Source organism: Hypomesus nipponensis, chromosome 13 (genome assembly GCF_054491055.1).
Source record: "Hypomesus nipponensis isolate SF chromosome 13, ASM5449105v1, whole genome shotgun sequence".
Lineage (NCBI taxonomy): Eukaryota > Metazoa > Chordata > Actinopteri > Osmeriformes > Osmeridae > Hypomesus > Hypomesus nipponensis.
The window spans coordinates 9474546-9614997 of NC_140373.1; the positions used below are offsets into that span (position 1 = coordinate 9474546).

The 140452-nt window shown below is 45.9% G+C and overlaps 11 protein-coding genes across 26 annotated transcripts in view; 4 read left to right on the top strand and 7 right to left on the bottom strand.

Moving 5' to 3' along the window:
- Window positions 1-9442, top strand: part of ubald1a (UBA-like domain containing 1a) — an 11614-nt gene extending 2172 nt beyond the window's left edge. Inside the window, exon 3 of the mRNA XM_084670958.1 lies at window positions 6838-9442. Within this exon, the coding sequence (XP_084527084.1) occupies window positions 6838-7155 (318 nt within the window). The 3' untranslated portion in view covers window positions 7156-9442. The remainder of the gene's footprint in view (window positions 1-6837) is intronic.
- A 1219-nt stretch (window positions 9443-10661) lies between these two features.
- On the bottom strand, window positions 10662-13461 carry LOC146259921 (uncharacterized). The gene is made up of 2 exons (XM_084669371.1): window positions 12535-13461; window positions 10662-12174 (listed from the first exon to the last, which is right to left on the bottom strand). Exons 1-2 carry the CDS (start codon window positions 12740-12742, stop codon window positions 11183-11185), a joined length of 1200 nt encoding a protein of 399 aa, XP_084525497.1. The 5' UTR covers window positions 12743-13461; the 3' UTR covers window positions 10662-11182.
- Window positions 13462-18125: 4664 nt separating this feature from the next.
- On the top strand, window positions 18126-50213 carry afap1l2 (actin filament associated protein 1-like 2). Of its 9 annotated transcripts, none has more exons than XM_084669785.1 (20): window positions 27204-28139; window positions 28578-28913; window positions 29350-29475; window positions 31432-31512; window positions 33217-33296; window positions 39613-39739; window positions 42556-42770; window positions 43163-43342; window positions 43525-43611; window positions 43750-43849; window positions 44184-44288; window positions 44508-44719; window positions 46034-46179; window positions 46467-46581; window positions 47018-47263; window positions 47596-47944; window positions 48091-48264; window positions 48824-49008; window positions 49294-49434; window positions 49663-50213. In XM_084669785.1, coding segments are annotated over exons 2-20 (2697 nt in total). In that variant the 5' UTR covers window positions 27204-28139; window positions 28578-28912; the 3' UTR covers window positions 49690-50213. The 9 variants fall into 9 exon arrangements, with proteins under 9 accessions (XP_084525909.1, XP_084525915.1, XP_084525910.1 ...); XM_084669787.1 differs by having other exon boundaries at window positions 28582-28913; XM_084669783.1 differs by lacking the exons at window positions 27204-28139; window positions 28578-28913 and adding an exon at window positions 18126-18283.
- Window positions 32234-36016, bottom strand: LOC146259923 (kelch repeat and BTB domain-containing protein 13). Its single transcript, XM_084669793.1, has one exon. The coding sequence runs from the start codon at window positions 35634-35636 to the stop codon at window positions 34134-34136; it is 1503 nt and encodes a 500-aa protein (XP_084525919.1). The 5' UTR covers window positions 35637-36016; the 3' UTR covers window positions 32234-34133.
- Window positions 50214-50299: 86 nt separating the features above from the next.
- vwa2 (von Willebrand factor A domain containing 2) lies at window positions 50300-67061 on the bottom strand. Its single transcript, XM_084669792.1, has 14 exons — window positions 66927-67061; window positions 62644-62706; window positions 59780-59854; window positions 58597-58730; window positions 58228-58337; window positions 56542-56736; window positions 55815-55948; window positions 55252-55381; window positions 54768-54823; window positions 54543-54650; window positions 53380-53961; window positions 52725-53276; window positions 52202-52324; window positions 50300-51864 (listed from the first exon to the last, which is right to left on the bottom strand). The coding sequence occupies exons 2-14, from the start codon at window positions 62693-62695 to the stop codon at window positions 51710-51712; spliced, it is 2406 nt and encodes an 801-aa protein (XP_084525918.1). The 5' UTR covers window positions 62696-62706; window positions 66927-67061; the 3' UTR covers window positions 50300-51709.
- A 627-nt stretch (window positions 67062-67688) lies between these two features.
- tdrd1 (tudor domain containing 1) lies at window positions 67689-77345 on the bottom strand. Of its 4 annotated transcripts, none has more exons than XM_084670786.1 (25): window positions 77190-77345; window positions 76393-76555; window positions 76264-76298; window positions 76012-76066; window positions 75760-75877; window positions 75292-75352; window positions 74981-75067; window positions 74487-74666; window positions 74088-74231; window positions 73573-73741; window positions 73353-73433; window positions 72971-73138; window positions 72652-72762; window positions 72266-72436; window positions 71664-72023; window positions 71398-71505; window positions 70669-70836; window positions 70197-70532; window positions 69996-70112; window positions 69778-69894; window positions 69500-69667; window positions 68964-69377; window positions 68637-68705; window positions 68295-68329; window positions 67689-68188 (listed from the first exon to the last, which is right to left on the bottom strand). In XM_084670786.1, the coding sequence occupies exons 2-25, from the start codon at window positions 76535-76537 to the stop codon at window positions 68129-68131; spliced, it is 3477 nt and encodes a 1158-aa protein (XP_084526912.1). In that variant the 5' UTR covers window positions 76538-76555; window positions 77190-77345; the 3' UTR covers window positions 67689-68128. The 4 variants fall into 4 exon arrangements, with proteins under 4 accessions (XP_084526912.1, XP_084526911.1, XP_084526909.1 ...); XM_084670785.1 differs by having other exon boundaries at window positions 69996-70109; window positions 76384-76555; XM_084670783.1 differs by having other exon boundaries at window positions 76384-76555.
- A 747-nt stretch (window positions 77346-78092) lies between these two features.
- ccdc186 (coiled-coil domain-containing protein 186) lies at window positions 78093-101256 on the top strand. 2 transcript variants are annotated; one of them, XM_084670595.1, is made up of 16 exons: window positions 78093-78231; window positions 79676-80658; window positions 81659-81785; window positions 82803-82931; window positions 84255-84467; window positions 85160-85279; window positions 85968-86072; window positions 86480-86578; window positions 87582-87668; window positions 87762-87904; window positions 89286-89541; window positions 89876-90065; window positions 91068-91148; window positions 91380-91611; window positions 95781-96000; window positions 98366-101256. In XM_084670595.1, the coding sequence occupies exons 2-16, from the start codon at window positions 79697-79699 to the stop codon at window positions 98447-98449; spliced, it is 3048 nt and encodes a 1015-aa protein (XP_084526721.1). In that variant the 5' UTR covers window positions 78093-78231; window positions 79676-79696; the 3' UTR covers window positions 98450-101256. The 2 variants fall into 2 exon arrangements, with proteins under 2 accessions (XP_084526721.1, XP_084526722.1); XM_084670596.1 differs by lacking the exon at window positions 84255-84467.
- A 5457-nt stretch (window positions 101257-106713) lies between these two features.
- On the bottom strand, window positions 106714-108521 carry adrb1 (adrenoceptor beta 1). Its single transcript, XM_084669512.1, has one exon. The coding sequence runs from the start codon at window positions 108443-108445 to the stop codon at window positions 107231-107233; it is 1215 nt and encodes a 404-aa protein (XP_084525638.1). The 5' UTR covers window positions 108446-108521; the 3' UTR covers window positions 106714-107230.
- Window positions 108522-110650: 2129 nt separating this feature from the next.
- Window positions 110651-124731, bottom strand: nhlrc2 (NHL repeat containing 2). 3 transcript variants are annotated; one of them, XM_084669508.1, is made up of 12 exons: window positions 124441-124721; window positions 123918-124070; window positions 121284-121333; window positions 120422-120827; window positions 119813-119934; window positions 119555-119684; window positions 117904-117997; window positions 117402-117633; window positions 115111-115233; window positions 114720-114929; window positions 113922-114135; window positions 110651-112336 (listed from the first exon to the last, which is right to left on the bottom strand). In XM_084669508.1, exons 1-12 carry the CDS (start codon window positions 124601-124603, stop codon window positions 112074-112076), a joined length of 2160 nt encoding a protein of 719 aa, XP_084525634.1. In that variant the 5' UTR covers window positions 124604-124721; the 3' UTR covers window positions 110651-112073. The 3 variants fall into 3 exon arrangements, with proteins under 3 accessions (XP_084525634.1, XP_084525635.1, XP_084525636.1); XM_084669509.1 differs by lacking the exon at window positions 124441-124721 and adding an exon at window positions 122297-122859 and having other exon boundaries at window positions 123918-124051; XM_084669510.1 differs by having other exon boundaries at window positions 112097-112336; window positions 113882-114135; window positions 124441-124731.
- Window positions 124732-124831: 100 nt separating this feature from the next.
- dclre1a (DNA cross-link repair 1A (PSO2 homolog, S. cerevisiae)) lies at window positions 124832-136183 on the top strand. Of its 2 annotated transcripts, XM_084669506.1 has the most exons (9): window positions 124840-125520; window positions 125636-127033; window positions 127136-127269; window positions 129658-129776; window positions 130010-130153; window positions 130849-130994; window positions 132014-132168; window positions 133420-133561; window positions 135236-136183. In XM_084669506.1, the coding sequence occupies exons 1-9, from the start codon at window positions 125103-125105 to the stop codon at window positions 135403-135405; spliced, it is 2826 nt and encodes a 941-aa protein (XP_084525632.1). In that variant the 5' UTR covers window positions 124840-125102; the 3' UTR covers window positions 135406-136183. The 2 variants fall into 2 exon arrangements, with proteins under 2 accessions (XP_084525633.1, XP_084525632.1); XM_084669507.1 differs by lacking the exons at window positions 132014-132168; window positions 133420-133561; window positions 135236-136183 and adding an exon at window positions 131352-131681 and having other exon boundaries at window positions 124832-125520.
- Window positions 136184-137440: 1257 nt separating this feature from the next.
- Window positions 137441-140452, bottom strand: part of LOC146259930 (pleckstrin homology domain-containing family S member 1-like) — a 10926-nt gene continuing 7914 nt past the window's right edge. The window contains exons 16-20 of the mRNA XM_084669511.1: window positions 139894-140082; window positions 139678-139773; window positions 139143-139278; window positions 138918-138982; window positions 137441-138716 (exon numbers count right to left, since the gene is read on the bottom strand). Coding sequence (XP_084525637.1) covers window positions 138683-138716; window positions 138918-138982; window positions 139143-139278; window positions 139678-139773; window positions 139894-140082 — 520 coding nt within the window. The 3' untranslated portion in view covers window positions 137441-138682. The remainder of the gene's footprint in view (window positions 138717-138917; window positions 138983-139142; window positions 139279-139677; window positions 139774-139893; window positions 140083-140452) is intronic.

The following is a 140452-nucleotide window of genomic DNA, read 5'->3' on the forward strand; positions in this document are numbered from 1 at the left end:
AATCTGCTGATAAGAGGGGGAAATTCCACTTTCATTTAATATTCACACAGTGCTAGTATCTGTAGCCCGGCAACATGAACACAGGCATGGACGGCTGTATTCTCCACATAGCCAGTGCATACACACACCAGTCTACAGGCCAGCATGAAATGTGGATCGTTGCAGTGGATCATGGGCGAAATGGGTTGAAGAGTGAGTCTGCGTGGAGAAAGGACTGGGGAATGCCGGGCCGGCTAGTGTGGGAGCGGGTTCGGGTCTCAGCAGGACGGCTGCAAGTCCTCACAGCCCAGGGCCCCTGTGCCCTCAGCTCAAAGGTGATCTAATCCACTGCTGTTTGACCTAGCCAGGGAGATCTAGGAGTAATCCACTTTGGCCTCAGAGTGTCCTACCATTGACACAGTTTGATGAACAGACCTGAGTCTTTTGCTACTACTCACCTCCTGTTCCCTCCTCTCACCTCTGTGCTAATGGCCTAGGCGAATATGTGAATAGTCGTGATGGCACCCTTAGCGCAGAATCCTATTATGTGGTCTCAGCGGCCTTCTCGTGTATTGGGTTTTTACTCTCCGTCCATCCCCTATCACGATACAGCGCTGCTGTCGAGAGTAGAAGGGCTTGTCTTCTATCACACCACCAGCCTAACCTTTAATCAGGTCATCCCAAATCTATATGATTGCATTCTGGCTGTGGAAATTAAAGCAGCACCTACTATTTCTCTGAAATCATTACCCGTCTCAAGCCAAAAATCGGATTAGAAGTGACAAATGACAACATGTTTTACGTGACCGTAGATCCAGCTGGAGTTGACCAATAAATAGGTCATGGAATAGTGATGTAGCACAGGGTCCAGGACAGTGTCCCCTCCCTGGGCTGGTGCTGGTGTTGAGGAAGGGGAGGCTTTAGACTGGGAGCTCTCTCATTCCCCTCTCCTGTGGGCTAGAGGCCTCACTGTTTTGAAGCGCACACAACAAACGCTAATCTCTGCACAGAAACCCCATTATAAGGTCTATCCTGCATGTGTGTGTGCGTGTGTGTGTGTGTGAGAGAGAGAGGGGGAAGGGCCAGAAAGTCTGAGGTGTGTGTGTGGGTGGGTGGGAGGGCGTGTGTGTATCTTGACTTGGGACAGAAGGACTGCGATGAATCACTTCTTTGAGTTGGTCTCTTTCCACACTGTCATGACAACAAAACACAGCCCTTCAGCAGATCACTGGCCCGTGTGTCTCCTGCGTAGATGATGTCAGAAGAGCTGTCTGTGTGTGTGTGTGTGTGTGTGTGTGAGGCCTGTCTGCGTTCAGCCATGTTTAGATTAGGTCTCTTTGTTGTTAATGCACGGCTCTCCTGCTCTGCGGTTTCCTGCTCCTCTCCCTGCCCATACAAACACGGTCACCGACGCACAGGAAGCTGGCCCCAAACGACCCAAAATGGACCCTTCTTAAAACTCAGACGGGTTCTCTACTAGTATATACCTCTTTCTACTTCTGCTCTACTAATTCTCTCTCTTTCTCGACCTCTTTCTCTGTCTCTCTTTCTCGACCTCTCTCTACCTCTCTCTACCTCTCTCTTTGTCTCTCTCTATCTCTATGTCAATCTTGCTGAATTGGATTTGAGAATCTATTGACTCAGTGGTGTGTGTGTGGTGGGGTCACACATCAGCAGTAGAGTGAATGAATCTCCTTTTAACCACAGAGCAGGAAGCAGCATGACTTCCACTTCAGTGCACCAGAAGCATGTGACTGAACACAAACCTAAAAACACCCTCCACACTCACCCAGCCTGGGCTAGGCTTGTATGGATTTGAATGATTGCGCTGTTGTGGTTTTATGATGGCTGACGTGATGTCATTTTGCCTTCAGGAGGGACCCGTCATAGTCACACTGTGGTGAACCAGGCTGTTACAAAAGTAGCTTTCACTGCAGCGAACCCCTCAGTCTGTTGGCCAGCCTGCCTGTCTCCCTGCCTGTCTCCCTGCCTGTTTCCTTGCCTGTTTCTTTGCCTGTCTCCCTGCCTGCCTGTCTCCCTACCTCCCTGCCTGTCTCCCTACCTCCCTGCCTGCCTGTCTCCTTGCCTGTCTCTCTCCCTACCTCCCTGCCTCGTCTCTGGGCAGAGCGAAGTTGAACTGGGCACCGTAGGGCATCCATAAAGAAGAGATGAAAGCTTGTTTCCTGGCACTATGAATATTAGAGGTTGGGAAAGTGGGAGCAGAGGAAAGAGGCCAGTTGTTTCTGGTAACTACAAACATGTGGTTTGTGTCTGGGTGGGGCTTTAAAAGATTGTTAGATGGTCCAAACTGCTGACACACGCACACACACCGCTTTCATTTAGTCTTCCCTCACACACGTAGACTCTCAGTAGCCGGCGGTTGTCTGCCGTTCACGGTCTCCATGCTCAGTCTCCACACCAAGGCAGAGTGTGTCGGCCATGGACCACAGGACAACATGGCCGCCTGACTCACTGTCCGAGAGGCAGTCTCTGTCTGCGGCTTCAGCTGTTCATCCCACCAGCGGCAGCACGGAGGGCGAGGGAGGGAGAGGGGAGATGGAAGGAGAGGGTACAAGGGTACACTGAGAGGAGGGCGTCAGGGGAAAGGGAACTCGAGTTGTGGTTCTTCCGAGAAAGAAACTGTTGCGCCTGCCCGGCGAGGTCCGGGACTGAGCGAGTCAATGATGTTTTAACCGTGGAATGAAGTGTGTCATCTGTTTTATGGGGGATGTTTTGAGAGTGCGTGGCAGCGAGCCACGTCTGACGGGGCCTCCTGGTCTGTGCTCCGCATGTCCTGACTGCTGCCCTCCCCGTCTCCTGCAGCACTGCTTCCCAGAACACCCAGCGCAACACTCTTTGTCTGTCTGACACACTCTCTCTCTCTCTCTGTTTCTCTCTCTGTTTCTCTCTCTGTTTCTCTCTCTGTTTCTCTCTCTCTCTCTCTCTCGCTCTCGCTCTCGCTCTCTCGCTCTCTCTCTCTCTCTCTCTGATGTGTGAGTGCATGGGAGAACAGGTGTGTGTGTGGGGGGGTGAGAGAGGTAAAATGTGTGTGTGTGTGGGGGGGGGGAGTGTGATTAATTCTGTACATGGTAGTCTGTGAATGTATGTGTTGACAGCAGTACATAATCTGGAAGGTTCTTTCTAGATACAGTATGAACACCGCTGGGTGTTCGGCTTCTGTTACTCCAGCCACCTTTTGTTATTTGCACAAACAAACACTTTGTTGTCATTAGGACAATTGCACGGCCACTCTCTCCCACACGCGCTCAGGCTCATGCATTCACTCTCTCAATCACTGTCTCACACACACACACACACACACACACACAGTGCAGATGTGTGTAAACTGACGACGCTGGTAAACCGATGCTACATTAAATAAATGAGTTGATCATGTGTTCCTCCTCCTCCTTCCCGTTGCCTCCCGTGGCTGCCTGTTCCAGGAGCACGGGATCACGTGGGGCGTCACAGAGAGGCTGTGGAGGATGCAGGAGATCAGGGTCTGAGCAGCTTGTGTGCGTCCGGGCGTGTGTCCGAGTCCAACTGCTGAGCATTGATGCTGTTGGAACAAAGTGCAGCGCAGAGCAAACACACAGTCAAACAGGAGGCTCGCCAGTTCAAAGAGCACGCCAGCCACTGAATGCATTGGCTCGTTTGACCTGGAGGAAGAATGGGTGGGTGATTGAGTGAACGAACGATCCCGCCAGAGGACTGTGGGTGTGGTGGAGGACGACTGGGGAGCCAGGCCACCTGGAGATCAGCAGGTCTCACAGTATCTGGAAAGCACAAGTTATCTGGGGGATATTTAGGGGGGAGGTCACTGTAGTGTCCACAGGGTCAGCTGTTACAGCCGTCCAATCGGATCATTATAGGAAACCTGTTTCTGAGCCCTGTTCAGCTGACACCGAGAGGGCAACCAGTCTTAAACAATATGCCCAAGTGTTACAAGGCATAATAACATGCAACCTGTTACATATGCCTGGACGTGTGACTTTGTCATGTTTGTCACCTCAGTCTGAACTGTCTGGGTATCTCCTCACCTGGTGTCCTTGTCTCCTTTCCTCGCTGTGCTGCCTACTCCTAACCTGTGTCCTCTTTGTCCAGGCTGTTGCGGTGAGGATGACATGTCCAGCTGTTACAAGGCCCACAGTTCATTCAGCTGGACCTGCTAGCATGTTGGCGAGGGAGGGAGGGAAGGAGGGGGGGGGGGGGAGGGAGGGAGGGAGGGAGGGAGGGAGGGAGGGAGGGAGGGAGGGAGGGAGGGAGGGAGGGAGGGAGGGAGGGAGGGAGGGAGGGAGGGAGGGAGGGAGGGAGGGAGGGAGGGAGGGAGGGAGGGAGGGAGGGAGGGAGGGAGGGAAGAGAGAGGAAGAGAGAGGAAGAGAGAGGAAGAGAGAGGGAGGCGGATAGAAAAGGAGCTGATTTTAAAGGCTCCTTGTGAAAACTGTAAATCCATCAGAAATGTTTACAGAGTCCGCAGCACCAAAGGACTGGTAGGGAATGTGGGTGGGTCGAAAGAGGGTAATACACTCTCTCTTTCTCTTTCTCCCTTTCTGTCTCTCTCACTTTCCCCCTTTCTCTATTCCCTTTTCTCTCTTTCTTCCCCTCTCTCTCTCAGCCCGTCCCTTGCTCTCTTTTTCTCTCCCTCTCTCCCCCCTTCCCCTCCCCTTCTCTCTTCCTTACGATCCTCTGAGGGGTTGCAAGTGCTGACATGGACAGATACAGTGGACCGGAGCCACACTGTAACCACACAAGGAAACAGGAACGAGAGAACGAACAGACGATCGGTCAGTCAGTCCAGTGGACCCCAGCTCATCCTGACCAGCCTGTCAGAAGGTCCTTGATTGGTGGAAATAACAGCTTGTCTGGATCTCCTAGCTATACAGCAGAGCTGGGTGTTCAGGGTTTGGGGCGAAACACAGACAAGGCCAGGCCAGACATCCGAGTGGTTGCTAAAACAAGTCTGAAAAGAAGGAGAGGGATATTCATCTCCCCCTTGTCACACACACACACACACACAAACACTCGACATCAACAACACACCAACTGTCTCACTTCAGTTCCGGTCCCCATGGCAACCCCTCTGCCTTGACTCTGTTTAGAAAACACTCTCCTGCTAGAACAAACATTCCCTGGATCTCTGCAGTGGACGGTGCAGCGCTTACTGTGTGTGTGTGTGTGTGTGTTTGTGTGTGTGTGGCCGTGTGGCGTATAAGAGATCGCCCCACTCCCTGGGAGTGCACCTGCCCCGGGCCGCCTGTGTCAGCCAATTGGATTTCATGCTTTGCACGCACACAGTGTTCCAGAAGCCCTTGCAATGTTACCTGTGTCCTTTACCGCTTGGAACCCTAATCTGCTGCTCATCCTCTCAGCCCTACTCGACACAGACTAGAGGCTAGCAGTAGCCTCTGTACAGACTAAAGGCTAGCAGTAGCCTCTATACAGACTCGAGGCAAGCAGTACTCTCTACATAGACTAGACTGCTAGTCCTCTCATCCCCACAGCCCTAAAGCGTGGTAGCAGCCTCCATCATCTATTTCTGAACTTGTTAGTGAAAGTCAAGGTGGGATGGGATCCCCCTGGCAGCTCCTACCACAGGTAGCCCATTCCCCCGACGGAGGTCACGTGACCTGGGTTAGTTTAAAGGTAACATGAAGCAGGTGCCCAGGTGCCTTCTTGTCTTTGTCTCTGCGTCTGTCCATGCCCCACACACTGTGGTGTTCTGTGTCGTGTGTGAAGGTCAAGCCAGAGTGTGTGTGTGAGTGAGAGGGGCAGATGTATGCTCAGCAGTAAGACAATCTGAGCGAACGTTTGGCCACTTTGACATACCGGAGGGGCGCTTCGGAGGCAGAGAGATCCTGTTGGTGCAGGGTGTCCGTTTACCACAGGAAGTAGAGCAGAGACACGACCCAGCACTTCCTCTCTGAGGGCAGCAGGGACATGCTCACCCTTCACAACATGCCACTTCCTGTATTTATAGCCCCCTGCCTTGCATACATCACCCCCCCTCCGCCCCCCAGGTTAAACAGTTAGTTGCTGCAGAACTGCCTTGACCAGCCCACTGTGGGTGCTCCTGTCAAATAATATATAGAAAAATATGAAGATATGTCCTATCAATGCCTAATTTACACAAAAAAGACCCGAGCGATGGTTGTTTCACGTTCTCCCGAGAACTGCCCAGTTTTTTTCAGCCTTCAGCGATTTCCGCAGTCACGGTTCTCCGAATATCCCTTTGTTGCTTTGTTTGCTATTTCTACTCAGTGTTTTTGGTTGCGGATGATACCGTTTGATAGATGACCCATACCCGCTGTCTCCTTTTAGTCCCCTAGATGAGGCCCAGATCTCCCTCCCAGTCCTGTGGACGTTGTTATTGTCCTGGGCAGAGAAGGGACCTTAGTCCCAGCGCTCAGCATGTGCTGAGGTAACTGGCAGTAGACCAGAGCAACTCAGGGGTGATGGTGATAAACGGGCTCGTATGCGTTTGCTGCGGCAATCCCCTCGCCTTACTCTTCCTGTGACGTTCTTGTCGACTCTGCATTCTCTTCGCTCCGTCTTGGACAGAGTAGAACAGTTGTTTATTATTTATGTGCTGTGTGCTCACGCATGTAGAAGCCATGCATCTGGCGTGCTGCTGTGGAAAAAAGAATGCACTTCCCGGAAGGCGTGGCCTCGTGAGGGGTTTATCCCCCCGCCGTTGGGCAACAGCAGCGCACCTCATCATGTGTCTGTCACGGCTGCCACGCCACACTGGGAGGATGCTGGGCTTTTGTGATGTCACTGCTGCCATTTTCAGAGGGCCTCTCTTCCGCTAACCTCTTTTATCTTTATTCCTCTCTCCCCCCCCCCCCCCTCCCCCTCCAGATGTGCACCCCCGCCAACACGCCAGCCACGCCTCCCAACTTCCCGGACGCTCTGACCATGTTCTCTCGTCTGAAGGCGTCGGAGAGCTTCACCGGCAGCAGCCCCATGGGCCTGGCCTCCATGGCAACCTCCCCGCCTCCACAGGCCTCCTGGGGAGGGGCTCCCCCCAACGCGCCCCCGCAGGGACTCTGGACTCAGGGGCAGCCCCCCTCGCAGCCCCTCCACCCGCCCGCCTGGCCCGCGGGGGTCAACGTGGGCCCCCACCCACACGTAGCCTCCGAGCAGAAGGCTAGTGTCGCCATGGAGGCCGAGAGATGAGGGGCCAGGACTGATTTGCCTCGTCTGGGTGGGAGGGGAGGGAAGGAGGGAGGGAGGGAGGAAAATCGAGTCGGGGAGGGGCGGCGAGGAGTGGACTATCTTCTCTTTTTTCGAAACTGAGAGGATGGATAGTCGGGGTAGGTGGATGGAAAGATGGTGAGAGGGGCAAGAGAGCTACACAAACCAAGAAAAACCAAGCAACTACTACATGGACAATTGATGAGGAGAATGAAGTGGAAAAACATCAGTTAAAAAACTATGATAAAAAAAATGTATAAAGGAACGCGCACACATAGTAATAAGAACAAGAGCAGCAGAAGTCTTTGTTAGTCTTGATTCTCTCAGTATAATAATAGATAAGAGAATTGTAGGAACTAAGAATCGTCATGCCCAAGGATATTTCATGTTCTCTGAAACAAGGACATCAACGGCAGCAAGATCTTTTTTTTCGTGTTCTTTTCCTTCTGTTCATCCAGTGCTTTTCACGACTGGAAACCTTGTGTCGAGAAGCGTTCGTGCCGCAGAGGGCGAGGAAGCAGTTATATATGTTATCTTAGTATATTCACAAACGGGTGTGTGTGCGTGTGAGCAGTTTATAATGATCTCACACGTGCGCACCCGCACAGACACAAGCATACTTCAGCTAGCGGATGGGAGAAACGGCAGCCCTTAGCTCTGTGGCTTGTCTGCATAATGCCATTATCATCCCTCTGCCGTTACTAATGTTTACGTCACTCAGCGCTGGCCTCCGTTGAGGCGGATCTAAGGCCAAGTTAGCATGTGTTAGCATTAGCCTGCCTAGGGCTGAGGAAACGGTGTCTAGTACTAAAATATAGATTTTTTTTTCCAGTTTCTTTTTGTGGACAGCATTATTCAGATAGTTTCAGAAGTCTTTAGAGCCATTATGGCACAGAGGAGCCGTGGAGTGTAATTTGAGGTAGAAGGTTTTATTGGAATTAGAGATTAAATCACAGTGGCGGTAGAGGAATGGCAGTGGCAGCATGCCCTTGGTGGATCTGGGGCATCAGGACAAACACAAACATCCGGTATTTTCAACCTCATACTAAAGGTGGGACCTTTCTTACCTCACCCGGTGGTCACCTGGACATCTTTCAGCCAATCAGGGATTCTCAACCGTTGTTGATAGCAACACAGGACATTTTTTTAGGACAAGTTTTACTAAAGGCATAAGCGCTGATGTTCATGGCAAACCGCTTTGCTTTCAATTGACTGATGAAAAACGACTGTCTACGGCAATTGGTTGTACAGGTTTGGGTATTATTATAAAATCATGGTTTGATATAATATAGTTTATCTTTCGTTTTCTTGTGAGGGGGGCTGAAAAGAGGCTTTGAAAGTGGGTGGGATTTTCTGATTGTTTTGTGGGGAAGGGCCAATCAAAGCAGCTATTTATGAAAACAAAAAGCTTCAGAAAAAAACAAACAACTTAGTCCATACTTGTGGACTCTTTGTAAGCGGACTGCCACTTTGCATGATGTGTTTCATCGACTGTACCATGTTTTGTAGCATATTTCCATGAGAAGCCAGCCATACTGGCTCCACAGGACTCAGAGACTCCTGGTCTGGGTCAAACCCTTCACACGTTCTGACTTTGGTTTCACCTGTTTGAGTTCACCCACGGAGATGAAACTTTGTCACAAAAGAGCAAAATGGGGGTTGTAATTAAGTTCACTGCAATCCTTGGAAGTATTTGATCTACTGTATTTGTCGACCCCCCCTCCCCCTCCGTCTGCCCCCCCCCCCTCAGAGTGGTAGGTCAGAGAGGTAGTACATGTGTGTGGGGGTGGTGCGGGGATAGACATGGAGCACTGCAAAACACAGAGTAATAAGAGACTCTGATTTAAGGCAATATGTTAATGCAGGGTGCATAAGCACCTTTCAGTTGTTCCCTTCTGGTTGCAGAAGATTATTTTGAATTTGATAAAAGAGGGAAAAAAGGACAAAAACATTATAAACATTAGCTGGAACTTTTTGGGGGGGAAGATACTGTGAGGACTTGGATGAGACCCTTTCCCACGAAGATACAGGAAATCCAGATTATGACGAGTAACCCTATTTTTTTTTATTTGACTAAAATAATGTTTCATCCCTTTTGCATCCTCCTTCACTGTCTCTGGACTGGGAGCCCCTCGGAACTGGCTGTTTCTGCCTGTTCCTGGTGCCTGTTTTCCCTCTGTATGACTGTATACCATTCCCACAATATTTGTGGACTACCTGATAATTAACTTATCATTTTTTGTGTTCCTAAATAAATATTGTATGTCGACCTGTGCTGTGTGTCTGTTTCTAAAAGCGTGGATTCATTGGTGTGTATTTGTGTGTGGCAGGCAAGCCGACTTAGCGGACGCGTTGATGATTTGTTGTGACATAGGATGGATGCAGGCTAATCTCATGCCTGGCTGCTCACCAGCAGAGCAGGGAGTTAAGACACACACAGCCAGGCTTCTACAGGCTGTCTAACCAGTAGTGTTGTGGCAGTTAGTGCTCCGTCTTATGGTCTGACCTCACAGGAGGGTCAACATCATTAGTTCTATCAGCCGCACCAACAGACCAGAGAAAACACACACACACACAAACTGGTCTGACCGGACACAGAGGGAAGGAGAGACCTGCCGTTGGAAGAAATAAGGAGAAATCAGAGGAACACACAGGAAAAATTAAGATCTGACGGCTCTACGTCCTGAGGTCTCCTCTTCTGCTTTCCTCTGCAGGAAATGAAAGATGACCCTACCCAGCGCTGTGTGTGTTCGTTATGTGGGTGTGAGAGTGTGCCAACCAGTGTTGGTGAGTAATTGAAAACGCTGCCAACTTGGCACGGGGCCGCACTCGTTCAGAGCCAGTGAGAGCAGGAATGAAGAAGAGAAAAGACACCAACAGCAAACACACTGAACTGCAGTTTGGTCAGCCACAGCAACTGTTGCCATGGTAAGCCAAACTACTGTTCATTAGAGCCACCTGCTGGACTAGAAGTTGAAGTGCGATTCAACCTAAATGATTCAATGTTAACTTGGATACGAGACCCAACCTGCATAACAGACACCGGCTTTATTAAAAAAAAAAAAGCATATCAAAATCTAATTGGACCATCACGAGCTTACTCAGTGGCAGCAGGTCAAATGTGGCTCCTTTCAGTGACAAAGGAATATGTAAACCCATAGGTCTGCAGCATGCACAACCTCTGTACAACCTGTTAAATAGAACACTAAAAGTATTACTAACATGTGAGGTGTAAAATAAGAAACTTTAAAAATAAGAGACATTAAAGTTGTTCTGCACAACAGGAACACAACTTTGAAACTATTTCTGAGTCTTCCTCATTATACCTTCCTCTTCAACTGTGGAGCCCACTGGTCATGTGGGGTGTGGTTATCCTTTGATATTACAGTTATGAATGATAAGATTGCGGCTTTCAGTCACATTTTGATGGTATTGTATAACTTGTGGTTCCATAGACTAAACAGGACAGAAATATTCCAGTCTTTACATTCCACAACACAACTTTTTATGAATGAGGGAACATATGACAACAGTGATCGTACATACCAAGATTGCAACAGAGTATCAGACAACAAAGGAAACACTAGAACATTTTAGTAGCAGGGTAAACGCATGAATAAAGTCTGTTCACTCTTGACTTCCTGCATTTGTTTTTCCATGTAATGTTGTGCTTGTCTAGTGGTAGTAAGTCAATAGCAAAAAAAAAAAATAGCAAAGTAAAGTCAATTGGCCAAACAAGCTCTTTGCAAAGTTCTTAACATCAAAAGTTCAACTGTTAACAATAAATTTAAGCAAAGCTTCTCTTCATTTCCCAAACAAAGTGTATCCCTGGGATAAGTCATAAACTTAATATGAACTTTCTGTAGGTTTGTAGGGAGCTTTCCATCTCACTGTGCACATTATTACCTCAGAACACGCTCCCAATCTGAAGAATTAGACAATCAAGGTTGCTTAAAACAGGGAGTTCTCCCTTTCTCCAAAGGCCTAACTGAAAGCAATTTGGTTTCCTCTAGTGTGGTTCCTCATTTGAGACTGCAGATGATCTTCTCGTATTTCCCACAATCTGTGCCGAAACATTTTTTCCCCTTTGGTGAACTTTTGAATGAAACACCAGATGCTCTTTCCTATTGAAACACTTATCACATTCCTTACACTCAAATGGTTTCTCCCCTGTGTGGATCTTCATGTGACCTGTAAGACTACATTTGAATTTGAAGTTTTTACCACATTCTGTGCAGAAATATGTGTTCTCCCTTCGGTGGACTTTAAAATGAGATACCAGATGATCTTTCCTATTGAAACACTTATCACATTTCTCACACTGAAACGGCTTCTCCCCTGTGTGGATCTTCATGTGAACTGTCAGACAACCTCTGGTTTGGAAGCATTTACCACATTCTGTGCAAAGAAATGGTTTCTCCTCTGTGTGCATGCTCATGTGAATGGTGAATTTGTCATGGCTGGGAAATGATTTGCCACATTTTTTGCACTGATATGAACCGTTGGAAAGTTCCTTTGCTTCGACTTGCTTGGTGGCATCTTTCGAGTCCTCTTTGAGATTGCAATCCTTACAAAATGCCTCTGTACGCCTCTGCTCTTCTGTCTGCACGTCCATCTCCTCCAGTGTCTGCTCGCTCTCCTTATCCTTGGTACAGAGACAGGTGTGCTGCGTCTCCCTTTTCTCTGGACCGTTGGAGCCGAGATGCCTCATGATAGACTGCAGTCCCCCAGCGATCCCGCCTTCGCTTTCATCACGGTCACCGCAAACGGCGGAAGTCTTGAGTTGAGAGTCCAATAGAGAACCCTCTTGGATGTTTATGACCTGATAGAAGCAGGACCGTGATGGTCGAGATGGGTCCTCTTTAAAGTGCGCACTTTCGCTGATGGGAATCAGTATGATGTTGTTGTCTGAATCCTGCTGCCGAAACAGTCCATCTTCAGTTATACGGATCTCTGGGTCAGGCTGAGCGGGTTCAACCGCCACTTCGGTGACAATTGAATCTGAAAGACAAGTTTAAACTTTGAGTCACTGAAATTAGCAGACAAAGAAATTGATCCTTGACACACTTATTGTAAATATAGATAACTGAATGCTTTAAGGAATATATTGCCTTTATGTTATGAATTGACAAAAAATCATAGGCCTAATCAAAAAATCATGTAGTAAGGATACTACATTACAGTAAGATACAAGCTTCAGCACTGGACTTGGGTGTTCAGGGTTAGCTGGAATTTGCATACCAATCTTCACTTCAGCAAATCAGGGCTCATGTCTCACGCATTTCAACCCACGCTCACACGCAACACCTATTTCTATAAAACAATTAATGGACACATGTTAAGGTGGCCTACATTTCTTACCTAACTCAAATTTGATTTGTCCATCATTCAACAGAGAAAGAAGGCGTGTATTTTCTTTCTTCAAACGTTCCGTCTCTTCTTTGTATTCGTTTATTGTTTTAGCCACCGCTCCAATGATTTCAACAGCCGCGACTGTCAATCGTTCAGCGATGAAGGCTGCAAGCTCTTGTTTCATGGTCATTCCACATGCATACACACATGCAAACATGCAAACACCTACCACAACCCCTGCAAACAGACCCAGGCTGAGGCTACTCGCTTTTCCGGTCAAACAAGTTGAGGCAAAAAGTTGTCTACTTCTTTGGTTTCTGGTTGGCGGGTTACTGCCACCATCTGGGCTGGAGTGTGAGGCGAGTCACGAACAATCGACTTTTATTGTCCTCTACAAACCAGTGTCAATTAAATCAACACGTGCTCCACGGTGTCCTCCACATGGACTCCTCACACAATCCTAAACCATGCTTTCCCATAATCGTCAACGTTGCATTCAGTCCTGTACAAACCTATTTCACAACACTTCCTCACCTCCATCACCCTAGTACTACAACCAAACACTGTCCTCCATATTGCAAAAATATTCCAACAATTGAGACACATGTACCCTGCACTTTGACTTGGATCTCCTTTGATCTTATAAAAAAGTCCGAACTGATGGCATCCTTATTTACCCTATGAAAATACTTTTGGTGCATACCGTGTAACAGGACACAGCAACATATTCGACACTAGAGGTCAGACTTACAAGGCCTTGAAACAGCATGTCCCATAATATTTCTGCTATTCTCACGCTTCGGTTGGAGTGCGGTCAGTACGACGATCAAGCCTGATCGTGATGATGCTCTTCTCCCTCGTTTTCTAACCAAGTACACACAATCCCCACACCCCACTCTTTTACCTTCCTAATCCTCCTACACTATCAATCAAGCACACTGACACAGACACACACACAAACACTCAAAGTACAGTGTTCGTTGATGTTCCCATTCATCCATACTTCCCCTCCTCTCCCACCCGTTGGACAAAAAGGCTTTCTATGGGTTCGCCAGACTGTAACATAGATCCGCTCTTCTCATTCCTGAATAAAATGAGGTCCTGGACTTTCCCACACCCTCCTGTGGAGTCCTCATCGCAGGAACCTGGACATTGCTCTGGTCAGGACACTCCCTCCTTTCTGTTTCTGGTCATGAAAGGTTGCTTCCTCGTTCCTGTAAATAGGAATGTTTTCTACCAAGTGGTGATTTGCATGATGGTTCCAGAAACCTTGTTAATGACAAGCAGGATTCCCCTGTTTTACCAGGTCTAGTCCAGGAATGAGTTACCTGTTACCTGAGTTGCAGTACATTTAGAATACTATTGAAGATAATGTTTTCATTTTCATGAATTGCTAATAGAGTTGAGTTTCAACTATTTGCTTTACTTCAAATCACACCTGGTTCAGTTGCACTCTGAAGGGGCTGTCATAATATTTTTACATCCAGCGCACTTAATGTATGTGCAAACTGCATTAGTAACTTCACAATAAAGTACAGCAGACTCCAATTTATGACCTTGCTGTTTTCTTGGATTAATTCAGCCTACAACGTTTAATCATATTTCAGATTTGACCGTTTGGTGTCAGGGGAAAACAACACAGAGTTGTTGACGCACGTTCTATAATCAGTTGTCTTGAGTCATTCTCACCCAAACTAGATTTTCAAAGAAACAGTTTTTTTTCTACACCATCCAAGTGAACCTGATCACGTATGAACTAATAACAATAATATTATGGTATGACTTAACGTTCCTTCATAGAGCCCCTGGAGATCCAGCCAGCATTTGGTCAGGTGCTTGGGTGTTACTGTGTAATTGACACCCCCTTTACGCGGTGTCATGGATTTCAGCACATGCCCTTTTTGTCCACACAGTAAAATGTTCTCAAAACACTTTCATGTGATTCAGGGGAGAAATACAGAGACATTTGGAGGTATTTCTCCTCTAAACTTTTCTTCTTAAAAACAGTTTAACATAGTGGTAGTTCTGTTATTTCATTGAAGAGAGCGTTCAAAATGTTTTCAGTTCATGTAAGGTATGTTATGAGAAATAAAACCTGCTATCTCTTGTCAGAAATATTCATGCCATACGCTTCAGATACTACAACCAGAATTTTATCCAATCAGCATTCATTTGCTATCAGCCAATCATCATCCATTCACTCGTTTATATGCAGTCTTGAGGCAGACAGACTTGGCACATCCTCTCGTCACACTCATCAACTCTTTGTGAACAAGTGCTGTTATGTCTGAGTGCGCGTGTGACAGAGTGTGTGTGTGTATTAACATGGGAAAGGTCCCTTTATCAAAGAGGGCCCAGTGCTCATATGAAGCTGAGTCAGTGACCTTTCACCCCTGAGTCACAGCCCAGGAATGCTCTTGTCCTCCAACCAGCAGCAGTCCAGCAGGAGAAGACCTTACACACAACGCTCTTGCAACACTCCTGCAATGTTTTTCGGGTGGTGGCCATAACAATGAGAAGTACACTCAGAAATGTTTAATTACTTAAATGTAATACAGACTTCTCTCTCTCTCTCTCTCTCTCTCTCTCTCTCTCTCTCTCTCTCTCTCATACACACTCGTTTTCCTTTTCCCCACACAAACAAATACAAATGAATGAAACAATGAAATTCAAGTTCACAAGAAATTGTGAGGACATTGCTTCTGCTCAAGGCTACTGAGCATGAACAATAAAAAGATCCAACGTCCTATTCAGCAAACAGGTCTTTTGAGTGGTGGGTGGCTAGGTGAGCAAGAAGGAGAGAGTGAAAGACAAGGAGAGAGAGAGAGAGAGAGAGAGAGAGAGAGAGAGAGAGAGAGAGAGAGAGAGAGAGAGAGAGAGAGAGAGAGAGAGAGAGAGAGAGAGAGAGAGAGAGAGAGAGAGAGAGAGAGAGAGAGAGAGAGAGAGAGAGAGAGAATGACCGGACCACCCTCTGTGTCTGTCTCCAGTCTGTACAGACAGAACCCCCTCATTGCACTCTCATTCACACATTCAGCAGTAAAGACCTTTGAATCAGCTGGGCTCCACTGCCAGGAGGAGGGTGGGTCCATTTACCATGCCAGAGCGCCAGTGCTAATCATGGCTGTCAACATGGACCACTGACTACCCTCTCCAGATTACCCAAACAGACTCAGTTAGAGGACGCTTATGGGTCACATAGACAACACATACATGGCCCACACATCTAGTCATGTGGGCACTCTGAAGGCTCCTTTGTTAGAGAGAGACCTTGATAGCTTTGTGGGATTGTCAACTGTAATGTCATTTCAGGGTATTTTTATGTTTATCCACAGGGTTATACAGATGTTAATTTGTATATATAATATAGTGCCTGTTGTGATTTGTTTTTTGGCCAAATGTTCCACTAACATGTTCCGTATCAACACTCCTGTGAAACTGCATTGAGGGAGCTTGATCATATGGGATTCAGTCGACATAGGAAAACATCCTTTGACAGTGTTTTGGCAATAGTGGCTTCAAAATGTCAACTGACTTACTTTTGGTTACATTCAGACAGTCATACACTGCCAGTACATGCAAGCTACTTGTAATGGAACTATGGAGGCACTAGACTGTCTGCATTATTATAGTAGTAGCCCCCTTTTGACGGGAATCATCTCAGATACAGTTTGCTATTTTTGACCCCCAAACATTGTGTTTTGGTAATGGAGCAAAACTCCAGTGGAAACTTGTTTCCTCTTGGGATTATAGAAGAAGACCGGCGCAGTAGAGGACTGGACTCTGTGGTGTGTGGGTTTGGACAAACTATGATCCAAATCTCCTTCTCCTCAGTGAGTGGGGAGATGTTATACCAGGATACTGATGTTCTCATTCATCCTTGATTTGGATCATCATTCAGAAGACATGAATTGGGAGTCACATGCACAAAATCCTGTTTAAAAGGAGAATGTCTGCACATTCCCAGTATTTCATTTAATACATTTTTGCACTTGCTCAAGGTTGCCTTTCTAAGAGAGATTTACAGAGTAATCCAGCACCTCAAAAACACAAAAAGAATTACCCAATCAAACGCACATGATTAGTCATGTTTTTTTCTGAGGCACTATGGTCAGAGGACTGAATTTATGGTGAATAGAGAAAACCCTCAGATAAAATACAGTAGGCCTACAACCAATAGGTGTTTGTTACGTAACTAACTGTCATCAGTACACAGGCTAGAGCAGAAACACATACACGTAAATTAATAAGATAGTATATACAAATAATAAGGCAGGAGCTGATATACTGATTGTGATCAACAAAATCACATAGGATTCCTGATTTCCTTTAATAATCATAAGGATATTTGCACCATCTTTCGCCCATAGGTTCTCAACACATTCACACCCACACAGTCTCCTGCATGCACTCACAGATTACTGGCACACACTGCAATCCCTGTTACAACCCTTCAATACACACATTCTGTATACTCTCAATATGGCCAGGGCCTTGCGTCAACACAGGATGAAATAATCATTAACCACCCTTTCTGTGCCCCCCCCTGCCCCCTCCCCTGTATAACTGCTGTAATTATAGTGTCGTGCACCGTAGTTCCAGGGCCAGATGACATCACGCAAGCCACCTGCCTCACTTTACTGCGATGCAAGTAATACTGTAGTAGTACTAAGATCAGTTCAACTCATTCAATATTTTAAACTAGAATATTATTTGAGACAATGTCAAACTGACCTCTGACACATTCCTATGATTCCACCCAGCTTTCTAAGGTCACAATCAATCATACACCTCAGACAATGTTAAACATGTTGTCAAAGTCAGTTCAGTTTCTGTTCAAATGAGGACATATTCCTGTATATGGAGTTAGAAAATGAATGTACCTGTGTGTTTTCTCGTGTGTGTGGGGTTTCGGCTTTCAAATTCTGATGAATTTCATTAACTGGTCTACAGCAGTCGACTCCCAGGGTTTTTTGGTTCCATTTACCGTCCCGTTGCAACATTGCCTGTGCGCACTACATTCCTATCGTGTTTTCACCCGGTCATGGCTCTCCCATGGGTCGTGCGCTTGTTTTTAAGTGGATAAATTCGCCTTTCTCTGTCAGGGATTCGAAGGTTTTCTCTGGGAACGTCGCTCCCCCTACTTTAACACAAACAATTTCTATGGAAAAAAAACAGCTCTAATTGTTTTTGTTGTTCCATAATGCCCCGTCAGACTTCCTTTTCCTCTCGTGGAGGGTTTAGTGAAAAACACAGTTGCCGAATAAGTATCTGCTTCATCTGTAGGCTACTAAATGACATAGAACTAAATGACTTTCTAATGACTTTTGCATCTTATGGGTGTTATCCTAAGTTGTATGTCAAAATATATTGTTCATAAATATAACATAGCATTCAGGTGTTGAAAGGTGATGAGTTTGCTTTGACGATGTTAAACCTATTTTTAGGGTTGGTTACTTTACTAACGTTTTGCTAAAATGATATAAGGAGACATGAACGGTGTCATATATTGATGCGGACGAGATGCGGCAGTGGGCTGACACGGGCGGTGACGTTCAGAGGAGGTGCGGCAATCGCGCAATTGGGAGCGCGCTTGTCCAACTGACAGAGAAGCTGCGGACTGGGCTGCACTGTTGTCTTGGAGTAGGCTCATCAATCGAGTCGCAGTCCTATTTAATCAACCAGCTGACTACTATATTGGAATAGCTTTCTTAAATAAAGAATTTCAACTGGTTTGTATCGAGAATGGAGAAGCACAAAGGTAAGTACAGACTGAACTTAAAAGTGAATGAAAAAAAAGTCATTGGCGTATGAATGTGTTTTGGAGTTCAAAGATATAGCTTATTATTATAAAACTTATAGGCTACAGACTACCGACAACTAATATTGGGACAGCAGTTTTTCGGACTGCGCACTGCAACTCCAGAGGATACCCAAACCAGCTGGACTTGCACCCCACTGCAGCGAGACGTGATGCGTGTTGCAGATCACAACCCCTAAACACTCATCTGTAACTATCAATAGGCTACTTTATTATTTAAGATAAAGTGTTGTCTTACGGACCTTTCTTTGACTGAGGCGATTGCTGTTCAATGACAAGCCAAACGTGAATCGAAGAATGTTTGTTATTGGCCAACAGTAGGTTCATATAGCCCATTGTCGATTGTCTTATGATCCTTGTGCCTTTAGAGTGCCTAAAGAATTTAACACTTTTATAACGTTTTGGAAAACAACTGTCTATTTGTAAGACTACTTGGACTGCCTGTCTGTCCAAATTTTCGCACAGCTGTCTTCGATGTAGCCTATTTGCCCCAAGTCAAACCCACCGCCAACGCGCCGGCTGACAGTTGATTAGGAACCCAACTGCATTCCAAAAAACGACATCAACTAATATGACATTGGTCTTTTAAGTAGGCAATTTTACGGTCCGTGGTCCGTGAATTTAAATGGTTTGTCTGGATTTGCAAAACGTTCCTCCCGAATGCGATTAGATGATGCTAAATGAGATTCTCGTGGTCCCATGGGCTTTTGACAGTAAATATTTACTTTTTCCCGTCTCTCTCCACTCTCCCAGTCTTTCTTTCTTCCTCCTCTGGACTCAACAGTATGTGTATTTCATCAGTCTATTCACAACCCCCCGTTAATGCTTTGTCTCTCATAAATAAACTCCCGTTGAACAGTGTCCGCTGGAGATGAATTCCAGTAGCAACAATTGTTCTCACAAGATTCCACAAATTCTTGCGGTTAGTTTTCTCTCCACGAGAATCACTAGCCTATTTAATATTTTACCATGGCCTTAGCCTAATCGCAGGGAAATCAACTTTGGGGTGACTATGCAGCATCCACAGATACAATCTAAATCTGTCAGATAGGTAAACAATTTATTGGAAATTCAAATATTCATTTGACATTGACATACATTTGACAGTTTAGATTCCATGTAGGTCATTCAAATCCAGACTTTTTGTTTGTTTGTGAGTAGCTGAGTTGTGTATTAGCTCAGGTGAGACACACAAAGTCCTCCTCTGTCTAGGCCAGTGATTCTGTGAAATCCCCTGTGATCTTAGATCATAGGCTATCTTTGTATGTGGGAGGCAATGGTTTCAGAGCAATTCGCTCTTGGCTGTGAGGCTAGTGAGTAGTTCACAATTCATATCAAAGCTCTTTTGCTTCAGTATTCATCTACCTCTAAATACTGGGCTGCCCATTTGCTCAACAATGACACTGTATTATGCACAACTCCTCATTATACTCTGTAACCGTGACGCTTGTCATTCTGACATATCTTGATTTGTATTAGGCTACATTCACATCTATGTGAACAACTCAAAGTGCAAGATACTTTCCTGATGTGATGCAAGATCATCTGTACAAGTAGCCCTTACAACACTGTAACTTATAACTACAGCATTCCAAATAAAAAGTTAAAAAGGAAAACATTGACTTTGAGATCTGAATAATATGTGATAAAAATCCAACCCTTTCTTCATATCTTGAATCGTTTCTTCCAGAACCAGTAGGACGGACTGTAAGCTTAAGACTAGTTGGACAGCAGGGTGCAGGTTTATCGGGTTCACCTCCTTTGGTGATTTAGTCTGGTTAATGTAGGCCAGTAGGATCACCTGCCTGGTAACCTGGATGTGTGTCAGGGGGTAACTGCCAAGGGGCAGAGAGAAATGCTTCAGGAAGCAGGGGAGGCTGTAAAAATGATGAAAAGAAGACAGTCTTTCTTCTCTGTGGCAGTGGGGCGCTGACCGAGTTTGTCTGAGGTTGTGTGTGTGTGTGTGTGTGTATATATGTGTGCGTTTGTAAGGTATTAGTTTGTGTGTTTGTGTAAGTGTGTTTCTCTGTCACATACACACTCATCCACTCACCCCCAAAATCCACACGTGCAATAGACGACCATATCCAAACCCACACGTGCGCGCCATCAAACCCCGTGCCTTTCCTGCATGGCGCTGGGCTGCGTCTGTGGGATAATGAACGAGAGGAGAAGCTTTCATGTGGCGACTCTCAGCCGGCCATGCTTGTTAGTTTTTATAGTGGTTGTTGGTTTCTCCCTCTCAACAGGGCTCCGTGCTCATTAAGCCTACTGTCCCTCCTTTCTGAGTAGCATCCAGGGTCAGGAACACTGACTGTTCAGACCAACAGGTAGGCAGAGTGAGGTGGATGGACAGTAGGTTTCCGGTTAGTTCTGTATGGTTCGAATAATCAGCGTGAGCTCAGTAGTAGTAAAGAAACAAACTTGTGCACACACACACACATGCACGAACAGTAACTGAGTCACGTGACACTCTTGCTTAACAAAACCAAAGGAAGTCATCACTCATTGCTGTGTTGTCGGGGATGACCAAGACGCCACACTGTGGCTGCAGGAGGTTTGTTTTGGGGAGATAAGGAGGAGAAGGAGGGAGGGAGGGACAGATAGGAGGAGAAGGAGGGAGGGAGGGACAGATAGGAGGAGAAGGAGGGAGAGACAGATAGGAGGAGAAGGAGGGAGGGAGGGACAGATAGGAGGAGGGAGGGACAGATAGAAGGAGGGAGGCAGGGACAGATAGGATGAGGGAGGGAGGGACAGATAGGAGGAGGGAGGGAGGGACAGATAGGATGAGGGAGGGAGGGACAGATAGGAGGAGAAGGAGGGAGGGACAGATAGGAGGAGGCGGGGGCAAGTAGAAGGAGGCAGGGAGGGACAGATAGGAGGAAGGCAGGATGCAAGTGGGGAGGTGACATCCCAGACTCGTCTTCTCCGCAGCGTAGGGGTGACATATTTTCCATCTCTGTGCAGATTCATGATTGTTTGTCATGAGAGCATTGGCCCAGTCCTTCATTGGAGTTTCCCTGTGAGAATTCCAGTGGACATGCATAATATTATCTGACAGTGTACAGTAAAAAGTAACTTGATTTGTTGATGTTATTGCTATGTATAATCCACTGGATTGTGTGTGTGTGCTTAGACTCTGTGGTAGGTCTCTCAGGATACTACTGTAAATATGCCGTGTACAGTAACTACCATTTTAACTACCACACACACACACACACACACTTTTCAAAGGCAGCATAAGGAACTAGATCTCAAAACTAAGAGATCCCCCCCCCCACACACACACACACACACCAATCTCTGAATCTTTCAGACTTCTTTGGAAACATGCTTTGCATCCCAATAAAGGCAGAAACTCCCAGTGAGGGCTTGCACAGCACCAGGTTGACTGGATTTGGTTCCAATCAGCATTTCTTATTGTATTTTTTACAGAGACTCAACTTCATCCCCTATGGACCGTTAGCCCTCATTATGTACGGCTGTCTTCACTTCTTGATAGAGAAAGAGGGAGGAGAGAACTGAGAGGGTGAATGAGAGAGAGGAGGGCGAGAGAGTAGCATTCTCATTAGCATTTGGGTGTCATGAGACGGAGCAGTGAGTGCAAGAGAGAGAACAGAGAGAGAAACTGATCCGGCTGGCCTTTGATCAACCAAAACCCGCATAGTCGGGGGATTGATTAGAGGGGAGGAGGTGTAGAGCAGAGCAGGACCCTGGCTGGGACCGCAAACCTGATCACCATTTTTTTTGATGAGTGATCAAAGGCGATCAGTTCAGGGATGGCCTTTCTCGGCCTACGGCTTCTGTATTGCCATTACCAGCCATGACAAACTCTATAAGACGTGAACTCTGATCTTAGGCATGTAAATACAGGTGTTGGAATGTAAAAGACAGTTGGTTCGATGTGTGAGAGGCATTTAGATTATGTATGAAAGTACTGTCAGAATCTGACTTTGAGAGGGACCGACTGAAGGAGCGAGAGGAGGGGGAGGAGAGGCATGATACACTGCGAAGAAATGACTGGACTTTTGGTTCCTTATCAGTTAGAGCAATCATGCTCTGAGCCAACTCACGGTCCATAGAGGAATGACTATAGTGGGCTTGACTGAGCTACTGGGAAGTGGGAACACACCGCGTGTGTGTGTTTGTATGCACATGTGTGTGGGTTGTCATAAAATGTGAGTTAAGTTCCAGGGTGACCAGTGAAATTCAGTCACTACCAAGGAGCAGGCATGGACGTCCACTCACAGGGATTGTGTCACCAGTGAGATGCAGTTCAGTTGCATGTCCTGGGCATGGGTCATGTTATGCACTCTTAAGAATGTCTGAGGATTTGGATTAGGGTCCTCAGAACCACTACTAATTCGGTTTAGATCTTATCTTGTGAGAAAAACAAGTTCCATCATCATGTCATGTGAGCAGAAGAAACATCTAGACTTTGCGGTTCGACCTGTGAATTCCACCGTTATCAGATATTGGCAATCAATGCTAGAGCGGGTGTTTGCCTTCTTTCTGAATCAACATGTTCTTTGGATTTGATTGAACAAAGACAATTTTACACCTGCTGCAGAGTTTCCTAAGCCACGTCCCAGCATTGCGTCAGGACTGGGATGACATCATAGTGTCGACACAAGGCTTTTCTCTATTCCCAGTTTCTAAGGCGATAACCACAAAACACAGCTTGGATTAATTCACCCATGTCTGAGTGAACTCGCTACCCTTCTAGTGAACTGTGCATGTGGAGAGTTAGCACTGGCCAAAAGTAACAGACAGCCAATCGGTTTGGCCAAAGGCCCCTTTAATCAGGCCTGTCGTCGAGCTGTTCCTCGCTGTGACTCGACTTGGGCGCTGACATGGAGGTTGAGGAGGGCCATTACATAGATGTTGCTGCAGGAAGAAGGGTTATGGCAAGGGAACTGTCTTGAACTCTGATTACCTGAGTACAGTTAGAAAACAAATTCTGCTTAGTAATCACTCACTTCTATGGACTTTTTCTTTTCTTCAAGCAGACTTGTCCTTGTAACCACTTCTATGCATATTAAATGCCATTATTGTTTATACAATGTCTGCAAATGATTAAATAAATGCATAAATAAAGTTAAGTAAAAAAATATACTGGAAATGAGAAAAAGGGAGCAAGATATTTCTCAGGCACATTTTAGTTCCACTAACGGCTCCACTTTTAGATGAGGCACTAGATAATAGCAATTGTAAAGTTATTGTGCTGTAGTGTTGGTTTAAATTCCCTTTAGACTCTTACTCATTTTTTTCCTGGAGAAACAATCTGTGATGTCAATGCATTTGCAATGGCTTTACAGGGTGATCTAAAAGTGCACATCATAACAGTTTGTTTCTAAAGGGTCAAAACCTCAGAGTCACAGGACAAAGGGAATGTGGAGGCTTGGAACGCAGATGCGTGCATGATAAAGCTCTGGTGCTGGTGTCTATCTGTCTGTCTGTCTGTCTGTCTGTCTTTCTGTCTGTCTGTCTGTCTGTCTGTCTGTCTGTCTGTCTGTCTGTCTGTCTGTCTGTCTGTCTGTCTGTCTGTCTGTCTGTCTGTCTAGTGATTGGCTGGCTGGATGGCTGGCTGGTGATTGGCTGGCTGGCTGGCTGGCTGGATGGCTGGCTGGCTGGATGGTGATTGGTCCCGTTGTGAGTGAAAATGAACCGAGTCCAACGCCACGTCTCGTGTCCTGCTTCCATGGTTGTGCAGCTGCTCTATAACCAATTTCGTTATGAGGAATTAGCATCTGGGAAGCAAATGGTTTCACATCTGAAATGGACACGCAGACATGCTCGTCAGGCAGATAACTGTCAGGCAGACTTGCAGATAGTACAACAAACAGACAGATTCACAGGGTAGGCATGCATTTATTCAGGCAAACAGACAAACAAACATAAACCACGTAAAAACACACTCTGTTGTATGTTTAGGCAACACACAAAAGTAGCACAAGTAAAATACAGTATGGCTTTTGAAACAAGTGTACCACATCCCATAACATGACAGTGATTCAGACAAAAAGGGAACGAAAATGTCATGAAATGAACTTCAGAGACTAATCAAACCCACAGCAGAGGAGATGAAAGATGTGTATTTGATTCGTGTTTTTGCATCATTATTGCTTCGTAACATTTCATCTGCATCCTTTGTAGTTTACTTTCCTTAACAGTATGCCCTCTAACAACTAAGATCCTTTAGGTGATATGGTTCAGGCTTGGTGCGGGAACAGGCCTAGTGCAACAACTTAAACAATGACACCCTCATTTTTGTAATTCAGACGTCACATGTTATGGAAAAGCTACTGCGGTTCTGTCAGCTAATCATGTCTGTACAGGCTATCTCTGTCAACCAATAACTGGAGAGGTGTGTAGAAGGGTAGAGACATGGAGAGGTGTGGAAGGGTAGACTGAGGAAGGGTAGAGAGAGAAAGGGTAGAGAGAGGAAGAGGTGTGTGGAAGGGTAGAGAGAGGAAGAGGTGTGTGTGTGTGTGTGTGTAAGAGAGAGAGCGTCAACCCGAGTCATCAGAGGTGGTTATTGTTGGAGGCAGCTCCAGTCGCCAGCATCTGTTCCTGTTTTGGAGGCCCTGGAGACGACAGTCTAGTAGCGGGGCTAGTTGGCCGAGGTTCAGAGACTGACAGAAACAAGCCTTACTCGTTTACTACTGGCTTGACTAAACATCCCACTTCTCGCTCCCACGCCTTTCAACTCTGCAGTAAAAATGTAGGGAGAGAGGAAGAGGGAGAAAAACACACACATATGGGTAGTTTTGTGTGTCTGCACATACACACACACACACTCAACCACACACACACACACACACTTAACCACACACAGGCAGATGTTGGCGAGTGGAGACCATGATGGACAGGCCGGGAGTGTAAGGCTATTCTCTTCTTCCTCCGCAGCCAGAGGGTCTGTCTGCCCTGGGATCAGTCATCTCCCCTTACGCCCTTCTCTGCACACCTGTCCAGCCTCCCAGGCACTTGTCTGACACACGCAGCTCCGACAGAGAGTTACCTCCATGTTCACTTCAGACTGCAATGTTGAACTGTTTACATGGACAGCAGTACAGTGTCGTTGACATGAACACACAGCTGACCAGCAGTAAATACAGCTGGATGACACAGCAGACAGGCTACTGTTACCGCAAAGCCTTCAGTACGGTGTTATTTCTTCTGCAGTGTTGAAGGCATCCGGGCCCTTTGAGATGAAGCCCTCTCAGCTGGGATGCCTGACATGCCAGAGACACCTCGTTGAACCTCCTTGACCTGTTATCATCCATACACATTCAGAAGCAAACCTTTCCCTGTCATCCCCACCCATAGGCTGGAAATAGAAAGTGAAACGTGAAGAGAACATTTGGGCTCCCTTGACGAGGGAGTCTGTAATTAAGGGAAATTGAGTTTGCTCAACAGTTTTCTTATTTTCCCTGTAAAATCTGATTTTCTTCGGCTTGCTGGTTTAATCCAGATAACTCTACATCAATAAAGTGGAGACGAGAACTGGAGACGGAGGCTGTGCTGTGCTTGTGAAGTTCACAGCATGAGCTCCAAGCCGGAGCTCTGCTCTCAGGCCGGCCGTTTCACTGTTCACACTACAGTTAGCCAGACTGGGGCTAGTGGAATGGATGGGCTCTTAGCAGGGTTGTGGCCAGCTGTGTCACAGATCAGTCAGTTCAGCAAGTGAGATTTGACTGAAATGCAAACCTTATTAAATAGTCAGCACTATGCATCTTATCATGAAACCATAGAAAACCATTTCAAGGTTTCATTATGAACTGTGAATACACCTGGAAAGTCGTGGACTTGGCTTGGTGTGCTGTTACAGATGTAATTGCATTTGTTGAAATAGAGTTGGCAGCTTGTTTCAATTTAATAAATATCAAAATATCAGATGGTGATTTGTCCCAACTAAAAACATACCTTACAAATTGCTGAGTTGCTACCGTAGCAAGCAAACTCTGGGAAGATAGTTAGTTGAATATTGAATTGTGATGTCAGATCAACCTTTGCATAGCTTGCCTATTATCAATGCAGTGACAAGATGGTGTTGCAAAGATGGATTCACATCCCGCATTGTTTCACCAACACACCATGCAATTTTACCTCACAACAGAAATACTCTCATGCATACAGCCATAGTGCACACTATACATGCACTGACACACACGACCACTTGGTTGTGACCGCCCACAAGACTGACACTGTTTCAGTTTGGAGTCCGTGGGCGGCCCTCGTGGATCATAGAAATGATGTGTTCTGGCATGAAGACTGCAGCCAAACCTAGACCATGAGCCTCTATAAGCCACAGCTGGGTTTAAATGTGGTTGTCTGTCAGACGGAAATAGCAAGTTGACCAAAACTTCACTGTTGCTGTCAACATGCATGTTTGCCAGAAGGTTCTTAAGTGAAAACCTTCTTTGGGTCTTTTCGTGCTTGCACTTGCTGAGTTTAGATGTGTCACTGAGATTTTTCTGCTTGCCATGCAAAAGATGGAGCACCAGGTTTCAAACATGGTCTGCCTCCAGAAAATAAGACGGTTTCATTTTAGAACTGAAGAATTTGCTCAAGTTTGTCATAAGACTAGGGGCTTTGAGGCACTAATGGAATGTTGGAGACTTGGAGTTGACTCACACTTAATTCAAAGAGAAACTCCATCTCACCCCAATTTGTGAATAAATGACTTGATACGCTGTAAGTCCAAATCAGTCCTATTAGGATTTGCGACCCTAAAATACATGACTTGGATTCTACCTTTAAGACTTGGACTGACTTGTGGACAAGTCTGCTTGAAGGTATAATGACACCCAGGACAGTGTTGTGTACCGACTTTGCACATGACCAGGATAATGTGTTTCCATTAGGAGGTAAAGCCCATCTCCATCTAATGGCACATCCTACATATGTAAGATTTGGACAAGCAGGTTTAGTCCAAATTCAACTAAAGATGAAGTAAAACCTTTTGACTGCTGCCGGCTTACCTAGCTCCTGCTTTCAGTTCTCTGGGAACAGAGTATTTATATTGTGTTTGCTGCTGTCACTACTGTATTTCACTGGTCTGTGGGCACCTTGCCAACCAGTAACCCATGGAGACAGCCCACTCAGACCCCTATCTCGTCAGCTGACTCTGTTTCCCAGGGCCCCCCTCTCCAAAAGGCCATCTGAGTCAATCTCTGCAAACACATCGCGGGAAGGCTTGGGAAAATGTTTGGACACAATGAGCAGAAAATAAGCAGCTTAACAAGGGTTGTGTTGGACTGGCTTTCTGCATTTGAGGATGCTTTAATGGTCCAAACAAATATATAATTGAGCACTGATGTTGTAAGTAGAGTACATGAACTGGTCTGGATGGGGGCTTTGCGTCCGATGCTTAAATATTATGTTTTAATTGTGGCTCGATGTGTTCACGCGTAGGCGAGGTCGATTTTCTTTACCTCACAGGAGTCTAAAATGATGATGTTATGCCAAAGTGGAGCTCTTCACGTGAACTCCCAGTGGCTGACTCAGCTTGACAAGGAGAAGCTGAGGAGGAGAAGCAACATGAGACTGGGAAAGCCAAGCCGTCACCTCCCGAAGGCATAGCTGACTGGAATGGGATGCCTTACGCTGCAAAAGTCCCTCTTTCCAGAAACCCTTTGAAGTGCGTGGGGCAGAATGGTCCCAACCAAAACTCCCTCTTTTTAAAGAGTTGATGAGCCGGGGCTTGAAGCAGCTTGTGACTGGAGTAGCTGCAAGTCAAGAGAGTTTAAACTGACAGTAAATGTTTACAAGAAGTGGAGGGACTTTGTGGGAAGTAAGCAAACATTCTGTGTCGTCTGCCATTTTTAAATGTGATTCTAGAAAATTAGGATCGGTGATTGAATAAGGAAAGAATGTTGGTAATATCATAGCAGCGCTGTCCTCCATAAAAGGTTTTGAATTAGTCCTCATAAGACAGCTGTTGCGCTTCTGCTCAGTTGTGGGGTGTTAAAGTGCATGAAAGCAACTTCTTCGATGGAGCACAATACATTTGTATGCACGTCACCTCAAATCAAATCTTCCATAAATAAAATCCTCAGAGTTCACAAACGATTCTGCTTTGCATTGGACTTAGTCAAGACTTCAAACAACTCCTGTTTGAATGGAAGAGGTAGAGCAGCATACCGAAAATGAGCACCACTGCACCCCCACGAATATCTGACCTGCTTTTTCCTTTTATCTTCCTTTTTTTTCCGCCTCTGTTTTCTGTCAGTTAGAAGTGGTCGCACAGTGAGGCCCACTGTCATGAGGGCCTTTTCACAAGAATCAAATACAGTAAACCAGGCCACAGAGACCCCCCCCCCACACACACTCACACACACTGACCTAAGAGGGTTCGACGCTGACCTCTGGAGGATGTGTGGGCAGCACCCTACGGGCTGGCAGACACAGTGGCCCCATTCACCCTCACGCCAGCCCCTTCCCCTCTGACACTGACCCATGTCTGCAGTCATAACAAGCTCAAACAGACTTCCAACTGTAAACAGAGGGAGTTGGATAGAAAAGGCTGAAAGAATATGAGAAGATGGCACAACGGTTGTAACGATAAGTATGTGGATCCCTTCAACATCTCGGGTGCTTCAAAGTGGCCCATAATATGCTACGGTGAGACAAAAACAGCCAGCTGTAGTGAGAAGCTTCGACTGAAAGCTGAGGTGAAATGCATTGCAGTAAAGGGCATGAAAAAGTTTGAGTGAAACCATACTTGACATTTGTTTTGTGGCAAAATTATACGGCACAGGCTTCACGTTATCACCAGTAAGGTAGACATACTCAGATTCAATCACGCACACTGTGGACTTTAGGTCTATGATTGTCCAAAGGTTACAGTAGGGCAAAGTTGATAAATAAAGACACATATGATATATATACGGCCATCTTGGACAGGTTAGGACCAAAAGAGATTGTCTAACTGCATATTAACTGTACAGAATTGGGTTTGAAAACAGCTGACTGAGAAGGTGTTGTCTCCTGAATGTCTCCAGTGCTGGACCTTCTGCTGGTGGAGCTCCAGCGATTCCTCGTCGTCCTGGACAAGGAGAACCTGAGTGGGAACGCTACCATCCAGAAAGGCCTCCTCTCCGACCTGCTGCAATCGTACAGGGGCAATGGTAGGGGAGGGGGACCCTTTGACCCTTTCAGAATTCTGCCTGACTCTCTATAGAGTGTCATTAGACTTGATGCTGCATCCTTTTTACTCTCAATGTACAGATAATGAAAAACATCCTCTTTGCTCTACCCTATAGAAATGTGTGTAGATTTGGAAAAAGTGAATGAACCATAAGCATTTGTGTGGACTGTGAATCCACAATCCGAGGACTGTAAACAAACTGTTCGAACAGTTTCAGTCAAACATGAAACTGAAAGCGGAAACTTGAGTGTAGCTGCTGTCGCATCGACATGCATCCTCCAGCACGTCTCCACTGGAGCAGGGGAAGCACGTTCTGAGTCACAGCTCTTAAAAAGACCTTCCCCACCACTCTCAGTTCACTTATAACCTGCTTGTTAACCTTCCTCAGAAGTTGGAGCGAGGGCCAGCTCTTTGACAGGGACAATAATCTCCGGTCTTCTCATTGTCCTCCGGAGAACAACTGGAGAGATTCCAATGATTGTGAATACTTGCCTCTCAGGCATGGTAAACAGTTCAGAGCAGATCGAGTAGGCTCCTCCGCCGTCCACCCATGTGAAAACAAATTGTTAACTATAATACACACACAAGGAGTGGTACGTTTGCTTCTGTCTGTAGTAAAATAGTATCTTTTTTAAACAGTATTTTTTGCTCCTGGTCTCCCCTTCACTTCCTCCCCTGGCTCCTAACTGTATCATTTTTCCAAGGCTGCACTTATCCTCCTGGGATGCTGACTTCCTTTGAGTAGCAGTTTATAAATAGCATTCATTTCCATCCTCCAAAATCTGTTTTCACTGTACAGGCAAAACACAGCTTCACTGTGGTGCTGTTCAGCCTTCTACCCTGATATCCATATCAAAGGGGAAGCATCCTGCCGAGGAGAGGCGTGCGGCGACGCCAATATCTCCGAGTCTGTTTCTTTAGAAACCACAAAGTTATAGGTATCTGTAGCATAGTGCATATACAGACCAGAAAGCGGGTTGTGCTGTAGGCCCAAATAAAGAATAACAAACTTTGCCAAAACATTTATCGTGTTCGGCCTTTAACGTTCAGCTGCAAAGTTATGGTTAGCTTTTGTCTTCCCTTCATTGGCTGGGCAGAACGTTTAATTAGTAGAAAACAGGAGAGGATCAGCCGGGAGCTAACCAGACAGGGCCCATGACTGCACTACCCCTGCACAGCAGTGACTGGCTAGTCTTTGTTAATTTGATTTAATTTTTTCTTTGTTGCTTACATTTAAGGGGCTAATAGCCCTACCACTTACATCCAATATCAATGAAATCCTTCAAACTCAAACATGAAGTGTCACCTTTGATGGTGAGCTGGAGGCCGGTGGGATCAGGAGGTGCGCTATGGTCCATCCCAGTCGTGAGATGTTGAAAGCCTTCAAAGACTGTGTGGACACAGTGCTCCATGTGTTCAGACAGAGAGCTCTGTGAGGAATGTCAGATGAGTGCAAAGCAAGTACAAATGAGAACATGAGAAAGAGAGAGCGAGAGGTTTTGAATAGGCCAGTGTACCAGGATAACGGACAGCTTGTTCAGTTGATGCCTCTTTCATCCTGAGTTTCAGGAATCAGGAAAACAGGTGTGAGGAGCAAACGGATGTAATAAGTTACATCGCTTTAGGGTGGGTCTATTATGTCCACCTGCACTTATTGTGCAGTTAATTTAAAACTGTGAACCTATGCAAGAAATTTTTTATTTCAATATTATTATTATTATATTTTTTTATGCTCTCTTTCTCTCATTCTTACATTTACAGGGCTTATGTATATATATATGAACAGGCTGCACACAGTAATATAGGAATAGATTCAATTCAGATTTTGCCACTTCACTATGTTCTTAGCAAGCAAATTATTAACTGTATGTTCTACAGTTAAAGCCTTCTATCTTTCATTCTGCAATGTGAACTTTTTTTGTCCGTCAAATTTCAGGTGGTGATGAGGAGTACATTTACATGAACAAAGTCACCGTCGCTGGGAAGGGCCAGGACAAGACTGACAAAGGTGAGAAAGGTACCTGCATCACGGAACAAGCTGCTCCCAGGCATTGTGTTAGTGTCAAGGTCATGTCAAAGAGGGAATCAAGGAGGGAATCAATGAATCAAGCAGTCAATTAGACATTAATCAATGAATCAAATAATCCATTAATCAGTCCATTTGCCCAATATTTTTTAATTAGTCATATACCCAAGACGATCATTGTTTTTGTTGAGCATCTGCCCTCACTAGAATAGCTCCTACTGAAATGTAGTGGTCAGATTGTGTAGATAGATATAGCAGTGAGGTGTCAAGTCGGTGTAGAAAACGTTACCACAAACATCCGTTCCCTCTCACGCGCCCTCTCTATCACCCCATTTCCTGTCTGTTTCTGAGCAGCTCTCGCTCTACTTCTCTATAACTCCCATCTGAGGCCCAGGCTGTTATGTTTGGACTGTGATGAAGAATGAGCTTGAGAGTACACTGGATATAACGCACACGTTCACTACACAGAAGAGCTAGACAAGTTTTTATTTTGGTGCCATGATAAAACTACATATACTATATATATATATATATATATATATATACATATATTTCTGTAGCCTATTCACAAGCCTTCACTGGTTTTCTACAGAACTTAGTAAAATAGGTTATTAATGCTGCTTCCCGGTCTCCAGCACCACATCTTAGTGGGGAAGATTATATATATATATATATATATATATATATATATATATATATATATATATATATATATATATATATATATATATATACTATATATTGTTTTATGTCCTTACATTAATGCATTCAGAAAAGTCCTTGAGAATAAGTTCACTTTTTTTTTTTTTTTATAGCCCTTTGTGGAACACAAAAGCACATATTTACTGCCTTCTTAAGTATATTTGTTCAAGTCTTATCAAACAATCCCATTCATTGTGAAATAAAAGCCTTCAAACTAACAGCATTTAACTACAACATGAGGGTCCAAGTCCACATACAGGTGTCAAAAGCAATCTGCCATTGCACACGACTTCACATGAGGCAATATGGAGTAACTTGCAGCTTGTTCAGCTTGCTCTCCAGTGACTTTCTCACTGCTGTCCCCTACAGTATGAGGCTCATTCATGGCTTGTGCTCCCATGGCAACCCAGATGTCAGTTTTCTGGGAGGAAGTGAGTGGAATGTCTGACGAGTAAAGAAGACAGTTAACGGCTTAAGCTTGGAGACATAAACAAAGCATAAAGACCAGTACCTCTGGCAACTTTTTAGATACAGCCACAATCTTTCATTTCCTGACAAAATGAGCTGCACTGACACTACTTGGTAAACTGTCGTGGTGAGTATTGGCAAATCTAATTACAATGGCCGTCCAAATATATTCAATTTGAACTCTGCAGCAACTTCCTTAGAAAATGTTGTATGTCAAGAGGGAGCAGTTACTCCACCACATAATTCAAATGAACCACAGAACATAGCAGTTAACATTGACAGTTTGCCAAAAACGGGAAAATAAAGTGTGTCTGGAAATTAATGTAATACATTTTGCCCTTGCAGTGTAGTTTAATTTGTTGTTCATTAAACTACAAATCTAGTCATTTCAAAGGTCAAAAGATCATAAAGAGGTTTCAACTTTATCTCTTTCTAAGATGTGAACATATTTTTTTAAAGAAAAGTAATATCTCCCTTCTGTTTGTAACATTGTCTCCTTGTCAATATTGTCAACTAACATATCAGATGACCTGACCAATGGGAAAGGTGGAAAACCTGTGCCCGCCCCTCAAAAGAGCCTTCCAGACTTGCCTCCACCCAGGACGGTGAGTAATGTTCAGATTCACAGCATCAAATCCAACGACCACATAGTATTCATCCAAAAACGTGCCACAAAGCTCAATAATAACTCTTCTTACTTTTGTATATGTAATAAACCTATGATTCCCCTATCATTAGTCAGTATCATTTCCATGGTATCACATCTCTCTTGGAGTTTTCCTCATATTCAATAGGAGCAGTGTATTTTCAAAAGCCGCAAAAATCAACCTACATTCCCACAGTCGTAAATCCCAGATGCTGCAGCTCCCTGAGATTTAATATGTGCTATAATCACCCACAGCAACAGGTATTTAATCCCACTTGGCGTGATAAAAGAAGGAAACGAGTGGGGAAACGTATGTGTGTTTGAGTTTCATGTTGACCGGCGGCTAGGTGGCTTCTGTTTCACTCAGCGTGAAAGAAGCAGGGGAGACCACAGACATACAGGAGGATGGGGTATGGACGTCCCCTCAGAGCCTTTGAACTTCACACACACACACACACATACACACATACACACAAACACACATACACTGTACACACACACACACACACACACACATACACTGTACACACACACACACACACAGTGGTGAGGTTCTGATTAGAAACAGCTGGTTGGAAAGGCCATGTGGTGGTTGATGGGCCACTGTTTGTGAGTTCATCGTCCTAGCGCTCCATCTGGATTCTGAATTCCATTCAACATTGTGTATGACCGATTTATGTTTATACGCCATCAGTCAGTCTTCATCAAGGTCTGGATTTGCTTTTAGTTTCTCAATGAGGTTATAACTGTCCATATCTGCATTTGTGTGTTACTATTAACTGTCATGTAAGTACATTCACAGTTCCAAGATAGTCTCTTCAATTTGCTCACTTTTATCTGTCAGTGATCCCCTCTTTTCTTCATTAGAGTTCTCTGTTCTAGTCTTAGGTAGCCTCAGTAAACACGTCCACAGGGAACCGCTCTTTGGAAACCCTTTCATCTGCCTACGTGGTTTCCACAAGTCTCCAGCGACGCTGTACTCCAGAGTAAGCATGTGTTTGACAGTAAATGCTGAGTCACCCCGGATCATCGAGGTGAACAGCGCCCCCTTGCTGTTGATATATTGCCCAGGCAACGCTGTCCACTGCCCAGTGGTGAGATTATAGCGATCCATGAGGCAGCGAAGGAAGTCATCTGAGGGCCCGTTGCGCATGACATAAAGATTGTCCCTGTGGGCCACCATACAATGGCCGTAGCTCTGCGGCTTTATCATAGTGGTGACGAGAGTCCACTCGTCTCTCGCCGGAATGTATTCATAAATATCCGTCGTCTCAGGCGGCTTCCAGAAACACACAAACATCCGCCGTCTCGCCACGGCACACGCCGCCGACGCCACCGGTCTCGGCGCGTGCCGTATGAACGTCCACTCCCCTCTGACGACATCATATGCCTCCGCCGAAGATATTGTCCTTTTCTTGTGCTCGCCGCCCACTGCGTAAAGTTGCCCCTCGAGTCCCAGGAGGGTGAAGTCGAATCGGGGTTGCTGGGGTCCAGGTAGCATGCACCAGGCTCCTTTCTCCGGATCATAGCAGAAGCTACAATCGACCGTGTCCTTCCCATACCCGTAGACGCCTCCGACGATGTAAAGTCGGTTGTCCAGGACTGTAACTCCAGCCATGGAGGTGCTACAGAGGGTCGGGAGGTCAGTCAGTGGCTTCCACTCCCCCTCTTCCTCATCCAGGTAGCAAACATTCCTAAAAGAGTCATGCAAAAGTTCCATGGACGGGGAGTGGGTTCCCAGAGCGACGTACGCGGCCGGGGACAGTGACTCGGCGTATCTGAGAAGCTCCGCAGGCAGCGCGCTCTCCGCTGCCTCCCTCAGGTCAGCGTAGGCATCGCGGAGGAAGAGAGCAGCGCTGTGAAATAGAGTCGACAGGCCATAGACCGCTGCAGAGTGGTATAGCAGGAGGCAGTTGTCCGAGTCGACGAGATCACACAGGTGTCGTGCCAAGGGAGCCACCTGCAGGAAGGCAGCACACTCGACGGCTTCCACAAGTTCATCCGGGTCCCTGATGTCAGGTGTCTCACCCCTGCATACAGACAAAGCAATGAGGAAACCCCTTGCACGCACTCCCCCTTTAAGATACAGCTCGTCTTGTTGGCAATCCCTCATGCCGGAGCGGAAGAGGGCACAGAAGTATTCGCTGCTCTGCCCCAGCAGGGTGCGTTCCACGATGAACAGGCTTTCCTCCACCCTCACCCTCATTGGGCCTGTAAGCAGCTCCAGCTGTCCTGGCCCTGGGCTGACACTCCGGGCTACGTTGCTCTGATCGTGTCCTGGGCTTGTACACGCATCCATTTCATTTTCGGAGTCTTCTCCCAGAAAGCCAGTAGCACGCTTCAGCGGCAATGCATGTTTAAAAATATGACACAATCTCCGAAGTTTTTCACATAGACGATAGTCAATAGAAGTATGTCAGAGCGGTGCAGAGTGGCATGGTGTCCTGCCTGTTCTGAAGATAGACTGAGGCTAAAAATAGCAGTACCAAGCGTCAGATGGGAAAGGGAACTGCTGACATGCGGGGCAACATTTAAACAACACATCGTTGCACCTCTGCCATTGGTTGAAATAGGAATTTGTTGAATAATTCACAACTGCTTCGTGCATGAATATTCCAACAATTATACTAGTATGCTCCATCTATGCAGATAGGCTGCTATCATCGCCAATCATGCCGGTGAACATTACCTACTTACTGGCTAATCTACTGTAAAATGTACTACCTCTACTATTTTGCTGGAACAGTGAGCTTGACAGTAGAACAGAGAGGAGAACTGAGGTGAGTGGAGTACAATAGACAGTAGAACAGAGAGGAGAACTGAGGTGAGTGGAGTACAATAGACAGTAGAACCAAGAGAAGAACTGAGGTGAGTGGAGTACAATAGACAGTAGAACAGAGAGGAGAACTGAGGTGAGTGGAGTACAATAGACAGTAGAACAGAGAGGAGGTGAGTGGAGTATAGACGGCCCTTGTTTTCCAACATCCTGATTAATTGTATTGTTACCTTCTACCCATTCCTCTGTTCCCAGCACGGCAGTGTGAATGTGCGTGTGTTTTTTTGTTGCTGTGCTGGATTCCTTGGCATGGGAACCAGGGATTTTCCATGTTCTGGGTGTTCGTTAGAATTTTTCCTTTTTTCCCACTCTTTCTCCGCCCCCCCCCCCCCGCCCACTTCTGGACTTTGTTATTTATGCCTGACTCCTGATCCGCTTCCATGGCCTGGTGTTTCCGTGGTGATGAGTCGAGCGGGTGGGGGAATTGGGGTCCTGGTTGCCATGTGAAGTGGGAGCTGTTGCTGGTATTGAGATGAGTGTAAGGGGAGTACACATGCTGAGAAAGGCAGAGTTAGATATGTTAGCTGTGGAGGAAGAGGCAGAATTACAGGCTTTGGAGGCAGAGTTAGAGGCTATGGAGAGACACACAACGCCTTCTCAAACCCAGCATCACACACACACACACACACACCTTCTGTATCTCTGCCTCACACACACACACAAGCATATGCACAAAGAACATGCATACTATTGTATAGATCTCTCGCTCTCTATCCGTCCCTCTTTCTGTCTGATATCAAGCCAGCTGTGCTCTAGTGCGCTCCACCATGCTGCTTTTTGGCCCTAGCTAGAAGAGCAGACATAGAGAGGTTGAGGGGGAGAGAGAAGAGGAGAGAGAAGAGGAGAGAGGGAGAGGAGAGGGGGCTGCCCTGGAATGCTTGGCCTTTTAGTTTTAATCACTGACACATGTTCTGCCTTTTTATCACTGTGCACTGTTGGGTGTGTGATAGACATGTCATCCATTGAGAAGGAGTGCTTTCCCAACGTCATCCACAGAAGATATCAGGTCATCTCACGCATTTCCCACCAAAACCTCCCTGCTCAGGACTGTGTTGTTGCCTTTTTTCTTTGTAGCCGCTCTGTTCTCACATAGTTTCTCTGTCAGCTCTCTACTCCCCCACTGCCCCTCCACCCGCCTCCACTGCTCCACCCCCCCCCCCACCGCTCCATGCCTCTGACCCTCTCCACCCCTCCACCCCTTCCATCCATCCCCTGTCCTGCCAGTGACAGTCAGACCCTCAAAGTATTTAACTCTGAGACTGAACATCCTTACTCCCTTGCACTCTCTCTCTCTCTCTCTTCCCCGTTTTCTCTCTCTGTCCTTTGTCTCTTCCTCTCTCTCTCTCTCTCTCTCTCTCTCTCTCTCTCTCTACTGTGTCTCGCGCTTCCCCATTTTCTCTGTCTCTCTCCATCATCGTCTGTGTCTGGGGGTGTAGACAAGCTCGTCAGTTCACTCCCTTCGCTTCAGCCTTCCAGCACCTCAAAGCCAAAGGCAAGGGGCGAGACACTGAGAATGTTGTGATCTCAAAGAGGATAACGAGATAAAACACACTGTTGTGTCTTCACATGAATTCAATAGAAGCTCCGTCTGACTAGTAAACCAGTTCTGTTATTGACAGTCTGTCTCGATGCAAGTGTGTCGTTTCATAACAAACTGTTATTTGAGTAGGCTGGTGATGTCGAACAAACCTTGTAGACTCACTTCAAAATACCTAACAAACACAAGATCATGCCTAAGTACAGCATGATATACATTTAGAGTGCATCCAAAAATACTCCATTGGCTGTGCATTGGCGCTCGGAGCTCAAAGGCATGTGACCGAAGGCGTGTAACTGTCAAGTGACTGAGGTTTACGTCAAGTGACTTACGATGTTGTTCTCCTCTGTGGTGGAACGCCGACTACGCCACATGTCACCAAGACTGTATCGGGATTAAGCGATGACATCAGATGTTATGACAGCTCATGACATCTGTTGTGAGTTAGCAGAAGGTTTGTTCAATGAGATTCAATATATTCTGGGAAAACTTTGAAAACCACGGAAATCCCAGCAAGTCCGTTCGAATCGACGTAATAAGGTTTTTGTTATTTGTAAAATTCTTGAATTGATTTAATAGAAAAGAAACGGGATGTTTTCTTGGTGGGATCTGATCAGCGCCTGATTAAAAAGTTTGTAGACTTTAAATTCATGAAAAGGTGAACGTGCATCACAATAAATTCAAACTGTACACTCACATCTTACATTTCCTTTCATCATCTATTACTGTCTGTTTCAAGAAAAAGAAAAAAAGCCCACAGTGCAACATTCTTCACATCTGGCCTGAGCACACAGAGAACTCTGCCCGGTGTACGTGTACAATACATGTGTGTGACTGTGTGTGTGTGGGTGTGACTGTGTGTGTGTGTGTAACAGCAGACGTTGTGGGGAAGCACGGTAGACAGCTCAGCCTGCGGGATGTTGTTGGAGAGAGAACAGTAGACAAGTGGACCCCAGGGGAACGTGGGTAAAACCAGGCTGATTGATTTGGGGAAAGCCACCGGGGGGCTGAGCCCACCCAGACACACACTGTGTGTGTGTGTGTGTCTGTGTGTGTGTGTGCCGGTGTGTGTGTGTGTGCCGGTGTGTGTGTAACCCTCTCCCAAAAAAAGCAAACATGTGTGGAATTCCCATACCGGCCCAAAAGGTGAGGTCAGAGCAGGATTGGTTACACGTGGAATTCCCCTTTGAGTGAGCAATAGGAGACCACCTTGAGTGACAGCTGGAGTGGCCAATAGGTCTAAGCCCCCAAGTTGGATGATGTTTGTCTCAAGGCCGTAATCAGAATACATTTTGGGGGGGGACATATCCCCCCCAATATTCAAATCTGGTCAAAATGTCCCCCCCCCAATATGTTGAGATAAAAATATTAATGTGCTACGCTACGACAGGCAACCACGCACGCTGTCCGAAATTATCATTAAAAAAAAAAAATTGTCCCCCCCAATGTTGACTCCATGGCTACGGCCTTGGTTTGTCTTTAGTGGAAAAGCATAAGTGTACAGTAATGTGACTGGGAGTAAGTGCATGTAGTCCTTGAATGTGTGTGCTTGTGTATGTTTAATTGCTAGGTGTACAGTGACAGAGATATAATACTGTACAGAGCAGGAGAGAACAATGAGCTGTGTTGTAAAGTATGACTCATGCAAGTGCTTCCATCACCTCCCCTTATCTCTATCTCTCTCTCGTCTGCTCTACTCCTTTCCATATAAATCTCCTCTCAATCTCTCTCCTTCCAATAGCCTACTTTTCTCCCTCCTTCCCCTGTTACTTTCATCTCCTTCTCCTCACCTCTTCCTCTCTTCCCGCCTGTCTCCTCACTATTTCAATCCCCTTTCCTCCCTCGCGTCTTACTTCCCCGTCTTTCCTCTGTCTCACCGTCTCTCTCTCTTTCTTCCTCTAGCTCCATCAGGGTGTGGTGGGGAGGGAGCCCTTTCCCCTGCCTGTGGCCTCGCCCCCCACCCCGGCCCCGGCCTGCCTAGAGGAAGGGTACTACGAGGAGGCCCAGCCTTATGACTCCACCAACAACGGTAAGCAGCTGCTGCCTGTCTGTCTGTGTGCCTGTCTCCCTGTCACCCTGTCTCCTTGTCAAACATTCAGCCTGGTCACATATCCTCCTTCAGCCATAGCTAGTACCACACGCTCTTAGAAAAAAAAAGGTTTCAACCATCTAAAATCTTAGCTCTGGTTGCTTGTACAACATTTGATGCAAATCATGAATGGTGTAATGATTCTATGTAGCAGCTGAGAGAGTACGGTCAACTCTGATGACGAAAAACATTTTTTCCTTTTTTTGTAAATGTGGTCGTACTGTATAGACGATCAACAAGAGGTATTTGTAACAGTGCACCATATTAGGAACAGTGTGTGAGTGGTACCGTGTTAGTATGAAACTGGATGGAGCACCTCCGGAAGAAAGATTCAGTTCATGCAAGTGGGATGATGATGGACACGTGCCAAACGTGGAGTCTGTTTGGAGGGGAAGTGACTCTCCTGACATTCTGACTGCCTGATTGGTGGTTGACTCTGGGCTCTCTCTCTCTCTCTCTCTCTCTCTCTCTCTCTCTCTCTCTCTCTCTCTCTCTCTCTCTCTCTCTCTCTCTGTCTTGTGGTCAAAGGAAGCCATTGATTCATAAGTTGGGCTGTTTTGTGGGATCAGTCCTCAAGATAGACCGAGAGCAAGACGGCAAGAGACGGGGGCACGCAGAACAACAACTGTGTGGGAGAGAGGAAGAGAGAGGGGGAGATAGTCCAAAAAAGGGACAAAAAGAGAGAGAGAGGCAGAGGGAGGAGATGGACTGAGACAGAAATGAGAGAGAGAGAGAGAGAGAGAGAAAGAGAGAGAGAGAGTGAGAGAGAGAGAGAGAGAGAGAGAGAGAGAGAGAGAGACATGGACACGGATACTGAAGTGGATGACGAGAAAGAGAGGGCAGCAGAAGAGAACAGGGCTGTGCTTTGTTCTTGAGTAGCTGCTCCTCTGGCCCTGAGTAGAAACGATGAGCACAGCCCGGGGGAGCGGGAGATTGTGGAGGGCTGAGGTGATCCGTGGGAGGGGAAAGACTGGAAACACATACAAAGTGACAAACAGAACAACGTTGAAATGAGAAACAAACGCTACATGTTTTCTTTGAGGCGGGAGGTTAAAACTGTGCTTGAGAGCTGTTGAAGTCTAAAGATCCAAGAATCATCAGACTTTGCTGGCAGCGCTCAAAGCAAATGTGGCTATCGTTTCTCACTATCAGTTTTGCACAAATCTAGACAAACCGTTCACTGGAAAAAAAGAAGAAGGGGATTGGACCAAAAAAGATAAATGAAACTATCCAGTAGATTCAAACGTCTATTGGCCGATAAAAAGAGAACTGTGAAAAGCACTTTTCTCTGTGGGTGTTTGTGGGTAGAGGGGGGTGGGCATGTGAATACACTTGGTTAGAGAGGCCCTTGGCTTTTTCAAATCTGTTGTCCTTTGTCCCTGAGAATGGCTTCACAGCTCTTTGACCACAATGGAGAAATGACAACCTACAGACATGAGACACTTCTGTCACGTGTCGTTACATGTAACCACCCTGTTCCAGTTAAAAACAAGTCACAATCAAATAAACCACATTCAATCATGGCACTACTGCCACCATCAAAACACACCTTCCAGAACAGTCTTACGTTTACCAACGTAGTCTGGGAGGGTGTTCTCATAAACACTCATCCAACTATGAATCAGAGGTCTAATGGAACATTGGAGCTCAGAGTGTGTTCTTCACAAACAAACCTATTACTCTTTGACTCGATACTAAAGCCTTACTCTGATTAGCGTGAACCAAGCAGAGATGGGCCCTCTTCTCTTTTTAGAGTCTGTACTTTGAGCCCAAATACATGTTTGTATTATCAACTGAACGACAGCGCGTCAAAGATTTTTCTCATCTTTCTCTCCTTCCCTCTCTCTCCGCTCCTCTCCTTGGTCTTGCCCTCTCTCCTCTTCACCGTGTAGACAACATGGGTTGTTTCCGCCTGCTCTCAGAGGCATGGACCCGGGTAGAGAGCTCAGACAGTGTGGTCTATGCTGTGATCACACAGGGTACAGGCCTGCGTCTCCTATCACTGTGCACACGCATGGGTCTGTCTGTCTGTCTGTCTGTCTGTGTGTGTGTGTGTGTAGGTGTCTCCGTGTGTATGTGTGCATGTGTACACGTCTGCAAAGTTGGTGTTGGAACGTTGGCATGTGCATGTGAGAGAGAGAGAGAGACAGAGAGAGAGAGACAGAGAGAGACAGAGAGAGAGAGACAGAGAGAGACAGAGAGAGAGAGACAGAGAGAGACAGAGAGAGAGGGTGAGTGGGAGTGCCTCCCTGCCTGCACGATCAGCACGTTCTCCAGTGCGGGCCCTGAGAGGTTCTGTGCATCCCGGTGAATGCTCCTCACACATTCCACCAAGCAGGATCCCTTCATTCTCTCTTCATCTGTTCATCACTTCTCCTCCCAGCTCTCTAGCCAGCTCATCGCTCGTTCACCAGGAATACCAAAAACCCATCCATTTCAATCCCCTCGGTCACCCTCACGTTCCTCCTCCTCCTCATCCTCCTCCCCCTCCTCTGGTCCGCTCTGACTCCTTCCTCCTCTACCTCTGGTCCGCTCTGACTCCTTCCTCCTCTACCTCTGGTCCGCTCTGACTCCTTCCTCCTCTACCTCTGGTCCGCTCTGACTCCTTCCTCCTCTACCTCTGGTCAGCTCTGACTCCTTCCTCCTCCTCTACCTCTGGTCCGCTCTGACTCCTTCCTCCTCCTCTACCTCTGGTCCGCTCTGACTCCTTCCTCCTCTACCTCTGGTCAGCTCTGACTCTTTCCTTCTCTCCCCAGACGACTGTGAGGCGGTGAGCAGCTCGTACGAGTCATACGATGAGGAGGAAGTGACAAAGGGGAAGTTGACGCTGTCCGCACAGCACCAGTGGCCGTCCACGGAGGCGTCGATCGAGCTGATGAAGGACGCCAGGATCTGCGCCTTCCTCTGGAGGAAGAAGTGGCTGGGCCAGTGGGCCAAACAGCTGTGTGTCATCCGAGAACATCGCCTCCTGGTGGGTGGAGGACTTTTTTATAATGTTTGTAATGGCAACAAAAAGCGAATGTAGGGGAGTGCATAGAGATGTAGCATACCGTATAGTCTGCATTTATATTTACACACAGTTGATCTGTGTAGAAGCCGGTACTATTCATTTGTTGATAAATATTCTACAGCTTTTACCTTTTTTTGTTCGTTTACCATACCATTTGTTAACATTTAACACAGATTTAAGCACAAACAACAGATATTGACCTCAAATATACTGTATAGAGAATAAATCCATGACCATATAGTCCGACTGGGGCAAAGGTCACTCAGTATGGAAAGAAGAAGAAATCTCAGAGTGTTGTGAAGGACAAAACACACGTTCAATGTATCCATGATCGTGTGTGCTGCACCCCTCAGTGCTACAAGAGCTCCAAAGACCAGACCCCCCTGCTGGACGTCAGTCTGCTGGGCTGCACCGTGGTCTACAAGGAGAAGCTGCCCAAGAAGAAGGAGCACAAGCTGAAGGTGATCCCCATGGGAGGGGAGACCCTCGTCCTGGGCCTGCAGAGCAAGGAGCAGGCAGAGCAGTGGCTCAAGGTGAGCGGAGAGGCAGAGCAGGAGGGTGTCGACCACTGACACATGGATGGATGGATGGATGGATGGATAGAATGATGGATGGATAGAATTATAGATGGGTAGATGGATGGCTAGATAGAATGATAGGAGAACCTTCACCCCAGTCCCTCGTCTTAACGGTAGCTGTTCCGTTTGCCCTCCAGGTGATTCTGGAGATCAGCCCCAGGCCAGCAGAGGGCCAGGATGCCCAGCACCAGGTCTCCGACTCCCCACGGCTTATCTGCACTAAGGTGAACACGACGATGAGCATGTTGTCACGCTGTTGTCACCCAGAGACACGCCCGCTCTACCACTCGCCCACGAATATACCTCTGCTGCCTCTGCAGCGTGGCACCACAGTAACACCACCTGCTGTCCTAACACCACAGACGCTGCCTTCCCAGGTGGAGCTGAGCGACAGGTACTCCGTGATGTCAGAGAGCGGCAGCAGCACCGACAGCCATGCGGACGTCCCGGAGAGCAAAGACGGTGAGAAGGCCTCTCTCAGCTGTCCCGTTAGGGTTTCACGTCTCCTCACAGCACGCCATCGGCTGCTCTCCTGAATCGACTGCGTTCTAGAATCGACGTGTCAACGTGTTATGACAGTTGGTGACAGCCCATACGATCCACATACAGAAACACTATGTGACGCAGTAAAAGTACTTATCCAAGTCGTTTAAAGTCAAATATTTCTCGCTGTATTCTTCAGCTAGGTGTCTTTACAGTTGATTGCCATGAGTCAACAAGTTTTATCAGGCACAGACATAGCTAGTTAGATATCTATTCTTAGATCTTATTATTTTGTTCCTTTCCCTGTCTACAGTGAAGAAGAAGTACGGAGCAGGGCTGAAGTTCAGTAACCTCATGAACATGGGCAAGAAGAAACCCCTGTCATTAGAGATATCAGAGAAATGCGTCGACACCTCAGGTACAAGAACGTATGATGTGCTGTGTTTCTCTCCATCTGTCTCTCTCTATTTCTGTCTGTCTTTACTCCCTCTTCCATCTGGTTCTGATCCTTTAATCTGACACTTTCTATTCCCTCATTTGGTTCCTCTCTCTTTCACCCTCCATCTCATCTCACCTCCCCATCCCTTCTCTCTTTCCTTTCACCTCCTCACCTCCTCCTTCCCTCCATCCCTCCCAGGTTACCTCAACGTGTTGGTAAACAGCCAATGGCGGAGCCGCTGGTGTCTGATCAGGAATGGACAGCTGTGGCTCTACCAGGACAAGGGCAAGACCAAGGTGGCCCAGCAACCGGTTCCCCTGGAGGGGTGCATGGTGGTTCCAGACCCCAGCCCTGAACACCTCTACTCCTTCAGGATCGAGAACGACGGAGCGCAGTTGGCCACTCTGGAGGTAGGAGGATGGAGATGGCTGGAGGACTTTGTGTAACATGCCTGGGATTACAACCCACTGTGTGTGTGTCTACCCTCAGTGTAATGGATCTCTGTGTGTAGTTTGTGTGTGTGTGTCTGTGTTTATGTCCTCTGATCTTAGCCTTCTCTAGCACTTTTCCTTTCCTTGAAAGTGAAGAGTTCTTTTTTGGATGTGTTCTGAAGTTGTTGGATGACTAAAAGCACATACAAGTGTCAGACAATTGCTCACTTCACACTTAAGGTCCTTCTTCCTTCTTTAAAGTACTCACTGAGATTAAAACACACATGCTGACACACACACACACACACACACACACACTAGTTCATGATCCTGACTAACCCCAGGCCTCTTTTCATACTCGCCTCAGAGCATACATGTGAGCTCAGATCAGCCTTTTCCCGGAGGAAAGGGTGGGGAACTACTTTGGATTGGCCAATGTTGTTGTGGGGGAGAACATGTAGTGTAGCACAGCTAGTGTCTTGGGCAGAAACCACATATTAGCATTCCTAACACTAAGACTGTGCTGATGGTGCACTGCTCCTCCCAAGAGTCTCCAGCCCCAGTCAGCTGCACACAGACCAACAGTCCAAACTGGAAACCTGAACAGAGATATGTGTGTGTTTGTGTGTGTGTGTGTGTTTGTGATGGGTGGGAATGTACAAGGTTTCTGCGAACATAATGGAACATCCATAAAGCTTTTCATAAAGCTTTATAAGTCCCACCCTATGTTTTGTTATTAATGCAACCCTTTTGTCTAATCTAGTAGATGTTTCCAATCTTTTACATGGCTCATTTTTCCCTATCCTTTCCGTAAACTTACACGGAAGGTAGATATATAGCTTACTTCCTGTAAAATCTTGTATGTTGCATATCTCTGACTCAGAGATAAAGGCAAACAAACACTGATAAGCAGGGAGGGAGGTCAACAGGGAGGGAAGTCAGCAGAGGTTGTTTTGAGACCGTGGGTGAATTCCTTAGTATCAATGCTGTCCCTCACTCCTCTTACTGTAATACACACTGGAATCAGACACTGAAACTCTGAGGCTTTGACATGACTGCCACCTGTTGGCTCGTCCAAGACATTTAAAATGCACGATTTTATGACTCATTATTGTATAATAATATATGATGTTCTCTCATTGTATAAACACAATATTATACTGTTATGTCATTTAATTGTGTTACATACAATTGAAACGACAGGGATTAAAGCTACAACTAGTGTCAACTGACCTACGATCTAACAATTCTTGTGTGTAGGTATTTATAGCTGTCTTTTCCCTCCACTCCCAGGCCAAGTCGTCTGCAGACATGGGCCACTGGCTGGGCCTCCTGCTGTCCCAGACAGGGACCAAGACCGACCCCGAGGAGCTCACCTATGACTACGTCAACTCAGAGAGGATCTCCAGCATCGTCAACGCAGCCAAGACGTCCTTATAGTGAGCCCGCACAGCCCCGCCTGTCCACCTATTCCAGAGTGTTTTATGAAGAGCCTTAAACTGTGTGTCCGGAACGTGTGCGGGTGTCGAGCGACACCTGCTACCCGCCTCTAGATGAACGCATTGTACGTACGTTCATGTATTGGTCTGGACCTACTCTTCAGACCAGAAATGACAGTGTGTGATTTGTGTGTCGTATGTGTGTGCTGTGTGGGCGAATATATGTCTGTGTGTGTAATGTGTGTGTCATGCTTCTCGTGTGTGTGTGTGTGTGTGTGTGCCCCCAGTCTGATGCAGAGGAGGTTCTCTGAGCCCAACAACTACATAGACAGCCTGCCCTCCGTGCCTCACGGCTCAGATGACCTCTATGACGATGTGCCCTCTTTAGAGGCCGACCCAGAGGTGAGCACACCAGCAGGCACTGCCTCTGTACCTCTCTGTGGGGGGACAGCTAACAACAGTGTGCACCTGCTATAGCCTCAAACACTTTCAGATCGCCAAACGTGAATTGTCGACGAACCTCTTTCACGGGACTTGATAGGGTTCTCACCCAAGTGGAAAAAGAGCATGCTTAAATCAAATTGAATTGTATTCAATGAGAGCTAATGGGTGACATCATGAAGAATTTCAAATATCAGAAACAAGGCCCCCAATTCTTGTTGGATTTAGTATATTCACATGCTTACCACAAGTAAAAGTATAAGTATAAAATAGTAATAATGATAATTTAAATAATTTAAACTTGGGCATCAAATAGACCGTGTCCCTCATTCCAGGGTCCGCCATGCAAATCTCATGCTCCATCTCAGTGTGTGTTGTGCCTCTCACGTCGTGACAGGACGCTGAGGACAGCAGTCTCCTGGAGAGCCGGGGGGACAGCGCCGTGTGTGGTCAGGAGGAGCCCTGCGGCCCGGAGGTCAAGCCTGCGCTGGGCTCGGGGCAGGAAGCTGCCGACCAGGTTTACCTGGATCTCATACCGGTGAGGTCGTTCCTGCACACGTCCGGTGGGAGAACGTCTCCTCTCAAAGACTCGTCCAGCCCCACGGCAGCCCCCGCCGAGGGCCCGTTAGACCCCCCCAGCACTGTGAGTAGCAAGAGGGAATGTCTTGGTTCTTTGGATGTGCGTACAACCTAGGTTAATTCGGTATCCAATGCTGTATTCCCCAAATAATCATAATTCTGTATTGAAATAAGAGATGTCTGATGTAAGCTGTATGTTTTCAGAACATTTGACAGGGTTGTTATCAGTTAAAGTGTCTTTGGTTCAACCCATGTGTGTGAATGGCAGCTGTGAAGGCTTGTAAAAGTCTTAATTGTCCATTTGTTGGACATACGCACAGTGTACATGCTACAATTTCCTATATCATCATTGTTAGTGATTATTGTATTGACTTAGTCTATGTTCATTGGTTGTAGGCGGAATCGAATAGCCAATCAGACCTTAGTCCTTCGTTGACCGAAAATGGCGCCAATCCCACCGCTACAACCAGCAGAAGCGAACCAGAAAGCCATTCCCCGTGCCCCAGTCCCATCCATCTCCATATCCCGCCTCAGAAGAACACCTTCCCCAGCCAGGACACTCCAAGGAAGGCTAACCCCGGAACAAAGACCCCTCCTGTCTCCAGTGCAGCTCCCCTCAGCACACCCCCCCCCAGGACTCAAGTGGGACTGAGTCTTAGCACAGCCAGTGTTCCCCCACACAGTCCCCAGCCCCCCAGAGGAAGGAGCACCAGCAGTGGAGACAAGATCAAGGCTCTGTCAACAGGTGAGAAGGGAAATAGAGGTGCAACAATGACCTCGTGCAAGGAATAGCGCTTGGTTAAAAATGCACTTTCTGTTTGCCTCTATGAATCCCTAATGCTATAAATGACATGAGAGGACGGAGATTCAGCCTCTAATGTGTCTTCGCAGGCCACCCCGGAGCCATAGAGGCCAAGCTGGGGAAGAACCGGACGGAGGCCGACTTGCGGCGCTACACGGACGAGCGAGACGGTCTGGAGCGCGAGAGAGAGGAGGTGAGGAGAGGCCTGGCCCACCTGAAGAAGCAGAGGAGGGAAACCAAGGAGGAGCTCAGCACCTGCCAAGGTACGGAGCGCCAGCCAGGCCAAGCCTGATGACGACCGCTCGTTTCAATCAGCTGTGTTGCAGCAGTGAAATACGTACAGGACAGTGGGCCCTGAGGACCAGGGTGCAAGACCATTCATGTAGACCAACATCTTATGTTTTTGCTTGTTTACACCATCTTTGAGCTTGTACCTTAGCTTGGGTTAGCTCTCCCTTGAGGGTTAAAGGTTGGTTGTACTCCTGTAAGAGCATTGTCTGGGGGTTGCCTTTTTCTCTCCTCCTCTTTCCTCATGTTATGCTGTAACCTTTCTAATTGGCGCCGCTAATGGCTGCCTAGGTAGGCTCTCCTGCCAAAGTAAATTCCTTGTTTGTGTAAACTTTCATGGCGAATAAACACCAATTCTGATTCTGATTCTGATTCTGATTGAGGGGCAGTTCTATGGGCAAATGTGAAGCCCTCTGTGGCATGATTGCGTGTAAAAAGGGCTATACAAATAAATGTGATTTGATTTGACTTTGCAAGCATGATCACAGTACCAATCTGACATGCTAACTGAGCCGTGACTATGGTGTGTCTCAGACCCAGGGCTGCAGGCCTCGCTGGAGACGTGTCTGAAGCAGAAGGAGGAGGCGTGCCGGGAGGCGGAGCGCCGGAGGGTGGAGGTGGAGCTGAGGCTGATGGAGGTGAAGGAGAACCTGAGGAAGGTGGAGTCAGGGCCTTTCACTCTAGGGACCACCTTGAACAGTCTCCAAGACACGCCTACGGTTAGTATAACTTTAGAAAAGAATACAGAATATAATAGCTTTATTCTAATATTGATATACTGAATAAATGTACACATATTTCCTGGGCTGGATAGACCAGAAATCTTAACACATGATATTGTCCCACTCGTCTTTTCATAAAATGTCATCCAATATACTTAACTGTGCAGGGGTTAGGCCTAGGGCTTTCTCCATGGTAAACAGTTGTCACAAACAAAGTAAATGTGAAGTCGAGGACGGCAGTGATTCAGTAGTCTGATTCTCTTTTCTCTCACATGTTCCTAGCCAAAGGCGGTATCTATGACAACCACCCAAAGCAGCAACAGTGGAGACTTGTCCTCACCAATCAACTCTGCCACGGCTCTGAAGAACAGGCCTGCATCCGTCATGTCCTCAAGCAAAGGAAACGTCCTAGAGAAGGCTAAGGTCAGAGGGCATCAACACACACACACACACACACACACACGCAAACGCATGGCATAGAGGGGGAAACACACACACACACACACATTGGGTTGTAATTGTTAGATGTGGTACTTTTCTTGTTCTGGCCATAAGAGGGCGACCACTGTACACCTAACATCAATGTCAGGACTTGATGTTGCAGTGTACTGTGTGTAATATTGTGAAAATATTCTCTTTTTATACACATAGGAATGGGAGAAGAAGTCCACCACCTAGTACAAAGAGAAAAGGTTATGTTTATGTACAGAGCTGGAGGTCACCTGACTGTGGTGACCAGGTGCCCCTTGTCCAGGTCCGCTGTTCATCCCCTTACATGGCCATGCAGGGAGGAGCTAATGATAGGGTGCTTCAGCAAAGATCCAATCACAAAGAAGCACACCTGTCTCCTGGACTACCAATGCCACTGGACAACCTTAGAGTTACAGACTATTTAAAATGTTTTAAGGGAGATATCATCCATTTATTTGATTGTAATGGAAACGTTGAATGTTTGTTCAACAGACTGAAGTAACATGCCCAAAGATGTGGTAGAGACCACTGAGAATCATTTTCTGCCTTCGCCATCTTGTTACCCCTCAACATGGCCATTTGGTACTGTCTAGATCATAACTTGGTTTGTGTATGCCGGTAGCCAAGATGTAAATACATATTATTACACGGTTCTATTCTGCCTCTTGACTTGTTGTATGCTAGCTAAAACTTGCACTTTTTACTCAAATAAAAAGTAGTACTGACAGCAACCAATGCATTTAGTTTGACTTTCTTTAAATAACCACATTCAGCATTTTTGGACATAGCATTGTCACACATGGACACAGAATCTAATCTTTATATATTTAGCCCTCAACAACATTGACAAGTACAACCAATTACTATTAATAGTCAAACCTTCAAACAAATTCAAATTGAGGCACACTATTCTGCAAGTTGATCCTCTTAATTAATGGGATGGAAGGAAATTGGTTTGAGGATACAAGTGTTTCTGTACACTTCAGTGTCATGTTGGTGCTACTGTCAGCCGCCTGCCCTTCCTGTTGTTAGCTTGGTGATTTCTCTCACAAGGACCTCCTATCCAACCTCAGAGTCACTGCCCCCAAGTACATTCATGGGTTATTGCAGCACAGGTTGTGTCCATCCAGCTTTGGCCTGTTCAAATTGTGAAAAGATTTTTTTTGGGGGGGTGAAAACCCTTGGTGTTGTCAGTAATACTAGCTCAACAATCAATTTTGGTCTTATGAGTTTGTTGAAACAGTAGTTGCAAACAATAGTTTGTAATAGTCATACATGGACACTTGTATTTGGTCATGATATTGTTCTATCATAGAAGACAAAAATAAATAGTTTTTATTAAAATAACGTTATATCTTGTTCTTCCCAGAAAGAGATAGTCCAACAGAACAACAATTACACTTTTGTTATAAAATATTAGGTTATAGAAAATATGGCACTAGTTCGAACATGGTTAACATAGTAAGACAGTAAATGGAGCCAGAAATTAAGGACAAAACACGGTCCCTTTGGTAAGTGAATTGTGTTCACCAAAATGAAAATATAATATTAATAGTAATATTATTTGTAGTTGCTGTAAGATTTACTGTACAGCAATCTTGAACAAATGAACAAATATTAATTCAGATGTACTGTAGTGTGAAAAAACTAAAATATGTACAAAACCACTTCAAACATTGGAGCAATGATGGCTGTATAGTACGTTTCAGTAATGCCAACTCCTACGGGCTGCATGGGGACCTACTGTCTCTCATCAGAGATTCAACACAATAACAAGCACTGAACATGATATCATCCAAGTCCTTTTTCATAAAAACATCCCTTTACTCCTTTATGTATGTGCATGCCCTTAAAGGGGTCTGCAACAGAGTATGTGTGCTGTATGCACACAGTGTCTGTTCATTCTGTTGTGTGAGTGTGCTTTTATGTGTGTGTGCGTGTGTGTGTTTATGTGTGTGTGTGTTTATGAGTGTGTGTGTTTATGAATGTGTGTTTATGAGTGTGTGTGTTTATGTGTGTGTGCGTGTGTGTGTTTATGTGTGTGTGTGTGTTTATGAGTGTGTGTTTATGAGTGTGTGTGTTTATGAGTGTGTGTGTTTGTGAGTGTGTGTGTGTGTGTGTGTATGTGTGTTTGTGTGTGTTTGTGTGTTTGTGAGCGTGTGTGTATGTGTGTGTATGTGTGTTTGTGTGTGTTTGTGTGTTTGTGAGCGTGTGTGTGTATGTGTGTTTATGTGTGTGTGGAGGAGGCTGCCCTGGCTGTGTGTCTCCTGCGGTGCAGTTTGTAGTGGTGCAGCAGTGCTTCATGGTTCTTCTTCTGCCTGCTCTTCCTCCTGAGGCCTGCAGGTCTGGGGAAGTCTCCTCTGGAGGACGGCCGGCTACTTCCTGAGATTCAAAACAGGAACATTGAATAGATCGTATTAACCAAGTACTGTGTAGGCTCAAAACAAAACTTTCAACAGTAATAACTTTAGGCTGCGACGAGCAGCTCTATAGCTCAATCTGTCAGTCGATCGGTCGGAGCTATTGAGAATTTGCGCTTGTTGATACGTAGTGTACAGTTTGAGGAACAGCAAGTTTCAGGTCCAACCTATGTTGCTATGTGTTCCATCTCACTCTAATTTCACCTTTTGTGTACAATAGGTCATAGGGACTGTTACATATACATGTCAGATGCACTCCTGGAGAGTAGAGTGAAATGGAGTGCTCATTGGGTACTGACGTGTCTCGCAGTGGGGCCCCTCGAAGCCTTCGCACTGGCATCGGAAGCTCCCTCCAGACAAGATGCAGACCCCGTCGTTCATACAGGGGCTGGGCCTGCACAAGTCCACTGGCTTCTTCACATCTGATTGGAGAATGAAGCACAGGCATCGATAGCTTCAAACCATCTTCTAAATGCAGACCATCCATCTTATTGGTGCTTGTAGCTCAGAAGACGATGCGTGTAATGTTCCACTGTACATATCATGCATTATTATACAATTATATATACAGTAACTGAACTGAATATATTACAATGGATTGGCACTGGAATGAGGAAAAAATAACCATGGAAGCCAAAGAAAAACTATTTCTAGTCTTCAATGAGACAATGTTTATCATAGAATGTGTTTATGCTCTGACTGACATCATATTATAATCCCCAATCAACATGTAAGAGAATTCATGAAGAAGAAAGAGAATGTCGAGGCATAAACACATGAAGATGAGCCCATGTGGCTAAGTCAGGGACGCTGCAACAGTACCTGAACACACCATCTGCACCAGCACATCCTCAAAGTACTTCAGTTCCTCGTAGGACGTCACGGTGACCATGTGGTCCTCTTTCCCGGCGATGCGCAGCAGCCTGTCTCGCTGCACGTCCCCGATCCCGATCACAAACACCGACACGCCGTTCTCCCGGAGCTTCAGGGCAGGAACCGCCGCGTCGTCCCCCCCCGACCCGTCCGTCACCACCACCACCGCTTTGTTGACCCCCGGCCGCGCCCCTTTGCCCACTGTCAGCACGTTAGAGTGGATGTGCAGCAGGGCGGAGCCCGTGGAGGCGGAGCCACCCAGGTAGTTGGCGGCGGCGGCGGCCTTGAGCACGGCGGAGCCGGTGTCGTGGGTGTCCAGGTCGAAGGTGGTGACGGGGCGGCGGCCGTACACCACCAGCGCCACCTGGGCCACGTCTCGGTTGATGTCGAACTGGACACTGAGGCTGCGCACAAAGTCTCGGAGCGTGGCAAAGTTGTCACGGCCCACGCCTCCCGAGCCGTCCAGAGCAAAGACCAGGTCCACGGCTTGGCCCAGACACCCTGAGGGAGGGAGTTACAAACAACTGTCATTAACAGAACTGTTTCCTGCTTCTGGGCCTCTTTCATTTACAAAACATCAACGCATTCAAAAACAAAGAAGTACCTTGACTGTCCACGCTGCAGATCTTGGCTTTCAGCTCCGGGATTTTGGCATTGAACCTATCAGGGGAGGAGTAGGTGACAGTCCGTTGAGGATTCCCTGTGATATTGTTGAGCTGTTCCTTTAAGGGGTCAGGCCCCACCCCTATGAGGAAGATCTCCCGGTCCCTGGCGTATTTTGAGGGCTCCACCACCTCGTCGACGGCTGGCGTGGCCGTCAGCAGCACCACAACTCGAGGGAGGTCGTCGGTCACGTCAGCAAACACCGGGGCGCTATGGAAACCGTGGCGTGTCACGTAGCGGAGCGCCTGACCCGTTTTCGTTTCCCCTCCGACGGGTTGGAGCCCCTCCACTGCTTTGAGGAGACCCCTTACATCCCCTTTAAACTTGCCCACCGGAGCGTCCACACGCGTCTCACCACCAAACACGGCCAGGCCCACTAACGTGGGGGTGTCGTGACCCATCACGGCCTGTAGGAAGCGTTTGAGGAAGGATTTGAGGCGCAGGAACCCCTCTAAGGTGAGAGTGGTAGAGCCCTCTATGAGGAAGAGTAGGTCCACAGAGCAGTCCAACATCAGCTTCGGGGCTTGGGGAGGGGGAGGGGGAGAGGGTAGGGTCAGAGTTTGTGGACTCATTCACAGACACTGTATACAGCATTTTCAGGTTTTCACAAAAGTCTTACTCTTCCATCATTCAGCACTATATCCTTGATAGAGATCTTGGCTGAAACCAGGGTGAGGGCAGAACAGGAGTGTTTTAATAATATAGCTCATTCAACAAAAATACCATAGGGGCTCATGCATCTATTCTAGGGTCAGGGGTCAGATCTGTGTTGTCACAAAGCAGTGCTGACAGCCACAAAGTAGGAATGCAGGAAGAATGTTTTCCCCTTTCTGGACTACCTCTCCTGTCTTTCTCTTCCTTGTTCGGAATAAGAATCGTATCTCACATCATCTCAAAGTAAGCCATGAATAGTTTAGGCTCAAGTCAGATACTCTATCCAGCCATGACAAAGCATGGAAACAAAGCATTGAAATATCTGTTAGTTGATCGTGACTGGTAAAAGTAAGTCTACCCTTAATGTGGTCAACACTATGTGGACCCCACAGTTGACAGAGTTAATGAGAGACTCTGTGTCTCTGTGTCTTGTTGACCACCTCCACTCACCACACTGGGGGTGCCCTCCATAGCCAGGCAGACAGACACAGCGGAACGCCTCTGGCCCCTCAGAAACACACGTGCCCCCGTTCAGACAGGGCTGGGAGTCACAGGGTTCTGGGACACAACACAACCAGGGTTTGTATACATGTTGGATGGGAGTTTGAGGTATGGGGTAATGTGTGGTGTGGGTGCATGCGTGTGTGTGTGTGTACTGTGTTTTTAGGGTCTTACCTGGACAAATAGTTCGGTGACAGACTGTCTGGTGGCTCTTGTAAACCTTATTCCACCTGCAACATGAAGTAGCTTCTGTTATGGAAAATCCCCATAAACTGACACACTGTAGAATTATCTTCTTTGTTCAGTAACATATGCATCTAAATGACAGCTGTTTCCTTCTGAATGCAAAGACGTAGTTACCAACACACAAGGGGATGATATAGATATTTTCAGGCTGAAATAACAAGGTATGAGAAGAAACAATTATAGAAGTGTCACAGTTTTCTGAAAGGACATCACTACATAAAACACCATACAAGTGCAGAGATACTCTACAAGCCCTCTACAAGGGGATGTCCCATTGAGGACAAGTCGTTCTGTCCTCCTACTTGCCTCAAGGGGAATGTCCCTGTACTTACTGTAAGTCGTTTTGGATAAGAGAGTCTGCTAAATTACTAAATGTAAATGTAAGTAGGGTGTGTTGTCTGTGTGTGCTAACCTGTAAAAGGGACAGAGGGAGGTGTATGGGGAGTATCCTTTCGAGCCTTTCCAGCACATGAAGTTGCCCTGGAGTTCCTTCACTGTCTCCAGAGTTTTCCTCTCGCAGGGCAGCGTCTCCATCTGACAGCCTGAAGAGAGGGAGGGGAAGGGACCAGGGGGCCAATTACGGGGGGGTTTGGACGACCCCAAAAGATGTCAAAACAGCAGGTCGGGGGGGTCGATACACGCCCTGGAGAAGTTGACCCCCCGATTGTCATTGTATAATTCGTATTAACAACGATCCAAACAATGCTGCTTGAAAATGTCTCGCTTGATAACATGAGGGAAAGTTGAAAAAATTGTGAAATTGCTCAGATTAGACTGTTGGGTTACTTCTGTGGGTTAGGCCTCTGTTAGGTACCTGTGGCTTTTTACTAGGTTAGGTGGGTTGGGGCTATGGTAGGTACCTGTGGGTTAGGCCTAGGTTAGATGGGTTGGGGCTATGGTAGGTGGGTTAGGGCTGTGTGAGGTGGGACAGGGCTGTTCGCTACCTGTGGTTTAGGGCCAAAGTAGGGTAGCTACCTGGGGGTACAGCAGTGCAGACTGAGGAGGTGGTGAGCGTGGTGTACAGGCCGTTGACCGCGTCTTGGACATGCTCTGCGAAGAACACATGACTCTCCACGGGCTCGCTGGCCAGGGCGTGGAGCTCCTCCCACCTGAGAGAGGGATAGAGGGAGGCAGGAGAGAAAAAAAGAGAGCCAGCACATAACATTAACCACTGAAAACTGTGACGTAAGGGGTCTGTTCTGCCTAAAGAGAGTGAGAAAGAGAGACATTGAAAGTGAGCGTTTGACATTGAAAGAGCGTGTGAAAGAGCACGCCACAAAAAGGCTTCAGTGAACACTTCTGTTGGAGAACACTGAAGGAGAGAGATGGTTCCCCAGTTTGAGTCCCTGTTGTAACCATGGCGCTAACGGTGCCAACCGACACCCCAGGGTAAGAGGCAGGCAGACAGAGAGACAAGGGGATAGGAAGAGAAAAGGAAAACAACATTTGTGGGTGTGTGTGTGGGTGTGTGTGTGTGTGTGGTTGTGTTATGCTTGGGCAGATCTTGAAGCAGAGGAAATGTCAACTCCATTCTTTACTAAGCCTCCTAAGCAGGGGGATCACTAATGAAGATTTTTCTCTCTTTTCCTGCTTGGACCCCGCCCTATATTCAACTCCACACATACCCTGCAGATACACACAATTAACAAACCACTAACGCCCCCCTTCCAGATCACGCACACAAACAGACGCACAGCCCTACCTGGGGTAGCGGAGTCCCACAGCAAACAGGGTGACGCCCATCTGCTTGAGCTCCGTAGCGGCCTTCAGCACGGCACCCTGGGACTTCCCGTCGGACAGGAGGATGACGATCCTGGGAACGGTGGTGTTCCGCCCGCCCGGGAATCCCTTTTTCAGGATGTACTTCAGAGCCAGACCTGTCTGGGTGCTGCCCCCTCTGGCAGGGAGGGGAGGGGAGGAGCAGAGAAAACAAGGGAGGGAGAGGATAGCGAGAGAAGGTGGAGGAGGTAAGGGAAAGGAGGAGTAGAAGGGGGGATGGAGGAAGAGGGATAAGGGGTTGAGCGGGTGGGTGGAGGAGAGGTGAAAGGGGAACAAAAGTTGGCATGGGGAAGGAGAGGTATAGTGAGGGAGGGAGGAGGGGTTGAACAATGTGGTGCGAGAGTAATAAGGTGGGGGGGAGATAAACGAGGGAGAGATGGGAGGAAGGAGTGTGAGAGGAGAGGAGGGGAAAAAGGTGGTTCAGAGCGGAGGAGGAAGAAGGGGGGTAAAGAGAGGGACAGAAGGTGGAGGAAGGGGAAAAAGAGAGAATTAAAGACAGTGAGTCTATGGGTGGTTTCAGTATTTGGTTTCATGTCTGCGTACTTTCACAGTGTTTACAGGGTGGAAGATGGTAATTGCTGGGAGAAGCCTGACAGGAACGTGAGCGTTGGAAATGAGATCGTTGTGGCCTCGTTGTTGACCTCTCTCATACACAAACAATGAATTGTCTAGGCATCCAAGCCGGCGTAGACTATACATACTGTAACTTACAAAAGACTGGGATCCACTGTGAGGGGCACTCACTACAATAGCAATACACAAGAAGGCCTACTCTACACATAGGAATGTACACATACGTAGTAGACCCACACACACACACTTTGTTCAAGTGTACCAGTTTATCCAATTTCCAAGCAGGATTATCTACTCTTAATCTGAATTTAATTTGCTTCTAGTACCAGAGACCCCTTCCCTATATCCTTGCCAAACTTCAAATTGTGTGTGTGTGTGTGTGATTAATATGTGTGCATCCCAAAGCCTTATGTGGTATACTCACATCTATAGAGGGTCATCTCTGGGGTCGAAAATGTTTAGGGAAAGAGGGACATATTGTATCAACAGTGTCTTTGTCTCTCGTTACCTCAGTGGGTGTCGCTCTACATTTCTGCCAATCACTCCACAATAGTACGAGGCCACTGATTTGTCTAAAATTGGTGAAGCACAACAGCAGGGAGATTCACATGGCATCACTGAAGCACGTACGAAACACTTGGAGGCATGTCAGACGGAGCTTAGAGAGGCTCACAGAGCAGTTGGGCACGACTGACGTGAGATATTTCCACAGCAGTCGTGTGAAATCATCCTTTCACCCCCTCCCCCCTTTCTGGGAAATGGTACGTCCGGCTGGATTAGCAAGTTTTGGGCCCGCCGCCCAAGAATGAATTTGCAGGGGTGTAAATCAACAACTCAACTCCTGGTTCTGGATTAGGTACGTTATGTTTTTACTGAGCAACTGAGTCGATCATTCTTGAGGAATCGACTCGTTTTTTTGAGACTGACCATTCAATAATTGGTGGCTACTGACACTGCCAAAGACATTCAGCAATTTAAAGCAAAGCAAATCCTGTAGAAGAGGGCAGAACTGATAAGAGAGGAGCCTGTACTGTACTTGTAGGTGACTTTCTTCAAGCGTTTCCTCAGCTCTGCCTTGGTAGAGTAGGAGTCCAGAGAGATCTCCAGTCTAGGAGAGGAGCCAAACTGGATCAATCCCACTCGCACCTGAACAAAGAAGACCATAAAACTCATGTCTTTATGGGAATTTGAAAGATGAGATGTCCCTCTCGGGAAATGTATTGTGGGGGGGAAAGGGTTGCAAACGTTTCAACGATGATAATTCAAGAAGAATTGATGAAGACACTAATGCACCCATGTGAATTGGATTGCTGATGCCTGTACTCAAAGTGGCACAACAACATTGACTTGTGATTTGGACAAATACCACGAGTTCTCTTTGCACCCGTGTTTATGAGGCTCGTACCTTGTTGGGCCTGACGTCCAGAGCTTCTGTCAGTTTGAGAGCGTAGTGTTTGGATCTCTCAAAGCTGCCCTTCCCCACGCTGTAGGAACCGTCCATGAGGACAAGCACGTCCATGGGAGTAGAACACTTCATCACTACGTTACACACGGTGATGAAGGGAGAGTCAAATGCATGTCCGCACACTCAGACTACCACACACACTTGCACACATACAGGACAAAGGGTGTCAATTTTACGTTAGGTTAGCACAAACACACCGATGAACATGTAGTATACACACAGCCATTCACACACATACGAAAAAGAAGAGGTAAAAAAAAAAACATGGCTTTCTTCTCATCAAACTAACAGGACCGCACACACACATTCAGCTGCAATCAAATGGTGGCTGGATGCCAAGCAGTTGCATTCCTGGCTGAGCATCTTGTTATTCAATAAGTTGATTTGTGAGCTACTCTTGTTAACTTGCAATAAGTCTCACTGTGAATGAATGAATAACAAACTCACAAGATACACAATGATACACAATGTCACATAGCAGTCATCTTCCTCTCTCTCTCTCTCTCTCTCTCTCTCTCTCTCTCTCTCTCTCTCTCTCTCTCTCTCTCTCTCTCTCTCTCTCTCTCTCTCTCTCTCTCTCTCTCTCTCTCTCTCTCTCTCTCTCTCTCTCTCTCTCTCTCTCTCTCTCTCTCTCTCTCTCTCTCTCTCTCTCTCTCTCTCTCTCTCTCTCTCTCTCTCTCTCTCTCTCTCTCTCTCTCTCTCTCTCTCTCTCTCTCTCTCTCTCTCTCTCTCTCTCTCTCTCTCTCTCTCTCTCTCACACACACACACAAAGTTGAGCGTGTTTGTACCGGCTAGCAGTGTAAATGATGAGTGGTGTAGCTGTCATGTCAGAACACGCCCTCGGCCGTAAAGGGAGCGATTAGAGCTGGAGACGGCCTGCTGTCGTCTGTCAGACAGCACAGAAACATGTTGCTGCTCTCCCAACCAGCCCGGTCACACACACACTCACACACTCACGCACACACACAACCTTTGTATCACATACGCAGACAGGTATCACACACACACACACAACTAACTCTTCCCCATGGCAAGCGTTACATCACCACATCGACCGTGCAGCCTGTTGAAAACACGGTCGAGAGAAGGACCAAGGACACCCTCAGGTCCACATGCTACTCACTGTCTCCTGCAGTGTGGATCTTACTGATGGTCTCACGGTTGGCTTGGATCTCCTGCACAGAGCGCACAGGGTTAACTGTGGGGAAGAGAATAGCAACAACTTCAGAAGGAGTCACTTAAGATAATGGTGAGTGACAGAACAGAAGTCAAAACGAAACATCTGAAACCCTTTTCGTTTCGGTAACAGACCGGACAACCGGTCAGAAAGGTGGAGCCTGATAATCAGTTGGTTAAGTCAGGACGTTTAGGAACACGAGCTGGGAGGCATTAGACCATCCTATTGTCATGTCATGTCAGTGACATGGGTATGCGGATAAAGGGATAAGAAGTTTGAACAACTGTAGGGCTGGGATGTGACTCCTACAGCATAATGATAGAGAACAAACTCAAAACGACAACCTCTTATTAGCACGTGTCCACGGAGTGTGTTTACCCCTCCTGTGCTACACACACACACTCAAGAACCCCCCCTTCCTTTCCTCCCTCCCACACACACACGCACACACACACACACACACACTGACACACACACACTTCCCTAGGGCCAAGGGGGGCCCTAACCCCCATGGTCTCTAAATGTTAGTTGTCTACCATTTTGAACTCTTTAAAAAGGGACGTAATTTAGAGGGATTGGCATTCCAACCACGCCCCCTGGGCCTTGTGAATGAACGGCAACGTAGCTGTCCTCAAAGTGAATCCTACTAGCTGCTTGATTGAACAACCATCCTCTCCCCCTTTCACAATAACCCATCAAGTTGGAAGACAGAATGACAGCAGCGTGGAGAGATGAAATCCTTTTATCACAGTAGCTTAATGGGCACCATTGCGTTTCTCTGTGTGGTTTGGAAGGGGGGCATGTAATCTTGGATGAAAAAACATTGAGGAATGAGTAGGCCTTCCCATATCACCATGGTGACCACCGAGTGACAGGCAAATATCTAGCGAGTCTGGGGAAATGCTGATGGTTCAGTGGTGCGCAAAAAGCTTAGGTGCTTTCAGTGTCTTTCCTTCACTAGACCAATTTAAAGGGACAATACAAAGAGTTTGTGATGCTATAGAAACGTGTACACGGAACAAACATGAACGTATGCTAACTAAAAACCTGCTACTGCACGAGAGCCAGTAGACATGTCTCCTGCTCAGCTCTTCATAAATACCCAACCCCACATGTGTCATATTACAGGGGATATAATAACTAAGGAAACACTAGTGTTGACCACAATACTACACCTCATTGCCATTATACTGAGCTAGATTCTGTGTTGTTATACTGTAGTAGTTAGTGCACCAGCACACACACAGACAAACAACTCAAAGCCACGCAAAATGTTAACCACTACCTCTACCACTGAGGCCTGTTTACGTCGGATAAACACTAGAAACAGTTTTCAAATGTTCAGTCACTGGTCAGTCACACTGCCGCATCACTTCTGCATGTCTTCTTTCCCGCTACAGTAGGCTACATCAACACCTCTTCTCCTGTCCAGGTGCCTCGTGAAGACAAAAAATGACTTTTCCAACACTCATCTTGCAAAAAAAAGCTGCTTAGCTGTGGCTCACGACCAGCTCCAAGTCATGTTCACTTCCTTTGTGATGTGATTTGGCCATGGAACAGACAATCAATGCTGAGGGTAACAGGGGGTATTATTTTAGTGATTCACGACAGCCCTTAAGAGACAGCTGGATACAGAGTACAACTTTGACATTTGGTTTAAATCTCATCGCATTACTTCATCTTTGAAATCCTTAGACTCAACCTTGATGGGCCATAACATCAGATAACACCATTTAATTTCATGTTAGGGGTAGTCTTCCACACGTTCCAATATGACTACATTAACTGTGTCAAACACACTTCCAACATTGACTTTGATCTTCAAAGTGACAGTGACCTCTAACTTGAATGAGCCACGATGCTTCACATGACCCCACAGGGCCCCCGACCTGTGGAACCTTAAGGCTGGTGTAGGCAGTTTTATTGTGTACATCGAAAGGCCCTTTCTGCACACGGTCATTCTTCTCACCTCAAACCCCCTCACAGATTTACAACACATGTATAATGTGTGTAAAAGAAAGCTTTGTGGGGGTGAGGAGGAGCCTAACTGACAGGACGACCCGTGTCAGTGAGAGAGGAAGGCCAAGGGGCTTCTGGGAAGGTTCCCAGGAATCTCCCAGGAAAACTATGATTAGGTGCTATCTTTCCGTGGAGCTGGTTGCATGGAGCTGGGATTATATGGATCCTGAGGGTCCTCAAACACTGGAACATGTTATTTGTCTTGTCAGCAAGGGAGGGAAAAGGGGAGCAGTCTAAGCCATGCACCAGTCTGGTTTTTGAAGTTCAAAGTGTTGTAATGGCCAACAGTAAATACTGTTGGCAGACGCTAAAGCAGTTATTTTAGAAAACACCTCAACTGGTATATTGGTCCTAGCAATAACGCCTCTTCCTCAGGGCGAATGTTCACAGCCCAAGTGCATTCTGTGGATAAGCTATAAAAGTAAGACACATCTCAGCTGTCTGGCAAGAAGCGATAAAATCTGACAGACAAGGGGCAATGAAATTCACAACTGTTCGAAAGGGGTACAAAAAACGTGGCTTTTGCTTGTAAAACATGTCATGCAATCCTCACTGAACTGTAAAATAGTACTCCACTTGTTTCCAGATATTACCGGTACATTCACGCTTAACAATGTGCACCATTTACAAGTTCCTCGTTACCCTTTCCTGTGGACTTCCTTTTGAGTTGGCTTTTCTCAAGGTATTTTTCTTCCATGTATTTCTCTCAAAACCTCTTTTTAAACATGACCATTCTTTCATAATGTTCCTGTAACATCTGCTTCTCCGGTGGTCTTTCAGGGTGAACCTACCTTGAATGAGCAGCAGAGCAAGGAGACAGGAGAGCTGGCTGGTACGATGCATGTTGGGGAAACCTGGAAGGAAATACTCAAGTTTAGAGGAAACAGCATCTCACCCTTCAGCCGTCCGAGTGGAGAGAGAGAGAGAGAGAGAGAGAGAGAGAGAGAGAGAGAGAGAGAGAGAGAGAGAGAGCGAGAGAAAGAGAGAAAGCGCGTGAGAGAGAGAGTGAAGGAGAGCCAGACAGGTAGACACAGAGACATTCTTTTAGTGTGTGTTTGTGAAAGACTTTCAGCGTAATTTACCACTGGAGGGAGAGAGTGGGAGTGAGGTAAAGACAGAGAACACAAAGGAGAATTTAACCGACAAGAATAGGACAGCACAGCTGTGCTCTATTCTAGGTAACAGAGGGGCACCGAAATATTTTAACGAGGGTGCTACTGTTAAAGGTAAAAGCGCAGGTCAGGGCTATTCTAAAAACGAGCACACAACGCGAGGCCTGGAGTACCAGGCTAAAGAGTTCCACATGCATTGCTAATATACACTGAAGTGAGCACAGGTGGACATCGCTGTGAAGAATCTGTTCCATTTAGAATATCATGGAAACCAAAGATGAAAATAAAAAGTGACCTATGAAGCCAACATTGTTTCAGGCATCAGGAAGTGTTTTCATAGTCATGAAGTAATGTGTATTCTAATATCTAATCTCATGGCATGGGCAGTGTGTACAGCATGATGTAGTGGCATCATAGCACTTGTACTGTATGAAGGGCTTGAACTGCGTGTTGAAATCCCACAGTTCACTAGCTCTGAGGAATTAGGAGTGACCACTGCATGCCACTAAGTCATTTGAACTTTCATGATATTGCAACTAGACTAATCATTTACTTGGCTGTGTGTGTGTGTGTGTGCGCGCGCGCACATTTGAGGAGGTAATGGGAATAATTAAATGAAAGGAGGAAGTCTACCCTGTGCCTGCCGGAGAAGGAGTCAATCTCAAAGAGAGCTGTCCAATGGCAGACCATTACAAACCTGTCTGTGTCAATTAAAAAAAGATTGATGACAAAGTACTTTGCCCCAAACAGGTCACATTTAATGCAACAGTACATACCTGTGCTACATAGCCTTAGTTAAAAGCACAGAGTAAAGGTCTGCAGTTAGAGAAGGAGCCAAGACCATTAACTTACAACACAATTGGAATCAGATGGGTTGTAATTGTAATCAGCTGACTGAATTGGTCACAATGCAGTTGGAGCACAAACGGTCACCTGTCCAGTAGAGTTGATGTTACCTAGAGAACAGAAGGAAGTTCCTCCACTCTCTGACCCCTCGCCTATTCACAAGGAAAAAGCCAAAGGTGAAACTTTCAAGGCCTGAACAACAGGATGAAATGAAAAGATGTTGACAAGTGACTCTGCAACCCTTCTGCAGCATAGAGACAGGGGAGCAATGAGTGAGGTTGAGTGACTGCCTCATACAGTTTCCAGCCCAATGAACTCCATGCTCCCACTGTTTCTCAAAATTGGTCTCAGACCTGCAATAGATAGGCCAGGCAGGCGTGACATATCTCAAACTCTTAATTACAAACAACCTCTACTACATCCAGGTTCCCCAACAATAATAACAACCTCAGTCAAACACCCGAGCAAGAAAGCAGAGCTATTTACATACATACACACATAACCAAACACAAAGTGGGCATGCATTCTTACAGATGAGAATGCCCACAAGTCACTTCCACTGGTCTGTGTGACCATACTTTGTCAACAAAGACACATAGACACTACATTATCTTTACGGTTAAACCACCATATCGACTTCCCTCCATTTGTTGAGTCTGCGGGGTTAACAAAGGATGATTACAGTATTTCTGACAGTCTGCCTCAAAGCTGTTGGCGTGCCAACAGATAAAGAGATAAAATCTCACCTGCTCTTGATGTAAGCATCTGTGTGTGTATGTCTGTGTGTGTGCATGGCACAGTGCACTTACTGAAATATGTCGAGGAAAAGTGTGTGTGTGTGTGTCTCCCTTCTCAGGTCTGCAGTGTGAAATCTTATTGGTTGGGTTCCAAGTGCCTTGTGGAGTTTGCCAGTGGTGAGCTTATACATCTGAGGATTTGCGGTGCGATTCCAAAGATGACACACTGAGCCATAAAACCTCTCTCAGACTCAAAGCCTGCAGATATCTGAGGAACAGTCATATCCTATCGAGGATTGAATGGCAAATGTCAGGAAGTGTATGTGTGTGTGTGTGTGTGTGTGTGTGTTGGGTGTGTCTATGCCTTGAGAAGAGAATGTGAGGCCGATTTGAGTCGGGGAGAGAGCGCTCCTAAAGAGCAGCCTCTTTGTCTGTGATAGCCATCTAAGGACCCGACACAGGAGTGCCTCTGTTGGAGCCCGTTCAGAAAGCGGCCCAAGAAGCCCAGCGAGATAACCATCAGTGGCCTGCTGCTCCCTTTGTGTGCTCACCGGGGCATCTCAAGGACTGGAGATTTCATTAAGGAGTGAGGGGGCTTAGGCTTAGATACACACAAGCATGCACTCGTGCATACCCACTTACACACATTCATGATCATGATCAAGTAGTTCACAGACAAAATCATACTGACACATTTGATACTTTACACACACACACACACACGTACGCACAAGCACACACCTTACTTCTCTGGCATCCTCTTCTAACACATTCCGTAGGACTCTTCACCCAACCTAACCTCCTTTCTCTCCTCGCTCTCTCTCTCCCCCTCTGTCACTCTAATGGAGTCACATTCCAGTATTATCTGAGATTTCTTCTCATGTCCCTTAAGAAATGTAAACATAAATATGCTGAACTTCCACAGTAATTAACAAGTACAAAGTTTGTTATAAAGCAGATTGTCAGGTTGTGCTGCACATAATTGCTTCTCTTTCATCTGAAACTTCCCCCAGTCCACCTGTTTGAGGGAAACTGTATTGAACTGTATTTAAAGTCAAATTAAAGGCTACTGCTTTTGGTATATACAAAACTATAACTGTTAATCTAATGAGAGAAAACTAGTTCAACGGAACAATATTGTTTCCATTTGTATTAGCCAGGCTGATGTGGAAAACCAGAACCGGACGTGATACGTTCTTCTCCACACCAGAGAGCACGATGTGTAAACTGTAAAATGTACGAATACAAACTCACACCAAGAGCAGAAACGGTTCATTTACGTGCCTTCTGTTTCTGAAAGTCAGAAAACTGCATCCACACCACATAATTAGAAAGGAGGGCTCTTGTACTCACTTCATACAAATACTAGGAATTTAAACTAGAATGTAAACACATGCTATTTACAAAACCACACCTGCACACAATTTTACAAATCATAATCGCTATAGGTTTTCCAACCATCCTACCATATCAACATTCCCCACTAAGTCGATATTCAGAAAGATCTCAAACTAATTTGATTGGGTTCTTTGTAATCCAGATTGGGCTGTTATATGAGCAATGACAGACAGACACACTGACCTTATCCTAAACTTTAAGAAGTGTGCCGTACAACTACTGCTTAAAGCGCCTTACAGTAAGTCATTTTTTACATGTACAAGCATGTTTCTTGTGAAAGTGTGGAAAAAATGTAAAACATATTTGAGGAGCAGTGTCAGTAGACTGTAGAGTAGTATATTATACTGACAACTAGGCATACTTGATCATTCGTGTAATAAAGGGATAGTTACTTTGAAACATGGCCCTTAATCAATCTCAAAAGAACGCTGATCAAGTGTTTCAAGTCCCACTTACAGGCCCAGACAGAAACACTTACACACACTTCAAAGAGCTCTGCTCAGTGGCATGTCCTTAATGCTTTTAGGAAACAAACGTATGCTCACAAGTTGAGAGACAAAGATAGCCCATGTATTATGACTCCAAAATTGTTTTTGTCCTTGCAATCAGAAAGATTGTTTCATCTGGACATCATTGTCATTCTGAGTGATCACTTACAATAATAAGTCTTATGCGGCAGGATGTTTGTTTTTGTAAAACATTGCTCAAAGTTTCATTCCTTTAGAAATAATTGACCAAGATGGAGATAATGAAACAATACTGTGGCGTTGAATTTTTCTACACAAAAGAAATCACGACAGCTTAATTGATTATGGATAAGTTTGTACAGTAACTGTCAAATTATATTGCAATAGCTTTTTTTGTATACATACAGATCAGTGCGCGAGTCCATGCCTCGAGTCAATAAACTGTAAAAAACATTTTCAATTTCAACACTGCGATGTATTAAGATTAATGGAATGAATTGTGGCAAGTACATACCATGTAATATTCTGTTAAAATATTGGATGCACGAACCAAAACAGCTGATTGAGTTCGTTCCCACAGACGCGTCTTTTGGATAACAGATCCCCCAAACTCCGCAGCGCAACACTCACGCTCTGCCTTCAACTCTCACTTCCGCAGTGGGCAAACATCTGATTTCATTCGCTTCTGGGATGGGCAACCAATCCTGTCATTCCCACTTCCGAGACGATGTTTTCTCCGACATTGTAGCAACAGGAAATTAAAGCAACTTGTTGGCAAACAAACAATGGAAATACGACTCGCCAAGGTCGACCTGTAGATTCAAAGTAGGTATGTAGATTAGGAGCAAATCTTCCAGCTAGCTACAGGTGTTTAAGAGTCAAATCATCAGACAGAAGAAATTGTTTTAGTGGCATACTACTAATGTACACAGTAGTGCTCCGCATTTAGAGGTATTATCTAGAGTAATATGCTTTACTTTATATTTAAGTGCCAACGGTGTCTGAAGGCTGTAGAACTTGGGAAGTGTGTGGAGTTTTAAGATGTCAGTATCATGTTAGTGAAACTCGGTCAGTGTGTTGGACTGTTGGTATGTGCAGGTGTGTCCATCTGTAAGACAAGTGTATTTGCATGCCTAACTCTACCCCCTTCTCCAACCACATCAAGAAAGCACAGAACCTGATCACAAGCATTTACGCCCAGACCACCTCCCCCAGTTATTAAAAACGAATACGATACACTATTGCAATGGAAGACAATTAAGGCGATACACAGTAGTACATATCACAAATTAACTTTAATTTAAAAACCTAAAATTTAAGACAAATATAATTGGAACAGTAAATGAGAAGGGAGTAATTGTAACTGACCAATTGTAACTGACAAAACCAAACATTCTGAACACAAAACAGCTGGCTTTCCAAACGCCACACTGTAGTCCCATTTAGAACCAGATCTGCTGCTCTTACGGAGGGGCATCCAAGGCAGATCATTGAGGTTGTCACTTTAAAACATAATATTTAAATGTGTCATCTTAAACTGAAGGGCAATATTCTACATTCATAATGTAAATAACTAACAATAATAAATCTTAATGGAACATTCACAACAACATTGAAACTAAACTTGCTTTAGTTGTAAACAATATTAACATAATATCCAAATGTATTCTACATTCATCCTGATTTTTGCCACAGTTGAGGGCAGAGTAATGGACTTCAGTTGGGCAGTCCTAACTGCTTCATTAGAGACAGAATCAGCCCTTCAAGGTTATCGATCTGGGGAAAGACAAAACCAAATACTGCAACTGTTAACAAAAACACGCAAGCTGAGGGTTTACTATGAATCTTCCATACAGAAATGCATACTGGAGATTGTTCTCACCTGTGTCTTTAATTGAAGACAGCAGCATGGTGATCCTAAAGGGATGTATAACATATCATTGAGTCAATTCACACAATTAAGAAAGTTGATTTGTTGCAATACTCTACTCCTAGAGGACCAAAAACAGGTCAAACACAAGGTTCATCGTGTGGTACTTGTGGTACTGACCAACGAGCAGCAGATCTGCCATGTCCCTGCAGACAGGCTTACAACAATGAAGACTTTTCAGATTTTTAATGCAGAGCGACAAAGTACAGAAGCGTGCAGTGAGAAAGAGACTATACCGTTGGTGTTATGCAGAGCGACAAAGTACAGAAGCGTGCAGTGAGAAAGAGACTATACCGTTGGTGCTCTTTGAACAAGTGGCACTCTGCGGGTCCTTGGGGTCACGCTTCACTTGTCTGGTATGTTCTGGAAACACAGGTCAAGAGTCAACATGTTCTTCGATGGAGACCATCAATCATAAAATCGCTTTTAAAATGAGTCTTAATTGGCTTCTGGGCAGCCAAGTGTACCATCTGCTTGGGCAGCGTTCCCAAATCCGCTGGATGAAATATCAGCTTAAATGAGCCCAATGAATCCCTGCCACCTCCCAATGACTTGCAATATGACATGGAAGAACCACTTACTGTGTAAATTCATAGCTGAAATCACTGCTAACCCCCCTACCATTGACTGGAGCTGCAGCAGGCTTAGCACTCTCCCCACTGTGTCTCGGCCCTGGGGTCTCCAAGACGACAGCGGTGGTCTCCGTGTTGCCAGCTGGGTTCTGGGTGGTTGTAGCGGTCGGGGCTGGGTGGGGTTTCGGTGTGGGCGCGATTTGATCTGGTTTGGGCGTGGTTGTGGCGGTCAGGGTGTGGTGTGGTTTGGGCGAGGCGGTCTTGGCTTGAGCCTTGGTGCTCTGCAGGCCCTCCAGGATCATGCTGTTGAGGTTGCCCTGGCCGTGCTCGTGGCTCAGGGTGACCGACAGCAGGTTGCAGCGTCCATCGTAGGTCTGCTTGGAGACCAGGATGCCGTTGGAGAGCAAGACCCGGAACAGCTCCAGGACATCCGCCGGCCACACAACGGGAAAGTTCTCCCTACCTGTGGTGGTGTGTGGGGGAAGGAGACGGGTTGAGACTGCAGTCGGAAATACCGCACAACTCAAAACAGACGTCCAAAAAGAGGAGGTCCCACTGGTGGCTGGAGGGGGCAGTCTGTCCTACCCTGGAGGGCACAACGGCAGATCTGGAAGGGCAGCTGCAGCAGCTCTTTGGGGATGGGCAGGATGCAGGAGAGGGCCACCGTCTCAGAGTTGCCGTAGTCTGCATAGAGCACCGTGGCCTCCATGTCCCGGGTCTCCAGCACCACCGCTCTGTACCAGCTCTTATCCGCTGCAGGGGGAAAGCATTATTCCAAAAAGGTCACAGCGGAGATGTACGGGGGTCACGCGTCACAGGTAAGAGCAGCAGCCATGCAAGCAGGTGGGGAGCGGAGTGCTGACCAGAGAACTGGGCGCAGCAGGCAGCTCCAGGGGGAGGGCTGGCCTGGCTGGGGGAGGCCTGGCTGCTGCAGTAGACAGTCAGGTCCTTCATCACCTGCTGCAGCAGCTGCCGGTCCACTGGGAGACAAACGACAGAAAACACACGTCTGACCAGGACTGATGCGCCACACAGCGTGATGGTTGGGGGGGGTTTCTGTGTGTATGTGTGGCCTCCTCACCCTGGTTGGGGTTGAACAGATAGAACAGACTAGGGCTGACCACAGCTGCAATGCGGGGCTGGAAGGTGTCGTTGCTGGGTAACTCCTCAGTCCTCCAGTCCACAGGGAATGAAGCTGCTTTAAAAAAATAAATAACAATGACAACTTTTTTTTTTTTTTTTTTTACCACATACAAATGATTTTGTCTGGCCAATCACAAACCTTCCTTTGGCATCGGAACCTGAGCAGGAGCCTCCTTCTGAATGGCCAGTTTGGGCATCTCCACTTGATGTTTCTTCTGATTGGTGGGCACGGCTGTGGGTGGGCCGGTGCTAGCTGTGGTCTCTTTAGAAGCTGGTGTGAGCTGCTGACCGGACACTCTGGCCAGCTGTTCAGAGAAGAGGGTGGCCCTGACGTTCTGCCCGCCGCTCTCCAGCTCGATGCCGTAGCCCTGCTCAGTGATGGAGAGGACTCGGCCCAGCAGCTGGTGGCCGATGCACAGGTCCTGGAAGCGTCTGACAGACTCGCTGCTCCACTGGAAGCCTGGGGGCTCCACACCTGGAACGACACACACACGTCGACGTTCAATCCAGTTAGAAATGTTTAGACAGTATTCTTTGAAAAGACCTTCAATTGTTTTGCAACAGACAACCCTTGCCGACAGACAACAATTCAAATGCACGGCACGCTGTACCTGCGAGGTAACAGCGGATGGCCTGGAAGGGATGTCTGAGGAGGTGTGGCGTGATGGCTCGGAGGTGGGGCGACTCCACCTCGCTGGAGTTGCCGTAGTCCACAAAGAAGACTCTGGCCTTGCCCTCAAACACCTCCTGCACCATACCTCGGTACCACACACCGTCTCCTGCAGAGAGGGGGGGAGGTGTACAGAGTATTTCTTCATATGTTGATTTGGAGCTTGTGGGAGCTTGGGTGTGGTGTTACCAGAGAACATGCAGCATGGTCAGGTGTGTGGTGTTACCAGAGAACATGCAGCATGGTCAGGTGTGTGGTGTTACCAGAGAACATGCAGCATGGTCAGGTGTGTGGTGTTACCAGAGAACATGCAGCATGGTTAGGTGTGTGGTGTTACCAGAGAACATGCAGCATGGTCAGGTGTGTGGTGTTACCAGAGAACATGCAGCATGGTCAGGTGTGTGGTGTTACCAGAGAACATGCAGCATGGTCAGGTGTGTGGTGTTACCAGAGAACATGCAGCATGGTCAGGTGTGTGGTGTTACCAGAGAACATGCAGCATGGTCAGGTGTGTGGTGTTACCAGAGAACATGCAGCATGGTCAGGTGTGTGGTGTTACCAGAGAACATGCAGCATGGTCAGGTGTGTGGTGTTACCAGAGAACATGCAGCATGGTCAGGTGTGTGGTGTTACCAGAGAACATGCAGCATGGTCAGGTGTGTGGTGTTACCAGAGAACATGGCGCAGCAGGGCTCTCCCACAGTAGGCGTGAAGGGTGTGTGGTTTGCCTCACAGTACTGAGTCAACTCCAACCTCAATTCAGCGAGAACTTGGAACTCTGAACAAGAACACAAAACATGTACTAGATGAATAGAAAGTTTTAAAATATGTTTTTTTCTTTTTCACATTAGTCAATTAATAATTGCATTCATTGCAAATTCAGTCTAACATGTATGTATGGAACATGGTTTATTTGACAGATCTGTATGTCTGTACCTTTAGTGTTGTAGACGTTGCAGTAGAATTCTCCCGGGGTCTTTATCACGCTGACCAACAGCGCCACCTTCTGGCCCTCGCAGGGAAGCTCCACACAGGACCACTCCAGGGCCTCCATCCCGGGGGCGGCCTCAGGCGCCGCGTCCCGGGAGGGGCTGGGGTCAGCAGGCAGGGCGTAGCCGGTGGCGACCAGCACCTCGGCCACGTTGGCTTGGGGGTCGCTGGCCTCGTCCACCATGGTGACCAGCGCCCTGCCCTCGCTCTCTCCCAGGATCTCCACGCGCAGGAAGCGGTTGCACACGGTGCGCCGCAGCGTCTGGACGCAGTCCTCGGACCAGGCCTCGGCCACGGGACGCACGCCTGGAGGGCGGCAGGGACAGGGTCCATGTTCAAAACGACAGCCTTTCACCTTCCGGGACAGTACAAACACTATCCCGTTTGTACTGTCAAACCTCCCATGTTGACTATTTTACACTTGAGGACCACATCTAAAACAAGTGTACAGCTTTCCCCACTGCCCGTGGTTGTTAAAACCGTGAGAAGAACCTCATCGGGCCATGCAGCCTCTCGATAAGAGCCCACTCCAGGACCTGGCATCTTACCGGCCAGGGCGCAGGGGATGGCTTGCATGGGCAGCAGCAGCAGCTCCGGGCTCAGAGGCAGCAGGCGCCCCAGGTCCACCTCCTCCGAGTTGCCAAAGTCAATGTACCCCACACACACTCGCTTCTCGGACGAGTAGGCCAGCACGGTGGCTCTGTACCACTGGTTGTCCTCTGCAGAGAGACGGGCGCAGGACATGTCAAACACTGACACGTGCCTAGTTTATGCAAATGGCAGAAGCCAGCCCTGTGTTAGGACTGAAGCAGTTTCGCCTGTGTCGTTTGTCGCTGGCCGCATGTTCTGCATTTCTGTTTAAAAAATGATTGAGTGTCGATGAGTGTCCGTGTGTGTGTAAAAGTGAGACTGTGACTGGAGGATGAGCTGGTACCTGAAAACAGGGCACAGCAGACAGTGCCAGGGGCTGGTCTGAAGTTGGCACTGGCTGGAGGAGCCTGACAGCAGTGTTCCCTCAGCTTCAGTTGCAGCTCCTGGATCATACCTACACACACACACACACACACACACACACACACACACACACACTGCTCCAACCACTGGGACCATCTGGAGGCAGCGCTCTCCACAGGCCGCTCCATATTAAGATCATTTGAGATATTTCTGGACCAATGGGTCCCAGTTGGAAACAAGGCAACCTAGCATTGATACGAAAAACCTTTCAGCAGGCCTGGCAGGTGGGTGTCACTTACTGGCGTTCTCCAGCTTCTGACAGATGATGTCGTCAGGGGACTGCAGGTGAGTGACCACAGCAGTGAAGGAGTCTCCCAACCCCTGGGTCAGCGGGTCGGGGGACCGGGCATCCGTGTTCTCATTCTTACCGCCCGACTGGCTCCGGAAGTTCTCCAGGGAAGCACTCACTGGAGTATCAGAGTTATAAAACCTTCACTAGATACGATCCAAAGCTTAGGGATGTAGAGGAATACAGAGTAAAAGTATGCTACAAGAGCATATCATCTGTTCAACAAAAACAAGGGTAACCAAAATATTGAAATGCGCCCTTTAGTTTTCATTGTCAGTTGAATTCAACTCTCGCGATAACCGGCTACAGGCTGACGAAGGAAGTTTCCTCACCAATGTCCTGTTCAGAGCACTGCTTGGTGGTCACCTCCGCCGCATATCCTTGGGCCACGAGTAAGGTACTGAGATTCTTGCCTGTGAGGTGGATGGATTTAGGAGGAAAGGAGCTCAAAGACTAGCCAGCGATACGCAGAAGGTGGGAGCACAACTTCTAACTGCTTAACTGGCTCTAGCAACATGCCCAGGAATGAGCATGGACATGGTCAGACATTACCAATAGGCGACAATAACACGTCCACAGAGTGGAGGCGGTCGCTCTCCTGGACATCCACCACAGTCACCGTCAGGCTCTTCCCTGCGACCAGCTGCTTCACTGCTATGCTGCACTCCTCCGTCCAGCTGTCCGTCACTGGCTCGATCCCTGCCACGCGGCATTCCACAGCCTGAAACAGGAGAGTCTGGGAGTCACAACGTGTCCAAGAAACATCTGGGGCCTGAGGTGACATAGCACCTGGGCCCATTTCATGTGGGGAGCTACGAGGAGTTTTTTAATAATTGCATTCACTACATATATTGTTTAGTAGCGATTTGTAGAAAGCTGAAACTAAAGATTGGCTGTACAATAAGTTACGTTTTGTTCAATTTTTACCGTCAAACTAGTTCTCAAGGGTATAATTACTACACTGATCTACACAAATAAAAAGTATTATTTCCCTAAAGGAAAATTTGTCTTCATAAAAAAAGGCTTTAACATACAAAGTTCTTCCTGTTTAAAATTCTACAACTCACACAGGGAGGCATGAGCTCCAGCCCAGCAGCCAGGGGCTTAATCATGTCCATTGTCACATTCTCCTCGTTGCCAAAGTCAATATAGAGAACACTGGCAGTCTTCTGGTCTGAAGCCACAGACTGGACCATCCCTCTGTACCAGTTCTGTAAAGACAGGACAGCACACATGCAGTTCAGTTCTTCACATTCAATACAAACAACTTGTCCATCACAATGATAGACGATTGTCTTAGATTAGGGGGCTCAAACAGAATAAAACAGAAAGAGGAGACTGAAAACATGACATTAAAACTATACACGTGAGAATCATTCTTCAGTTTGTGCTCCTCTGTATGGATGTCAAGCTGACAGGAGGGCCAGTGTTTGGAATGGGCAGCAGCAATTGACTGGACAGCTCACCTGATCCAGGGAGAATTTGACAGCGCAGACCTCCTTCTGATCAGGCACATAGGTGGACCTCAGAGAACTGAGGCTGGACTTCTGTAGTTCTCCAGAAATGGTTTTAAGAGACTCCGTGGTCTCAGGGCTCTGCACGTGGATGAAAAACCTGCCAGGGCTTTGGAGCTCCACCACGGTTGCCTGGAATCGTGTTCGATGTTGTTCGAAGATTTCAGATAGTTTTAATACAATGCCTTCACGATCATTTTAATCATGAAAACCTAATAAGAGGCTAACAACTTTGATAAAAATGATTAGTGAACACCATAAATCATTGCATTGTGACAATGTTATATTTGGTTCCGTACTCTAGTACTTTCGAGATTGAAAACATTTGATATTCGATATCCCCTTTGGTTGGTGCTAAATGGTTGGGTTTTTAATATCCAACCCTAACCTGGAGCACGCACTTATAACCTGTCCTCCTGGGATGATGAATGGGCATAATTCCAAACCTGTACTTCAGCTCCTTTGCTAAGGTTGTTCTTGTGCAGATTCTGGAGGTAGACTCTCCGGGGACCAGCCACATCGGTGTGGTTCACCTGAAAAGGTCAGAACACTAAAGGTCATCAGCTGGAATGGATAAAGGTCTTATCGCAGCACCCATAACAGCAATAAGGTGCCCCAGGGCATATTGTTTGAACTAGAAATAAAAATGTATTACAGATGCAACCATTACAATTGGTAATGCTTGGCTATTAGCCTGAACTGTGTATAGTTTACACTTCACAAATAAAGTATTTTACAACATAAAAACTACTGATACCTTTGAGTTTAATGTGTTGGATCCATTTCCTGCTGGTGACAGTGGAGTTTCTTTTGGTTCACTTTTTATAAACAATTGAAAGAGAAATTATTCAACTGGAGAGCTTCTGTCAGAGTTTATCCATACAGGAATGTATCGTGTGGCTATAGCTAGCTTTATACTACTCCGATACGGACAGACAAACAAACAAATTCGGACGGATTCGATTTACTCTAATTTATAGTACTCTGAAGGCTGTGGGTGCTGAGAACAATTCACCGCCAGAACAGTAGGTAGGGTTAGCGATAGCGGACCAATCATGGCCAAGGGGTATCCGTAACATTCGGACGATAGTCAGGAAAATCAGGAGGTGCACGACAGGCTCCCCGAGGGGCTCGGAGAGCGCGTTCCCTGTGTCCGTTTCCATGAAAACAGAGTAGTATAAAGTGGGCTTAAATGATGTCCCCATTCTGGGAGGACTCGGTTTACCTTGTAGGGCTTTCTGGGGTACTTGGCATGCACAAGTGTCTGTGAGCGTTCCAGTTGGCTTTCTGACAGGCCAGTGAGCAGTACCAGGTTCTCTTGCAGCGTGTACAAAGAAGGTTTCCTTAAATCAGCATAGATCACGTAGTAGACATGAATCAAATGGGGAAAAAATTATTTAACAGAAATGTTCATTATAGAATCAAACGAATAGGAGTATGAACCCGATCGGTGGAAATGTCAAGAATGACAACTGACCTTGCTGGCTGCAGTAGTTGCACAGCTTCACAGTCATGGGTGGCAAGGAATCCCTCTGAGCAAAACACATGGCACTTGTTTTTTTCCATATTGGTGTACATTTAATCTACCAAATAGTGAACAGGCAGGCTGATAAGAAATCCCCCAACCCACTGCCTTTGACCAGAAGGCTTTTAAAATGTATATTTATTATTATTACTAAGAAGATAATTATGGTAGTTTAGACAGGTCACAATTACTTTATATACATACCAAAGAACGAACAACAGATTCGGCACCACCTGGAACTAAAAAAGTCTGCGTTTTAATGCTGTTAATTTATCATTGAAGAAAAACATTGCACAAAACTGGCACAGAAAACATTTTGCGCACCGCCGTCACCGTTCAAAGTCACTAGAGGCCGCTCTGGTGTTCCGATGGGCGGGGTGAAAGTCTTGGGAGAGACCGGGGCATCGCCCGGGCTGGTGGAAGGCCTCCTCAGTGGCATGTTGGGCATCACCATTGTTTGGGGAAACGTGCGTTTCATGACGATATGGCTTATTAACTGAAGGATACGAATTGAAAGATAATATCAACATCTCAAACATGTATGTTTGCACAGCAGGAGACAGCTAGACAGCAATGTCATAGTTGCAAGAAACATGTAATCACCACCACAGGTCATCTACGCCTTCGTTTTTGTCGCACTTAACTACAACATCGGCTAGCACTGTATTGACATGTGCACTTGTTCCATGCGGTTTCCAGTTTGCGACAGCTGCTATCACAGTTTAGTTTTTTTGTTCATTAAAAACCTAGTGCCACCTATGTCTCTTTCCACAGCCCAGTTGGAATTAAGTGCATAATAGGCCCACAATACTAATAGTAGGCATGTTGTGACACATACAAAGCTATCAGTTTGGTTAGTACATAGGCTAGCTAGCTAGCTAAATCGTTTTGAGAAGCTAGCTGATAATGTTCTAGCTACTTGACGAGGCTACCTCAAGTCACGTTAGCAACATTCAATTAAATGTTGGCTAAAAAAAACAGCTAGCTTTAGACCAATGTTTTGTTTTATGAAAACACTTCTAAGATGGCCTCCTAAAAACTAGTAACCCTCCCTGATGTGCATTTTACGGTTATCGCTATGAATACATTGTTCTATTTACAAACGAAGCAATAAAACGTGGACATTTTACCTTTCAAAACCACCCACGTGTTGCGCTTTGAGTTTCAGTGAGTTGAATGTCGTGTCATGATTGTGAACACGGGTGGACAGACTTCGATGCGCACCGTGTAGTGCACGTGCGTTAAACTAGGAAATTGGCTATTTTTGGTAATCATTTTGGAATAAAGATGGGATCCAAATGGAATCGAAAATGAAATGAAGTTATTTTGTCTTTTGTCAGTGCTTGATGTTACATTTAGGTTGTTGTAATGTAAATGTTCTATATTATGAATTTTGTAGCCTATTGATAAGAATGTTTACATCTATTTTTATTTGGATATTCAGCTAAAAATTGCGCAAAGGGGTCAGGACCATTCATCAAAAAATAAAAATAAGCAAAAATTCAAACAATTTCTCAGTAACGTAAGAAAATACAATACAAGAAAAAGTGCATACAAAACAAGTTCATAATCCTAGCATAATATGAGCCACTGATACTAGGATCTGAGCCACTGAGTGAAACTGTTTTGTCAAACTGGATCATTTGGAGTAAAATATGCCAGTGAAGCTGGGACAAGTTGAGCCAAAAGTGTATATAGGCTGTAGGCTACAGTATGTATTTAGACTAAGTATTATTTTATGAAATTATTTAGAGATGACAAGCATTAGAAAGATAATAGGTTCAGTTTCTTTGGGTGATCAAGAGAACACCAAGGCAAGTGGCAATGTATGTGGCTAGTTCTGCTCCTAGATGATGGTTGTAGAAATACTTAATCTGAATTGGTGCTTTTTGAATTGGACAGTTGCGTCCCTCTAATAAATATATATTTTTTACTAACTTTGTGACCTTTAAATTTTACGTCAGCCCATTTCACTGCATTCATTGGTTGATTGGTTATCGACGTCGTTTCTTACAGTGCCAGTGGCCATATTTGTTGATGTGTCACCTCAGTAGCGACTGGTTTCGACTACCCAGCTGGACAAGCCTTAGTCAAGCGAAGCTAACCAGCTACATATTTCCAGATTTATATTCACATCTACATAAACGATATAGAATGGATTTATCATATAAGGTTGGTGCAATTGTTACGAACGTATGGTTTTGAAGCATCAACTCGTGCTAGGTATGATCAAATCTACCGGTGGGAGTTAGCTAGCCTAGCTATCTAGCACTAGCCCAGCACTGCTACGTTAGGCGAGAATAGCTATCTCTTATCTGTCAAGCAGTCTTATGGTAAATGGTTAGCCTAGCCAAAGTCCATGGTAAATAACCTTGTATTTAAAATATCGTGAGCTAACTAGCTACCCAATCTTACACTCTACTTGCACATGTTAGACAATGCACATCCATGTTCCTTAGCCGGTAGTCACAACAAGCAAGTTAGCAAACCACAAAAAAACAACAAATGCTTCAAGTTAGCTTCAAATGCTAACAAGCAAGAATGGAGCAGTTTTCTAGAACAGATTGTCAGGGCTGAATGGTTACTGTAGCAATGTGTTTGTTATTGCATGCCTTGGTAACTAAACAAGTTAGCCACGTCCTTATCGTCTCTGCTTTATGCAGCCATAGCTACTGGTGCACCTTACAGATCATCGCTAAATCTGGACAATACAAGAGTAAACGTTAGCAATGTTACTTTAGCTTGAAACAACCACTATCATGTCATTTGGACAAAATGTCATATAAAAGCGATGTATGTCTAAACATTGCAGGTTTTATGCCACGGTAGTGAAATATGACCTCTATATCCTTCATGGGAGAGCTGCAATTGGACTGCACTGCAATACACTGAAACCAATCTCCTTGTCTTGACCCAGCTGGCCCCTCACTCCAAAAGATCCCTTTTCTGATTTTAAAATAATTAAACCGTAGGTACTATAAATCAACACTGTCCAGTGGCCTCTTTAATGTTGTGGTTGCAAAACTAATTTTTTACTGACCTATGCTGTCAGTAAGCACAGAGCTATGCAATGGTAATTATTTAACTGAGGACTGTGGTGCTGGGCAATATTCATCTATTGGCTTAGTCTGTCTTTATGCAAGCAAGGGAAGGCCTCATCCATTTGTGGAATACTGGCCTATGCAGTTGGCAGTGGCACTCCCAATTTTTTTTTTTATGACATTAAGTTTCATTCATTTTGTGTGTATACATAATGGCTGACATTTTACGTGTATATAGAGGAAGACTGGTATGGGTGTAGCAAGCCCACACCCAACTGAGTTTCACAACCTTTAGAAAAAGGGTGGAATTAGAGCTATATTGCTATTGTGTCATTGGCAGCACCACACCTCTCTGCTGCATGTGAGCCTGTGTGGGAGGGTCTGAGAGAATGTATTGTGACGTTGGCTTTAAAGGCGTGTTGTAGTTTCATTCAACTGAGTGTGGCCCATCTCCAACTGACCTTCTCTCTCTCTCTCTCTCTCTCTCTCTCTCTCTCTCTCTCTCTCTCTCTCTCTCTCTCTCTCTCTCTCTCTCTCTCTCTCTCTCTCTCATCCGTCTCTCTCCCCGCCCCCAGGTGTGTAGCTGAAGGAGACCCATGGACCAGTCTGATCCCGCCTCAGCCGGCAGCCGGCCTCAAGGGTCAGAGGTCACGTTTGCGGGGAAGATGGAAGGAGACCACCACGTTGAAGGTGGAGGGGAAGCAGAACGGCCTGGTCTGGAAGATGGCACAACACCAACATGTAACGATGCAGAGCCAATAGAACCAAGGACACGGGTGCAGACAGACGCACGGACACAGCCGAGTGTCCCAGCTAGGTGTGGAGGTGACCAGGAGCTCGACACCAGCTGTGGCAGTGAGACAGCCTCCAATGAAGACGGTAGGACTTTACCTGCTCTTCTGGATGGAACGGTTGGTGTTCTGGAATCTTCCCCCACCGTCTTGGATGAGGTGGCGGAGAGCTCCTCCTCTGTTCTGGAGGGGACAATAGAAGCCTCCACTTCTGTGCTGGGTGGTGTGAGAGATTCTGTCTTGGCTCCTATGCATGACGTGCGAGATTCCTCACCCTCTGTCCTGGATGGTTCAAACGAAATCCCCTCCGTTGTTATTGAAGGAACGGGGGAAAGTCCACCTTCCACTTTGGAATGCTCCACCGAACCTCCTTTCACGACTGCCAACTCCACACCTGACTCTGGGGTCTCAAACGGTCTTACCACTCCCTCGACGCCCTCCAGCCCTGACACCGTGAGCTCTGTGGCCTCCAGCCCTCCAACCAAGAACAGCAAGCCTCCCCCACCTAGCTCCTCCAGCCCATATGACACGGACTGCAGCCGCAAGCTCATGTCCCAGATCCAGCGCTCGCTGTCTCAGGAGTCCCTCCTGGATGAGTTGGAGTCCGAGCTGCTTGCATTCCAGCTCCCGGAGGGAGGAGGAGGAGGGGGCGGAGGGCACCATGGAAACCCCCTCGTCAACGGGCTGCAGACAGACCCGGAAGGTCACATGGCCTTTGAGAAATGTGTCCAGCACAAGTACGCCCAGCAGGAGAAGGCTATCAAGAGGTGAGATGATGGCCTTGAGAGCAACTGGTGGATGCTCAAGAGCACATTTTACGGCACAGCAGGCTTCATGTATTACCATGATAAATGCAACTTCTCTCAGTGTCTGTCCCTGATACCGTGCATTGTGGTTATATCATCAATACAATGGGGAGGGATTTGGTTCGGAGTCTTTAACATTGAAATCCTGAGTGTAGCCACTTGGTATTTCTCCTGGATTCATGTTCCGAGAACGCTCTTCTATACAGAGAAACAATGCTTGCAGAGAAGCTCAGTTCCACCCCCATGAATGGCGCTGTAGTCTAATCCATGTTCCTGTTCTGGTGCTGAGTCAGTGATGATGCACAAGGCCACCCAGAGGGTTGACAGGCGGTGTGCTGCCATATCATCAACCATTCACGTCTGCTATCTGATCAGCCCCAAGGTTGTAGCCCTTATAATGGGTCCATTCAGCTGCTATAGGATTAGCGTGTGGCCTAATCTCTTTAGCAGACCTACGGTAGTCTAGTCTTCTGGACATGAATGCAGTGATGCTTTGAGCAAATAGCCATTTTATACATTATAAATGTTCTGATGAATTCCATTTGAAGTGACCCCTAAAAATGTTAAAGCAACCAAACAAACAACTATAAGTGCTGTTGTCATTGTCAGATGTAGCTTGTAAGAAAAATCCAAGGCGTAGTTACAGAGCCCTTTTTAGCTTGTTGTTTCTTATTGGCGACTCCTCAGGGTAGAAGTGTTGAAATGGGTCGTTTTCACTTCATATGATTCACAAAGGGCTTACGTGCCTGCCATAATCCTGTTTCATAAGGGAAACCCCTGAATTCTGTTCCTACCCTGGAGGTCACTGAGGTAGAAGTTCATATTACAGGTGTAAATATTCAGGTCAGATATTTTTGCCATATTTCTGTAAAGGAGCCACACATGTTGATCTCCACAGGTTAGACTGATTGTAACCAGGACATGGTTCACTTTCCAACTGAGTGGATTTTTCCCCCTTTAGGCTGCTGGATGACAATAAGAAACACCAGGAGCTGATTCTGGGCATCTGCTCTGAGAAGGATACCATGAGGGAGGAGCTGAGGAGGAGGGCGGAGACAGAGAAACAGCACATGGCCACCATCAAGAAGGTAGGCGCTACTCGTTGGAACCTTTCCTGACGAACGTGACATTTGCACAGTGCACAGAGCAGAAAATCGACAGGTAAATGTATTCACATGAATAGGTCGCTTGCTGTGGAGCATGGTGATTGCATCCAGCCCGATCAACAAAGGACTTGATTGTCCATCTATTTTCATTCCAATTCTGTGTCCTCTTAACACTGCCCACCATTCACCGTTTCCTCAAATTAGTAATCCAGCGTTTCCTCCTTAGGCTCTGTGATTGGTGGAAGGCAAATTGTTTTTGTGTTTGAGAGCAAATCTTGTTACAGTGTAATTACAAGCTAATTTAACGGTAGCGCTGGCCCTGCAAACCGGTAATAACGGTCGGCAAACAGAGCCGTCTGCTCAGGAGCTGTGATTGTCCTCTGCAGCTGGCTGTCTGCAGCCAGCAGGAAGCTGACACGCGTTTGCCAAACACTGCAGGTGCTTGTCGGGGTAGCTTGTGTGTGTGTGTGTGTGTGTGTGTGTGTGTGTGTGTGTGTGTGTGTGCGCGCTCGCTTTGTTCTAAGCCAAAGCTTATCAGCAATCTGATCCCCATTTGACCTTTGCATGTTATTCAACGCATCTGAATGTTATTCATCGCATCTGAGGCAGTCGTACAAAATAAAAATGTGTTTGAGTTCCTCATACTGGCCTACCTTTTGTATTGAAACTTGATTTGGGTGTGCGTTTTTTTTCAAACAAACCTTTTGCATTTGCTATATTATAGCCCAATAAAAAAAATATCTCATCAATTCTGCCTCCAATGCAATCATTCAGAGATGGAAACACTTACAAATCTAAATCGAAAAATGGGTAGCTAGCAACCCATTTTTAGATTAAGATTTGTAAGTCACTTCCCTTAACAAGGAAGTCTGTGTGTCACATTGGACACAATCAAATCTTTGGTTCTCAGTATTTTAGTGATTGTCATGCACACCTGTTAGGCGGGCTCTCCTGGGTCTGCCAGCTCCAGTCTAACCTGCTGTATGACGCTGTCTTCAGTTTGAGGCCAGGGTGGAGGAGCTGTTCAAGGAGCTGAAGGAATCCAGGGACAAACTGGTTCACCAGGACCAGGCAGCCAAGGGAGCCCTGCAGCAGATGCAGAGAGAGATGGCCTTCCGCCTCGAACAGGTGAGAGCATGGTCTGCACATCACTCCCCTCACCGTCTTAACCGTTTTACACGCTAAAGAGTCTAAATTCATGGCGTGTTCTCAAAACTGCGGAGCTCTCAGCTCTGCGCTAAAGCAGTCAAGGTCACAGACGCAGACCCAGGTACAGGCACAGGCGAGTGAATGTGTCGTCTTCAGTTTCAGTATTTGTACACCTGATTCTGAACTGTCAAGCTACTTTGCTCCAATGGCTTTTGGAAAAGGAACACCTTCAATTTCACTGTCCACTGAACTCTGGGAAATGGATCTGGCAAAATTCCAGCCCCCCAACCCTCCATCTGAATATTTACCTCAAACATTGTGATGCCCTCTCGCTTGTCGACAGGTGATCTAGAAGATTCTAAACGGTTTCCCTTGTTTTGGGACGAGAACCACACCGGCTCACCCCTTTACTCATTACTCCATCTCTCGTTCTCTCTATTTTTGTCTCCCACTCTCTCTTTGGTTCTCAACGGTCTCCTCACTCTTACTCCTTGCCTTCAAGCAACCCCTGAGAGGAGGTTGCTTCTGAGCTCTCCTCCTTACATGGAGATACTGAGAAAGGGGATACAGGGAGTCAGAGAGACTGCTGACATTCAACCTGTCTCTCTTATACCAGCCATAGTCTCTGTGGTGGTGAGTGAGTGTGTGTGTGTGTGCAGGACAGGAGGTACGAATCCACCGTTCCCCTCGTTTCGCCTGCGTCGTCTGACACGTTGAGGAGATGTCATCCTCATGAGAAATGAACACACCTGTGTGAGAGCCACTGGCTGTCTCAAGGCCAGCTGTCAGCTAACACAGGGAAAACGTACCGTCCAATCAGCGATGGTTTCCATGGGCAGGGAAGAGTGAACGACCAATGACTGCACGTCTTCCTAATTTATGGATAGAAGCAGACCATTCAATCACGGTATGCTCTGGCCCTCCTTTCGCGTGGTGCGATACCTAACAGACTTGTGTAGAATTGTTTAATCCACCCCCCCTAGATATTGCAGCTCTTACCCATGCTTTAAGAGGCAGCTATTTCACTTTTTCTTTTTTATACGACAGCCGACCCCTCTTCATCAAATGAGTTTATACTTTCTTTTATTCGTTTATAGTTTTTGGTTTTCACACTCAAGCCTTTCACGAAGGACCTTCAGGATAAGAACGGGATCGGACAGATAAAGGAAGACCCCTGTCGTTTTTCTCCTGTCTGAACAGGCGCGTATCCGTGCCCAGATGGGGCAACATTGGAAAAAACCTTTGACTAACTTTTAACGCCAAGTCACACCCATGTCCGTCCCCGTCCCCCTCTCCTCCCAGGCGGGCAAGAAGTGCGAGGAGGCGCGCCAGGAGAAGGAGTCCATGGTCATGAGGTACGTGCGGGGGGAGAAGGAGGCGCTGGACCTGCGCAGGGACAAGGAGTCCCTGGAGAAGAGGCTGCGGGAGGCCAGCAAGGAGGTGGACCGCCAGGCCCTGAGAGGCAACCAGCTGGCTCAGGAGAAGGGCCGCCTGCAGCAGCTCCACGACGCCAAGGTAACCACGGGCAACGGCGAGGCTCTCGCTCCGCGGCGCATTCTTGAGGTCACACACACGAGACGCGTGCGGCGGGATGCGCACCGCCAGCCAGCCCGGCCCAGCTGCAGTCAGACTGACCACGCCCCCCTCCACAGTGTCAAATGTATAGCTCAAAGACACCCCCCCCCAGCCTGCCAGCCAGCTTGTATAAATGTATGGTAAGGCTGGTGTAGGCCATAGGGTCATATAACACACACACACACACACACACGCACATACTGATGAGTGTGATGGGTTTACTGAGAGGAAAGGCAGGGTGTATTGCCTGGGACAAAGGGTCACTACTGCTGTGATGAAATGCTGGCACAACATTTGACTAATGAATCATGTTTTACTCACCTACACACAGCTGTCAGGGTCATTATAGAAACATAGAAGAGGTCGAATGTAGAGTTGCCTTCCTCTATGCAGTGAGTTAAATTAACCTATTAAACCATGACAGTACTTTTTACTCGTCTTGCTTAGTTTTGGACTACTTGAGTTGTTGATCTCCAAGACAAAATGGCCCATGTGACAGAGAGGAACCTGGGACGAAGGCAGGTTATTGGTGCATTGCTGTTGCCTCCAAGTCAACGTGGGTCAGGACTAAGCCCCCCCCCTCCCCCCTTCCTCTCGTCTGTCTGTCTGTCTGTCTGTCTGTCTGACATCAGGAGGGAGAGGTGAGCAGACTGGCCCGGGAGCTGGAGAAGGTGAAGGAGGAGATGAACTCTCACCTTATCAAAGTCAAGTGGGCCCAGAACAAGCTGAAGAGCGAGTGTGATGTCCACAAGGTGAGTGGTCTGCAGGACATGATGACCTCCACACGTCTGCCTCCAGGACAGCCTACATTTAGTCTCTGGACTTGATGTGCGGATTAGCAAACAGTCCATACTGTTTTACAATGTTATATTGTAATTCAAATGGATCCAATTATCCTTATTTTGTTTTGTGATGTGTTATGGTTCCTGCAGGAAGGTAAACTAATAAGTGTCCATTTATGCTTCAATTGAATTGGGAGTTGCGTAATGCCAAATTGCTGTCACAATCCAGATGAAAGTTTTGTGATAATGATCATAGCTCAACAGGGCCCTCGTTTACGGGCTTATTTGGGAGTGTTATCACAAGAAATGATCATATTCATCCTGATGGGGAAACTGGGGCACTGAGAAATTGCTTTGAGGAAATGTGCAGACGAGACGTATTATTATTGACACCCTGGAGATGAGTGTGTGTGTGTGTGTGTGTGTGTGTGTGTGTGTGTGTGTGTGTGTGTGTGTGTGTGTGTGTGTGTGTGTGTGTGTGTGTGTGTGTGTGTGTGTGTGTGTGTGTGTGTGTGTGTGTGTGTGTGTGTGTGCGTGCGTGCGCGTGCGCGTGCGCGTGCGTGTGTGCGTGCGTGCGCAGGCATGCGTATCTGCTCCCTTTGTAGCGTTGGTTAGTTCCCAACACGGCTGACTGTGTGTTCTCCCCTCCCCGCCTCAGGAGACGAAAGACAAGCTGAGGGACACCACAGCCAAACTCACCCAGGCCAAGGAGGAGACGGAGCAGATCCGCAAGAACTGCCAGGACATGATCCGCACCTATCAGGTGACGCTTTGTCTCCGGCTGGCTGGTGAGAAGCAGCCTGCCCTGCCTGGGGCTGTGCGGTCTTGGCTCTGTGCTCCACTAGAGGGTGGTGCGAGACCAGGACGCTCTGCCTGGCTTATCAGTTGCCAGCCACAGCCTGGGATTTGTTTGCGTTTCATCGCTTTGAAGTTTCATGAGCAGAGCTATTGTCATTGCAAACTTTTCGAATCAGCGATGCTTTTACCTACAAGGTCAACGTGCTTGTTTCCATCCGCCACGGCTCCCTTTTCCAAGCATTCTCTGTTCAGTTTTGATATGGTCTTTGTCTCGTTCACCTCCACATGTGCATGTGCCGTTTCCCCTCCTTTTCTCTTTCTAACGATCCTTCATTGTCATCCTCGACTTCCCGTCTCTCTCCATCTTGTCAGGAGTCTGAGGAGATCAAGTCAAACGAGCTGGATGCCAAACTGCGGGAGACCAGAGGACAGCTGGAGAAACACAAGCAGGAGCAGACAGACCAGCTGGAGGTAACACACACACTCATAACAGACACACACAAAGCCCCCCCCCCCCCCCCCCCATCTCCCCCCTTTCACAAGCCCAGGGTAGAACACTTGAAATACATGGTCCTGAAAGGATCAATATGAAGCCACGGGTCGCTGCACCAACAACCCAGAAGACGTCAGCCGTCGTCCCTCTCTCCACTCTCTCTTTCATCCAGGGATGCGTTGCCATGACAGTTATAATATCGCAGGATTTAAAGGCCCATTGTACGTAACGCTCATCGATACAGTAGATAGACATAGATAAAGAATTAGTAAATATATTTTCTCACAGTAGAGAAAGTCACAGGAGCTACGTTACAATTTGTAGGGTTCTTCCCCCCCCCCCCCCTCCAGACAGAATACCCCACTGAACTGCTGGTTTGAATTCACCTCTTGCTTCACCTTGACTCGCGTCGGCCCGTTGTCAGTATCGATTGAGCTTCTGCCCAAGTTTCATTATCAACCCTCCTCAGGCTTCTTCATGCCAGCCAATCAGAATCCACACGGGGGCCCTGGGTGCTGACTGCCTCGTGTCGTGTCTGTAAACAAAGAGTACCTCCACGCCTCAAAAGAGACCGAGCTTAAATCCGATTGGACGGGGACCCACATGTTTACTGTATGTCCCTGTGCTCGTTGCCTTATTTTGAAGGTGAATCCTTTTTGAAGGTAACTCAAGTGATGAAACGGCAGTAGCGCTTGTGTTAGGCCAGGTGGGACATCTCATTGAACCCAATAACAACCTGTCAACCTGACAGACAGGTTTTTAAAGATTTACGGGAAACATCCAGCATGCTTTAATCACTTCTGTCTGAAGGGCTCATTTGTCACAGCACAATTCTGCTAAGAATAGTCTGTATAATTAGTTTTTTATTGTTTTTGTGCTGTGAGAATACTGTACATAAAGGAATAGTGGGAAGAGAGCGATTTTCTATTTGAGCTGTTCATTGGTTAAAGTGAGTCATCTGTCTCAACACCTGACTGACAGATGCATCGAGTGAAATCTAAGGAGCTGGAAGACTTGAAGAGGACCTTCAAGGAAGGAATGGATGAGCTGACAACCCTACGAACTAAGGTCTGTGAGTGAGTGATTGAACATGAATGTGTGTGAATAAGAGTGTGTGTGTGTGTGTGTGTGTGTGTCTCACACACCTGCCGCCCTCCCCAGCTGAAGTGTCTGGAGGAAGAGAGACCACGCTGGGAGGATGAGCTCTCCAAGTACAGAGAGATCATCAACAGGCAGAAGGCTGAGATCCAGAGGCAGAGAGACAAGCTGGGAGAGATCACCTCCCTGGAGGAGCAGCACCAGTGGTGAGACCTGAAGCTCTCTCACACACACACACACACACACACACACAAAACACACACACACACAGTCTCTAAGATTATTCCTCACTCCAGCCCTTTTCTCGCATTCATTCACCAACACATACTTGCATGCTCAGACACACACACACACGCACACATACTCTCTCTCACACACGTCCACACACACACACACACACACACACACGTTCCAACTCGCTATACGTCGGCAGTGGCTGTCACTCACGCTTTAAGACGACGGTAGGCTCCTCTCCTCCTCTGCCTGTCTAAGCAGGAGTCCACTTTCCACATGTAACACTCAATAATTCAAGTGTCCCAGGAGGTGTTAGAGTCCTCAGATGTGACCATGTGACTGAGGTTTGTACTGAACTTCACTTCAAGTTTGTCGTGGAAGATGAGCCTCATGAGGAACCCGTAGGATTCTTTTCGGGTCAGAGAAGCTGTCATCCGTTTGCCAGTGCTCATATACCGTAAACATGTCACCCTCACCAACATGGGTCAACTCAGCTGTGTACACGCACGCACTTCTCTCTTCACCTTGACCTTGTAATCACATCTGGGACGTTGCGCGTGATGACTCTTGGTTCTGTAAAGGAGCAGTCTGTTTTCACCCTAATTGGTCTGACATCACCGCAAAGGTGAGCATCGGCCTGTCCTTGGTTGAATATGCGCCCTACTTTCATGTAGCCAAGCTCTCCAAGTTAGGTCAAGGACAAATGGGACGTAGAACCGAGAGGAACTTAGGAGGAATGGGCAGCACACATTGTGTGTGTGGGAGAGCAAGTGTGAACTTGAACAACACAGCTTCAGTCTGTCTGGAAGTTAGACGTTCCATTTTACTGTTGGCTATTATAGTAAAACTACGAGCCATTCACTTTACTGATTTATTTATGAAATAGTCCGTGACAGACTGCAGACCGAGCACACCTGAGGGAACGCCCAATGTTGGTATTTGTACACTCACTCACTGACTGACTGACTGACTGACTGACTGACTGACTGACTGACTCACTCACTCACTCACTGACTGACTGACTCACTCACTCACTCACTGACTGACTGACTGACTGACTCACTCACTCACTCCCTCACCCACCCACTCACTCACTCACTCACTCACTCACTCACTGACTGACTGACTGACTGACTCACTCACTCACTCACTCACTCACTCACTCACTCACTCACTCACTCACTCACTCACTCACTCACCGACTCACTCACTCACTCACTCACTCACTCACTCACTCACTCACTCACTGACTGACTGACTGACTGACTCACTCACTCACTGACTCACTCACTGACTCACTCACTCACTCACTCACTCACTCACTCACTCACTCCCTCCCTGTGTCTCTCCCAGTGATGCACAGGAGATGGCAGCTCTGCGCGAGGAGGTGGACGGCCTCAACGGTCAGATCACCGACCTCCAGCGGGACGTGCAGGGCAGCCGGACGCGCGAGGCCGAGCTGCTGGGCTTCACAGAGAAGCTGACCAGCAAGAACGCCCAGCTGCAGTCAGAGAGCAACGGGCTGCAGTCCCAGACGGACCGCCTCAGCGCCGCCTCCAGGGAGCTGCAGGAGCGGCTGGAGGACGCGCTCCGGGCCCTGGCCGAGCAGGTGAGGCCGCCGCCGCCCGTTCCACGCGACTTGTCGTCGTTGGTGCCGGCCGGTGTCAGTTGGCGAGAGCCCAGCTGACGTGGGCAAAAACAATGTTCTCAACCTTGTGTGGGACTCAGTGCGAGGAGCTGTGTTTTTAATGTCATAATTTTTTTAAAATATATATATATATATATATATACCTTGTATACAGTTAATGTATGAAACGATAAATATTCTATATTTATTCTTGGATTATACCTCTATGACTCTTGCTGCTTACCGTGTCAGCAAAAAAAGAAAGGTCTCCCAAATGTGCAAGCTGTAACCATAGCGCTTGTCCCCCCGGGTGCAGACGGAGCGTCTGCGGAGGGAGGAGTCTCTGCGGCAGGCGGAGGGCCGGGCGCTGCAGGAGGAGAGGGACCGGCTGCAGGAGGAGACAGCCCGGCTGCAGACCCGCGTGGGCGAGTTGAGAGACGAGCTGCAGACCCAGAAGAGGAAGCAGGCGGCCAACCTCAAGGACCTGACCAAGCAGCTGACGCAAGGTCAGGATGGAACCCCCCGGAACCCACTGAAGGGAACGGCCATGTCAAAACGGACTGGTGTCGTCCCATTTAACCCCAAACTAAATGATCCTCGCGTCGAACCTCTCTGTTGTTTCCGCTCGAGCCTCGGTTTAGAAAAAGCAGGTCGTAGACAACTAAACAGCCCCCGCAAGGTGACACACATTCGACCATGACTTCAGGCAAAGTATAAACCTGCATCCTCCAAAGAAAGGAGGCAAAAAAAGTCAATCTCGCTAGTGGCGAATCTATATCCAATTCGGACATATCTACAGTGTGTGGTTATATTTCACCGAACCTTGTTGGTGTCTGTGTGTGTGTGTGTGTGTGTGGTTGGTGTTGCTGTAGTCTAGGCCCCTCCATGCTAGCGGCTGCAGACTAGCACTCGGGGCTGTTGTGAGACGACTCCTGCTCGTCCAGATTGAAAGATGGGAGGGAGAAAAGAGAGGGGCAGTGTCCCGGAGCGAAGGATGATGGAGGAGGGAGGAGGGAGGAGGAGAGCCTGGGGACCAGTTTTTCTATCGGCAGGATGAGAAAGGACGCAGGGTTATTTTTAAAGAGCTGCTGTTACCTCGACCGCTTCTCTCTGGGCACCGATATTAACGAGCGCGTGCGCGCTTCTCCCAGCTCGGCTGGAAAAGCGTTTTAGTTGTAATGTGGTCGACACTGGGGGAAGGTTCCCTGGGGAGGCTGTGGTGCCGTCGGCTGTAGATGTTTTGCTCCCGGGTGAGTGCGCGTACCCCTGGAGGCGGAGGCCGCACTGCAGCGGCCCGAGTTTGAATCCCAGCGTTTCCTCTCACGCTTCACTTCAATAACTGTCCCAACAAACCAGGATAAAAGCCCCCCCAAAAAATAGATCCCCCCCCCCCAAAAAAAAAAAATCTCGAATAATTATAAAACGGTGTCTGTTGTCTTGCGCGTGGTTGTTCTTCACGCTGTGTGCTAACCGGCGTTGTGCCGTCCCATGTGTCTTGTCGCCGACAGCTCGCAAGAGGCTGGAGCAGCAGGAGAACGGAGGCTGCGACCGGGAGGTCAGCAGCATGGGCAGCCGCTCCAGCTCCTCAGGTAAGCTCCGGGACGGCTCCCTCCAGCTCCAAGGTTCTCGTCAGAGGAGGAAGGGCAGCTTGAAGTGTTCCGTCCCTTTCTTTTCTCCTCCCCGTCCGTCCTTCAACTGTCTCATCCGACAAAAGAACACCCAACTTGACAAAAGAAAGCTTGGAAAAAAGAATGGCAGAATAATGCAGTCTTTGTCTACGCCGCCAACAGTGCTTCCTCCTCCTTCTCTGATGTCACCAGGTTCCTTGAACACGCGTCACGGTGGAGGGGGCGGCACCCTGGAGGAGCGCTCACCAGAGAGCCAATCGGGTTCCTCGGTGGTGGTGGTGGACAGCTTCCCCGAGGTGGACAAGGCCATGCTGGTGGAGCGCATCGTGCGCCTGCAGAAGGCCCAGGCCAGGAAGCAGGAGAAGATCGAGTTCATGGAGGACCACATCAAACAGCTGGTGGAGGAGATCCGCAGGAAGACCAAGTGAGTTGGAGGAGCACAGGTCGGGCGAGGACGAGAGGAAGAGGAGGAGAGAGAGATCTCAAAAGTCTCCTTCACACATGAAGAATGTGTGCCAGAAGGATCATGCCGAAGTTTAAACGTGCGCAACGGAATTAAAAAGAGGCCCTTTTAAAGTTAAAGAAACACATAGCTACTAGATGTTCGCAGCTATTTGGAAGGCTAATATGAGATGTATTGATTTCCGTGAGTCGGTCTGGCTTCAGCGGCGTAGCTCTTTCATTGACTCTGTCTTGTGTCAGGATGCTAAAAATAGCCCTAGCGCCCCCCCCCCCCCCCCTCTCTCTCTCAGGGACCGGTGTTTACAGCTGTGTGAAGGGGTTTGTTGGCAGGTCATTGTCACTCACACAGGGCTGTCTTCCTCAGCCCAGTCTTTTGGTGTGAGAGACACATCATTGAGTTATTGCACTCGCGTGCCCCCCCCCCCCCCCCACCAATCACCCTACCCCTTAAAAAAAAAAAAACACTGCAAAGTAGAACCACACTCATGCATTATGCATAGGCTGCATGCAAGCGTGTGTACTCACAAACAATCTCATTCACTCCACCCCCCCCCCCCCCCCACACACACACCCCTCCATCCCCGTATTCTGACAGACGAGGGTTTGTCGCAGCTATTTATAGCAGCCTGGTCCAGGGAGAAGGAGGTGTCAGTGAAGACCTTAATGATGTGGTATCCATATTCATGCCCAGCAGCCGAGCCTAAGCCAAAGAGACGGCGTCGAACGCCTCACTAGCCGGAGGACAGGCCGGTCTTGTCTGTGTTAAATCCCCTAAGAGGCCTTAGTTGCCCGGGGTGAGGCGGAGAGCGCAGGGGGATTTTTGCAGCCCTGACTGGTTTGTGTTTCGGTGGAGGGAGGGGGAGATTGGACGGTAGGGTTTGAACTGCCTGTGACATCACACTTCCAGAGTTATCTCAGGACAGGATTTCTTATGGATCCTTTTTGCGGCCATCCGCGACTTCTCATCAGACCTCGAGTCCCTGGGATTTTCCCACCCTGGCGTTTCAGGCTAATTTGATGCTGTTGGAAGATTGGTCTCTCTCCCTCTCTCTCTCTCTCTCCCCAAGTCCCATTCTATAGGCTTGGAGCAGAGCCATCAACCTACATTCATGAGTTAAGAAATCGAGGCCGAATCCCACGACGGCCAAGCTTAATATAGCTTGGTTTAATCTCTGCTGGTGGGAGGCATCTTTATTCTGCAATGTCGATGTGAATTTGTCCTTTTTGCCTTTCGCTCCCCGTCCCACCAGGGGTCAGGAAAGACGGGGGTGGGGGTCTGAGAGAGAGGGAGAGGGAGAGAGAGGGAGGGAGAGGGAGAGGGGGCGGAAGGTGTGCTGTTCCCCCGGTGTCGTTGCTGGGAGCTAGACCTTGAGCCATCGTCGTACAGAAGCAGGTTGCCCTCATACGTTTCCCCTTTTAGGATAAACAACGTGATTTATCCAAGCAAGAAAGGCCCTCTGGTCCTTTCACCCGTAAACATGCCATCGCCCGGCCACGGCCGTTGAGTTATCCAGTGCCACATTGGCGGAGGTGAAGCCCGGGGGATATAAACTGTCCTCGTCCTCGCCACGTCTATTTGCTGCCGTCCCATGATGCATCACGCAAACACCTTCCCCCAAGGACAACGTGGGGGCAGTAGATGAAGCGTTCAACCTCCAGTTGTGAGCTTTGTGCTAGCATCAAGGCTAAAGATCCTTTAGCTGTTAGACTGGGATTGTGTCGTCTCGAAGGAAGCAGGCCTCTGCTTGGCAGAGAATGGATGGCTGTTCCTCCAGAGAGATTTTTTTTTCTCCTCTTTGATAGTGATCAGGATCATCTGTATTGCGAAGGAGGAACGGAATCAGCCGTGCAAGTCATTGGGGGCCGGAAAAAAATCGTTGAGCTCAATTACACACTTGGTGTCGCAGGCAAGGTTATTCTAGATCCCATCAAGCAAAGATAGCTTGGGTCTGCATTAGCAACACTTTCAAGGACATTGTTTTTCCGATTGCATGACGCATGATTGGAAATCCGTGCCGTTGCGGTGGGAAAGGCAACTTTTTATTGCATTCACAATTTTGATCGACCGAGTCGATCTCGAAGCTTTCCCAGATTTCAAGAGAAACGTACGGACGTTGCGGAGGCCTTGTAAAGAACCTCCTCAGCTGTGGCCCAAGTCAGGACGGACCGAGACGGTCTCTCTCACCCCCAGATAGATGCTCCCCGTGCAGAAGCCTCAAGCCTCCAAGCTTGTACGTTCTCCCCTCAGGATGTTCTCCATCCTTCTAGCTGCAATTCATGCATGGCTGTCCTCCTGCCCTTGCTGCTCACCCCCTCCACTGCTCGTGATTGGATAAGGCCCACCAGACACATTTGCAGTCAAACACACACACGTGCGCTCAGACCCACGCTTGGTAGTGAGCCCGCCTCCTCCCTGCAACCCCCCCCCCCCCCCAGCTCTGCATGCCCGTCACCTCACCGCCCAGCCGTTTCTTTTCAATTGTTGTCACTTTGTTTTGTTTTTACTAACACTACCGTGATGGAATTTGGGGTCCGAAATTGGACCCCCCCCAGAATTAGCTCGAGGTAAGTCCATGTTTATCTTGGTGTGTTTTGACGTGCGTGTTTTGTGGTGATTGCTTGCTTCTTTTTCTAGTGCTCACATAGCTTTCATCTTTGTGTTGTGTAGACTGTGCTTAATAACTGCCGTCGTAAGAGTGCTTGTTTAATATGTTTTCAGTGACCCCTCTGGTGTTAGGATAGTTGGAAGCACGTTCTGTCTCAAACAAGTATATTCTTTAACATTTTGACATTGTTCATGCACATGTTCAAGTGCTACAAACCACATTTCAGACCACATGCCTTTGTTAGTAACACATTGCACATAGATGTCATTTCCAACAGTTCTTGAAATCGTAGCTTTAGCTAAAACTACTTTTTATCATCTGCCCACCCCATCAGCATTCATTGACCATGATTCATCAACGGTTTCTAACGGAAGTGCGTTTACTTGAAAATTGAAACATTTTATGAAGCATATTTTTCCCCCTAAAGAGCTTCATCAATACCAAGAAGGGCGCAAAAAGGTTACCTTGGTTTCCTGTCGAGCATTTCACCCTCAAAGTGTTCATGAGTCATCTGGGCCACAGAATTGTCTTGACAAAAGATGGGATGAAATGGAAATGTCTCCTTGTCCTCCCCCTCATTCTTTTCTCTCCATTCCTCTTCAGACTGTTAAAAAGACTTGAGTGTTTCTCCTTAACTCTCCACTGCATAATGAAGGAAAACTATAACGGGGACACGGGGCAATGAAGATTCCGAATTACCATCGCTGTTAAGATAAAAACTCAATTTTGGTTTAAATGGATCCAATTTCATGTAAATTGAGCTTTTATTACCCGGCGGGTTTTCGGAGGTAGATCTCAATCTAAATATGTTCATCATTTAATTAGGCGATGGTTGTCTTGCAAAAGAAACCCGGAACTTTGTTGTCAACTTTCAAGATGCACATTCCATACTTACTTGAAGTGACCTAAATCAAACAAAACAAAGTTATTATATTTATATATTGTTACTTCAGGGTATCTTTATTTTTTGTGTTCCAGTGTTTTGGAAATAAGTTTGAGCTTCTCTTTATCTCTTCATAGTCCAAGATATTAAAACACACACAGACACAGACAGCTGATTAGATGGAGGATTGGGATAAATAGAGGTCCTAGCAGCCCACACTAATGCAATGACCCAGCTTCATTAGTGAAAGAACCTTCTAGCCCATAAACTGTGACTGGCACGGTGCAGCCATTAGGGCTCTGATTGAGTGTTCAGCTCAAAATAGCAAGCGGATGAGACGACCACCAAAGGCAGTCCTCCCAGTTCAGCGATAGCGTGTCGTTTACAAGCAGGCGGGTGTGTCTGTGACGCAGAGTAAAGGAGGCACAGGCGGGTGTGTCTGTGACGCAGAGTAAAGGAGGCACAGGCGCGGCACACAGTCTTCACGTTCTGTCGCTTCTAACGTATCCACAAGCAGCCTCCCAAGTGCCTAGGTGTGGCCTCCTACAAAAGTTGTTTCAGCAGGATGTGTTTTAAGTCTGATTGTGTGCGTGTGTAAACACAGTAGACTGTCCAGCTCATGTCCTGTGTCCTCCCCTGCAGGATTATCCAGAGCTACGTGTTAAGAGAAGAGACTGGGGCTCTGTCCACGGAGGCCTCAGACTTTAACAAAGCCAACCTGAGCCGCAGGGGCGGCATCATGGCCTCCCTGTACACCTCCCACCCAGCCGACAGCGGCTTGACCCTTGACCTCTCGCTGGAGATCAACAGGAAGCTGCAGGCCGTCCTGGAGGACACGCTGCTTAAAAACATCACGCTCAAGGTGGGTCGCCCATCTGTTCTCGGAGGACTGAAAAATGTGGACTCTGCATTGTGACATCACCCTCCACGGCGGGGGCTCCCCCCTGTTTGCTCTCTCTCGCAGCATCACTCTCTGTCTCTCGCTCTCTCTCTCTCCCAGCATCTCTCTCTGTCTCTCTCTCTCTCTGTCTCTCGCTCGCTCTCTCTCCCCCAGCCTCTCTCTGTCTCTCTGCCTCTTTCTGTGTCTGCCTTTCTCTCCTCAGTGCTTTTATCATCTCCTTCTCTAATTTCCATCTTTCTGTGTTTCCTCTGTGTCTATCAGAGACTGAAGGAAACAGACTGGTGTTTCTCTCGCCGTTCCCCGTTCCTCCCTTCTCTTGCTCCTCTCCAGTTCCTTGTTAGTTTATCTTTCTGACTGCGTGACATGTCATTGTCTTTCTCTGTAAACATACTGGGTTCTTCTTCCTGCCTCTGGGCTTCTGTACCGAGTGCTGCTGTTGTTGTTCTGTCGTACTTGGCCTGGTCTGAAGCTGGAGAGCCCGGCACTCTGTCTGTTCCGCCGCCATCCTTCCTCATCTCAGACCAGGCATGCACAAGGTGGTCAGCATGCCACTCTGACAGACGGACATCATCTTGTAGACCGGCTGTCAGTTTGTTGTCAAGGAAGAATTCTGAAGACGCTGGATACTCGAATGGTCAGGATTGCCAGATTAATACAAATAATGTAATCAGTCTAATGAAGGTACTTAACAGAGCGCTGCTCTGCGCTGCTACTGGAGGACACGTGACGTGACCTAAATGTCGTTCAGCTGAGTGATGAGGGTCCCACAACAGACAGACTTATATACCCTCACAGCATCTGGTCTAAACAACGATCCATCGATATAAACATTGAACACACTCTGCTCCACAATAGATGTCTTAACAGGAAAAAGGTCTTATCCTTAACACATTCCCCCAAACTCGTAACTCTCAAGTCACCCAAACTTTGTGTCTCCTACCCCCCTTTCGGTCAAACAAACATTCCCCTAAATCCTTCAACCCCTTTTAACCTAAATCCTTCCACCCCCCCCCCCCCCTTGACCTAACTCCTTTTTCTGCTAAATGTAAGCTAGTCTCAGGATGTTAATTCAACCACAATTGAAACACATTCATTTGACACACAACCTAAAATTCTATTACACTATCAGCAAGCGTCCATTGGTATTGCAGACGGTACTGTCTAACAGGCTGACAATGAGCCCTGTGTTTTCAATGCCGGTTGAACAGAAAAATAGGGGCACTTTTCTTTTTGTCTGATATCAAGCCTTTCGTCTGGGCTCACAGCTCAGTTTTCCTTCCAATTTATTGGCGGCCCTGAATTGAATCCGAGCAAAGTGCAGCCCATTTTGCTCAACTGAAAGTGATCCTAACCTTATAATAACAACACATTCTTTGACAGGCAAGATGAGTGTGGTTTTAATGCAGTGCATGACTGTTGACATATTTCTACCTGCATGCCTTGGTGACGGTGTTGCCAGGGCAGGACTCGCACCATCATCAATAAGCCAGACGTGTCGCACAGTTTTCAGTCATAAACATTGACCCCTAATCTCCTTACCCAAAACCCCCTTCACACTGCTCTTTCTACCTGTTTTTGGTTTCTGCATTGTCAGTTAGCGCTCTTTTAACCGAGCAATGTTTATAATCCACAAATCTATAGAGAATGGAGTATTACACGCAGCCAAAAGAGTTTGGGCAGACTAGTCAGGGAAACTCCAGTCTACCGGTTTGATTGAGGGTTGGTTCTCATTCCACACTACCGTGTTAACGGAGAATTGACACTAAGGGGCTTCTCAGGCTGTCCTTTATCGCCCCGGGGTGCAGCATTTGATGAGTAGCAGTATGCTGAGGGAATCACACGGTACCAAGTAAAAGCACAGCACAGCGCAGGGAGGCATTGATCTCAGGCTGCAAGTGTCTTCCTAAACCCACTCACCCCCCCAATCCTTTCTTCTCTTTCTGTCTCTCTCTCTCTGTCTCTCTGTCTGTCTGTCTCTCTGTCTCTCTCTCTGTCTCTCTCTTCCAGGCTCAAACACTCGTTCACCGTATACCCTCTTTTTCATCTCATTTAATTCACAGTCCTCACCCTCTCCATGCCTCTCGCTCTCTCTGCCACTCTCGCTCTCTCTTCTATTTTCAGTCCAGGTCTTCTGACCTAGAAAGCAGAATGGAGAGTGACTCCAGATGATCCTTTGTAGAATCCAACAGCCAGAATATTTGCAGTTCTTAAATGGGTCAGAGATTCTCATTGATCTTCATCTCTATATCATTTCTATGTCTGTTTCTCTCCCTTCCCCCCCCCCCCCCCTATCCTTCTCTCTCTATTTCCGCTTCTTTCTTTCCAGGAGAATCTTCAGACGTTGGGGGCGGAGATTGAAAGACTAATTAAGCAGCAGAGAGATCCAGTCGACGGGGCAAGAAAGAAGTGACCGTGGGAGACGACAAGAAGGAGTCAGGGCCAAGCGGAGGAGTGGGGAGTCCCCATCCCTACTATCTCTGCACACAGCTAGAAGTGAAACGAAGGCCTCACTGTCACACACACACACACACACACACAACATGTATTGTACACAACATGTATTGTACACACTCAAACCCTATAAGAAGGACAGACTTGAATGTTGAAGTGCCAGTAGCGCCTGTATTTCATTTGAAGATGATCTTAGCTTCTGTCTGGAGCGTGGCGGGAGGACGGGGCCGGTAAAGATGCCTACCCCTCCTTCAGTCACGACCGGATTGACTTTCTGATCTTCCAGACAATGCATCATTGGGCTGTTGGAATCGACCGACACTATGCTCCTGCTCCAATACCAACACCCAAGCGTTGACCTCAACACCGGAGCAGCTGTTTTAATCCTCAATCAAATAGACAGACCGATCCCGATGTGTAGCCTTTGGAATCCACCTTGACAAAGCTTCAATCTGTGGTTTTTAATCTAAAAATGAATGTCCGATGAACAATCCATGCCCCTGTAGAATAAAGTGTGCAGAACTCTCCCAGCAGCACACAAGGCTTGTCGGTCAGTGACTCCCAAACCGGCCCGTCATCTTCATGCATTTCCTGCAGAGTCTGAGGACACACATTTCGGAATAAGTTATGGGGATTATATTGCTAAAGCCAGTGGGTAATGCAGTTCACAGCATGCTGCCGCTCCTGTCCTTCAGAAGTCCTATGTGCCAGTGGCTGAATGTAGTTCTGAATGACCTCCTTCCCCCACCCCCTTCATCCACCGTCTGCATACGGTTCCCCTGGTGAACCGGAAGTGAAACCCCAAGTGTGCACTCACAAGGTGCTAAGCCTCCTCTCGTGCTCCCACATGGGCATCTTTGTTCCTGTCCGTCCCTACGTGGCAAAGCACTTATGGACGAAATGTTGTTCCGAGTTTAACACCTACATTTTAGGAGCGTGTCGACACCGATTCCCCGAGTTTGTTTGTTTTTCCCGAGACAGAAGACGACCTTCTGTGAGCACCTCGCCAGAGAGACTTTCTGCACGTCATCGTTGTTAACATGAGGTGTTGGATCTAGGGCTGGTCTTTAGTTGTCCATTTAAATATGATTTATTTATTTGTTTCTCAACGTCATTTAAAAAGTTTTCACGGACCTCATGAAATCTGAATGTTATTTTATATTCCTTTTTGAGTTCACTGAAATCATGGAAGTCTTTTCTGTTCATTCTTTTGTCCGTACACCGATTCCTATTTATTTGATTCCTTTTTTTGTATTCCTCACGGTAGCTCGTGGAGACCGTAATGGGATTAGAATGGGAACAAGAACAGCTATTCTGTTAATGGACCCAGCAGAAGGAGCCTATGTAAATGCCCTGGGCAAAAGTGCAATTATGCCACATAATTATTTTTCCCCTCTCCTTAGTGTGTGTCTTTTTACTATTGGTGTGGGTCACACACATCTGGGTGTGCATGAGGGTAGATGCACTCGTATGTTTGGTGTGTGTGTGTGTGTAAGCAGGTGCATGTCCCGGTGTGTGTGTGTGGGGGGTGTGTGTACACAAGTGTCCGTGTCAATGCTTCTACATGATGGCCTGTCCATCAGCTGTCTTTGCTGAGGGCTATCTAGCCAGACCAGGGATGTTTTGTCCACAAGGGGAAACATTTAGAATGTAACCCAGCAACTCCAATACAAAGACCTGGACACCACACCTACAGCACACGAGCTAAGATATGATCAGAATATTTTCCCTGATGCATTGATGTCTGATTCACACACACGCCTACATCATGTTGGACACTGACCATAATCACAAAGGAAATACGCAGTCTGTTTTTCTGTTTATCGTCCAATATTAAACTCATGAGAGAGTTGCCTTTTCTCTTCAAACTAGTGATTTTTGGGGCGTTGGATCTAGACCTTGGATCTAGAATTTTCTTCCCTAAAAGTTGTGTTTTTGATTGGTTTTGGGATAAGTATGTTCGGAAGGAAATTCGATTTCCTGTAAGTGAACCAAGGCACAATTCAGAGAAAAGAATCAAAAGCTACTTAACTGACGTACTGGCTAACTTGGGACCCCTAGAAGTTCAACATCAGTATAAAACGCTACTTTGAGTCTGCAGTCGTGTGGTTGTCTCTGCAGTACATGCCCAGCTTGAATAGATGTGTCACTAATCTTAAGAAGGAACATTTGAAAATGTAATTATAATGAAATGGATGAGGCTACATTTACATTATTTAAATGACATGATTTATTTTGTAATCATATGTCGTCCTCTGCTCAACTCTTATGTTGTCAGTTATGTAGGCTATGGACTATAAATGTGAGTGAAAATGTTTCAACACACATAATGAAAACTAAGTGATGTAACTAACTATTACATCACTCCACATTTGTCATTTTTGACATCGAAAGGGCTGTACTGTGAGAGTAGACCGTATGTTTCATTTTTTTTTACTGTGAAAAGATGAATGAGGAGTAACCTGAAGCACGCGGGTGTACTTCATTTTTCATCACCCGTCCCAAAAACACACTCAATGAAGATATGTGGTTGATGAGAGTATTTAAACATTTATGTAAATAACTTATTCAAGATGTTTCTCTTTTCTTTTTTCCTTCTGATGTCCAATATGTTACCAAAACTCTGTATATTCAAACTGTGATTATATAATACATTTGTAAATATGACATTTTGTACAGTGTTCAAATGTACAAAAAAAACAATGATTCTGGATTAATTCTGTGTATATATGGTGTTTACAGGGACTAATAAAAGAGATCAATCTCTTTTTTTTCTTCCTCTTCTTTTTGGATTTTCTTATGTTTGTTTTTTATACCCGAGTCCATGCATTCTCTAGAGACATAACCAACTGGAAACACCACCAATCCCAAAAAAAGTAGGCATCTGTTTGCAGTTTGGACAGTCATATTTTATTTTTGCAGCACATCCATAGAAGGTGTGAAATTACAGTCCTGTTTTGCTTTATTTGACCCTCACTGGCCCTCTTTCCAACCCTGTACTGGCAAATCAACATTCCAACACCTTGCCCTTCTCCAACACCCTTCCAGCAGGGTGCTATCACCAGCAGCAAAACGTTGACTCATATTCCTTTAGAAGTGTGCACTTTGGGGTAGTGTTGGGCCCGCTAAAGGAAATGCAACAGGTCACCCTAACTTCAGCTCCAGCCTCTAACTGTGCCACTTCAGCACATCAAACCAAAGACTTCAGTGACTGGGGTCACCATGGTCAGTTTCCTGTCACTCATCCTAGACAGACACTGAGGCACATCCTGAGTCCAGTAGGAGCTTTCCCATTGTTGACCCGCATTGCCAAGGAATAATATTACAAACATAGCAAGTTCATAACCATAACAAACACAGCAGTGTTTACCATGCACTTGCACTATTCTAACATACTTCTCCCTCATGCTTCTCAACACACCCAATCTGAGGAAATGCTTTTCCCCTGCCCCTGTAGAAATCGGAGGAATCCCTGATCTAACATTATTGGATTAGTAACAGAGAAGCAAATATTGACACCCCTCCTAGTGTGTTTGACTGGATGAGTTTGAGGATTAGACCTCGACACACACTCAATGTTTACACCTCTATTATGTCCACATGCTGGTGATTGAGGCAAGTTCCTTACCAAGGACTGTTGTTGCAACAAAGATCTGCTATTGTCTGTCTTTCACCTTATTGTACACCCTTTTTCTGTCAACATATGTTCAAGGAACTTTGGTGACTTTGTCTAAGACTTGTCTCTTTGATTAATGTAAGTTAAAATGTCAGCAACAGTGATTATCTATCTACCCTTGAAGTACCCTCGAGGGCCAGTCCTGCTGCCCTAGTCTGGAATTTAGAAAATGTAACCGTGTATAATATTGTTATTTACTATCTACTGTATTATGTGCTTTAACCCTCAGATTATCATTTGAACAAAAGATACAGTTCTGCGAACATGACAAGACATCATGTTCTGTGTGGTTGCAGTGTAGGTGGTGCATTTCCTGTTTGTATGCTACTTAGCTAATAACAGTTATATTTAGACAAGAGGAAGCAACAAGAACTGCCCCTTTAACAAATAGCTCAAGTCTTCTAGCCTGTACAGAACATGATCTGAATCTTTGGTGTTAAACTGATGTTTTGGACAGAACTCAATGTCCAAGCATATTTGTCATCGTAACTAATTACAATCGTTATCAGAGATGATTCTATGATATGACTTCTTAGAATGTTGTGCAATAACTGAAAACATTTTCATAAAAGCTTATCAGATGGATTTATACAAGGTGTTAGAAATGATACTGTATGTGCTATGGTGAAAAGAAACATTATCCGGTTTAAATTTTTCGATCTTGACTACTTTCTTGGACAGCTAAACAAGCACTGGTGTGACTCAGTGAAGAGTTTGATTTTTGAAAGGTGAATTGTATGAGTAGACAATTTCTGGTTAGTTCAACAGTTGGACTGTAGTTGGACTTGCTTTCGTGCTTTGCAGTCAGCTCACCTGCAATATTCCCCATCTTCCCAGGGCACTGGGAACATGACAGGGACAAGCATCCCATTCCTGCTGACGGAGTGTTGCGTAACCTCCTCTGACAGACTATTTTGGACTCGCTCAGATAACAGACCCCGAGGCTCCTATCAGCCAGGGTGACCATCGTTCAATTTAGAAAACGTGTGCCTCTGCCCCCCAACATGGAAACCATGACAGCAGCACTTGACCACCACACACGCACACACTCACTTCCTCTCCCTGCCTCACTCTATCACTCGAACCAGGCACAAACATCCCTGCCGTCGAAGCACAAACAGATGCACGACATGAACGCAGGCAGGTAGGGCAGTGAGTCACAAGCGACGCATCCCAGGAAGGAAATGAATGAAGCCTAGGGTGATTGTATGCCGGCGAACACCAAAACCTGCAGCAGAACTCGACAGAAGGACAGCGTACTCAGTGCATTCTGCATGAGTGACTGTGTGCACATGAGGTAGCAGCACATTTAGCTCACCTCAGTTGACATGCAGGTTGAGATCTGGGTCAATGAATGGGTCAGTTCATATTCTTTTGATAATTGAGCATCTAAATAGAGCACAATTGACCTTTTGGCCTCAACCCTTACCTTTTCAAACTGCAAGCTATGGTTAACTGGACTTCTGTGTGTGTATGTGTAATTTCAGTGGTATTTGAATGTCAATACCGTATGATGAGTGACTTTAGTGCTCTAATCCCATAGTCAGGGCACATGAAACCATGTAGTAATGCAGACAGATAAAAAGTGCAGCACACAAAGTTCACGAGGGAACACAAGGGCGGGTCAGACAGACAGGTACTGTCATCACTTCAGCACTCTCCATAGCAACAAAGTGGGGAAAAAACCACGGGGGAATGTTATCTTCTTCAAGTGTTAATGGCATCCATCTGCTGACATCAAAAAACGTGTCTCACGACCGGTCCAGTGTGAGAAGAGCTCTCAACTCGTCCAGACGTGTAGCGTGCTGCTATTTTTACCTCACGTCAACCTCTAGCACTTGTTCTCGCTATTAATACACACCGTCAGTCAATCGAACTGGGAAAATAAGCCAGTGTTGGTACATTTTCAAGTGTGCACTTAGTGAGCAAGGTCTACTGTAATGAAGTTATTGTGCTGATTGCTGACCTACACCAGATGGTTGGTGGGGCAGGGGGTCGTTGTTGGCAAAGCAAAAACGTTTGGCTGAGACAGCTACGATACAGCATGTGGGTTTATTCCCATTTTATCTGCACATAATCAAGCCGATGAATGAACCAGAATTTAGGAAGATTAAGTGTCTGGTTTGAACAAATTAGTACAGGGATAGTTTGTGTCATCCAGTGAGTGGTCACAGTTGTTGTGTGGCAAGGTAAGATCTTCTGGACCTAGTTGTAACCAGTGATGATTATTTCTGCTTTAACATGGTAAGAACCGCCATTACCAAAATAAAAAATGCAAATAAATAAAAAGCATTGCAGGTCTATTATGAGTAAATACGATCAAACAAAACCCTTTTAGTAGCCAAAAAACACACAAGGCAGAAAGGGTCTGCCCAAACAGAAGAGGACAATCAACAATCAGGTCTTTGATCAAACAAACTAATCTGAGCATGGTTAATAGTCCCGATCATGGTCAACCCTGCTCTATTATCCTAAGACATAATAAAACCATATCTTGGTGGCTTCATTTCGTTTTGTTTCACCAGGTCACATTCATCAGTAGCCATGGCAGTGTGCACAGCAGCTGTCAAAGACTGCATTAAACAAGAAATTGCAATAGAGCATTTCACATTTTGTCCTATCGTACAACATGTCTGCATATGCCGTGCTCTTGTCTCTGATGTCAGGGGAACTCAAATGTGTTTTGATATACGCCAACATGCAATTTATGTTCATTATTCTTGAACCGGGCGGGGTCAGCACCTCCATCTGTGAGCCCCACTTTTAATCTGCTTGGATACAAGCTTCCTGCCAAAAAGAATAATACCTAATAACTAGTTGGGCCTTTGCCAGGACCCAGTCACTGATTCTGAATATGGCTCTGGTGCCACTTTTGTCCGCATATATAAGCCTGGGCAATCATATTTAAACAAGGTTCATTAGCTAAAACAGCGGAGCTCAATTCCATTCAGCTTTCTTTCGACTATTTTAAATGTTCACAGCTCTCTCATGGGAGAGCAGCATTAGAGGGAGACAGAACCCTCATGCATTTTAAAGACGTCCGGCTCAAAGACTGATTACCATGCCCCAGCTGTGGGCCCGGTTGAATGTTTTTCCTTAAGGGCCAGTCAAAAACACCCGGCCTATGTGTTTACTGGGCACATTTAGCACGCTGTCATGACGTTCGTCACAAGAGGTTTTTGTCATATAAAGCATCTATGGAGATTTGTTTACATCATCGGTAACTGAGTTTTGCTATGTTTTGAATGGAATCATGTCATTTCCATATTATGAGAAGAACCACCAACATCTCACAATGTAATACAGGTAATAATCCTATGATTTACGCATGTCCACAATGTCTGCATGCTTGGTCTCGCTGATGTGTAGTTACACTACATTCTTTACTTAGTTGGTGTGAACTTTCATGTTCTTAACAAACCCAAAGAACTGCACATCTTTACTTGCTTGGTCTTCAATTGTTGGGGCTTAGTTTGAACCTTTAAATCCCTTGAATTGTTGGATCAAAACATGACTTTGGATATGTAAAATTGTAAATGCATGCCTGCTTATAGATACTCACTGAGCATGTTACTTTAATGCTAAATATCACAAGGCTCTGGTTAAAGTTCCAGAAATCTGTGACATGTGTAGTGTGTAGATATTAGTAGTGTTGTATGTCAGGCTAATGGTTAATATATATGTTTTAAAGCATTGATAAAATTAAATGAATTTTATAGCCATCATGTACGCCAACGTACGTGGAGATCAAACTATCTTCCTGTTTGGTTGTTGTGTATAAATGTTTATTTTACTATTGGGTCATCAGCATTATTTAGTTAGAATTTGGTCAAAAATGTAATTAGGCCCACTTCAATGTATGTTTTGTATGTGTGCATATGGTTAAGATTGTGGATTAATATAATTCCTTTGATCACTTCTTTGAACAAGTATTTGAAAATGCACAACAAATTATTTAATCATGGCCAGATGTTTGATGAAATATGAATCAAGATCAATTAGCAATTCATTATTCACAAAATATATTGTTTACAATGTTCTCAGCGCTAGTTTGCTATGGAAAACACTGTAGTTGTGAGAACCAAAATAGAATGTTTTGACTTAATGTCTTCAATAAACTGAATTCTGCATTCAATTATTGTAACCAGTTATACAGCACATTCAACAGCTCACATAGTGTAATGATTCCCTTTGTGAGAGTTAAGTCCATGTGTACATAGACAAATACATATGAAGAACTATCATAATGTGGAACGAAGAAACAGTTGTCATAAATGTACACTTTATTGCACACAAATAAACATCCACCATAATACAATAAAACACAGACCCATGAGAATTGGAGATTAGGAGACCGATATATATTTATATATATCAGATATATATCTATATCTATATCTATATCTATCTATATATATATATATATATATATATATATATATATATATATATATATATATATATATATATATATATATATATAGAGAGAGAGAGAGAGAGAGAGAGAGAGAGAGAGAGAGAGAGAGAGAGAGAGAGAGAGAGAGAGAGAGAGAGAGAGAGAGAGAGAAGACGGAGATCTATTTGGTCCCCCTCTATGCTGAGGTGCACATCAGTACCACCGCCCTTCAACCCACCCATTTCATGTCTGTGCAATTCTTCACCTACTCTACAGACCTATGTACAGCGCAAAATAAATACTGTTTATTTAACATATGTTTAATATAAACAAATTCCTTACGTACAATGTGTACTTTAGGCATGAGGTATAACATGGCATTTTGACACTTGTTGAAATGTATTTACATTGCTGTTCCAACATCTAGTGCACGATTTATAAATGAGCTGCTCCTTTCCATCTGAATGGAGATTTGCTAAAGTTTATTATTAACACACGGATGATGCTAGCCTTTTGAGTGTCATCATTGTCGTCCGAGAAATAGATAAACCTTGAACATGACTCTTTTTCCAAATGTTGGCGCATTGACAGACGAAGTCTCCATGGGCTCAACTGGACATTTACGCAACAACAAAAAATGTCACCGGTGAAATTCACATTAACAATCCTTACAGCTGCGACTCTGAATGAGATAATTTGGCGCTACCCTCCAGGCTGCTGTCGCTATGGTCCAGTCCGTTGCAGTCTGTCCACGTCCCCATCATTCCCGGTTCCAATGAGTTCACAAAGCCGCCGGAGTAACGCGAAAGGTCGCATGAGCTTACATGAAGCCTTCGGTCTGCTTGTCTTGGGCAGCAAAGCAGTCTCTTAAAAGCCTTTCGAAAGTCCGGACTGCGACAGTAGATTATTGGGTTGAAAGCAGAGTTGACATATCCGAGCCAGTTAAAGAACACGAAAAGGTCTTTGTCCACGACCTCGGAGGAGAACACTCGGACAACGTTGACAATGAAAAAGGGCAACCAGCAAAGAGTAAACGTTCCCATAATAATGCCCAGTGTTTTTAATGCTTTTTGTTCCTTTAATGCAAGCATTTTTGAGGGTCTCTTTCTATTAGTTTTGTTCTTGGTGGCATCGTTAAGGTTATTGTGAAACCTTCCCTCACACTTATCTATCTTCATTAGTTGCTTTTTTGCTTCTCTATACACTCGGGCATAGACAAATATCATTACAACTAAAGGTATGTAAAACGATATGATTGAGGACGAAATGGCATACGCCCGGTTGGTAATAAAGTCACAACATTCTGGATTCTCATAACATGCGGTGTTCTCATTGTCCCGCGACCAGTGCATTAAAATGGGTAGGAAAGAGACCAGCGCAGAGATAGCCCACACACTGCATACTATCACTTTTGCCCTTGCCTTCGTAAGCAAGCTTTGGTATCGGAAAGGCGAGGTGATGGCGACATACCTGTCTATCGCAATAACGCACAGCGTCTCGATGCTGGCAGTGACACACAGAACATCAACGGATATCCAGAATTCACAGAAGAAGGAGCCATACAGCCACGCGCCCTGGACTTCCAGCGCAGCACCAAATGGTACCACCAACAAGCCCATGATAAGATCTGCGCTCGCCAGGGAAACAATAAAAACGTTGGTCAATGTCTGTAGTCTCTGGTTCTTGGCTATAGCAGTTATGACCAAAATATTACCGATAACAATAGTTAAAACTATGAGACCCATAACCAATCCTATTCCGACCATCCACTGCTCAGATGCGCCATTGCCAGGATTGTCGACATCCACCTTTCCACCTTTTGTGTCATTGTTGAAGTTTATAGATGACGGACCATCCCCCATGATGGGCAGTGCGCTGTACATATATTATTCCTATTCATCAAGACAGTTTGTAGAGTTCCTGGTCCTCTTTAGTGTATCCATGAGGTAGCTATGATCCCTCGGCTCTCCAACTCCATCTGGACACCGCTTTCTGTCTGCTCAAACAGTATAGGCGATTAAGTTGTGACATCACAACTCTGGGCGACCAATTGCGAGGCTACAGTTGTTTTGCAAGTATCTCATCCCATGACAATGAACTTCACGAGATGACACTTTTGCCTCGGTGCATAAAACAACGTATCCATTTTTAATCACATTGTGTCGGCTATACATGCTTCTTTGCCCTATGCATTCCAGGGTTCCGCAGCAGACATTATCAATTAAGGATAGCCAACTGCCTTGATTGCTTTGTTTATTTAAGCTTTCCTCCGAGGTAGTGTGCTTTGGTTTTCAACGAGGACAACTTCTCCACGTCTTCATGTTTTAATGTAACTAGTTGACCTTGCCATTTTTGCCATGCTTAATACCATTCTGAAAATAAATTTGAGATTCACTGTTTTTTTGACAACAGCTCTTGTGTTTGCTTGTATTTACAGAACTTCAGACGACAAGGTTTCAATGCACGCGTCGAATATAGGAAGAGCTTCAGAAATTATCAAATCTTAGCTAGCTTTCATAATTCTCTGTTTAACTGGATCTACATTTCACCTGGCCCCTGGATTTTCCACTGACATTGGCTATCTCCCTGCACCAGGCTAAATAAAGAGGGCCATCAGTGCGCTGCGCGCTAGTTATGTCCTTGCATAAGCTGGGCAAGAGAGGGGCATTTTCTGCAGTAGGAAGCTGTTACTGGGCGATAAGATCATAATTGCCCCTCCTTATAGCTGCGGCTGAGCCAGGGAACATCGGGCATCGGCAGAAGTGTACTTAATCTGCATTCCTGGAGTCTATCATAATTACTGTAGCTTTCAGACAGACATTCACTATATCTGGGCCTACAGACAGAGATGTCTTATCACTTATATTGTAATAACAATATCCAGCCATAGTGTTCAAGGCACCAGTGCCAAAGAAAGGTTTAAAGCAGTTTATGCATGATGCTCCTTTTTGGGGCTGACAAATGACAAAAAATGAGGGATGCCTTCATGACCGATTCATGAAACCCGAGGAAGGATGCTTTGAAATCAAATTTTCTGGCTTGACGTTCACTACATTTTTTCGGATATGATAGCCAAAATAGATTGAACCCGTCTTTGGAGCAGGGGAACCCTCACCGAATTGCTGCTCCCAAGTTTTCTTCAATTTTTTCCACAATGGATTTTCCTGGGCGTGTTTCCTTGTCTTCCTTGAGAGTTTAGGTTGGCTGAGGGGCAGTTCTGTGAGTATGTGAAGCCCTCTATGACAATGCTCGTAAAAGGGCAATACAGCCATAAATGTTGATTTGAAATGTTTATTTAATTAATTAGGTAAACTAATGGAAACCTCGTTAAGCTGTACAATATAGCATCTAAAATCCAAACCAGGACCAAAGTATTAGTTTTCAACCTAAAATGTACCTATGGAATGTATGGTAGCCTACACTAAAAACAACTGTGAACCTGGTTTAGCTTGGTTGGTTGCATACCTAAGAACTGGACAGTCAATCAGTAGATATGCACTGTGACTATGACATGACTGACCTAACCCAACATTGCAATACCTCCTCGAAAGTGTCAGTGTCATCATACTGTTGCTTGATGCAGATGACAATTTGACAAATACACCAGAGACCTATGTAACACAAATACCTCAACCACCCCATATTGTCCTAGAGGCAACAGGTTATCTGAAAGCCAGGAGAAGTTCTTTTAAAATCAGGCAAAATGGAAGAGCACGACAGAGATTGTTCACTTCCAAAAAAAAAAACACAATTTTCAATTTTCAGTAGAATATGTAACAACAAACCTTAAAATAGATCTGAAGGGGGGACATCAAATGACCTAGGAGGAGAAAATAATTTAGTGATATACAGAACAAGTAAACTTTAACCTAAGTAACATCATAAATACTAACAATATCCAAACAGGCTGGACTTAATCCGGAAACATTAGCAGCTGTCATCCTCCAAAAGTCTGCCAACCTGCGTTCACACATTTGAGTCTTTATAAGATCATTTGTTTCTGTGCAAACCTTAGCTGATCATTTACAATCAAACCAGGTTCTATCATTTGTACAGCAGTATTTTACATAATGAGAAGCATACACACATTCGTTAAATATGGTTTATTGCATCCCCCATAAATGACTGCATTTCATATAGAGCTCCCAGACTATGAAATCAATTCCCAGAGTACAAAAACATGACAGACATTATATAGCTTTGCTCTGACACAAATCATCAAGTGACATAACGCTTACCAGATGAACATATCTTCTGCTTTGCATGCACATGAACACCCTTCCACTTAAGCCTACCCAAATGTTTCATGGTGAACCAGAGGGCTTTCCAACACCTGTTTGATTCATAATAAATGGAGGCTACCATATTCATAACAATAAATCTTCTCATTCACCAAGTAATACATTAAACTCACAATGGCTGTGGCATCTCCATGGCATTTTCCATTTAACGTTTACTGATAGTGGGGCTTTCTGACATCCAGCTCCACTATCAGTAACTCTAGGTGAGCAAAGATCGCTGACTTCTGTATAAAAGAGGCACTTTCATCATTATTTTAATCAAATTATCTGTACACCAGAACTGCTAGGTGCTGTCTATACTATTTTGAAGAAAAAAAAAACGAATATATATATATGCTCATTTTACATACAGTTGGTTTTATATATATATATATATAACCAACTGTATGCAAAAGGAGCATGTGGGCAAAAACAGGTCCCATACAAATTGATTCAATTCAAGTTTTCCTTCAATCATGACTCAGTTATTGTGACCAACAACTTTCAATCTTGAAATTCTAGTTTTTCCAAGAACCAGTGAAAATATGAGCTGCCTCACCCTTTTGTTAATTTTGGAAGCAGGTTTAGTTATTGACATGCATTGACGGAAGTTTGGCAGGGCGTGGTACAGTCATCAATCCTTGTGAATATATATTTCTACTATGAAAATGTTAACTAGAGTGTTTTTGTTTTACAGCTGTTCTGGTATTAAGCTTGTGGCATAAATCCCCTTTAAGCTGAGCTGTTAATACATGTGAACATTGAGTCAACAAATAATAATACAAATAAATATTACATCAGCTTTGAACGGCAGAGATGTTTATGAGTGCTCACAAATTATGATAGTTGTGCTTGAGGATATTTCAGAGTACTTACAACTGTGTCATGTAAACATATCTGCCACAATACTGTCATTGAGTCACAGTGAAGGTACTGTATTGGATACTTTGGTGTTCATCTTTAAAAAAAATCACATATATACAATCCACAAGTGTTTCTGCATAGATTATGGTGCTTCATATTGACTGTAAGGGCAGATAAAGGACAAAGCCTTTGAAGCCATCCACACCATGAGTCACTACCCTGTTGAAAACACATCTCATCTTAAGACCACTGATAACTGAAAAGGGGTGGGGGGGGGGGGGGGAGCGGTGAAGGTTGCATTCAAAAGTAATATCCTGATTCTGAGGCATACTCATCCCCACAATGAAAGGACCAAACTCCGCTGGTTTCAGAAGGCGTGAGCCATCGTCACGGTGACCCCTCCCTCAGCGGGCGCTCGACCTATGTCGAGGGGCTGGGTGAAGGAGGCCACTTTCATCATACAAGCTCCACCCTGGGCCAGACAGCAGTACACCCATACACTGAGAGTGAGAGCAGGGCTGGGGCTTGCTGTCCCGGTCATCTCTGGAAGCTTGGTTGAGAGGGAGAGGACTTGAGAGAGGTCCAGGATGTCCCCGGTAACCACCTGGCCCTCGAGCAACCACTCATCACCTATGAAAGACAGGAGCTTGGATTCAGGAAGTACATTCAACTGTGCACAAAAGCCTTGATTGAATGTTTTGAATAGGATACACATCAGATTAGTGTACTCATCATCGACTACCACCTTACAGCTCTTCTAAATAGCTACAAGGTGGTCAATGGAAACTGGTCGAGATCAGGGAGTGAATTCCTCCTCTTGCTCTTTGTGTGTGTGTGTGTGTGTGCGTGCGTGCATGTGTGTTTACGTAATATACCGCATGGACATATGAGAGAGAAATAAAGAGAGAGTAGAGAGAGTGTGTGGAGTAAGATCTACTTTGCATGCACAGCAGCATCTCCGGCAGCACAGGAGCACAGCTGGTATTGAACAGTAACTGTGAGCCATCTCAGCAGTGCCGTTCCAGCTGTGCCGTATGCCAGGGCCTGCCCTGACAGGTCCAGGAGCCCACCGGGGAGTGAACCCGACAGAGGCAAGAGAGAAGACCAAACCAACACCGATGACACGGACGTTCAGTGTGAGGACAAGTGTTGCAATACACTCCCTTATGTCTTACGCCTGTATGTTCATGACCTTCCTCCATGCAAATTTGACTTTACCTAAAAACATTGTGTGGACTAATCGGTCCTCCAAAGACTGTATATTGATCGGCTGGCCAATTTACTGAATAAAGTGCTTTTATTGTTCATGCGGAACCAACATCAACAGATCTTGATCCTGAAATTTTCATTCAGAGTTTGCGAGCGCGAGCAGCTAGATTTACAGATGCTGCTGCTCTTCCTGCATTGATTCAGTCATAACAGACCAAGTTTATTTTCAGGATCAAGACCTGCACTGTAAATCAGTTCAGCTACAGCGAACAAAAAAGCAAATCTAAAATTAGATCCTTAACGTCATCGTTAAACTCGAGATCGTTACTCAGTCTCACCTATCCATGAATTTATATTTCCGCCGTACTAGAAAAGATCAATACCCCCATGGCATTTTGAAGTATTTAAGGGTCTCCCACATCACAGCAATTACTTAATTACTTCCATCAGTCAATTAATGAATCCATTCCCAAGTTTTAAAATACTAAGACACAGTTAAACTATCATTCATTATTCTACAGTATGTAGGTGTGCACAGGCATCCCCAAGGACAAAGAGTTCTTGAAAGCTAACAATGTAATGACCTGACTGTATGGTTGAAGTGTGTGCTGTTTTAAAAAAACTGAATATGGTTGGAGTGTTGAGATCAACAGGTTGAGTAGATGATGGATAGGGGTAAACTATGAAAGGATTACACACAGATTTTGACAGCTATTACAATAAATACTACTACATCTCGATCAATGACTCTCTGAAGAACAAAATACCCCCCCAACAACTACAAAGTGTTGGTGTGGTGTTGGTGCGGCCCAAAGAACATGTTTGAGCTGAAGAGCAACAACATTATTCATGTATGCTAAAAATATTCATAGATCTCTCATACAATTGACACCCAATCTGTGTGTGATGGACACAGTGTTCCGGCTCTGATTGGGATGAATACAGCCCTTTAATATGTGTTCTTACCCTCAGCAGACAGGCTCCAGAAGCTGATGTGTGTTCTTACCCTCAGCAGACAGGCTCCAGAAGCTGGGGGCCTCCTCTGTGAGCTTGGTCCCCTCCGGTAGAGACAGAGTCACCTCCATGGTCACAGTCAGCCCCGGGGACACGGCCAGAGAGGGCAGGACGATCCTGGCTGCTGATTTGGGAAGTTTGGGGACTTTGGGAGGACCAGAGGCTTTGGCTGGCGCAGAGTCGACAGTCTCGGTGAGAACAGGGAACTGAGACGGGAACACAGGGAAATTGGGGAGAGCTTTCAAGATGAGGGTTGAAAGAGAGTATCAAAGCACGCAGTCAACTCCGACTTCAAACCACTTGATCCAAATGTAATCCAAATTATTATCGGAAAGACCACAAGATTTGCATATTAAAGCTATTGGAACAGACAAATGTACACACGGGACATACAAAGAGCAAATAATAACTGAGAGTGCGCGCGATGGGTAGATGGTATTTACAGAGCTTTGTACTCATAGCTGGGAACATGGAACCCTGGATTATGGTTGTGTTCGCAATAGAAACAGTCATTACTCACGCTCTCTCTAATACAAACACTTAGCTCCACAAGTATCAGAACAGGGACATATTTTGGTTATTTTGGCTTAGCCTTTGAAATAATCAACTATGGCTATATATACCCTCATATTAAAACAGCACTCACTTCAACCCCACAGTCAGGTCATTACACCATTAGTAAGAGTAACAGAGGAATACCGGGTCAACACATGGAGCTCATTGGGCGTTGTCAAAACAGAGTTTAACGGCAGAGGTGCCCATGTGCACACGCAAACACCCGGCCCCTCACCAGGGAAACGGTCTTGGTGTCCATGTCCAGAACCTTGACCTGGTGGTTGTTGGTGTCAGCCACGTAGAGCACCTGGCCCCCCGCCCCCACACACAGCCCTCCTGGCTCGTTGAAGGCGGAGTCTAAGAAGCCCGTGCCCAGGACGTCCCCAGCCTCCCCTGTGCCGGCCAGGACACCACACTGCTTGGTCTTGGGGTCAACCACTTTGATCTGAAGTACAAACACACACACACACAGGCTGTGAAAAAGGCTAGCTAGGGAACAGTAAAAAGTATTCTTCATCTGCATCCAACCCATATCACCTGACTGAACTACAACAGAAGAAGGGCATGACGTTGGGACCAGTGAGAGGATATGATTGGAGGAAGACTCCTGCCCAGATCCCACTCACCTTGTGGTTGTAGGAGTCGGCCACATACAGCAGGCCCTGTTCCGGGGCCCAGGCCACACCCAGAGGGTGCTGCAGCTTGGCCTCCACTCCTTTCCCATCCACGTCCCCAAAGGCAAAGAGATTCTGTTGTCCAAACACACACAACTGGATAACCAGCATTTTGGGAAAGCCCAAACAATCATTTCTGTACAGTTCAATGGAGCTACCTTGGAGTAACTAACTATGGAGATTGTATCAAGTTCCATCAACTTTAATCAAGTCTAAGCCAAAATTGGCTAGTGTATAAAGTCAACCTTCTAACTCAACTAATAACGAGTGAGATTTGTTGTTATTCCAAGGGAACCCATTCTAAGCCCTTTACATACAAATGATCCAATGTTCTGCAAAGTCACATGTGTGACGTTTTTACGTGTGAAATTCCAAGAGGAAGTTGAAGAATGAACAAACTGCAGAAATCACTGAAATAATATGGACTACCAATATGTAATGGTAGAATATTTCCACAGACTGTCTTCCCACTACAGGGTCATTTCAGTGTCTGGTGCTGTGGGATGGGAAAGTAGTAGCAGGAAGTGGAAGACGTGGTAGAAAAAGGGAGAAAGCCACCACTTACTCCCACTCTCTCTCCCCCCCCCCCCTTCCACACACGCACGCACACACACGCGCGCACACAGGGTGAGTCATATTTGGAATAGTTGAAATAACTCATTTCATTAACTGGCAACAGAAACGCATAACAACAATGTCAATTACCAAATCCCATTCATTTTCATTGTCTGCTTCAAAAACCCATCTGAAACCCAAAAGAGTAAATAGATGTCGCTAGAACAGAGCTGTCACAGCAGAGCCGAAATCAGGAAAATGGATATAAATAGCCTCTCGCTCTGTGTCACCCAGTTTAATAAATCAAACAAATTAGATAACAGTATCTCATTATAAACCGCCTTGAAATTCTGAAAATCCTTGAAAATTTTCCCACACATGCCAAGTTTGCGAGAACTTTCTGCATGGAGTGTATTCCACGTCACTGGAAGTACAATCCTTGAATAAATCTGTTGCTGTTCACATAAAATCAGTCAGAAAGCCTCTGCTTAACTATGTTTTGTTGGGCATTCATCTGACAAAGTGGTAAGGCTTCTAAGGGCTCTCATTTCCTTATAAAGAACCTCATGGGGAGATAGACTAAGTATTGCTGAGGGAGAATATAAACTGAGGCTGATTAGAACAGTCAGGAATGCCAGTCAGAGTGATGAGTGAAAGCCTGGAATGACCGGGGCAGTCCACTGTATTCAGACCCTATATGGAGACACCTATAGCTAGACATGGGAACCAATACTATTTACAAATCATGGGGCAATAGATTTGGTTTCACCCAGAATAATGAAACAAATGGATTGGTCCTAAGAGTGCAAATGGCCTTTTTTTGCATCTCAAACACTTTCAAATAATTTCAAGGGTTTGAGATTATATAAACGTATATATATATATATATATATATATATACACTGTATATATCTGTACAGTACTGTGCAAAAGTCTAAGGCACAATATTTTTTTTACATGAATACTGTCTGAAATATTTCTCTGAATAAATGTGCAATGCAGAGACTTTTCATTAAATCATTTCTCGAGTAGTTTTGCTTTACTTTAACATGTTTTTATTTGTGCTTAAGACTGTTGCAAAGTACTGTATATAATATTGAGTGTAAACAGTATGTATGTGACAATGTACAGCATCTCTGAACGCTGAAATAAAACATTTAAGACTGATCCTCTTGAATGTACACCAGAACTGTGTTTGGTCCTTAAGTAGGGAGGCTTCATCCAACAACAGTTGGCCGATACCCAGTAAAGGCATAGTCTGAGCCAGTGAGAGTCATTTGTCAGTCGACACCAGTGTAAATGTTTCCGTTTGGGTGGCTTAGTGTGCATTACAGGTGGAAAGATGGCCTGTCCAGTTTCACTTAGGTGTTGCTTGACGTACTTAATATTGCACTGCGTTTTCTACTTGTCAAGCCGTCATTGCAAATAAGAATTTCCTAATTGCCTGGATTAATCAAGGTTACACAAATGAATATACCCCCACCCACACACACACACACACACACACAAACAAAACAAGGATGACTTAGCAGGGAACAACTTTGAAATACAAAATGTCATCGCTTACAGTACACAATACAGAAAAGGATACTTGACAGATACAGGACACTTGCCTCTATACCCCACTCCTACTGTCTATACAATCCCCCTCTACGATACAGCAGACAGACAGACAGACAGACACTCACCAGGGGGTCCCTCTCGCCCCCCACCAGCATCTTGACAGCCCCGTCATTCAGGGCCAGCGTGCGGACGGTGCTGCTCTCGCTGTCGGCCACGTACAGGCAGCTCCAGGGCTCCTCGGGGGCCGGCGCCAGGCCGGACGGCTGGGCGAAGCCTGCCTTATGCGGGTACGCGTTGTTTCGGTTCTCCTCGCTGCCACTACCAGCCCAGCGCACACACGTGCCCGCTTTGGATTCGCTGGAGGGCGAACATGGGGGGGAAAAACAGATATAAAAACGATATGAAACGCCCTGTCATAATGGATGCCAGTGACAAAACCAGAGGTGCCAGGGAAGACAATTAAGTATGATTACGGATTTGAAATGCCTTCAAGATCGGATTACAAACTTGGGCCTGTCCCCAGTAGCTGCAGACGTGGGATCCTATCTTGTGATGAATCAGTCTACTACTACTGCACGTCCTCCACAGCCGGCCGGCATAGATGAGGTCATTATCCCGGTAGCTCACCTCGCTTTGGGCAGCTTCCCATCAGCTAGGAACAGAGCCCAGATCTGGTGGGTCCCGGCCATGGCAATCCACAGCACATTATCCTCCTCACCACCTGCCGATACAGATCTGGCTAATCAGAAAGTTCTCAGTGAAGTCATATCGGCAACCCTCGAGTGTTCTTACGGTTCCTTAAACAGTCAAATATCCGTCATTAAATATGGAGGGAGGCTGGGCACCGGTTGCACCTTTGGCAGCATAGTTATACATTTATCTTTGGGCTGGAAAAGGTTTGTACTCTGGGGGATTGAAGCCAACTGGAGTGGGCTGAATCATTAATGATCCCTTCATGAATATGGAATGAGTGTTTGGGAACAGTCTCAGGGGAGGTGTGTGTGTGTGTGTGTGTGTGGGGGGGGGGTGGGGGCACAATAGTGGACATACGGGTTCAATGACCACGTTGTAGAACCCTGAGGTAGCATTTCCGATCTGGATATTACCTTACCTGTACACTTTAAGATATAGGAAGGCAGTCAAGCTGCTGTCTTAGAGGTAAAGTAGCCTAGCTAGGAAAGGGGCATTGCTGATTATGCTGCTTCATGGGTACCCATGGTAAACCAAACCAAACCAAACCCCACAAACGTGAAACAAATTACACCCATTTCAAGTCTCCTGATGTATTGCAACAGTGTGGATTTTCAAAACAAACAGCCTCACACAGTACAGAACGTCTCGTCATATAAGGACTCTGGTGTTCTTTTTCATTAGGATGTTCAGCCTTCTTGTATTGTTCTTTTATATTGTTATTGACTGAATCTGTGAGGGAGGCGGGCAAACTGGAGGACAGCACAGACTACTCCCGTTCAGGATTAGAGCCTTTGTTGTCAGGGGAATGAATCTGAGGGTTGTCAAGATGAATTTTTCGAAGCATCTCTTAGTATGCACGTGGGCGCACGCACCCATACATCATAGAACATCATCAAAATGTCAGCCAAAGGCTCTTTCTGTCAGATGAGGTCAATGCTCACTGGATGTGGAGCCCGAAGTTTGGACTAAAATGGCCAATCAGTGCTGCAGCTCTCCCTGAGAAGCTTTCTTTTGGTAGAGCAAGTTCTCTCCAGCATCAAATCAGCTGCTTGGTCAAAGATAAAGAACTACACACACATGCACACACACTTTCATCTTCACAAAGAAACTGACCAATCCACAGTACGTGACTTGAAGGCACTGACGATAACTGTATTTTTTTCTTTTTCGAACAAAGCCCCATTCTATGAGCAACCCGTGTATTTTCAGAGATTAAGGATCTAAAAGAGAGCTTCAAAAGCGGACATTAAAACAAGATTTTTACTCTAGATAGGGAGAGGCTGTGATGGATTAATGAAACAAAGATGAAAAAAGGGAACTCACACTGCCCAAAGCAGAACACAATTATGAGATTTGATATTTTATGAGGCATAAAAACGTGTGGGTTAGTCTTCGAGTTATTCAATGGCAATCACTGCCAATTAGGCATGGTATATAAAGTTAACCCTTTGATGCCATTTCTATTGCAGCCTGTGTGTTCGGAGTCCCTTTGACCCCATTGAAATCCTTTTTTCACCTAGATTCTGTGAAAATAAAGTGCTATTGCATGTGTTTGAGGTCAGAGTGGGCTGAACCTCTCGCTCACCTGCTGTTCCGAGAGCTACATCCCATGGGGAACTGATTGGCTGCTGGAGTCCCATAGCTCCGCCCTCCTTGTCTTGGCCCTGAACCCCCATTCCTGCCAGAGTGCTGACTCGCCCCTCCAGGAGGTCAATCTGAGTGAGCGAGACACTTGTTTTGTAATGAGAACGTAATAGACTCGCAAAGTGCTAAATGGATTCCCTGACTTCCACACAACCTTCAAATGACACACAAGGTTCTAGAAGGATTGGAGCCAAACTACCTTGCGTATCAGGTGGTTCTCCGTGTCGGCCACGTACACAGTGTCTCCTTTAATGGCCACACCCTGAGGAGCACAGAAGGAAGCTTCGGAAAGGCGGCCATCTTGTCTTCCACTCTCCGGCCCTGGGGTGTTACAGGAGGAAAGGCTTACTCTACTTCTGGTATGAACACAGTTGCTTAACAACTTTAAAATCTACATTATTAATAATAATAATAATGCTTCCCTCAGTGTTAATACTGACAAAGACAGTTGTCACAGCAAAGGCATATACCTTAAATTAGACACTAAACCAACATCATCCAGTTGGCTTTTAATGGGTAGACAAATAGTATTCAGAAGATTTTAGACTAATCCCCAGAGGTGTGATATCTGGAGCAGCTGTGGGGTTATGAAGTGTGTTCTTGGACACAACCAGCACCGTGTCTCTGTCATAACTACATAACAACAAAACGAAACAGTAACCCTCAATGTCACCTCAGACAAACCTTGAAGTCCCCTGCAGTCACAGCTACCATCAACAACCCTCATATAAAGCACATACATGCCCAACAACATAACCCCACCCCCCACCAGTGAATGCACATAGCCCATAGCACCAGCCTGACCCACCTCCTACAGCATAAAGCACCTCTCCTGCCTGGGACACCACCAGGACCCTGTGGTGCCCGGTGTCTGCTATTGCCAGCCTCTTTCTCCTGGTGTCCACCGCCACCTTCCCAGGGAAGGACAGGATGGTGGGGGGCAGCGTGTCCCTGTAGAGTCGGATCCCCACAGGGTGGTCCCTCAGCAGGCCTCGGTCCCCGTAGTGTCTGAGGGCGGCCTCGGAGAAGAGGGCGAGCCTGTCGCGGTGGCCCTCCCCCACCAGAGAGAGGAGCAGGTTGCCGCGGGGCCCCAAGAGGACAAGCGTGGGCCAGCAGGACACCTCCAGCTCATGCCACAGCCGCGCGTCGCCGTCGTTCACCACCGGGTGGCGGATGTCGTAGCGGAGCACAGCGCTGCACACGTTCCGAAGGACCTTGATGGAAACGGAATTGTGGGATATGGAGTTTATTAAGATTGTTCAATCTGACATTGGGTATATATATATATATATATATATATATATATATATATATATATATATATATATATATATATATATATATGTGTGTGTGTGTGTGTGTGTGTGTGTGTGTGTGTGTGTGTGTAAGTAAGCAGTGCTGATGCAATACCCAATGTCAGATCTAACAATCATATATATATATATATATATATATATATATATATATATATATATATATATATATATATATATATATATATATATATATATATATATATATATATATATATATGTATATATATATATATATATATATATATATATATATATATATATATATATATATAGAAAGGACAGTACAGGGGTTGATTCACTTAATTTGTTATTTGCTATACAATTATATTTTCTTGTGAAGTAGCTGAAACGTACCTTTTCGTTGGGAAACTTGGCAGAGTGTACTCCCACAATAACCAAACCGTCTGAGATCAAATAAAAACAAAGATGCGGTGGAAAACATTTGATTAAAAAACTATTGACATAGAAGAAATATGACAGTTCCTGACCATTCAGATGTGGTAGGCATAACTAGCATCCATACTTGATTTATCAATACAAATATTTCAACAATAGCAAAGCTTATGTTGGTTACACAAAAACAAAATGCTTTTCAACAAGGACGGCTTCTTGCTCGAATGCAATTCATTTTACAAGTCAAATTCCTTTCAAGGGAATGAAATCATAAGTCAGGCAAGGACAAACAATCCAGAAGACAATCTGAGCTTTACAGAAAGGGACAGAGAACAGACAGCGCTCAGCCTCAACAACACTGTGTCCTGGCTCTGAAGGCTGCCAAACATGTTCATTTTCTTTGGTCTCTGGTTCAGTAAACTGACTAAGCAAACCACCAGAAAAACAATAACAGGTTAAACAAGGTTTTCACCTCAAACCATAACGCTTTTTGGATGAAATGTAATCATGCATATTTGCGATTTATGCTTCATAATGAATCTGTTCTACCAGAACCTTATGTAACTATGAGCGTGGAGACTTCCAGTGGAAGTTCATGTGATTTGGATTTCATGATTCTAGCTTTGTCTCCTTATGTTAAATCAATTTGAGGGAATAGAAATGTTGTTAATACCGTTTTATCTGAAATGTCCTTTACACTTCAAACGTTTGCCATCTTTTTAAAATATTTTTTATTTTTTTTGCGGAATAAATGTTTACTTCAAAAGCATACAATCTTAAAATGTTACTGAAAGTGGGCAAAATGTTTGAAGACAAGTATTTGAGAGTGCTTTCCTTGAACGACATAGCTTCAGGATGTAAACACATTAATAAAATAACCTGGATGCATGGACCCTACTGACTTTTGACCTTTACAATGGACTCCCTCCTCTGGTCCAGAGACCTAACAGGAAACATCTTGTCACTTGACTCACCTTCCCCTTGCATGCTCTTTACCGATGCATTAAGGCCGTGAGGAAGTCTCCCTATAGACCGCTGAAGGACATTGCGTCTTTGTGTTAATGCTGTGACGGCACCCTGGAGGCTTCCGCATCTGTGTGGGCTGTCACTGTGTCCTCCATATCTGGTCATCACATGTCCTACACCAGCTACGCCCCGATCCAAAGTCAAATGACATGGGCCTTCCACACACCAACAGACTCACTTTAAGGAGGTACAAGCTCATTTAAATCACATTTGATGGGATATGTGTGTTCTGAAGATTGGGAAAAGACCCGAGAACAGGCTGAAGCCTAGCACATCATGTATCAAATATCTAGCTATGACAGGAAACATGGCAGGAGAATGGAAGCCCCAGGGCTCAGCCGTTCTCAGCACGGGCTTCGTCGGAAAGTTAGTTAGCTTATTCGACTCTTTCCCATTTCAATATAGCTGCTGCTCACTCTGCTGTGGTTTGTCGAGCTCAACTGAAATGTCAAAAGCACTTTTTCGCCACGTCGTTCTTCCAGTTCCATCCCTGGGGCTTGAAACACGGAGGCTGATAGATGCAGAGGACAGACAGAAGCACATTTGCAGCGGTCTGTCAAAACATTGGGGGGAAAAAAAATCGAAAACCACATGCAGAAGGAAAGGTAGCAAATTCATTTCATAACGCAACATTGTGTTCTACTCAAGTTAATTTCCTAATTCACAGTACTACTTAGAAGATTTCCACACTGAATAATGAACCATGTAACAAGTCAATCTAGGCACTCATAGAAAATGAAAGTACACAAATTGGGCCCACCCATTTACACAAATTACTTTAGACTGAGAATACACCTCACTAAGAACAGCACATCAGATGACAAAACTCTTCTTCCCTATCATTGTTTTGACTAGCCAACCGAGCCCTCCACGCTGGGCCTAGGCCCACTACTACCACAGATTGCAGAGAGCATAGGGGGTTGTTGTGGGGGCGGCTGCTGCTGTACTTGGCTTTGAACACTTTACCGGACGAAGAAGCATACAGAATGTACCCTGAGCAGTGCCAGAGATATAGCCAGGGAGATTGTGAATTAAAGTGTGGAGCAAATGGCTGCCTGGTGGTGTATGTGTGTGTGTGTGTGTGTGTGTGGGGGGGGGGGGGGGGGTGTACGCTACTCAATTACTTTACTTAGATGATCTTGGTGAAGAGCTAACAATAGGCCACTTGACTGTTAGAACATGATTACACAAGAACAGACTAAAAATAAATCACCCACCCACCACAGCCAGCAGCATTGTACAGTACTCAGACCTCTGATCATTGTGTGTGTGTGTGTGTTTATGGTTTTTTTTTTTAAATAAACTTTGGCACTTCAAGGACTAGACTAGACTACTACAAGATCGGAAACCACTTTGAGAACAGATGACATTTCACAAAGAGCGGAAAATAGGGCCATGGAAGACGTCCACTGTAACGTTAAAATGTTTTGACATGATGAATGTGTGTGTACTTTGACCAACCACTTGTTCACACACTTGTACATTGATACACACTCTGTGGTTGATAATATATTGCAACATAAGGTGTCAAATCATTACCATTTACATGGGAGATGAGTGTGTACCTACCTTTGACGGGGTGCCTTTTCTCAAGCTGATGCAAATCCGGTAGGATATGCATGCAGTTTATGCAGCAGTAGGTAAAGAAGTCCAGTATCACCACCTTGCCAGACAGCTCTTTTGCTAGAGACAGTGGACCTTCTGTATTTAGCCATTCCAGACCTAGGCAAAACAACCCCAACTACAAATATTAGCATTAATAATTTATGCATCGCATGTATTCTCTAAAAAGTTTGAACGATTTTTTTTTTTTTTTTGGTGATCATGTATTTTACAAAGTTGCACTGATTGCGTGCCTATATGATTATGATGGTAAATGAATAGCCAAGCTTGTAGGAAAGGAAGGACAGTCATATTTTCTGCAGAGAATAGCAGCATGTCACATTTTAGAAACTGGAACGGGTCCGAATATGGTGTGTTTGGTGTGCATACGGCTGGCTAGAGGACCGCGCAAGCGCTGCAGGAGCTGTATGACGTTTGCCAACAACTCGCGATTCAGAATATTCAACTTGCTATCAAAGTGTGAGCTAACCTTCATCAAAATCGGGAATCTTCAAATCTTCTCTTTCATCTAGTTTTTGCAAGTATTGGTACACAAGATTTTCTTTCTCCTGTTGGGTTGTAGCGTCATCTAGGGCGTTGTCCAGCTGACTCTGAATGGGAAACAAAGTAGACAAGCTGCACTGGGACGCCATCTTTGTAACAACAAACCGATTAAGTAAATTTGTTGATTCACATGAGTATTTTCAACATTAATTACATAGGAATTTTTCAGACAAAATCAAGATGTGGTATCTAAATGCACACTAGTTATGATATATATGCACATATATCGTAATAAACCGCTACAGATTGTTCTTATAAGATGTTATGAAAATATATATCAAATGTCTCGAATCTACTGCAGTGTTTTGTAACATTGCACAACATCACACTGTACTGTGTGGCGGTAAATTTCGGTGCCGCCTGCCGAACTTCGAGACTCTGCTATGAAACATGTTTTCATAGGAACGTGGAATATCGGTTTTACGCATTGTGGTGGATTGTAATTTAGACTACATGGAGATTGTTAACAGGAGACGGGTAATGCAGCTCCATGGCATGTTAGCAGCCATGAGAGGAAAGGTTGAAGTACATCAGACGTTCCTCATTTCCCCCCGCTTTTGAGATATTGTAAATAGTTTGGTGTCCGAGATGTCAGAAGTAGACGATGAAAATGACATCTGGGAATATAAGCCTCTCCAAAAGAAGAGACGAGAGACTTCTGAACCGTCCAATGGAACGATGCCTAAGAGAAGACGAGTCTCCAAACGAATACAAAAGGGCGAGATAATGGTAAAGAAAACAGGGAATAATGCCCTTTCTAAAAGCAGAGGTCCCAACGCAACAGAAACTGAGTGTATTGGTAAAGACTCCACACCAACTTCAACTGCCACGTCTACACAGTCAAAACAAATTGACGGGACCGAACCAATTGACAACGGCGACGATGAGGTATTGACTCCTGAAGATTTCTGTCCTGTGTGTCAGATGCCATTCTCTGTATTAGTAGTCCAGTCCCAAAGGTGGCATGTAGCCGAATGTCTTGAAACCCCAGTGGATGAGAGCAAAGGTATGTAAAACATTTCAGACCTTCTTTTAATGAAATATATAATAATGTTTATATTTAATACCAACTTGACCTCTTTAGTCCTCTTGATTCCCTTGTTTTTTCCTGATATGGATAGAATGCCCAGATGGAACCCAGTGCTCCTCCACAATTCCAAGTCACTACAAGAGATACAACCACACGCTGCTAGCTCACTTTCGAGCGACAAATGACCCAGCCTTCATCAGTCTGTCTCAGGATAGGACATCCAGTGAAGTCCCCAGCGGCAACTCTTTGGACCAAGAGAACCAGGGCAACACCAGTTTAGTATTGGAGTGTTCCCAGAACAGTGCAACAGGGCTCCCCACTCAAGGCTCTCCCAGTAGCACAGGCTGTGGAACCTCTACCCCCTCAAAGCTGACTAATGCTCTTTTGCTTTTGAGGTCACCTGCACCTGAGGACATCAGGAAAAAGAAAGGCTGGTCACCTTCTGTCAGAGGTGTAAAGTCTGCCACATCACAAGAAAGCAAAATGGAAGAACCGACCCCCATTGTTACAGATAGGGAAAGCCCAGCTATTGAAGGAGGCTTTGTCAAAGCAAAGCCTTCTCCTTCCAGTGATGATGGAATCTCATATCCTCCTCTCTCTGAATTCCCTACGGATCATGAAATCAGTGGTGGCCAACCAAGAAAACAGCTGTTTCCAAATAGTTTGTATGAAAATGAGAATAACGAATCAACCATTCTATTCAGTGACGATCCATCACTTGATGATGAGGCTCTGTCAATTGATGACGAGCTCCTTTCTGACATATCTAAATTTGAATCAAACGGTGACACCCAGGTGATGTCAATTAGCTCATTAGCGGATAACAATCACCCTACGTTCACAGCTGCTAAAAATGGCCTTGCCTCCCCTTTGAGACCTGCAGTAGAAAACACTTCAGTTCGCTGTAGCAGAACCAGCCATAGACTCCAATCCCCACAGAGTATAGTGTTAGAACAGCTCAGAGAACACATTTCTAGCACAAACAGCAGTAACGCCCTTCACGCCGAAAATGTAAATGCATCTCCAATAAAAACAGAACAAACTTCAGCAGCGCCAAAGAAAGGGCCTTCGTCTCCTAAGATCTCTTTAACTCAACTGTCTCAAGCAAGCACGGCACCCGGGAAGGGGCCGGGCAAAGCAGGACCATCCTCTGGCCTCAAGCAGACAGACATTGGGGTGTTTTTTGGGCTCAAACCTCTGAAAGAGCAGGCTGCTGAGAGTGTGCTGCCGGAGCAGAGTTCAGCTCCAGGGTGTGCTGAGGCCTCCAGAGGGAGAAGGGAGCGCGGAGGACGGCAGAGGAGGAGCAGGGGGCCCAGCGCTGACGTGGTCCTAAAGGTGGAAGAGATCCCCGACAATGACGGTACCCAGAAAACTCAGGAAGGTGGAGGAAGAAGGGGATGGGGAGGAGGCAGGAGGTGGAGGAACAGGGGGAAAACGGATGGAGAGGCAGGGGAACCCAGGCGATGTCCGTTCTATAAAAAGATTCCAGGCGAGTTCATGTCTTGTTGAGTCATGGTATTTAATTAAACAACTGTTGAAGTATTATTGAAAACTAATAACGTTTTTTAAATGAGAATTTTTCATCCTCCAGGGACCAAGTTTGTTGTGGACGCTTTCCTGTACGGGGCGATAGACGGCATCACTGCATACTTCCTCACCCACTTTCATTCCGACCATTACGGAGGTCTGAGGAAGAACTCCACGTTTCCCATCTACTGCAACAAGGTAGGCCTGCTGTGGTCGCTCAGCACAATCTACCTGCTGTTTCCTCTGCATCAGTAGGGCACGGCCCCCAGAGGTAACTGTTAACTGATTAGAATCCTTGCCAGTGACTATTTCAAACCTCTGAGGCAATGCTGTGTTGTAAAAAGGACAGCGTCTTCAGATGAAGGTAGATTATACAGGACAGACGTGTTCCTGCCAGCATTGATGGTGTCGCACTGAACGTGGTCAGGAAATAAAGACGGATGCATGCACAGGACTCTAGCCAAGAATACACATTGGCAGCAAGAGAGCATTTAAAAGATGTATGAACGCCTTTGGGAACTGTTGTGAACACCCTTGTCCCTTATCCTTTCCTGAAAAAAGGACATTTGTCTGTTTGGTATGAAACTGAAAGTCGACTAAAATGGATACATATGGAAAATAACGATCTATATTTGGCCCATATTTCCCCCCAATGAAACTACACTCTTGCTCAAACTGTAACAACTGGCCACTGAACTGAAAACCTTTTGTGCTTTAGATTCTTAACTTGAGTAGTTTTACTGTATATGACATAAACACCATGGAGTTGTAGGATTTACCCATGTTTTACCCCAAGTCTATTGTGCAGCATTTCCAGGATAGGTCAGTTTCTCTCATGAGTCATGCCCTGCTAACATGTTCCACTAGCAGTCCTCGGGGGTTGAGGCTAAAACAGGACAGTGGCCTGAACAGAGGTTTCATGTGGACAGGCCCTATTTCTTTCATCATAACCCTCATGAAAAATGAACATGCTGAGTTCATGCTGAATTCATGAACCAAGTTTTAATATGCCTTCTCGTATAGATTTAAAACAACTCCCTTGGCTACCCTTTACAACAACTACCCACTTTGATTTCCAGTATTAAAAGATTTGAAAGACATAATATTTCTTTACAGACAAGTTAAGAACAAAGACCCATGTCTATCTCGACTTCTCTAGGCCCTGGAGCTGTCAGTCAAAGCACGGTACTCGCTTGAGTTTAATCAGTTTGTTTGCTTTTGTGTAAATGCAGAGAACTAGACCTTCAGAATCCATTACTGACAAGCATTAAGAGAATCAGAAGGGATTTTATTCGCCATGAATGTTTGCACAAACAAGGAATTTACTTTGGCAGGGAGGTGCATACATTAAACATATAGGAATATTGAAACTTAAATATGTGGACTAACTATACAAAAGGAGCAAAGTCTAGCTAATACTAAGGGGATTTAGAATAAAAAATAAAATAAGTAGCCATCATTTACAATCTAACCTAAAAATACAGATGGTGCAAAGAGAAGGATACAAGGATACAATAGTGCAAATTGCAATGTGCAGGGTGTCATTGTGCAGATTGTGATTTAAAGTCCGTGAGTCCTTAGCCTTTCTTAAGGTGGCCAACAGCGGATGGGAAGAAAATGTTCTTGTGGCGTGAGGTTTTGGTCTCGATGGACCGCAGCCTTCTGCCGCAGGGGAGTAGCTGGAACAGGGAGTAACAAGGGTGGGAGGGGTCGGCCACAATCTTCCTCGCTCGCCTCAGGGACCTCGAGGTGTGCAGGTCCTCGAGGGAAGGCAAATTGCAGCCGATCACCTTCTCAGCAGCGTGGATGATACGCTGCAGTCTGCTCTTGTCCTTGGCAGTGGCAGCAGCGTACCAGGTGGTGATGGAGGAGGTGAGGATGGACTCAATGATGGCTGTAGAAGTGCACCATCATTGTCTTTGGCAGGTTGAATTTCTTCAGCTGCCGTAGGAAGTACATCCTCTGTTGTGCTTTCTTAGTGAGGGAGCTGATGTTCAGTCCCCACTTGGGGTCCTGGGAGAGGATGGTGCCCAGGAAGCGGAAGGACTCCACAGTGTTTACTGGGGAGTCGCACAGGGTGATGGGGGTGAGTGGGGCTGTATTATGTCTGAAGTACACAACCATCTCCACTGTCTCAAGAGCATTGAGCTCTAAGTTGTTCTGGCTACACCAGGTTGTCAGCTTCCCACCTGTAGTCAGACTCGTCCCCGTCAGAGATGAGCCCAATGAGGGTGGTGTCGTCCGCAAACTTTAAGAGTTTGACAGACAGATGATTCGAGGTGCAGCTATTGGTGTACAGGGAGAAGAGCAGAGGAGAAAGGACGCAGCCCTGAGGAGATCCGGTGCTGATGGGACGTCAGTCAGAAACTTGTGTTCCCAGCTTAACGCACTGCTTCCTGTCAGACAGAAAGTCTGTGATCCACCTGCAGGTGGAGTCGGGCACGTTCAGCTGGGAGAGCTTGTCCTGGGGCGGGGAGGATGGTGTTGAAGGCAGAGCTGAAGTCCACAAACACCAGGCCCACAGTTGGTTTTCTGACCACAGATGGCAGGCTGACAGCTGCTTTAACGGCTGTCCCTCACCTTCAGATCACAGGGAACCTGGTGAAGAGCAAGCTGAGGGTGGAGGAGCGCTATGTTCACATCCTGCCCATGAACACCGAGGTCACAGTGGATGGAGTCAAGGTCACCCTGCTGGAAGCCAACCAGTGAGTATCAGAATCGGGCTCAAATTCTACGGCCATATCGGAAGCGTAAACAATTCAAAATGCTTAAGTGGGGGGATGTCTGTTTTCATCTCTGATTCGTCATAAACATGCCACGACCTGTCCAGCGCTACCAGGGGTCCAGAGGCTCCATGTGAATCTGTAGCCCTGGCGCCAGTGAGTTACCCCACCAGTGGCTGTTCTGCCCTCTCACCTGGTCCCCTCTGTGACCGCAGCTGTCCGGGCGCTGCCATGCTGCTCCTGCGGCTGCCAGACGGCCAGACCGTCCTCCACGTGGGAGACTTCCGAGCCGACCCCTCCATGGAGCGCTACCCTCCGCTGCTGAGCTGCAGGGTCCAGACCCTCTACCTGGACACCACGTCAGTCGCTCGCCCGCCCGCACATGTGAACACTCTAGAAATGTCACTCCGCGTTTTCTTGATGTTTTCTTTTGTCAGGAGACGGTAAATGTCTCCCCTGTTTTTCCAGAGTAAAAAAAAAAAAAAAAGAGCCATACAGTGGCTAGACCACTCCATCATGCAGCCGCGTCATCACGGCTGCTGTGGCCCTGAGTCAGCCTCGAGTTCAATTTCTGCCCTCCACTGTGACTGCAGACCCGAGTGCTTTATTCTGCTGTAGACACACGCACACACACACACACACACTCACAGAGTCTGTGACTCACGAGTCACAGACTCGTTCTCCTCCTGAAATGAACGCTCTCCCTGTGCCTTCCCATCACAGCCAGCGCTGTCCTGGAGCAACGTCGGCTCATTACCTCCGCTCCACACTCTGCCAGGCACCCTGATTTGCACACACACGCACACACACACACACACACACACACACACACACACGTAGACTTCAGAAATCTTCAACTGTTTTCTCACTCTGGGCCACTCCTCCCTCCCTCCCTCCCTCCCTCCCTCCCTCCCTCCCTCCCTCCCTCCCTCCCTCCCTCCCTCCCTCCCTCCCTCCCTCCCTCCCTCCCTCCCTCCCTCCCTCCCTCCCTCCCTCCCTCCCTCCCTCCCTCCCTCCCTCCCTCCCTCCCTCCCTCCCTCCCTCTCTCCCTCAGGTACTGCAGTCCTGAATACACCTTCCCCAGTCAGCAGGAGGCCATCAGCTTTGCAGCCAGCACAGCCTTTGAGCACGTCACTCTCAACCCCCGCACACTCATAGTCTGTGGCTCCTACTCTGTGGGGAAAGAGAAAGTCTTTCTGGGTGAGTGGTCTGGACTAGGAGTGTGTGTGGAAAAGCCTTACCCTGTAGACCAGTCTTCAGGAAGATGATTGGGCAGTTCTGAGATTGGAGGGCAGAGATTTGTGCAGAGAAGTGTGTTTTTTTTGTGTGTTTTTTTGGTGCCTAACCAGCCTATTTTAGATTGGGAATCTTGCTGTATAGAATGTGAGAGGATGTGGATTTGCACTCTTGGGGGTATTTATGTCGAAAGGATTCAGTATTTAAATTTTTGGGGAAACATGTATATGCCTGACTATTTCAATCTATAATGTTGGTGGCACGCCATTGTATTCCGCTTGGGTTTGAGTTTTCTCCTGTTTCTATCTGGCTGTCCTGTAGATAATAATTTGAAGGGGCAGGCATGTTCTGAAAGGGGGGTTCCATGGATTGTTTGTGGATGAGTTGGAAATGTCAAAGGCGAGCTACTTCATCTCCAAGATGCCCTTGGTTTCAATGAGTTATTTCCTGCCTTTTGTGTGAGGCCTGTATCCCCTCCTCCCCTCCACTTCAAACAAACGCTTGCACAACACATGCACGCACGCACGCACAACACACAGACACACGCAGGTTCTTAAAGCTGAGAGAGACCATCCTTCAGTGAGTGGAGAAAACACTTAAGAACCAAGGACGCTTTTTACAGAATTAAAACTGGGCTCAGATCAGCTTCTTCTGCTGAGAACATGTGTATTTAGAATAACTTCAACAATTACTACTGTATGTCTACAGTGAAGTTAAGAATAAGTTTGGCATTGAATCAGTATACATATCAGTATTGGAAATTATGGGGGGGGGGGGGGGGGGGTGGTGTCTGTGTGTTCTATGTATCTTCTCCAAACGAAATCGCTATATAAAAAATGTCACAAAACGACGTAGTTAAGGCGGCAGGCGTGTGTTGCTTAGGCAGCCGCCTTAGCTGAAAAGTGCCGCGGGAAACCCTGGTATTATGTTGTAAATGCAACCATTTCTTGTAGAACATAGCTCTGACCGTCTGTCCATCCCAGCTCTGGCAGAGGTCCTGGGGTCTAAAGTGAGCATGTCCCGGGACAAGTTCAACACCATGTGCTGCCTGGAGTCGAAGCACATTACACAACTCATCACCACAGACTGGAGGGCCGCCCAGGTCCATGTGCTACCCATGATGCAACTCAAGTTCAAGGTCGGTTCATCAGCATGCCCCACTTCGGAAGTAACACATCCCATGGAATGTGTTCATTGAGCAGATGCTTTTACCCGAAGAGACGTATGGGGGATTTGAACCTGTGAACACTTGCTCTGCAGTCAGGGGCTTTAGCGCTGAGCTCTACCTGGTACATGTTGTGTGTAAATAGTTGTAGGGTTTGACTCAATTCCTGTGCATTACCATAGCATAGCAGTTCTTGTTTGGCAAAACTAGCCAATGACTTGAAACTATAGAATCTGACGGTATAGATTAATCGGTTTTGTTTTTGTTCTGTTTATTGTTTGAAAAAATACAGTTCTCAGGGTTGACATGAGAGGTTCTGACTTAAATGATGCCTCCCGTTTTCAGACAATAGGGTTAAATACTGCATTTTCCCTGGATATTTTGACAACCAATTAAGCAACCTCATCCATTTCTGCCTACTGGTTGTGTATGCAAATCTAAGACCTGAAGTTTAAACAATTAATATGCTAATTCATTTAAATGACCGCGCTGCAAGCACAGCATCTCTCTCTCTCCAAAGGAGTACAACATTTCAAACTGCCATCTGCAGCTCTCCAGATAGTTATGAATGCTGGGACAGAGCCATGACCAGTCTTCACAGATGTGCTGATTCAAAACTTGACTTTTTTTTGGTGGTGGGAGTGGGGGCGGGGGGGTGGGGCAACGTCCCTGCCATGCATGTCTGAAGGAGATACCCTGGGACCAAACTACAGTACCCACAATGCAGTTTGAGCTTTGAAATGCATCTTTTGAGACTTTGCCACAATTGTTATGAATATTTATTCAGGCTTTCATGTCTGAATAATTTCGCTGCGATAGGAGATTGACACGCTTGTGTGCAACAGAAATTAATTGAATGCCGCAAATGATGATTCATCATAAATGGCGTAGTTGTCTCATTAGCAAATTATTGTGGTTTCTGTATTCCCTGAGACACGTTTGATAAACACTTTGCAAAGTTTATATCCTGCTGTTAGTGAAGGGAAACCATGATTCAGATGTGAAAGGCCTACCTATCCCCAAATGTAGTCCAACCTTTGGACTACAAAAATTAAAAAAAATTCTAATTTATACCCTTCATGTTTCTTAGAAATACATGTAAACGTTGTTGTAGACGTCCTGTACAAATGTAAAATGCAACAAAAGATGAATACTAAACAGTATAATAGGTTAAGGTGAGGGGAAGCTTCACTATTCAGATGGTGTGTCCTGCTGTCTTTCCAGAACCTCCAGGCTCACCTGGGCAGGTTTTCGGGGCAGTATGACCAGCTTGTAGCCTTTAAGCCCACCGGATGGACCTTCAGCCAGAAGGTGGATGTGGTGCAAGACATCCGGCCCTACACCAGCGGCAACATCTCCATCTATGGTACGTGTCAGTGTAGCCCAGTGGTCTTCAACCCTGGTCCCACAGGCCCACTGTCCTGTGTGTTGGAGATGTTTCCCTGCTCCAACACACCTGATTCACATGAATGGTCATCAGGTTATCGTTATCATCAGGCTTCTGCAGAGCTTGATAACGACAATTCATGTGAATCGGGTGTGTTGGAGCAGGGAAACATCTATAACGTACAGGACTGGTCTAGATTGGAGACCATCCTCATCACATTTTTGATTAATAGGGTAGGATCATTGGTGTGCCAGGTCAGTGTCTAGATCAAGTATATCTATGAAAGTATACATCAAGTGTAAAACTAGCACTGATGTCCATGTATCTCCTGCATTCATATAGTTAAATAATGATCTGATGTGTGCCCACACTTCACTTTCCTCAGATTCCGTTTCCTTCTTTGCCGTTTGGTAGACTCAGCTGGATCAGGTATCATGTCCAGACGGCATGTTCAGTAGGCCGTGACTTGATCTGATATCAGTGATTCAGCCTTTTTCTTTCTCCCCTTCTGGAAATGTTTAGACTACCCAACAACCCCATCCGTCCAGCACGTAGCAGTGCACACTCAGCAGCTGAGGGAGGTGACCCAGAAAGACGCACGCAGCACAACCCATATGCAGTTCTGCAAACTCCCGATTTTTTTTTAAATGTCCACCTCTCAGCACCTCGCTTTCTCTTGCTTTTTCTCTCCTTCCGATGTCTGTGTTGACCGCTCGCTCGCCCGCTCTCTCTCGCCCGCTCTCACTCTCTCGTCCTACGGATTGGTAGTCTTCCTGATTGGTAGTCTTCCTGATTGGTACAGAAGATGCGAGGCATGGAACTCAACCCAAACCAGAAACGTCACAGGTTGCTTCAGCACATGTTAAGGTTGTATATCAATGGTTTTGAGATCAGGAAAAGTGATCTCTCAGACCAATACTCTTCTGAGCATTGTTTTTCCATTAGCAGTACAGCCCCCCCTCCCACACTTAAACTCCTAAATGAAAACGACTCTAGAATGAAAGAAGATCGAAGCCTTTTCAAAATGCGCCGCTTGACGTCACCTCGCCTGAAGTTAACATCTGCACCGGCCTCACGGTTTTGGCCATTTTTCAAGAGGTGTCATTTGGAAATGCCTCCCACAAGCGCAGTCCCCTGACAGGACCAGTTGGCGCTCCCCCCAGACTGCCTTAATGCTGGCTTTCTGTATTCCGTGGGAGACGCACAGCTGCTGCCGCCTCCCTCTAACCAAACACATACTTATTATTCATTGGACTTGATGGCTCGTAATAAGGGAGATTAGGAAAATCGTCGTTTAGCTTTTAGTCTAAGAGCGCATCCATAATTGAGGAGTCTGAAGAGTTCTCGTCCTGCTCAACTTTTTCTGGACCTGGAAAATGAAATGAAATACTTTGAATTTAGGAAGGAGGATGAAGGAATGATCAGGGGATCTGATTAGAATTTTTCCTGTGTTGGTCTGGGTGTTGAAAGTGTAGCCCCCAAAACATGGTGGCCTCTACAGGCCAGGTAGATGGGGCCAGGTAGAGGGGGCCGCGTGTGTCTTGTGGTGTTACGGGCTATTGAGTTTCTCCCAATGCCAAGAAAAAAGCCACTTTATCTCGTTTTTTTGGCATCAAATTTATTGTCTGAGTGAGATGTTCTTTTTCCTTCCAGGTATCCCCTACAGCGAGCACAGCAGCTTCTTGGAGATGAAGCGCTTTGTGCAGTGGCTGCGACCCCTCAAGATCATCCCCACGGTCAACGTGGGCAGCAGAGAAAGCCGGAAGGCCATGGACACGTTTTTCAGCGAGTGGCTGGCGGAGGCGAAGGCAAAAGCAATATGAATCCATAATAAGAGCAAAAAAGTTGAATCCATATAATATATATCTATGAAGTGAAGTCTGGCTGTGCCTCCAGTATTGACTGAAATTACATTTGACGACCTGACTGCTTTTAGGAATTGTGACCTCAGATGAAGCCTCTCTGTAAAACCGATTGTATTTCATTTCAAATTACATGGTCACAGGTTGAAAGAAGGTAATCTTTTACTTCAGTTGCCATGGTCACCTTTCATTTTTAACTGCCAACGGAGGAAACTTGTGCTACCTTGAAATACCTAAATATAGTGTTCAATCTTTCTCCTTTCTTATACTGTCCAGTATTTGTCCATTTTGATTAATGGAAGTTTTATATGAATGGAAATACATGTGTATCTGATGTCAAGTCATTCTTTTGTCATTGGGTAAAATGTCATTTCTTATCTAAGGCTGAAATGCTGAGATTGGAAATGTGTTGAGGCAAATGACTATCCCTGTCATGATATTTAAAAGGTAAATCTTAAAAGGTAAATCTTAAAAATAGCTGGAAAGGTAAATCTCAAGAATGAAATATATCTGTTGTATTCATGCATTTGTTCAAATAGTTGTGAGCAATATTGACACGTCTTAACTCAACTGCCTGACAAGTGATTTATATGTTTTGGGGTATTACAAACTATTTTAAAAAAATGTACAGGCAAGTTTATATATTCTGGCATTTTTTGTATCATAAGCCTTTTTATGTGTAAATGTATACTGTGTCAGTGTGTGTGTTTGAATATCTACAAAATGCTTGCAACTGTGATATGGCAATTAAGTGAATGCTTTCTCATCCAACTTTTATAATCCAATTTGAGGAAGGTCGTTTTATAATGTATTCTTAATCATCAAGAACTTTGATGATTCACTGTAGAGGTCAGTAGATGCAATTAGGCGGGGTGCCCCTGTGACACAAGTTATGCATAACATTTAGTGAATATGATGGATCTCGATGGAACCAGTCGTGACGTGGAAATGTCACCGGAAAAGTTGTAGGAATTCTTGGTTTTAGAAACCAGACACTGAGGGGGTGTTGTGACTGGACACTGGCAGTTGGACCAAAAACCAATCAGGATTGACCTTTAGCAAGACAGGAGAGAGCGTGTGTGGATCAAGCATCTAAAGGTGCTTTTAAGTTCATCTACACACCGTATAGGTCCACTGTTCATGCATTGGTGGTGGGGATTGCACAGACAGGGCATGTGATGGTGTTAACTGAACATAGACTAAGCTGGTGTTGTTGATTTAGTTTAGTACCTTCCCTGATATGCTAAGCAGTGGGCCGCATGCAGGGAGCCTCTCTGACCACACATCTTTCATCCCCCATCACGGTTTATCACACCTCCTCTTTACAAGGGGACCAATCAATGTAAGGACCCTCCAATTACACACCCTGCCCACTGCCATCTTGAGGGGATTCTAATTGTAATGCTGGTCTCATTCATTCTTTACTAGCGCATGACATTTATCAGAGTTCGACCAGGATCCCATCCATTGGAGTTTAAGACCCAGAGCTTAATGGAAAGCCTGTCTTATCTTGACTGGAAGGAGTGGCTGTGAGGACACATCTAAAGCTGGGAGAAGGAGCTCCCAGGCATGGTGTTCATGCACATATCCTGCAAAAGTCACTCTGAAGCCTTAAAGCCTCAAATGAAGGCTTTTTTTTCTCCACTTGTTACACATTCAAGCCCAAGTTCCAAGTAAGATATCAGTTCTGCCTTGTACCTTATCAACCAAATATGGTAATACCAACATTCTAAGGTCTGAACTACCCATGTGTTGCTGTTTCGTCCCATCCTACACAAGGACTGAAACCGTTAAGTCCTTCTTTATCTTGGTGTAAGTCAGCCATCTACTGGTTTGAATTGTTAAGCCTTATTCTCAAGTTGATGCGCACATTTTCCAAATGACTGGGAACACTACATTAAATTGTTCCAATGTACTCAGCAAATGCTTCTAGATTTTCTAGATCTGACTGTCTGTTTGGAATCATAAAGTATTTAAGTAATTGAGGACAATAAGACAATCCAAAGCAGTATTTAATATAGTGATTTAATACATGTAAAACCTGTAAAAGGTTTGTACCAGCAGCCAGTATGTACAAGGCATGTTTTAGATATAGTGCAAATAAAGAACAGGAGTAAAAGGTAGAAATAATGTGTGTAATGAAGGAGTCCTCTCTGCCCTCTAGGGGGCGCAACTGGACTGTGGAATATAGGTCATTACATTGCATTACATTACACGTCAGAAGAAAGTCAGAGGAAAATTCATTTTCAATTCAAATCTAAATGTATTTGTATAGCCTTTTTCTTTTTACAAGCAATGTCACAGAGGGTTTCACATACGCCCATAGAACTGCCCCTCAACAAACCTAAACCCTCGAGAAAGACATGGAAAAACTCCCAGAAAAACTAGAGGAGAAATAATGGAAGAATTCAGTGAGGGAACCCCTCCTTCAGAGACGGTTGGTGAAAGATAGGCGCAGAACACAGGCTAAACATAGTTATACAGCAGGGTGGTGGAACACCAAAATCCAGTGTTCAACTTGGGTCGGTTGGTAAATGTCAGTATAAGCAGAGGTAGCCACAGGGCTGGGACTGTGATCGGCACAGCATCACAGGCCGGTTCCTGATTTGTTCAATCAAAACCGTACATATACTTCAATAGATCACATGATCACAAATCTCTAGAGTTTCCCCTGGGGTTCATGTATAAATCAACACATTGCAATAAGCAGTGGGCTGAACCCTGTAGTGATTGACTCCCAAAGAGTATCTATTGACAGGAAACCAGAATTAGCTTCACAATTCAACAGTGTAACACTGCCTTGTCAAATATTTGGCACAAACTTATTATGATGCCTCTGAACATTAAAAGGGATGTTTGCAAGGTGCGTCACTAAGCAGGTTTATCATCACAAAAATCTTTCTGGGAAATGTTGTTTTGTCATATACTTTTACCACCCACATCTGTTGGGTTTTCAGTGCCTAACTAAGCCCCCTCTTTCTGTTTCTTTCCAGGAAGAGATTTGATACAACAGATAGGATCCGGATTTCAAAACAGGCAGCACACCCTCTTGACCAACTAGGGATTGTTACACAACACGGAGCAATATGCCTGCCACTGAACTGAAATTAGGGATGGGCCTATTTTCGGGCATAGGCCAGCCCTGATGATGGGATCTATAATTGGAGAATACTGAGACAAGGCAATGTGCACTTTCAGGATGGAAGGGTAATCTGACAGGTACTGGGTCACCTTTTCCCTAGTCTGGCCCCTCCCTATTCCAGCAGTCAGCACTGGAATATACAATATAGATCATTAGAATCTCAATAAGAATCCAATAAGAATCCATACAGTAACGAAATTATAGCAATGTCACAGATGTTATGGACCTCCATGTGTGCACTGTAAAGGTCCATATTAAATACCCTGAACTTCAGGAACCATGGTCAGGTACTGTAGAAGGCTTTTTTTGTTGTTGATTACAGAGGACTCACTTATTGGAAATAAAGATGGAAGGCATAGGTTCAGATCCAGGTAGACGCAAGATGGTCAGTGTCACCTGCAATGAATACGTGAGAAGAAGCTCACATCAGGGGCTGCAATGTGCACCCGAAACAAATTCCCACGTATTAAGCATATGAAATATAGTGCGCTTTGAGTATCTGTACGTGTGCGTGCCTGTCCATGGTGTGTGTGTGTGTGTGTGTGTGTGTGCTTACCTGTTCTTTGAGGATTTTTCTGAGGTAGGTCTGGAACTCTTCCACACTGCCAGTGTGCAGGTTATTTATTGCCAGAATTTGGTCACCCTTATGGAATGGATAAGTGGTCTGAGACTGGCCTGTCCAACCGAAGACACTAAAACACATACACATACACACACTGTGAATATACACACCCTATGTAAACCCAGATCTGTCCTCCTCAAAGCCCTTTGGCACATGTGGTCTGCATTAAACTAGCAGTGTAGGAGTCCCAGTATTACCAATCTGCTTGACGCCACCTGCAATCCACACCACAGTAAAACCTTGCTAGATGACCACAGGAATTTTGATTAATAAGATGTAAAGATGAGCGGTAGCCAGACAACAGACCTTCACAGTTGTCGTTAAGAGTTAATGTTTGGGCAAAGATCACATGTCAACTCCTGTCATGCTGACAAATAACAGTGTGCATGCTTCATTTGCCTACATAAATCCTCATAACAGATGGCGCAAAAAGAAAACAATATGACCACTGTTTCAATAGGCTACATACCATGGTTTGCCTTCCACATCAGATACCACCAGATGCTTTTTCAAATCCTCCTGGTTCACAATGATATCTTTCTCTGCAAGAAGCTCTTCCTCCTTGCTAATGAAGACGTTTAGTCTCAAGTTATGTAAAATAAAGATTACGTATTGGCATCAACATCACCAAACTCTAAATTGAATTGTTCAACAATTACTGCTTCACTGTAATTGTGTGAATCACCTTTCGATTGAGCTGTGCTGCTGCAGGTGTTTTGATTGGGTCATCACCACAGGAGGACCAGTTTCATTCTCGGTGGGACTGCTATCACAGGCTGCCTGGCAGTCATTCTCGGTGGGACTGCTATCACAGGTTGCCTGGCAGTCATTCTCGGTGGGACTGCTATCACAGGCTGCCTGGCAGTCCACCCTGCTGAGAAATTAAACCCAGTTGGAAAACCCCACAGCCCAACGTTTTCTGAAAAATACTTCAGAAGCATCTGATATATGAGAACTAGATCCGTGCTCATGATAATTTGTTTCCTCATTCGGAGACTATCCTTCCTTTCTTACCGACACTAATCAACACCAAGCAGACTGAACATTCCCACTGCACTATAAATAGACCCAAGGGTCACGCACTGCTCTTTTTTTGTAAAGTCACAAACCTTTTTATTTTACTGGACACAGTACTTCCCACTTTTTTGCAGATATCTTCAACTAACACTGGATGGAACTAAGGTTTAGTTGATCATGTTGAATTACAATACACTATATGGATACAATACAATACAAATGCAAAT

Excerpts from the sequence above, each read along its gene's own strand:
- LOC146259923 (XM_084669793.1), bottom strand. The coding sequence starts at position 35,636 with ATGGATGCGTGTACAAGCCCAGGACACGATCAGAGCAACGTAGCCCGG.
- nhlrc2 (XM_084669508.1), bottom strand. The coding sequence starts at position 124,603 with ATGGCGTCCCAGTGCAGCTTGTCTACTTTGTTTCCCATTCAGAGTCAG. Across the intron at positions 115,234-117,401 it reads GGGGCGAGAGGGACCCCCTG|AATCTCTTTGCCTTTGGGGA; the intron begins GTGAGTGTCTGT and ends TTTGGACAACAG. Across the intron at positions 114,930-115,110 it reads CCGACTCCTACAACCACAAG|ATCAAAGTGGTTGACCCCAA; the intron begins GTGAGTGGGATC and ends TTTGTACTTCAG.
- LOC146259921 (XM_084669371.1), bottom strand. The coding sequence starts at position 12,742 with ATGTTTGCATGTGTGTATGCATGTGGAATGACCATGAAACAAGAGCTT. Across the intron at positions 12,175-12,534 it reads ACAAATCAAATTTGAGTTAG|ATTCAATTGTCACCGAAGTG; the intron begins GTAAGAAATGTA and ends CTTGTCTTTCAG.
- afap1l2 (XM_084669783.1), top strand. Across the intron at positions 44,720-46,033 it reads CGCAGTTGGCCACTCTGGAG|GCCAAGTCGTCTGCAGACAT; the intron begins GTAGGAGGATGG and ends CTCCACTCCCAG. Across the intron at positions 49,435-49,662 it reads ACGTCCTAGAGAAGGCTAAG|GAATGGGAGAAGAAGTCCAC; the intron begins GTCAGAGGGCAT and ends TTATACACATAG.
- vwa2 (XM_084669792.1), bottom strand. The coding sequence starts at position 62,695 with ATGCATCGTACCAGCCAGCTCTCCTGTCTCCTTGCTCTGCTGCTCATT. Across the intron at positions 58,731-59,779 it reads GATCCACACTGCAGGAGACA|TGATGAAGTGTTCTACTCCC; the intron begins GTGAGTAGCATG and ends TGTGTAACGTAG. Across the intron at positions 58,338-58,596 it reads TGGACGTCAGGCCCAACAAG|GTGCGAGTGGGATTGATCCA; the intron begins GTACGAGCCTCA and ends TTCTTTGTTCAG.
- tdrd1 (XM_084670783.1), bottom strand. The coding sequence starts at position 76,537 with ATGAAACGCACGTTTCCCCAAACAATGGTGATGCCCAACATGCCACTG. Across the intron at positions 73,139-73,352 it reads GTGCTCTGAACAGGACATTG|TGAGTGCTTCCCTGGAGAAC; the intron begins GTGAGGAAACTT and ends CTGATACTCCAG. Across the intron at positions 70,113-70,196 it reads GGTTCCGATGCCAAAGGAAG|CAGCTTCATTCCCTGTGGAC; the intron begins GTTTGTGATTGG and ends ATTTTTTTAAAG.
- adrb1 (XM_084669512.1), bottom strand. The coding sequence starts at position 108,445 with ATGTACAGCGCACTGCCCATCATGGGGGATGGTCCGTCATCTATAAAC.
- dclre1a (XM_084669506.1), top strand. The coding sequence starts at position 125,103 with ATGTCAGAAGTAGACGATGAAAATGACATCTGGGAATATAAGCCTCTC. Across the intron at positions 127,034-127,135 it reads GTTCTATAAAAAGATTCCAG|GGACCAAGTTTGTTGTGGAC; the intron begins GCGAGTTCATGT and ends TTCATCCTCCAG. Across the intron at positions 130,995-132,013 it reads GAAAGAGAAAGTCTTTCTGG|CTCTGGCAGAGGTCCTGGGG; the intron begins GTGAGTGGTCTG and ends TGTCCATCCCAG.
- ccdc186 (XM_084670595.1), top strand. The coding sequence starts at position 79,697 with ATGGACCAGTCTGATCCCGCCTCAGCCGGCAGCCGGCCTCAAGGGTCA. Across the intron at positions 81,786-82,802 it reads ACATGGCCACCATCAAGAAG|TTTGAGGCCAGGGTGGAGGA; the intron begins GTAGGCGCTACT and ends CGCTGTCTTCAG. Across the intron at positions 89,542-89,875 it reads TCCGGGCCCTGGCCGAGCAG|ACGGAGCGTCTGCGGAGGGA; the intron begins GTGAGGCCGCCG and ends CCCCGGGTGCAG.